At 40.4% G+C, this 144,179-nt stretch overlaps 4 protein-coding genes and 1 pseudogene across 5 annotated transcripts; 4 read left to right on the top strand and 1 right to left on the bottom strand.

Annotated features, from left to right (window-relative positions):
• The first annotated feature begins 5,413 nt into the window (after positions 1-5,413).
• On the top strand, positions 5,414-10,262 carry LOC122088747 (annotated as a pseudogene).
• A 13,349-nt stretch (positions 10,263-23,611) lies between these two features.
• LOC122089708 lies at positions 23,612-27,596 on the bottom strand. The gene is made up of 3 exons (XM_042659407.1): positions 26,229-27,596; positions 25,086-25,334; positions 23,612-23,692 (listed from the first exon to the last, which is right to left on the bottom strand). The coding sequence occupies exons 1-3, from the start codon at positions 27,594-27,596 to the stop codon at positions 23,612-23,614; spliced, it is 1,698 nt and encodes a 565-aa protein (XP_042515341.1).
• Positions 27,597-33,510: 5,914 nt separating this feature from the next.
• LOC122089385 (probable UDP-arabinopyranose mutase 5) lies at positions 33,511-57,674 on the top strand. Of its 2 annotated transcripts, XM_042659070.1 has the most exons (3): positions 33,511-33,834; positions 55,912-56,041; positions 56,298-57,674. In XM_042659070.1, the coding sequence occupies exons 1-3, from the start codon at positions 33,721-33,723 to the stop codon at positions 57,344-57,346; spliced, it is 1,293 nt and encodes a 430-aa protein (XP_042515004.1). In that variant the 5' UTR covers positions 33,511-33,720; the 3' UTR covers positions 57,347-57,674. The 2 variants fall into 2 exon arrangements, with proteins under 2 accessions (XP_042515004.1, XP_042515003.1); XM_042659069.1 differs by lacking the exon at positions 33,511-33,834 and having other exon boundaries at positions 56,180-57,674.
• Positions 57,675-101,890: 44,216 nt separating this feature from the next.
• Positions 101,891-103,721, top strand: LOC122090046. Its single transcript, XM_042659880.1, has 2 exons — positions 101,891-102,794; positions 103,177-103,721. Exons 1-2 carry the CDS (start codon positions 102,300-102,302, stop codon positions 103,237-103,239), a joined length of 558 nt encoding a protein of 185 aa, XP_042515814.1. The 5' UTR covers positions 101,891-102,299; the 3' UTR covers positions 103,240-103,721.
• A 27,650-nt stretch (positions 103,722-131,371) lies between these two features.
• LOC122089709 lies at positions 131,372-132,397 on the top strand. The gene has a single exon (XM_042659408.1). The coding sequence runs from the start codon at positions 131,372-131,374 to the stop codon at positions 132,395-132,397; it is 1,026 nt and encodes a 341-aa protein (XP_042515342.1).
• The last annotated feature ends 11,782 nt before the right edge of the window (positions 132,398-144,179 follow it).

Consider the following 144,179-nt stretch of genomic DNA (forward strand, 5'->3'; position numbering starts at 1 on the left):
CATAACGTCAGCATGGAGGAGCATGGGGCTCCTGACGTGGCCAGGGTAAAAGAATCTGATGAGCTATTGTCATCTCAAGGAGGCGGGGATGGAGAGGTCCTTTTCAAACAGGTGATTTACCGCGACAGGCTGAGGAGCGCTTGGAGAGAATGGAAATTGGTGTGGTGTTGGGGTCACGATCGGATTCTGGTGCTAGAGATGGATTGCCTGTCAGCCAGGGCCATGGAAATCTTGAGGTGGTGTTGGGTGTTTCTTCCTCGGAGAGCAGGGTTGGGGATTCACAACCGTCTTCCCCGATTTTTTCATGCCAAGATAATGGGAGAACGGTGGTGGTGCATTACGATCTCACATTGCAGTGTATGGTGGACAGAAACCAATAGGGTTTTACTAGGTCTGGAAGGCGTTACTGTAGACCTGAGCAGGGAACAGAGCATCGAAGGAGTGCGAGAGTGCAAGAGATGGTGCGTTACTTGGTAGATGTAACTCTCGCCCTGGGTGTTTTCCTCTGATATCTAATTGTTTTTTAATAAAGGTTCTTTATTGGAATATTAAAGGCCTTTGTAATACTCGCGTTAGAGCGGCGTTAGGTGTTTTGCTGAAAAATCATAGTCAGGATATATTATGTTTAGCGGAGCCAAAAGTTGGTGTTGAGAGGAGTTAATGCAATGGCTGAGAAGGAGCCGAATTTGTGGATTTTCTGGAAGGCTGGAGTTTCAAAACCAGCGATTTTGCTTTCTTCTGCTCAACACATTTTTTGTATGGTGGTGGTGGTGGTGGAGGTGGAGGGGTGTAAATTTTTGTTATCTTCTGTTCACGTAAGTTGTTTTCAGGCAGAAAGGAGATTGTTATGGTGTGACCTGTGTGGCTTGGCATGGTATGTTCTTCCCTGACTTGTGGTTGGGGATTTTAATACTACTTTATTTTCTCATTAAAAAAGAAGTCCAAGAGTTTTTAATATTGGTTTAGCTTGGGAGTTCTCTGCGATGATGGATTCAGCTTCCTTGATTACGATTACATCTAGGGGTTGCAAATTCCCATTGTCGAATCACTGGAGGGTTGGGAATGTGCGAACTGTCCTTGATAGAAGTATGTGCAGTGAGGAATGGTTGGATCGATTTCCTGATTGTAGCCAATGTGTTATTTCTCAAAATTATTCTGATCACTATGCAATTCTTATCTCTTGCGAGGGGGTACCGCGTCCGGACAATGTGCCTTTTCACATACAGCGTTTTTGGGCTGAGCATCAAGAGTTTGAGAAGGTGGTGCAAGAAGATTAGGGGTGTGTTGTTCAGGGTTCTCCCATGTTTGTGGTTGCGTCTAAGCTTAAGCGCTTAAAAGCTCGTCTTAAGGTTCGGGCTAAAGAGGTATTTCCTAATGCAGATGTGGTGGTTGTTAATTCTAAAAATGAATTCGATGCTGTCTAGGATATGATTGAAACGCAGGAGTTCTCTGAGGCACTTTTTGATGCTGAGGTAGTTGTAAGGAAAAAATACGAGGAATCTACCATGTTGCAAGAGAAAGTCTGGGTAGAGAAATCCAGGAATAAGTGGCTGTGTTGTGGCGATCGTAACACGAATTTCTTTCACATGTCCAAAAAGATCCGGCGAGGGAGGAATTTGGTTCGGGAAATTTGAGGTGAGAATGGCAATATGATTTCGGATCCTTTAGCAATTGGCAATTTTATTTGCTCGTATTTTGAAGGTTTCCACAAGAAAGTGCAAACGGTTAGGGAGGTTGATTTATTGGACTACATTCCAGAGATTATAACAGCTGATGATAATGATAGGCTGATTTGTCTTCCATCTCTTGAGGAAGTGAGAGCTGCAGTATTCGATTTGGACCCCTCTAGTGCTCCTAGCATGGATGGCTCCCCGGGAGTTTTCTTTCGTTCATGTTGGCACATTGTGGGAAGTGATGTGGTTCGGGCGGTGAGTAATTTCTTCTTTGAAGGTGTGGTGACTAAATGGGTAAACTCCAACTTCTTGACTTTAATTCCTAAGGTGGAAGGTGCATGTAGGGTGGGGCAATTTAGGCCTATTTGCCTAGGAAATTTCCTCTTCAAGATTATCCCAAAATTTTTTTCTATGTGTTTTGCTCCTCTCTTGCCAACGTTGGTATCTGTAGAACAAGGAGCCTTTCAGAAAGGGAAGGTTATTACTTCAAATTTTTGTTTGGCGTCTGAGCTGACTAATGCAATCCAAGACATATGGGGGGAACTTGGCTCTGAAACTCGACATTCAGAAAGCTTATGACACTCTTGACTGGAATTTCCTATTTGTTGTGCTTTGCAAGTTTGGTTTTTCTCAGGTGTTGGTGGATCACACCCATCAAATTATGCTTTCTTCTAGATTGTCAGTTCTTTTGAACGGGGGTTCTCAGGGATTTTTTGGGGTGGAGTGGGGTTTGCGTCAGGCTGATCCGCTTTCCCCCATTTTTGAAGAAGTTCTTTGCAGAGGCTTAGAGGATTTGAAGCTGAAAAGAAGAATCTCTCCTATTCCTAGTCCTCGTCAGGTTTTATCTCCAACCCATTTATTATATGCTGATGATATTTTGGTTTTCATGAAGGCGGATATTAGAGGCGTGCATAACCTTAAGAATTTTCTGGATGCACATCAGCGATTCCCTGGTCAATTGGTGAGTTTGGAGAAGATTAAATGCTTTCTTAGTAAAATCTCAGTCTCCAGAAGAAGTCGGATTAAGACTGTGATCGGGATCCATGAATGTAAATTCCCTACGCATTATCTAGGGGTCGAAATTTTTAAAGGGAGGGTTAAAAAGAGTATGATTTTTCCTTTGGTCGATAAATTCAAAGCAAGATTGTCTAGTTGGAAGGGCAGAATTTTATCGATGGTAGGCCGTGTTGAGCTAGTTCGGTCAGTATTGAGTAGTGTGCCGATCCACTCTTTTTCTGCATATTTATGGCCATCTTCAATGGTGGATATGATGGAGCATTGGTTGAGAAATTTCATCTGGTGTGGAGATGCCGACTTGACTAGAGCAATCACAGTGAAGTGGGATGCAATGTGTAAGGCAAAAAATGAAGGGTTCTTGCCATCTGTCGATTGAGGGATGTTAATTTGGCTATGTTGGCTAAATTAGCGTGGTGCATTAAAACTGATGAGTCAGAGATAGCAAGATTTATGAGAAGGCAATATTTATCTGAGGAGGGAAGACATAGAGCATCATATTTTTCTTATCCATCTGACTGGGTCTGAAGAAGGTGTGGGATTTTGTCAGTAAGCATGAAAGGTGGGTTGTGGGCAACGGTGCCTGTATTAGTTTTTTGAATGATAGATGGTTGTCTGACACCACAATAGCTGAAGCTATTCAACTTGATCCAGTCGTTGCAACATCTTTCAAGACGAAGGTGGCGGATTTTTTGGTCGATGGGAGATGGGATATCCCTATTGTTCAATCCAAGGATCTTATGGAGATATGTGATCGGGTGGGTTCGTAATTTCCCAATTGCATCTATTCCCTACTCGGATAGGTGAGTCTATGATCTCTCCCAATCTGAGATTTGTATTGTTAGATTAGCATGGGAGGGTCTGCGCATGAAAGCCCCAAATATAGGTTGGGTTAAAATGGTTTGGATGAAAGGTATGTCCCCTCAGGTTTCGGTGCTTGTTTGGTGATGGATGCATGGTCACTTGCCAACTAATGAAAGGATTAAGGGAAAAGCGATCCCTTTGGTCTCTAGATGCAATCTTTGCCATGCTCATATGGAGTCTAGCAATCACATTTTCTTGGGATGTAATTTCTCTGTGATGGTATGGAAATATTTTTTGAGCAGGTTTGGTTTGGTTTGGAATGGCTTCCCAACAATCCAGGAGCTCTTCTCATGGTGGAAACGTAAGGCAAGAGTTTCCCCTTTGAAACGAATATGGCTGGCTACTTTGTTATTTATTCCTTATCAGATTTGGTGGGAAAGAAATAACAGACTCTTTGGCAAAGGAAGGATGGGACACTAGCATAGTATGTACAACAATTCTATGTCATCTTCAGGGTATTTTGTTGCTGGTCCCTATTCATCCTAGATCAGTCCATGAGCTTATGTTATCAAGCTCAATGAGTCATGTGAGAGGGGGCGCTGTTCACCACTCTACGTCTGAACATTTTTGGACTAAACCAATTGAGGGTTGTATGAAGATCAACATTGATGGCTGCTCTTTAGGGAACATCGGGCATGCAGGAGTGGGGGATATTTTTCGAGATCATAAGGGTCGTGCTCTCTGCTGTTTTGTGTCCTATGAAGGTATGGCTTCCAACTATTCGGCAGAATTCGCAACCTTTATCAACGCAATTAGAATTGCTAAGCAGATCAACTTGAATTTTATTTGGGTGGAAAGTGACTCAGTATCTATGGCGAACTGCATCAACAATGATTGGGTTCCATGGCGTTTTACTTAGAAATGGCTGTTTTATAAAGAATACTTAAACACCATTTATTGGAGAATGACACATTGCTTCCGTGAGGTGAACACGGTGGCGGACGACTTGGCTAAACATGCTACTAATACTAGGAACTTAACGATTTGTGATCTTCTCCTCGATTTGTCTTTTCTGATCTAACTTGGGATGCTCAAGGAAAACCTCGATATAGGATTTCCTGAGTTTAGTTTTGTTGGTGTTTGAAGATCCTCTTGTCTACTGATGGCAATGCCGAAGGTGGATAGGAGAATCCAAGTGTTTTCTTCCTCAGTTATGAGGAGTTTTTAATCTGTACATTTTCTCTCATATTAATATATATTTTTTCGCAGATCTTAAGTAAAAAAAAAAGTTTTGGTGTACTGGGACTTAACAATAATTTTACACATGCCTTTAATATGCCTTGTGATGTAATTCAGTGGAGGACTGATGTGTAATTTATTTATTTAAAATAGGAGTTTTTGATTACATTTATTTGTCATATATATATATATATTGGTAAATGTTACATTTCATGACGGATTATATATCAATAGGGTGCTATCCCTTCACGTGTTAGATTCACCTTCTGTGATAGCACATTTTAGTTGGCATGTATATTTTTTGAGAGGTTACACATTATTTTGGAATCTCTAGATATCAAATTTGATCTGATGTCATGATGATATGAATCTTGATTTCATTGTCTTTGATGTGAAAGTAGGAATTGTTGGTAAACATGCCCAACAAGGTATCAAGGTGGGCCCACCAGGTTGACTAGGTTTTAATGTGAAAGTTTAAATTTTGAATTTAAACTTACACATCATAAATTTTAGGAATTTGATCCTTATCCACTTTTTAGTGTTTAGGTAAATAGTCATTATGGGAGATAGACATTATAGAGTTAGAGCAGTTATGGTAACTGCCCACCCCTCCCTTAAGATAAGGATTGATCTCTTTATTTAAAGATTAAACAGATGTGACTCTTGTACAACTAGAAAACACACTCTCTCTCCTTCTCTAGAATACCAAAAAGCAAAATTCCTACTTCATCTTCTTCGGTGAGCTTGAAAATGGATTCTCACTCAGTCACTACGAGAATTGAACTGAAATCCAACAAGCTATCGTGGAACGCAAACTTTGCCCTTGAAGGGCTAAGTCCACTTGGAGGTTTTGTGATAACAAAACTAAGGTCACCATCTTTTCTCCTTTATTAATGGTTGTTTGAATGTCTTACCCTACTAATAGGACGATCCAAATCATTTCCGCACCTACACAATTGAGGTCGAAAACTGTTTTGAGGATCAGAATATGCAAGAGATTGATCTCTTACAACTTTTATTTATTTATTTATTTATTTTTTATTATTATTATTTTTTTACGGTGTTGATATGAATCTTAAAGTTTGAATCTCTGGTAAAATTTGTTGCTATCAAATTTAATGTTCATCTAAGGAACCAGATCCCCTCTAGCACACTAGTGAACACACACACACACACAGAACTCGTGCATTAACATGTTTAAGGTAAAGTTCTATTGCCCCGTTTCAGTAGAGAATGAGAAAGATTCTTGCACGTTTTAGAAAGAAAATAAAGAAATCAAGTTGGCAGTCAGCAGATTCTTAGTGATTAATCCCTTTTTTTTTTTTTCTTTTCTGTTATGCTAAAACGCATAGTGATCACTCGGGTTTTACCAAGTAAAGTGATTAGTTGTATTTGTATATGTACTTCAATATTTGATTGGTAGGTAAATCAAATCAAAGTCATCTATTAATTAGGATTCTTTCCCACTACCCATTAATAAATGTATTGTGTTTCAGTGATCCACCCTAGGCCTTCAGGATCCAACAATGGCGAATTTCTTCCATGCCTCTTCATTTTCTCATCCCTTGATGCTACTGGTTCTTCTTATAGTTGCACTATGCATTAGTTGTGCTGTTGTTGGAGAAGAAAGAAAGGCAAGCAATTTCTCTCTCTCTCATCATCCTTGCATGTTTTTGTGTTAATGGTTCTTAATCTTTACCATAAAAAGTGTTAATGGTTCTTAATTAATCCATATTCTTGGTTGTATCTTATTGTATTGATCATGTTTATATTGTTGATGGCCGTGCAGGTCTATATTGTGTACATGGGTGCACTTTCTAAAGGTGAAGAATATTCACTTACATCTCAGCACCTTAGCATGCTAGAGAAAGTTCTTGAAGATAGGTAATTAGTTTTGTTTGTCAGAGAACACTCTTCTTTCTTATTTATTACACTCCATCTGCATTTTTTTAATTACATCTGTTGATAATCAATTTATTTCAATTATCAAATTTGTTCCCTTTTATTCTTTAAATTTTTGAATAATTAAATTCAAAAATCATCAACAGATGTAAAACGGGTCACGTTTGGTATTGTACAGTTGGCTACAGTGACTGTTTCTATGATTATTTTACTTGTTGTGGGAATATTGACTTCGTACGCGGCAACCCCTATATTGCAACAGTCATGTCCATGTCATAATGACCTTTTGTGTTATATGTAATAATATTTTGTTTTTATGTATGTACCACATAGGATGATTGTAATTCTATATAACCACGGTTGGTTAAATTGAAGTAAGCTAATATAAAAATTTTCAAATTCTTACTGATGACATCGCTCTCTTTGTGCAGCAATATAACCGACAACTTTGTGCGAAGCTATCAAAGAAGTTTTAATGGATTTGCAGTAAAACTCAATGAACAAGAGAAACAAAAGCTTGCCAGTTAGTAACTCCATATCTTCTTAATTATGTTTCAGTTTTAAGACAACATATGTGATCATAATATCTTTCGTGTCATGTCAGACAAAGAAGGTGTAGTATCTGTTTTCCCTAGTAGGACTCTCCAACTTCACACAACTAGGTCCTGGGACTTCATCGGTTTGTCCGCGGCTGTGAAAAGAATACCCAAGACTGAGAGTGATGTGATTATTGGTGTTCTTGACGGTGGAATATGGCCAGAATCTGAAAGTTTTAGTGACGAAGGATTTGGCCCTCCTCCTAAGAAATGGAAGGGTATTTGTAAAGGTGGCAAGAATTTTACATGCAACAAGTAATTCTCTTGGCCTGATATCATTTCTATTAGTTCCATCTACATGATATGCAGTGATGTGATCGACTAATCACAACAATTTTCCATGAATCTTTTACAGCAAGATCATTGGTGCGAGATTTTACTCTAATGAAAGTGATTCAGTGAGGGATACAGATGGACATGGGACACATACTGCCTCCACAATTGCCGGTAATTTAGTATCTAATGCGAGCTTTTACGGAATAGCCCAAGGGAATGCACGGGGAGGTGTACCATCAGCAAGGATTGCAGCTTACAAAGTTTACGATTCAAATGGTTGCGCTGAAAGTGATGCCCTTGCCGCTTTTGATGATGCCATTGCGGATGGAGTAGATATCATCTCAATCTCGATAGGAGCATCAACTTGGGCTGACTTTGATATAGATTCCATAGCAATTGGGGCATTCCATGCCATGCAGAAAGGGATCCTCACATCATAGTCTGCCGGAAATGATGGTCCGGATACGCAAACAGTCATAAGCCTTGCACCTTGGATACTATCTGTCGCGGCAAGCAATACAGACCGCCATATCATTGATAAGGTTGTCCTAGGAGATGGAAAGGTCCTTAAGGTAAGAAGCATTATGCAGTCTTGATTATTTTTTATTTTTAATTATTTTTAATTTTTTTTCTTTGATGGGTAACTGGAGAGGGGGAAGAAGATTGTCTTACTTAGGGTAATAGCAACAGCTGAACTGATTTTTCTTTAATTCCTAGAAATTAAGGTTATGTTTGCTATGAATTCTTGGAATGCATTATCGACCAAATATGCATATCAAACACAGCACAAGGAAATTGATCTAAAAAAAAAATATATTTAAGAGATTTGTTGCTCTATTATGCAGATTTTTATTCGCTTCAGATATTGTGAATTGGAGAATCATGCTTGAGGAGTAACTTCCATTAGCTTTACTAAGCTTGTGGTTCATAGATAGCAGCAGAAACTGCATTGTCTCCAAGTTCATAATGCCATCAATTAAGTACTATTTTTTCGATTTCAGGGTAATTCCATAAATTCTTTTACTGGAACAAACCATCCATTGGTATATGGAAAAGAAGTACTTAATCCAGCAGAATGTAATGAATCATGGGCTCGGTAATGAATTGCCTCCTTCGTTAACTACTAGCTTCTTCCATTTTCTTAATTAGATGACATATTACGAGTGAAGATAATTGCCTTTTGTGTTTCAGACTTTGTTACGAACGCTGCTTAGATAGTGGTTTGGTGAAGGGAAAGATTTTGCTGTGTGATCAGTTAAGTATGGGAGAAGCAGCAAAGAAAACTGGTGCTTTAGGGGTACTAATGTCAGAGGATAAATATTTTGACTATTCTTCTCCATATCCTTTACCTGCAATACAAATAAAAAAACAAGCAGCAGAGCAGGTCAAGTCGTACATGAATTCCACAAAGTAAGTTCACAATAACCATTGGTAGTTGTTTCATGATGCTGAAGGAGCTGAGAATGAATTCAATGTTTTACTCATCATCATCTTATTTCATCGAAATTTGTTTAGGGTAATTTTCTAATAATATTGTTGATTAATTTGTCTTTGTACTAATTTTATACTCTTTCAAACTTTTTAATCTACAGAAACCCTACAGCAAACATCTTGAAGAGTGAGGCAGAAAATGATTCATCTGCCCCAACTGTTGTTTCATTCTCTTCCCGTGGACCAAATCCCGTTGCACCAGATATTCTCAAGGTCTCTCTCTCTCTCTCTCTCTCTCTCCACCCCGAAACAATATATATATATACCCTTCATTCATTTTGTCTTTGTCTTTCTGATCACATGGTCTTCTCAAAAAATATTACAGCCAGATATAAGCGCCCCAGGGGTAGATATCTTGGCCGCATTTTCACCTTTAGGTTCACTTTCCTCTCTTGATGAAAGGAAAGTGAAGTTCAATATATTATCTGGGACCTCCATGGCGTGCCCTCATGCTACCGCTGCTGCCGCTTATGTTAAATCTTTTCACCCCAATTGGTCACCTTCTGCCATCAAATCTGCACTCATGACCACTGGTAATACCCTCCTTCAATCTATATATGCTTGTAAAATTATTTTTTTTCATTTTGATCCAATCTTATTTTCCTTTTCAATCTATAGCTTGGCCAATGAATGCCACCAGGAACCCGGATGCTGAATTTGCTTACGGTGCTGGCCATATCAATCCAGTGAAAGCTATAAATCCCGGTCTGGTATACGAAATCCTAAATGATGACTACATCAAATTCCTGTGCAATATAGGCTGGGATACCAAGAGGGTTAGAAGTATATCAGGAGACAAACGCCGTTGGATCTCAATTATCCATCAATGACAGCTTCACTTCAACAAAAAGATAAGCCTTTTGCAATTAATATTACACGGACGGTTAAGAATGTTGGTTCAGCAAACTCCATATACAAGACATCAGTCATCACTTCCAATTCTAACATTAAAATCAGTGTTGAGCCTAGTGTTCTTTCTTTCAAATCATTGAACGAGGATAAATCATTTGTAGTGACTGTTTCTGGAAGTAAATTGGACCCAAAGACGTCTATGGCATCTGCATCACTGGAGTGGTCCGATGGCACTCATACTGTGAGAAGTCCGATTGTTGTGCACTCACTTTGATTGAAGCATGTAAATCAGTTCAGATGAAAAGTAGAATATGCTTTGGATAATAAGGTAGTGTTTGGTTTGTATTCTCAACCTATAATGAGAATGTCGTTTGTAACACCTTTAAGTTTGAATGCATATTTTATTTTAGAATAAGAATTGTATTTGGTATGGTACTTATAATCTTATCTTTACAAATGCGTTATTCACCTTTTTGGTCTATCATTATTATTATTATTATTTTTTTGGTAGGCCCGTTATTCTTTTTACTTACGACTTCTTCTGTAATATTTAATTGCTCAATGCAACCAAACTAATAACTCAATGCCCTATGTGAAAATGGGATTCAATCCTTAGGATTTAGCAATAGGCAACCGTTCCAAAAGCTATATAATTTATCACTTAGGAAAACACATTTTAATTGATTTATTTATTTTTGAAAAATCTGAATTTGAATTAACTACAAGCTGCCATGTATATTTTACCATGAACAAATAAAACAATATTATAATGTCATTGATTAAATGGGTCTTCATCTAAACAAATCCTTCAATTTTTATTGTAGAAAAGGAAATCAATGAAAAACTTCAAGGAGGAGGAAGGCCAGGAAGTTTGAATTTTGATTACAGATCCATTTTTTCTCCAAAGATTCGATGAATTTCATTAATGATGGAAAAAAAGAAATACAAGCCAGAGAAATTTAATCCCCTACCTTCAGCATGGCCATCAGCAGGGGAAGAAAAATTTGCTAATGCATGATACAAAATCTTGGTCTTGAAACCGCATCAAAAGCAATTTCAGAATTGATGTGAGCAGGGAAGGAAGCTGGACAACTTGAGATCCCTGATTTTTCCACCTCTCTAGCAAGAAAATCAACCACTACATTTGCTTCGCAGAAGCAATGGGTAATTTTTCAACTAATGGAATCAAGGAAGCAAAGGCACGAGATCCGTTCTTGATACATACACCAAGGAATGGAGTGAACCTGAACCGCCAAAACAACTGCTGCAGAGTTAGATTCTATCCATAAGCAGGACGCCTTCTTCTCTTTAGCCAGCAAAATACCTTCGGTGAGAGCTTTAAATTTCGCATAATAATTTGTCTGAACAGCCAAGAATCTTTTGAAGGATCCCACAGTAGCTCCCCTGTGGTCTCTTAGGACACCCCCTGCACTAGCTCTTCCAGGATTTCCGAGAAAGCAACCATCAACATTCGGCTTGAACTAGCCCCTAGGGTGTTTACACCATATCACTTCCAGATCACTTCCAGCATTGAGGGGGGCTCTTTGGAATAACACTTATGCCAAGGTGGCAATAGTAGAGGAGGTCTCTAGCATTGCTGATAACACCCTTAAGGAAAAAATTCGCAAATTGCACATCATGCTTAATGCTTTCAAAGATTTGGAAGGTAGAATGGTGAGCACCATCGTGGCATCTCGCATTCCTTTCCCGCCAAATATTATTAGCAATTACAACCAAACCAATGGTCCAAGGGCCTTTAACTAATAGAAATCTTCATTTCCTAATCCACCATAGTGACAACTGGTGAAGGTCATTGGGGTTGGGCCATAATACCCCAAAGTAGTTCATAAACTGTTTCCAAATATCAATTGAGAAATTAAAGCTTAAGAAGATATGATTAAAAGATTCAGCGTCCAACCCATAGAAGCAGCATTTTGAGACCAAGGGAATACCTTTTTCTGTGCTATAATATCATCCGTGGGAATTTTTCTATGCATCAGATGCCAACCAAAAACAGATTGGCGAGGTTGCAGCGACTTGTTTCAGACAAGAGAGAACCAGGAAACCTTTGGGTTCCTTCTTCTTATTTCATTCCAAGCAGAGGAAGTGGAGAAAGCCCCAAATGTAGTCCCACTCCAGAAGTATTGGTCTTCCATGTCAAATAGAGGAAGTCTGATTTGATTGGCTGCAGAGAAGGTATCCCTAAGTGCACCTGAATGAACCTCAATGATAATCCACTTACCATTTGAAGTTATTTCAGAGACTGTGGTCATGGAATTGAAGAAAGGGGATAAAGCATTACCACAGGCTTCCACTATAGAAGAATATCCTAACCAATTAGCATTCTAGAGATTGGTTTTTTTTTCCATTACCAACAATCCATCTCTTCTTGCTAGATATGAAAGACCACACTTTGCGGATTCCTAGCCATATTGATGAGGGTCTAATAGTTTTCTTTTGGGTGGCCATTTTTTCGAAAACGAACCTTGAAGAAGCTGGAAAAACCTGAATTGCTATACTTCAAGTTCCAAGCCTGCTTGCAAAGCAGAGATTTATTGACATCTCTCAACCTGCGGATGCCTAAACCTCCTTCCTCAATAGGTTTACACAACTGGTCCCATTTGATAGTCATAACCTTTGAAGAGTCAATGTCTCCCGTCCAAATGAAAATTTTCATCCATTTTTCCATTTACACAATCATGGAAGATGGCCACCAATAGATCGAAAAATTATGCACCGGCATACTAGATATGACAGATCGGAACAGCTACACCCAACCAGCCATGGAAGGAAATTTTCCCTTTCCAACCCAAGAGGCGATCCCTAATTTTGTCCATTGTTGGCATCATATATTGGTTCTTAACTCTTCCCTTGAAGATTTCAACGCCAAGATACATTGTGGGGAACTTGCAGGAAGGAATTTTCATGGTCTCTACAATGGTCTGCTTCCTTGAAGAGGAAATGGAACCCATGAAGAGCTTGGTTTTGTCCAGGTTGATAGCCTGGCCTAAAAATTCCTGATACTTCCTAATGAAAGATTTCAAATTTCTAACATATTTGATTGAGGCATTAATAAAAATGAAGATATCATCAGCGAAAAGCAAATGAGTAGGGACGGGCACACCTCTAGGACCTTTCAAGGCTTTGATATCTTTTTTGAGAAGAAAGTGTTTTAGTCCTCTACAGAGAACTTATTCAGCCAAGATAAACAGGATCGGGGAGATGGGGTCACCTTGTCGAAGACCCTGTTCAAGTCCAAAATAGCCCACTGGACCTCCATTTAGAAGAATTGAAATTTTTGAAGAGAAAAGAATCTGGAGAATCCAGTTCAGCCAAGTCTCAGAGAAGCCAAATTTCCTTAAAACTTGGATGATGAAATTCTAAGAAATTGTGTTGAACGCCTTTTGGATGTCAATTTTTGCCCCCAGACCACCACCTCTTGTAGAAGAGTGCATGATATTCGCCAATTTTGAAGCTAGGGTGATGTTATTGTGGATAAGCTTCCCTTTCTGAAACACTCCCTACTCTTCAAAGACCAGTATTGGAAGAAGAAAGGATAATCTGGTTGCAAGAATTTTAGAGATTACCTTGCAAAAGAAATTACCCATACAGAGAGGCCTGAATTTATCTAGAGACATCATCGGTCCATTCATTTTGGGAATTAATGCTAAGAAATTGTCGTTTAGACCCTGGTGCATCGAGCCAGAAACAAAGAAATCCCTCACTACTCTTTCAAATTCCCTTGAAATATATTCCCAACAATAGCAGAAGAAATAGCCTGGGTAGCCATCTGGACCAGGCGAGCTGTCAAGATCGAGATCCCATACTGCTCGCTTGATTTCATTCGCTCCCGAGATCGCATCCAGACTAAGGAGGTCCACCTCATCAATCAGTCTAGGAATAGCCTCAAGCAATTCCAAGTGACCATAAGAGGAACTCTCTTGTGGAAGTCTTCACAGTAGCTGATCAAATGGTGAGCAATATCATCTCTATCCGAAATAATGGAACCATTAGGTTTTTGTAGTTTTTTAATTGTATTCTTGGCCCTTTTATTTTGGTGTATAGATGAAAGAACTTCGAGTTCCTGTCCCCTTCCTTCAGCCACCTGATTCTTGATTTTTCAGCCCATAATTTTTCATGATATTTCATAGCCACAAGATATGCAATCTTCGCATTAGCTCCTTGCCCATACCAAACGTCATCCATACCATACAATTCAATTTGAGCTTGAATCTGATCCAATGCCTCTCTCATTCTGATCATCTCGTGCTCAAAATTTGGGAAGGTCTCCTGAGCCCAAGTTTAGATAATCGGCTTTAGTCTTTTCAGTTTCTGAGTAAGGACATAGGTCAGAGGCCCATAAACTCTTTGATCCCAAGAATTAGAGACCAGCTACAAGAAAGAAGGATGCTCTGTCCAGAATTTATGGAAATGGAAAAGGTAGTTAGCCGGCTTTGGGCACACCTAAAAAAAACCTAGAATAGGGCTGTGGTCCGAAAAATCCCTTTGAAGGATAAGCTGGGTACAGTCCTTAAAATGGTTCAGCCATTCCTCATTGCAAAACCCCCTGTCAAGAGCTACAGAAACATTACCCCTCCTTCTATTGTTGGTCCAAGTGAATTTTGGGCCTTGAGAGGGTAATTTTATCAAGCTGCAGGAATCTACCATTGCTTCGTAATCCACAACAGAGCCAAGATTGAAGGAACCAAGGCCCCTTTTCCATGGGAACTGAGAGTAGCATTAAAGTCTCCTACAACAACCTAGGGTTCAGCCAATGCCGACACTAACCCTAGCTCAACCCAAAGCTCTCTTCTAGTAGCTCTAAAATTAATAGCATGAACAAACGAGATCAAAATTGATTTACCTTTCCAATCAATCCTAACAGTAATTTACTGTTTAGAAAAAGAAAAAGTCACAGGTTTTGAAATACCTTTTTTCCAAAGAAGCTAAAGATCTGGGACTTTATCTCTCTTGTAGTTGCAAATGAGATCAGCATCGAATCCCAATTTATTGAAAAAGTGAACAAGACAAGATGAAGAGTCGATCATTGGTTCTACCAGGTATAAAATGTCAAGATCCTTATCTTTAAAAAATTTCCTCAGATCCATTTGTGCCGAGGCCTTCTTAAAACCTCTCACATTCCAAAAGAGGAACTTCATGATTAATTTTTTAAGGTTGCGATACGGTTAGACCATCTGGTCTGCTCCACATTGACCAATCCTGTCTCCTTCCTCCTTGTATTATTCATATCAAAAATAGCTATTATAGCCAACTTATCAGCCATTTCGATCTTCTCATGGTGGACCTCCACAGTACCCCACAGATGGACGTAGACGGGATGGAGGAGATAACATTATCAACCATTTGACTGTGATGCAGAGTTGGAAGGCCTAGATTTGTCAAGGAATCAGAAACATGTGCTAGCCGCCCAGACATAGCATGGGTCTGGGTGTGCCCAGATCCATGAGAAGATTCATGGGTAGGATATCTATTCGACCCAGTGATTTGATGTCTTCCAGTTAAGACAGGAATGACAATCTCAATGGACCCCACGTTTCCTTGAGAAGGAAATGAATTTGAATTTTGAATTGCAATCTCTCCCAATATGGAAGGAGATCATGTGATTTACTGAGAGTTATTTGTTTCCTGATTTGATGCTGAGGAGGTAGCCACCGCCTAGAGAAAATGAACCTCCACGGCCTGCACCACCACTGCTAAGAGAAGCAGTACCACCACGGCCTGCACTTCCACTTCCTTCGCCACGAACCTCATTAGGAACAGCTTGGGCGACTTCATGAATGGATGCCTCATTGGTCTCATCTGCATAGACAGCCCCAGGGACCCCTTGATCTTTAGTCTTTTTCCTATCCTCCACAAGCTTTCTACTTCTACAATCAGCAACTGAATGGCCTGATTTTTTACAATGTCCACAAAGACCCAAGCTATCTTCATAGATGACCTGTTGCTTGAACCAGAATAGCTGCTGCGAACCTGGCTGTCCCCTTTCCACATGGATCTCATCAATCAAAGTTGCACCTACTTCCATCTCAACCTGAACCCGAGCAAAACCTCCCATCGAGGCCGCACGGGTGTGCTTATCAATGGCCATTGGTCAACCCTCCGCTTTTGCCATGGTCAGGAGAATTTTCTCGTGCCAATACTCTAGCGAAAGGTCAGGGAAATGGATCCAAACCATTTCGGTAATGGTTTACTTTTCATGAATATTAAAATCTTGTCTCCATTTTTGAAATATCACAAATTGGCCTCCAACCTTGAGAGCTTTTGCACCAGATGGCGGACATATCGGATTTGAGTTCAAACTGAAATAGGATAAAACCTTTTCCCATCATAGACAAAGAGATCCTTCCCTTCAAGTTCCATGACGATGACACCTCCTTTCTTATGTAGTCCAAGGATATAAACCTGAAGTTTGCTCTACCTATTAAGGGAAAACAAAAGCGTTCTAGCCTCTCTTCGTATGCATCCTGAGGTATAACGACCTTGGTTAGAGATCCTGTATGAATGGGATCAGAAATGTTATATTTGCCGCCGACTTAGCAAGGAAATCCGCAATCAAATTTGCTTCCCTATAACAGTGAGTGATTTTCCATTCAATTGAAGCTAAGAATGGACTCAACCCACTCCACCGCTGACAAAAAATCCATAGCACCACTCCTTTTGAGATCAATAAAACCACAGTGACCGAGTCACACTCCACCCACAAGTGCTGGATTCCATGGCTTTTGCCTATTCCAAGCCGTCTATTACAGCCAGAAATTCCGCTTCAAAATTGGTCTTAACTCCAATCATAACTCGGAAATTTACTTTAATCTCAGAGTTTTTATTATAGAACACACCTCCTATACCCTCCCTGCCAGGATTTCCCAGCGATCAGCCATCCATGTTTACTTTAATCCAATCATCCACAGGAGCACACCAGAAAATTTCAAAAACTTCACGAGGCCGACGATTTAAGATGTGAAGCCAAACCTTCTAGCGCAGAGAAGATCTAAAATTGATAATATTGCCCCTGAAATGCAATAAGACTGAAGACTTATTTCATTTCGAATCTGCTCAAAGACTTGCTCAACTGATCGCTGGATCCAGTCTTGCAATCTTGAGTTTCTCTCCAGCCAAACAAAAAATGGGATTAGAATAAATCCTGACAGCCACACCCTCTTGAAGGAAATTAATTTTCCATTCGACTTCCACCAAGACAACAAACACTCGACATCCAAAAAATAGGCCAATTCAACCCAAAGCAGTCGCAGAATTTCCTCCAAATCATAGGAGAGAAATGACATTAGAAAAAAATATGATGAAAAGTTTCCTTAGATGCACCACGCAAAGTGCATTTGGAAGCAAGAGAAATACCTATCTTTTTAACCTTTTCATCAGTTGGAATTTTTTCTTTCATCAGTCTCCACCCAAAAAGAGCCTGGTGAGGCTGAATCTTTGTCCTCCAAATGATCGAATGCCACCCAATAGAAGGGGAGGGCCGGCGAATCACCTCCCAAACTGACTTAATTGAGAAAATTCCCGAAGAAGATGGACACAAATGGCAAGCATCACCATCATCTATAGGAAATATAGAATTTTTTCCCATAGCAAAACAATTCGAAAGGAATACAAAATGAGCACTTGGAAAGTTCCATCTACCATTAGCGATAAAATCAATGACCCTTGAGGAAAACCCAAAAAATTCACTCATCCTCGATGAAGCCATTAAAGAAGAATTCCCCAACCATTTATTGAACCAAAAATTAATCTTCTTCCCATTTCTCACCATCCACTGAATATTGTCAGAGAGTATTCCAAACTTTTCTAAGACCCAACCAAATGGCGGAACTTTTATAACCACCCTTCAGAAATCTGTTTTTATTCAAAAAACATTCTTAATTTGCCACACCAGCTTGCATAGACACGCAACATTCACATCTCTCAATCTTTGAATCCCCAAACCACCCTCCTGCTTAGGTTTACACACATCCTCCCATTTAACAACAATTTTATTTTGCGCTTCCATGTCCCCTAACCAAATAAAGTTATGGATCCATCGTTCCACCAATTTCACAACTGATTCAGGCCACCAATATACTGCAAAGCTATGAACAAGAATACTAGAAATTACAGATTTCACCAACTCCACATGACCAGCATTGATAAAAGCTTACCGTTCCACCCTACCAGCCTATCCTTGATCTTATCAACCAAAGGGAGCATGTGGGACTTAGTAACTCGACCCTTAAAAATTTTCACCCCTAAATATTTTGTTGAAAGAGAAGCAACTTGGATACCGAGGCATTCACAAATAAACTGCTTCCTATGAGGACCCACCTTCCCAAAGAAAACATTACTTTTTTCCAAGTTTATTTTCTTTCTAGAGAACTCCTGATACTTAGAGAGGAAAGTATGAAGGTTTCTCACATATGAGTTGATGCATTCATGAAAATGAACATATTATCAGTAAATAACAGATGAGACAAGATAGAAATACCTTTTGAACCAGAGAGAGGTTTTAATTTTCCTTCAGACACAAGTGCCTTCAACCCTCTATATAGCACTTCTTCTACCACAATAAAAAGAAGAGGAAATAGTGGGTCACCTTGCCTCAGACCACGATCAGCACCAAAATTTCCCACCTGACCACCATTAACTAGAACCGACATTTTGGAAGAGATAAGGAGCTGATGAATCCACTACACCCACTTGAGGAGAAACCAAATTTACTAAGAGTCGCACAAAGGAATTCCTATGAGAGAGAATCGTAAGCCTTTTGAATGTCCAATTTGATCCCCATACCACCTCCCCTCACAGTGTTGAACATCAAATTGGCTAGTTCTAAGGCTAAGTTGATGTTAGCAGAAATGATCTTCCCTTTCTGAAATGCCCTTGCTCTTCTAACACCAACCTTGGGAGAAAATTGGAAAGCCTAGAAGCAAGGACCTTTCATAGCTTCCTCTAACTTTTGTTTTTCCTTTCCTTTTGTTCTTTCTTTTCTTTCATTTCTTTCTTTCTCTTCTTTCTTATAGATCTTTCTTTTTCTCCGTTTGCATTTCAATTAATGCATAACTAGTAGGTTAAATTTCTATGTAACTGAATGTCTTTTATTTAATTAAACCCTACCTTGATCCTCTCTCATTCTCTTTCTTGCATACTCTCTCTGTCTCCTAAATTTTATCTTCCGTTAATCTATCATTATTCTTATTCTTATTATTATTATTATTATTATTATTATTATTATTATTATTATTATTATTATTATTATTATTATTATTATTTCTACTTTATTACTAGTGTTATTATTGTTGTTATCATTATTATTATTAGTAGTAATATTTATTTTTTTGTAAAACGTAGAGAGTCCTCTTTTTACTCAACCCTCTCTCTCTCTCTCTCTCTCTCTCTCTCTCTCTCATAAACACACAATTTTATCCTTTTCATTTATTTTATTTTTAAAATTCAACTTTAATTTGAAGAGGAGTTGCGTATGCACACTCCCTCCCTCCCTTGTCTTTATCTCCATCACATTTACACACACATCACTCTCATCTCTCTCTTCTTTCTTTTATTTTGTCTTTTTGTTTATCAATAAATGAGGGATGTGAGGGAACAGGTGGGTTCCACCTCACCTTTCTCCCTCTCTCCTTTAATATCAAAATCAATGTGAAGGAAAACCCACTTAAGAATACCCCCTTTTCTTTTCATTTTTTTTTCTTCTTCCTTTCTTATTTTCTCTCTTTACCTCATGGGGTAATTACATGGGATAATTTTGGGGTGGGATATTACAGTAGGGGCTTTTAGGGTTAGAACTCTTTACATCCTTAGTGGATTTCTACCTCAACTCATTTAACTTCTCAATTTGTGAGCTCAAGTTTGGCATTTAACCTAGCATTGGAAAGCTACAAAAAAAGCCCACTTGGAAGTCACTTATCTTGAAACAAGAATCAAGACTTTGAATCTTACATCAAGACCTTAGACAATACAAACTTTTGCAGCAACCTAAGATAGTGGGATTTCTCGACCATCTTTCTTTTCATATCTTGTGTAATCTCAACCTTAGGATCTTAGGGGTAAAAATTGAGATTTTAGAGTTTTATTTTCCTACAAAAGGCCACCAAAGATAGCATGTAAAAATAGAATGATAAGAGTTTTTAATTGAATTTGATTAATCAAATTGTGGTTCTCCAATTGAGAGCTTCCTTTGAAACCTAGAATAGTTTCTTTGAAACCTTGAAGAAGTTCCATTCCATCCTTGAAGAGTTGGAATTTTCTGCTTTCACTTGCATCCTAGAAGAGTTGTAAGACCCCCATTGGTGCTGCAATCGTCCTAGAAGAGTTGCATTTTAGCTCATATCTATCTATTTTCTTTTCTTTTTTCATTTTCAGATTCGGACTGTGTAAGTGTAGTAACTTTTCAGTTTTTTTAAACCCCTTTTCACCCAGAATCTAAACAATTCGTATCTCACAAAATTTGTAGCCCCACCTCGTTTCTTTACTTCTCAATTTGAATCACCCCAAATATATATCGGAGTAGAGAGATATCCCCAAATTACTGGCCACAAGTCATTTTGTCCTAAATTGGTTTCATCTACAAAGTCAATTACTCTCCCAATCCTTGTAATCAGGTAATTCTGAGAGAAAGATTGCATCATTTCGTATCAGAGCTTTGGTGTAGAGAACCATGCCTTCAAATCAAACAAAGGGTGGAGATTAAAATTTTCAATATCAACAATATATTGCTAAATTAGATCGAGATTTTACAATTTCAGCATCAAGTGGGTGACAAGTTACCACACTTACACAGTCTGAATCTGAAAATGAAAAAAAAAAATGAAAATAGATAGATATGGGATGAAATGAAACTCTTTTAGGATGATTTCAGTACCAATGGCAGTCTTGCAACTCTTCTAGGATGCAAGTGAAGTAGAAAATTCTAACTCTTCAAGGATGGAATAAAACTACTTCAAGGCTTCAAAGAAACTCTTCTAGGTTTCAAAGGAATCTCTCAATTGGAGAACCACAATTTCATTAATCAAATTTAATTAAAAACTTTCTCATCCTATATATACATGCTATATTTGGTGGCGTTTTATAGGTAAATAAAACTCTAAAATCTCAACTTCTACCCCTAAGATCCTGAGGTTGAGATTACACAAGATAAGGAAAGAAAGATGGTAGAGCAATCCCAATATCATGGGTTGCTACATAGTTTGTATTGTCCTAGGTCTTGATGTAAGTTTCAAAGTCTTGATTCTTGTTTCAAGATAAATCACTTCCAAGTGGGCTTTCTTTGTAGCTTTCCAATGCTAACTCAAATGTCAAACTTAAGCTCACAAATTGAGAAGTCAAAGGATTTGAGATGGAAATCCACTAAGGATGTGAAGTGTTCCAACCCTGAAAGCTCCTCAGATGTCTGCACCATTGATTACATTCGAGTTTCTATGATTGAGATTGAACGTTAAATTATATAGTAAAGACTAAGATAATCATGGGCTAAGGTAAATGCTAGGCCTTGGGCTAAACTTCTTCATGTGTTGGTCAAGCCTGCATCAGTCTCCTGGTCACTAGCCTTCATCTAAGTGGAGGTAGGGTGTGAGAGAATCATACGAGAATTTCTCATGTGGGTTACTATCAGTTGATGGAAATAAAATTCTCATCGGTAGCGTACGGTCGGTCGTTTAACATAAGGGGTCCTTATCGATGTGGTTATGCATGGTGAGTTTTTGGTGCACTAATGGTTGATGTCTCCTTGACTATATATCGGTGCATTTTATTTACAATGTTTAGTCGTGTTCAAAAGAGACTCCCACATGGCGTCCACTACCATCTTGAGGAGACTATTACGTAGAGGGAAAGTCTATATGTGATTGGACAAAATTTGGATCCTATGGCATTCTAATAAAATGTTTATAAAATTAATGTATTTATTATTTATTTTCATCAAAATTTTAATAATATTTTTTTTCCAATCAAATTTATGGAATCTTTGTAATATAAGTTTCGGTGCATTGGGGACTTAACAATAATTTTACACATGCCCTATATTGTGCCTTGTGATATATTCAGTGGAGGACTGATATGTAATTTATTTATTTAAAATAGGAGTTTTTGATTACATTTACTTGTCATATATATATATATATATTGGTAAATATTACATTGCATGATGGATTATATATCAATGGGGTCCTATCCCATCAGTTTTAGATTCACCTTCTATAACAACACATTCTAGTTGGAGTGTATTTTTGAGAGGTTGCACATTATTTTGGAATCTCTAGACATCAAATTTGATCTGATGTCATGATGATATGAATTCAAAGTCATGATGATATGAATCTTGATTTCATTGTCTTTGATGTACAAATAGGAATTGTTGGTAATAACATGTCCATCAAGGTACCGAGGTGGGCCCACGATGTTGACTAGGTTTGAACGTTACACATCACAAATTTTAGGAATTTGATCCTTATCCACTTTTTAGTGTTTACGTAAACAGTCATTATGGTAGACAGTCATTATAGAGTTAAAGCAGTTACCATAACTGCTCACCCTTCCCTTAAGATAAGGATTGATCTCTTTATTTAAAGATTAAGGAGATGTGACTCTTGTACAACAAGAAAACACACTCTCTCTCCCACTCTGGAATACCAAAAAGTAAAATTCCTACTTCAGCTTCTTTAGTGAGTTAGAAAAAGGATTCTCACTTAGTCACTACGAGAATTGAACAGAAATCCAACAAGCTATTGTGGAATGCAAACTTTGTGCCTGAAGGGCTAAGTCCACTTGGAGGTTTTGTGATAGCAAAACTAAGGTAACCATCTTGTTCCCTCTATTAATGGTTGTTTGAATGTCTTTTTAAATCATTTCCGCACTTGCACAATTGAGGTCAAAAACTATTTTGAGAATCAGAATATGCAAGAGATTGATCTCTTACACAATTTTATTTTTTTATTTTTTATTTTTTTATGGTGTTGATATGAATCTCAAAGTTTCAATTCATGGTAAAATTTGTTACTATTAAATTTTTTCATTTAAGGAACCAGATCCCCTCTAGCGCATTAGTGAACACACACACACACAAACAGAGGGGGAGGGGGGAGAGAGAGAGAGAGAGAGAGGGAGACAGAACTCGTTAAGATTCTAATTAAGATTTGATTTACTTACCTTCAGGATCCAACAATGGCGAATTTCTTCCATGCCTCTTCATTTTCTCATCCCTTGATGCTACTGGTTCTTCTTATTGTTGCACTATGAATTAGTTGTGCTACTGTTGGAGAAGATAGAAAGGCAAACAATCTCTCTCTCTCTCTCTCTCTCTCTCTCTCTCTCATCATTCTTGCATGTTTCTGTGTTAATGGTTCTTAATCGTTACCATAAAAAGTGTTAATGGTTATTATTTAATCCTTATTCTTGGTTCTATCTTATTGTATTGATCATGTTTATATTGTTGATGGCCGTGCAGGTCTATATTGTGTACATGGGTGCACTTTCTAAAGGTGAAGAATATTCACTAACATCTCAGCACCTTAGCATGCTAGAGGAAGTTCTTGAGGATAGGTAATTAGTTTTGTTTGTCAGAGAACACTCTTCTTTCTTATTTATTACACTCCATATGCATTCTTTTTTATTACATCTGTAGATAATCAATTTATTTCAATTCTCAAGTATGTTCTCTTTTATTCTTCAAATTTTTGAATAATTAAATTCAAAAACCATCAACAAATGTAAACTAGGTCACGTTTGGTATTTTACAGTTGGCTACAATGAAACTGTTTCTATGATGATTTTACTTGTTGTGGGAATGTTGACTTTGTACAGTAAGGGGCAACCCCTTTTTCGCTAAAAAGTCATGTATATTAAAAGAAAAAGAGGAAAAAAGAAAAAAAATAGTACATCAGATGAGGAAGGGAGAAATACCCAACACTCACACTAAGAAGAGAGGGAGAAGCAGAAACTCCACCTTCGGCATTGCCATCAGCAGAATTACGCAACTACCCAACTCCACCAAAAACAAAAAATCTGGAAAGAGAAGAAATTCCTAGGTGAATCTGAACCTAGGCCGACCCGATGCATCCATGTCTAATTCCATTTGAACCAGAGTTGGCCAAATTGAAATCGGCTCTGACACTTCAAAACGAGCAGCTGACTTTGACAAAAAATCCGCCACTGAATTGGCTTCCCTATAGCAATGCGTTATTTTCCATTCCACATCCTCCAAATAAGAAATACAATTTATCCATCTTTGCCGAGCTATCCATGGACTTTGCCTCTTCTGAAAAATAGTCACAACTGCAACTGAATCACATTCTATCCAGAGCCGTTTCACATTATGCTGCTTAGCTAATTCAATCCCTATCATAAGCGCTAAAAATTCAGCCTCAAAATTTGTGCGAGTTCCTAGAAATTTTCTGAAATTTGCCACTACCTCTGCCTTTTCATTGCGAAGAATTCCCCCTGCTCCAGACTTCCCTGGATTACCAATAGAGCATCCATCCGAATTGATTTTTATCCAACCTGGATTAGGAGGGCACCAGAAAATATTGAAGATTTCCCGAGGCCTTCTCCGCACCCCTGAAATACCCAATCTTCTTGCAGTGACAAGATCCGAAATTGAGATGGCTGCCCCTGAATGAACCAGCTCTTGGCAGCTAATTTCTCTCTTCACTTGTCCAAAACAATGCTCTTTTGATTTTGAGATTCCTTCGAATTTTCTTCCATTCCTCTCCAACCAAGTAAAGTAAGGGATTAAAACAAAACCCTTCAGCCACACCCCTTTAAAGATGGTCTTCTTGGCCTGATCTTTCCACCAAGCTATCAAACTTTCAACTCCTTCAAATCCAGGCCACCTAAACCCAAAACAACAACAAAATTTCTGCCACATGAAAACTGCAAAAGAGCATTCATACATGGTATGATTTATTGACTCTTCCGCTATGCCACAGAGAGTGCACTGAGATGGCAATGGAACCCCTCTCTTTTTCACATTATCATCAGTAGCGAGCTTATTTTTCAACATTCTCCATCCAAACACCGATTGGCGAGGCTGAAGATGAGAATTCCAAATCAATGAATACCACCCCACCTTTGGCGATTCCCGTCTTACTTTTTCCCAAGCCGATTTTATTGTAAAAACTCCAGATGAATTTAATTCCCAATGACAAATATCATCCAGATCTGAAATTATGATATCCTTGGCCTGATCAAAGATATTTTGAAAAAATTCAGAGCTCACCTGGGGAAAATTCCACTCATCTTGGCAAATGAGATCAGAAACCTTTGCCTGCATCGAATCAAAGATATCTAACTGCAAACCATACATCTCCTCAATAGACTTCTTTCCCAGCCAGCTATCTTTCCAAAAATTTATCCTCTGACCATTCCCAACAGTCCATTGCTCATGAGACTGTACCCACCGCCACACCTTTTTAAGACCAGGCCATATCGAAGAGGAAAGGTAGGTAGTTTTCAGCGAACCATCAATCTTCAGAAAACGGGCACGAAAGAAAACACTCATTAGAGAATTTCCATGTTTGATTTGCCATGCTAATTTGCATAGGCATGCAAAATTAACATCTCGCAACCTCCTAATGCCAAGACCGCCTTCCCTGGTAGGTTTACATACCTCATCCCACTTCACCACTATCTTCTTCCCTGTCTCCATGTCACCAGACCATATGAAGTTTCGCATCCACTTTTCTACTAATTTTATTGAGCTTCCTGGCCACCAATAAATCCCGAAATTATGAATTGGTATGCTTGAAATCACTGATTTAACCAGCTCCACCCTACCAGCCATGGAGAGAATCCGACCCTTCCATCCCGATAACCTCTTCTTGATTTTATCCATCAGCGGTAACATGTGGTCCCGTTGAACTCTCCCCTTGAAGAGCTCCACACCTAAATATTTAGTAGGCTGCCTTGCAGATTGGATTCCCATAAAAGTACTTATAAAATGTTTCCTGTGAGGGGCAACCTTTCCAAAGAACAAACTACTTTTTTCTAGATTAAATATCTGGCCAGAGAATGCCTGATATTTATCAAGAAAAGCCTTAAGATTTTTGACAAACTGAGCAGATGCATTAATGAAAATGAAAATGTCATCAGCAAACAATAAATGGGAGGGAGTTAACACACCTCGAGGCCCAGGAAGAGACTTTATCAAACCATTCTGAACCATGCTTCTAAGACCTCTACAGAGAACCTCTTCTGCCAGAATAAATAAAAAGGGAGACAAAGGATCTCCTTGTCGGAGACCTCTACCAACCCCAAAGAACCCCACCGGGCCACCATTCACCAAAATTGATACTCTGGAGGATAGAAGAAGGTTGTGAATCCAAGAAATCCACCTAGATGAGAACCCAAATTTGCACAGAACTGCAAAGAGGAATTCCCAAGCTAGAGAGTCATACGCCTTTTGAACATCGAGCTTCAGACCCATTCCACCACCCCTAACTGAAGAATGCATCAAATTTGACAGTTCTGAGGCGAGGCTGATATTTGCTGAAATTATTTTACCCTGCTGGAAAGCGCCTTGCTCTTCCGAAATCAATTTAGGCAAAACAACAAGTAATCTTGAAGATAGAATTTTTGATATCACTTTGCAATAAAAATTCCCCATACATATAGGTCGAAACCTATCTAGAGAGGCCGCCCCCTCAACTTTGGGGATCAAGGAAATAAAGCAGTTATTTATTCCTTTAGGAAGCCGCCCTTCCTCAAAGAATTTTTTCACTGTCCTGCAAAAATCACCCTCAACAATAGTCCAACATCGCCTGAAGAAACTACCTGGGAACCCATCAGGACCTGGAGAGCTTACAGGATCTAAATCCCAAACAGCTTGTTTTATTTCTTCCCCACTCGGGACACTCTCCAATCCTGCCACGTCCTCCTCCTCCAACACTCTGGGAATATTATCAAGAAGGTCATTATGAACCGTGATTTCATCAGCCTCATGAAATTTCTCAAAAAAATCAGAGACATAAGATGATATTCCCTGTTGGTCTGAAACCCAAGTTCCATCTTCCTTTTTTAGGGAGGTGATCTGATTTTTCAACCTCCTAAGCTTCACGGAGAGATGAAAAAACTTCGAGTTACAATCTCCATTTTTCATCCATCTCAGTTTAGCTTTTTCAGCCCACAACTTCTCGTACATTTGGTTGGCCTTCAATAATACTGTTTTTGCATCTGCCTCTCTGTTAAATAATTCATCATTCATCCCAGCCACCTCTATCATATCTTGAACCTTCTTTAATTCCAGCTTTGCTTTATCGACCTCATCATTCAGGTTAGGAAAATTGGCCCTCGCCCAAACCTTTAAATTCTCCTTGACCTGCTTTAATTTTTGTGCCAGAACAAAAATTGGATTACCCCCTATCGAAGTTTTCCAAGGTTCCTCAACCACAGAGATAAATTGATCATTTTCCATCCAAAAGCTATGGAATCTAAAGGGGATATTTGTAGGTCTTTGAACATCATCAGAGACAACCATTAAAGGAGCATGATCTGATACCGAAGACACCAAAACACGCTGCTTCACATTTCTAAACACATCTATCCACTTCCCATTACAAAAACTCCGATCCAACACTGCAACTGCATGACCCCTTCGACGGTTATTAGTCCAAGTGAATTTCTTTCCCTGAGAAGGGATAGAAAGCAATTCACACGCATCAACCATTGCCTGGAATTCAGCAGCTGATCCAAGATTAAACTTACCAGGACCTCTTTTCTCATGCGAGAACATCACACCGTGTAGTTTATTGACCTATTTCATCTCTTCTCCCTTGTCTTGCTCTTGAGCTCAAAGGATCTGGGTAGTATTTTGACCTGGGGTCTCACCTCCACGTTTCTTGGCAGATATGAAACTATGCTTTAAAACATCTTTTATGAACTGTGCTTTAAAACTACTTTTCATATATAAAAATACATACATATATACTATAAAGAATCTCATACATATCAGGTGAATTATGACATAGTCCACTTACACTGGGTACAGCTACCTATATACAAACCGTCCCTAATCATTGCTTTCTCATCCCACTTCCTGGCTCTCGGTCTCTCTTCCATCTCCTTCTTGGAGCTCCCTCTGACTTTTGTTTTTTCTTTCTTTTTCTTCCTTTTATATATCTTTCTTTTTCTTCTTTTGCATTTCAATTAGTTCATAATTAGTGAATTAAATTTCTATTTTCTTCCTTTTATATATCTTTCTTTTTCTTCTTTTGCATTTCAATTAGTTCATAATTAGTGAATTAAATTTCTATATAACTGAATGTCTTTTATTTAATTAAACCTACCTTCATCCTCACTCATTCTCTTTGTTGTATACTCTCTCTATCGACTGAATTTTCTCTTCAAATTACTACTCTCTCTCTCTCTCACACACACACACAAAAACACAAATTTTCCTTCTTCATTTATTTTATTTTTAAAATCCAACATTAATTTGGAGGAGAGTTGCATATGCACACTCCCTCCCTCTCGGTTTCTCTCTCCTTTTTTTTTTCTTTTTTTTGTTTATCAATAAATGAGGGAGGTGAGGGAACAGGTGGGTTCCATCTCACCTTCTTCCCTCTCATTTAATTTCAAAATCAATGTGAGGTGAAATCCTACTCACGAATCCCTTTTCTTTTTATTTTTTCTTTTTCTACCTTTCTTATTTTCTCTCTTTATCTCATAGGGTAATTGCATAGGATAATTTTGGAGTGGGATATCACAATGGGTGTTTGCCACGATGCTCGTAGCGGGTCTCGTAGGCAATTAAAATAGTTCTGTACAGTAAAATACACAGGTCGATGGTCACCAGTAGATGACTATCCAGCTGATGAGGTGCTGTTGGTGGCCTGTAAAGTTGCTATACTTATTAGTCTTTGGCCATCTTTTACCAATTCTTAGGGGGTTTCCTAGGGATTTGTGCAAGGTCCTATGTCATTTTACCATGCAAGGGGGGTTGAGCAAGGAGGTGTTAGGCCACTCACCATTTGGCTGAATTTGAAACTTGTACACCACTTAGTCCACTTTTGGCCTGAATTATGAAAATAAGAGAAAATACCTAAAGTAGTCCTGTTCTGGGAATTAAATGATGTAATTAATTGGATTAATTTGCATATAAAAAATGCTCAACAACAGACTTAAAGGTCATCTTGCTTCTTTTATTTCTCCTTTTCAGGCTACTTTTGTCAGGCTACAACATCGTTATTGTCTATGAAATATTTCTTTTTCTCAAAAAAAAAAAAAACGAGGTCAATTTGGGCTATGTGGCCATCGAAATTGATATTTAGCCATAGTTTAGGGGAGGAGAGTGATATTTCCTTATAAATTTATTGAACAACTCAGATCTAAGAAGGTCTACATGGCCAAACGCTGAACGATTCCATGAGGAGAGAAAACAACTGAAGCTACTGAGTTTACACATTAAATTACATGAGGAAGAGCAGTCCCAATTGGAAGCACATAAAGAGTTGAAATCTCGCTGAAAAGTCCAAGCTTCTTGAAAATGGAATAATTTTTTGAAAGATAGTTGAGTCCCCACTAATTTAAGAAAAAATGGGGTTGTGGTCGGATCTTGGAGAGGGGAGCTCAGAAAGGGATTCAAAAGGGAAAAGAGAGGCCCAAGTAGGGTTGGCAAAACTCCTGTCTAAGCAATCTTTAATTAATCTAGGAGGTTTTTTCTTATCAGATTAGGTGATCGAGACTCAGAGTTTTAATATGACACAACGGCAGAAGAAGATAGGTGGAAAGGGGATCACCCCACCTTGTCCAAAGAAGATAGAATCTCATTAGAGTCTTTAATATGAAGGAAGGGTATGGTTAGATTAGAGAGGTAATGGTGTAGGCTATGCCGGAAACCACTCTAGGGGTCACCTATGGGGTGCATAGATGCAGATGAGACATCAGTTACCCCATATGTAGTCCAAGGTGATCAAAGCAATGTAGTGAGGGAAAATCTCAATCTTAGAAAAGTTGATAAAATGGGAGGATAGCATCCATAGGCCATCCATTCCTCCTCTCTCTCTCTCTCTCTCTCCAATATTGTTAACAAACCAACGAGAATTGTAGGAGTGAAAAAAGGGAAGGAAGATTGAAACTGGTGTGATCCGTGCATTTAGTCTCACAAAGGAAAATAATATCAAGTTGTAAGTTTTTGCAATGATGCAATAAGCATTTTTCATAAAAGCTCTATGGATTCCACGAAGATTTTAACACAAGATAATTATGGTTGAAAAAGAAAAAGTAAAGAGCATAAAAGATCTATAAAAGCAGTCAGATTAGAAAGCACAAGGAGTAATGGAAAAATTTAGAGTAAACACCAACTAATATGAAAATAAACAAAGAAAGATCCACATAATGCTCAGAGATTTAATGAGATTCACACACCGATGTGGTATGCTATATCCTTGGGCGAAGAAGAAAATGTTTCATTAAGTAAAAGAGAGAATACACCCAAGCAACGGTGAGAAAACTCGCCCAGAAACCTTAGCTCGAAAAACCCCAAATTACAATGACTTGCTCAACAAGACGATAGTATATTATATACTCTTCTAAGTCGCAGATCAATCCATCGGGTCACGGTCGATCAGTGGTTGAACTATACCCCTCTGCTTCCATCACAGATTTCAGAAAAACTTCTCATTCGGGTCGCCACCAAAATATGTCGAAGTGAATCATTTTTCAAAATGGGTCAAGAATTCGAGACAAGCTTAACAGAAAATAAAGTAAAAAAATTTCAAGATGAAATTTGAAATAAAAATTATTAAATGAGGCAGCCATACTAGAGGGTGAATGATCTTTCCCTGGTGACAAGTCGTTGATCTAGATTTTAAGAGCAATGGTAAGATCATGAGGTTTGGAAGACAAAGAAAGGCAGTCAAGGATTAGGTTCCTCATAGCATTAAGTTCTAGTTCAATCTTTGATTTGCAATGGAGAGATTAAGTTTGAATTAATACAGCAGATTCCAAGACCATGCTAATAATGTGAAGGCTCTGATGGCTGTGGCCCTGCCCAAGGGAGCCGGATATGTTGGGGTGGTGAAACAACGTACTATTTCAAATCTGAGCATCATATGAAATCGTATGCACCACACAAGAGCGTATATATATATGATCAATGAGAAGAAAAGGAAAACAAAAAAAAAAGCAGACACAAAGAGATTTACAAGGAAAATAAAGGAAAAGAAAAGGAAGTGAAATCAAATCAATACAAAAGTGGGAACTTTTGTAATCCATTTGGTTACAAGGAAAATAAAGGGAAAGGGATATGTATGCCGTCAATATCAAGTATGCTAGCGGATAGCACCAATAGGATCACATGATGGAGTATCATTCAGAAAGGATATGAGGGTCATTTCATCAAAAGGGAAGAGAGATATAGACACAATGGATGCTAGCATACTTGATATCAACAGCATACGTACCCAACCTTTTTCCTTTACCAAATATGATAAAGAGTTTTAGATATGTTATACAATCACGACTTTAAACCTCTCCTATCTTTACTTCTCTTTACTTGCAAACAAATAGAGCCACAACTTTTCCATACTTAATAAAAACTTCTGCAACTAAAAATTCTCCCTTATATGACAATAAAACAGTTCCCATTGATGCTTGCCCCTAAAGGCATAATTTAAAGGCTCCAACTAAATATTATTTTTCACAAGAAATCTTAGTTTTAGCAGTAATTCCAAACCACCTCGAAATCCTAAGCAACCACACTAAAAGGTATTACGGTTGGATGGACCAACCGCCACCGAACCAACTCTAAATGTGCCTCAACAAATGATTAGTAGGGGTTTTACGGACATCATGCTTGGGCCAATTTGAATCATTTTATTTGTGGCGGTTATGAGAAGTTAATGGTGACATTAAATCTGGATAAGAGTTAGCTACCTGGTCGCTGGCCCCTGCATCGATGAGACCATGAGTAAGGGCACTAAGATATATATAATTTTTAATTTCATAGAGAGGGAGACGGCAATTTTTTGCACTCTTGTGTCTAGGTGTAGGGGTCATGTGATCATGTAACATTCTTTTTCCCTTTTAAATTATAATGGGATCAAGATTAAATATTATTAATGGAAAAATCTTATTGCAATCAAGATTGGAGAAAAGAAATTGTTACTTTGCTCTTTTACTCTTTTAGTATAACGCACTTCTTTTTTCAACGAAGATAAATCTTGTCATTTCACATGGACAATGGTAACTCTTTTTTTTCCTCTCTGAAGGTCAGCAAATAGATATATTAAGGCTGAAAAAGATTTAATAATTACATCAACACAAGACCCAATTGGGATAAAAAATAAATACATCCACGTCTTGTAACACACCACCTATGACGTCACAATCAGCATAGCATAAGACCAATAGATTCTTTCACTAATCCACCTGTCATGGCCATCAGCAGGAAGCTTGAGACAATGGAAACGTCATTATTCAAACCATGGTCTATCTTGAGAATCCCAAGGAATGTCTTGATTAATAAACCTTGGACATGATGCCAATATAAAAGAGGCTTGAAGAGACACATTTCTTAGCCAACAAATCAACCACGGGATTTGCTCTTTTTAACAATGAGAGATCCTCTATATGATAGAGTCAAGAAAAGACTTATAATAGGACCACTACTGTTGGAACTTCAAGAGAATGGAATGATTAATAATACTGTAAACTACAACACTTGAGACTCTCAATCCACAACCACCAAATATCTTTTTCCTTTGCAAGATCAAGCTAGGCCAAAGAAAAAAGCTGTAAATTTAGTGATGAAGTTTGTATGATATATAAATAGGAAGAGAAACTTCCAAGAGGAACACCATTGCAATTTCTGATAACACCTGCACTGCTAGCATACCCATGATTAGCCTCAGCTTCACACTTAATAAGAATCATTGAAAGTAACCGTCTCAATAACCTCTTGAACATCCTTGCCATCTCCAACACACAATCTTCCCTTGCAACAAAAGAGCCATTTGGTATTCCAAATTAGCCTCAGCTTCACACTTGATAAGAATCATTGAAAGTAACTGTCTCAATAACCCCTTGAGCATCCTCTAAACCATGTCACCATCAATGTTAGAAAAAAGTAACTTTGGAAAAGCAGCCTTCCAAATAATTTAAAAATTTGGGAGCCTCTTGACACAATCATTATTGAGATAACGCTTGAAATTAATGTACTGATAAGTTATATGTAAATTATTTTGAAAATTCTAAGGGATGAGTTTTCATTTGAGAGTGTAGTCCCTACATCAGCATGGGGCCAATGAAAACCCACAAAGAAGTATCAATAAAGGAGAGATTTGTGCCTTTCATTGGGGGTGGAGTGGTCATATCACCCCATCCTCAGTTAGGACGCATAGCTACACTCCCAAACATTCCTTTTCCCAAAATTTTATTTTAATTCACAGAGGCTGAAAATTTACCTATAATTATTAAAATATCCTCGAAAAAGATGAAATTCCGAAACCCTTGAGGACAGAGAACTACCCATTTAGAGATGACATAAGCTACAATATTCTCAGATCTCCCTATATGAAAAAAAGGCAAAGTCAAAAGTCAAAACCAATGTAACCCACACCTTGGGCAACAAGTACCCTTATCAAACAAATTTATCTGTTTTTTTTGGGTAGAAATCAGACAAATGTATCCAATATCCCATAAATAGCCAAATAAATGGGTAAGAATCTCCGACAGGTGTTGGCTTACCATAGACGCCTAAGATCAACCAAAGTGGGAGGGAGAGAATGGCAAAATAGTCTGCAGCTTCGGGGGATCGAGGCAGCCAACAGGCCAAGTAGAAGTCGGGCCAATTCTTTAGTGTATTTTTTCAGTTTTCGACGCAGAGAGAAGGGGAAGGCATATAGATAAATGTGTGAATGAGAATATCACCTTCCCTTCTTTCCCTCGCCATTGACTCCGCTATCCTTAATATCTCTCATCTCTCCGATCTCTCTGCCATTCCGGAACACATTCTGCTCGACCTCTTCCTGGTATGTCTTCTTTCCCCTTAACCCTCTTCCTCCTTTTGTTCTTGTTAGCTAAGTAAACTTTTTGGCTTTTTCGATTCTCCCTTATTGTTGTTCTTTTCTGGGTAAATTGCCTGATTCGGTGGATGGGTTTTTTGGTTTCCTGTATTCAAGTTGAAAAATTTGAGATATGAGATGGTTTCTCATTGATTTTGAATATACATATGTAATTTTTGTAGTCAATTTTTAATTTAGGAGATAGTTTTAGGGCATTTTCCTTGAGCAATTTCGCCTGGCTTAATCTAACTAGGTGTTTCTTCCTATTCTCGAAAGTTATATGCTCTTTTTTTCTCTCTCTAGTTTACTGGCCACTAAGTTTCTGAAGTTTAGCATTGATTCAGTATGGTAAACTGCATCTTTGTTATAATTGTGATCATCTATTTTTTAATCTGGTAAATATTTATGTCTTTTTAATCATAGTTTAAAAAGCGTCGCTTTACTTGGTTGATGAAAAGTTACTTATGTTTGTTTAGTTAGAGTAGGTGTTTTGTACTCGTTATGGACACATATTTGCATCTTCTTATTAAACTTGAGGTGGGTTGTTGGTTCGTATACTGTAAAAGGTCCAATAAAATAGAGTTGATCTATTGGAAAATTGGCCTTGATTTCTGGTGAAAATTTAAGTTAAATGATAAACTTTATCTATATAATAAGGGATCAAATAGATTGCCCCAAAAGGGGCAGAAGGTGGGGGGGATCAAATAGAAAAGTGGGTTCACATTTCCACCATAGTTGTCACAGCATCTAGGCGACCCAAGGCGTTGAAGGGTGCCTGGACACAAGGTGACACCAACAAGGTGACTAAGGTGATGCTTTGTAAACTATGATTTCAGGGGTTTCTGCCTACGTTTGGGAGTTTTTATATTGAGAAATCAGTTGTGCTTGGTTGCATATTCATGCTCTGTTGGATGTGTCAGGAATTTGCAGTAACTTGCTTGTATAGCATGGGAAATGGCTCTAGAATTTTTATCAAATAGTAGTAGAATGGTGAAGTTTGTAAGTGTGATGGAATAATGAAATCACAAGATTGCTATTCGGAACACAGCTGGGTGAGGGTTGTAGCGAGAAACAGACTGGTTTGGATCAAATACGACCAGCGAAGTAGTCTGGATCGGAAGTTTCGGTTTTAACTTGAAAAGCGAAAACCATCTAGTCCCCAATATATTTTTTGAACACACTTGTTTCATTTTTCCTGAAACTTGTGAAATCCATCTACAAGATTGTTTAGGGGAAAAAATGCTAAAAAAAGCAAGATGTGAGGATATCCCTTGAAATCTGAGATAAATCCTCATTTTAATCCCCTTTTTTTTTTTTTTCATTTTATATTTAAATGTGTTGATTTTAATACTTGAGATGAGATCTTGGTCCTGCATCTTCGGTTTGCATGTAATTATATTTTTAGTTATTTATTAATTAGTCATAAATCTACAAAATAGATAACAACTCACTGACCCTTATCCCAACTAAATGGGGTCCATTGACTCTAGTCCACTCTATTCAAAGCCATACAAACTATATATGTCTTTCTTCACTACTTCTTCTATGGTTATTTTAGGCCTACCTCTAGCTCTTTTAGCTCCTTCAATTTGAAATCACTTCTTTGAACTAGAGCACTCGAAGGCCTCTGTTGCACATGTCCATGCCACTTTAGACAGGTTTCTTGCAACTTATCATGAATATGGAAACCCTAGGTTTGCTCTAATTTGTTCATTCTTTATTTTATCTTTCCTAGTTTTACCACGCATCCTCTGAAACATCCTCATTTCAGCCACATGAAGTTTGTTTACATGTTTTTTCGTTACTGCCCAACATTTAGCTCTGTACGTCATTGCTAGTCATATAATTGTTCTATAAAATTTCCTTTTGAGTTTTGAAGAGATACGTCGATCACACAACATTCCAAATGCACCCCTCCATTTCATCCACCTTATTCTAATTCTTTGAACATTATCATCCTCTACTTCTCCTTTATTCATGATTGAACTTATGTATCTAAAGTTATCACTTTGGGGTAGCTCCATATCATCAATTTTCACCACCCCACTCTCAGTCCTATTGTCGCTAAAGTTACTCATTATAAACTCATTTTTTGTTCTACTTACTGTATAACCTTTTAATTTCAATGTTAAAAGAGAATGTACCCAGTGCATGAGGCTTCTACCATCGTGGGGTCCAGGGAGGGGCATAATGTACGCAACCTTACCTCCACTTAGTGGAGAGGCTATTTTCCGACTTGAACTTGTGACCACTAAGTAAAAATGGAACAACCTTACCGTTGCACCAAGGCCCTCCCTTTTGTTTAGTGTTGATCCCCATAAATCCAACTTTACATTTATCCCAGCATTTGTTTCATTAGCCAACATAATATCTCTTATAAAAAGCATACACCGAGGGATCGGATACAAGATGTCTCTAGTCAACTCATTCATGATTAGTGCAAAGAAATACAAGCTTACAGATGAACCTTGGTGTAATCCAACCGTTATTTGGAATTCACAACTGATGCGGATCTGGGTTCCAAAATCCAGAATCGGATCGCTTATGGGCCCATTCAAGAGTGTAATAACCAAATATCAAAGATTGATGGCAGTTTTTGTAAATAAACTGAAGTTGTAAAGGAGATTGACACTCTTGTAAATAATCAGAATTTTCTAATGTGTAATTGGGTTGGTTAAACAGAGAGGACACAAGTGGGAATTTAAATTATTTGTTGAGGATGGTGAAGAAGCACTTACTGGGTACGTGACACAAGCTAATTAATAGAGAAAAGAGCGGCTATAAAAGCAACAAAAGAGCCTCTCTTCTTCTTCTCGATGGAACACCAAGTGATAGAACCAGTCCTGCCATCAAAGGGAGATCTCAGCCATAAGAGCACGATTCAGGCTGACGTTTCAGGCGAAGGTTCTTCACTAGTAGGCCTCTTGAATCCCACTAATGGACACCCAAAAGCCCAATTGAAAGAGGAGTATTAGACCACTGAACTAAACCTGGCGGAAGGTTTGGGTTTCAGCTATGTTGCAGGTCTTGTTCCTCACCACAGGAAGGGTCTTTAGGGCTGAAGTTCTAAGGTTCAAGTCGCCTAGGATAGAGGTCCTCACACCCAAAATCTCAAGCTCATCTGAGGGGTATCAATGGGGATTGACTTTAACAATCAAGGCTGCTGGTAACTGCCCAGAAACAGGGAAGGGTAAGATCAGAAAATAAGAAGAAAGAGAGGAGAGAGGAGAGATAATCGCATAGGGGTGGGGGGTGGGGGGTGGGGGGTGGGAGAAGAGGTCACACGGCCATTGTGAAGTACCTACCTGGCTCAATCAACCACTCATTCAATCCATTCTCAAATCTGTCCAATAACTTGGGTTTCATGGCTTTATATAAACTGAAATTAAAATCTAAAACTAAACTAGCAACTTCTAATTGCTTCCTAAGGTCTAACTAATGAAATTAAAAACAAAATAAAACTCAAATTTGTAACTCCTTACTTGTCTAACAACTGCCCGAAATAAAAAGATTATATATCTTCCCAAATAAAAATAACTTATTCTCTCCTAAATAAAATAATTCCTAAGATATCCAGTTGAACCCAAAAACCCAACCGGACTCGGTTCGTCTAGGTTGAGATTGCTTGAAGGGTCAACCCGGTTCAGCCTCTATTCTGCATCAACTACCTTGTCCTCTCATAGTTCTCATGCTAGTCGTTACATCATGATACATATCTTTAATTATATCTACATATTTACTCGAGACATTTTTCTTCTCTAAAACTTGCCAAATTAACTCTCTAGGAATTTTATCATAGGATTTTTTATTTTATTTTATTTATTTATTTATTTTTTTAAATCAATGAAGACCATATGAAGATCTTTCCTATATGCGTGAGACCTTCCCATTAGTATCCTAAGTATTAAATAGCTTCGGTATCAAATTGGTTACTGAAATATTAGTTTCATGTCTCAGGTGAGCTTTAATTACTTTCTCTTATAATTTCATAGAATGAATCATGAGTTTAATTCCTCCATAATTATCACATCTTTGAATATCACCTTTATTTTTTCATAAATTGGCACCATAATGCTTATTCTCCATCTGTCCGACATTTTCCTTGTGCTCAAAATCTTATTAAACAACCTATTTCGTCACGATAATCCACAAAATCCTGGACTCTTCCAAATTTCTATTTGGATACCATTTGGGTCTGCTACTTTACCTATTTTCATCTTTTCCAAGGCTTCTTTTACTTCAGCCACCTGCCACCCTAATCTTCCATATATCTCAGGTGAGCTTTAATTACTTTCTCCTATAATTTCATAGAATGACTCATGAGTTTAATTCCTCCATAATTATCACATCTTTGAATATCACCTTCATTTTTTCATAAATCGGCACCATAATGCTTATTCTCCATCCGTCCGACATTTTCCTTGTGCTCAAAATCTTATTAAACAACCTATTTCGTCACGATAATCCACAAAATCCTGGACTCTTCCAAATTTCTATTTGGATACCATTTGGGTCTGCTACTTTACCTATTTTCATCTTTCCCAAGGCTTCTTTTACTTCAGCCACCTGCCACCCTAATCTTCCGTATATATCTATGATTTGTAGTGTCTTGATGGTTATTATACCCTTCTAAGTTACTACTATTTGTATTATTTCATTAAGTAAACTATAGAAATAATATAAAAGCTTAAAGAAACAATAAAGCAAAAATTAAAGAGAGATAGGGTTCATACATTCAAGAGTTACCTGTACCTGAGAATCAACAGGGAGTAAACTATTAAAATATTGCCATCCTTACTTTTAATACATTGAGTATGGTTGAATCTATACTTTTCCTTACCCTCAATTTGGCTAGTTTATAGATACCTTGTTCCCCTACCTTTGTGCCTAATTTGATATGAAGATCCTCATATTTCGTAGCCTTTGCTTTCCCAGTTATCTTTTTAATTTCGTTTCTATTAGATTTATACCTTTTGAAATCCTCTTCATCTTTTGTTCTTTGCGAAGTTTTAAAACTGGATTTCTTAGCCTTAATTTCTATTTGAACTTCCTCACCCCCCACCCACCAAGAATCCCTAGATGAGTTTTGTATTCCTTTATATTCACCTAGAACATTTGTAGCTGTATTTTGAATATAATTGGCCATCTCATTCCACATTATACTGGGTCATCATCTAAATCCCACCTTCCATGTGATACTAATTTATCAGTAAATGTCTTTAATTTTTCAACTTTTAAGTTCCTCCATCTTATCCTAGTGCAAATAGGTTCACATCTCGTACAATTCGGCACTTTAAAGCACATATCTAAGGTCATTAATCTATGTTGCATGGCTAAGCTCTCCCCTAGTATGATTTACAATCTTTATATGATAACTTTTCTACTCATCTAGTTAAAAAGAAGTCTATTTGGCTATTATATTTTCCACTTTTGAAGGATATATGCTCTTCTCTCTTTTCGAAAAATGTGTTTACAATGGATAAATCTTACACCACAACAAAACCTAAAATTGAAAACCCCTAATTCCTATCCCTGAAACTAAAATAATGTAAGGCTAGGTATAGCTACCCAATAATGTAGGAGTGGATTACAAGAAACTACCCCAGCAATTTATAACCCCAAACAATACAAATAGGATCAGGAAACAAAGAAATAAGACCTTCAAATAAACCCCCAAGGATACAATACCCATATAGGAGCAAAATCAGCCCAAAACACAACCCGATAAGAGAGAGAAAGACTTGCTATAGAGCTGGAGAGAGAGAGGTGCGGCCAGGTCTGTAGGAGTCCGATTGAGCTGCACTCTCGGGCGTAGATAGTCCCTAGGGAGGGTACAAAAACCGCTAAAGTTGAGAGGATTCTGACAGCTGGTTGTGAAGTTACAAGCTTTCTTGATTTTTTGACCTAGGAGAAATAATCTCAGGCTTCAGGAGAGAGAATCAAATCTGGTTTGTAACTTGGACAGATCTGAACTTCTGAATATTCACAACAGTCGTATACTTCAACAACAGTAACTTTAGGATAAAATAGAAAGCTTTAACCAAGAAGAAACAAAGGGAAAAGTGGGGGAGGAGCGGCTGTCTCGGCCTGGGCTTCTCACCCACAGCTATCCCGGCTGTTCTAAGCAATTGACTGCAATTATTCTTTATTCAAATCTGAAATTATGAGTACATAGGCTCCTCTATTTATAGAGGGCAGAATAGCAATCAAACTACTACTAGGAGTTAGTTTCCCAATAGGACTAGACACTCCTACTACAACTAGAAATTCAAAATTGGACTAGGAATAATAAACCTATGTGGAAAACAAATAGAGTCTTAAGACAATTTGGACTTGACATACCACTTACTCAACTCAATGGGCCCAATGGCCCACTAAGTAATTAAAAACAACTACTAATTATTCCCCTAGCCGATAGGCCCAATTGGCCCTTATTTGTACTTAGCCACTCAGGTGGACCAAGTAGGGGTTCGACTGGCTTCTTGGCTGGACCCTAGCCACTTAGGTGGACTAAGGCTGGACCCTTCTTCCTCTCATATTTCTTTTCATAATGTGGATCTACATTAGCTCCTCCTTTCTTAGAATCATTCAACTCTGATGAATGGGTAAGGGACATGTAGTGCTCATAGAGGTCCATGTCAAGGCGTTGAAAGTCATCGGCATAGATCCAAGTACAATCCTCTCGTGGTCGACCTTTCCATTTAATGAGGAAGGAGTAGTACCCTTTGCCCGCACGAACTGTGGTGAACTTGTTGTTGAGAACATTTTCGATGACATAATCTTTAGGGTTTGTAAATTGAGGAAGTTTGAGGGTGTGTTCAGTGTCACCGTCATCAAAATGGTGTCCCAAATATATCGTCAGATCAGCTACATTGAAGACATTGTTGATCTTCAGAGTAGGAGGTAGCTCTAGCATGTAAGCATTAGTGCCAATGCGCTTCAAGACCTTGTAGTGACCCATGTTCCGAGGATGGAGCTTGTGCACTGTACCAGGAGGAAACCTCTCAGGTGGAATTCGAACCATTACCAAATCACTAGGTTGAAATTCCACGTAGCAACGATGTCGATTGGCAGTTGCTTGGTATCTGTCATTGCTAACAGCGATGCGACGACGAACATTAGCATGTACCTCCGTGATGTGTCTAAGGAACTCATCGGCTTCTACACTAATATGGGCCTGAGGTAGCAAAGGTACCAAGTCAACCAGTCGTTGAGGCTGCAGTCCAAGGACAATCTCAAATGGTGTACGACCTGTGGTGCGGTTGACAGAAATATTATAGGCGAATTCAGCAATATCCAGTATAGATGGCCAAGTCTTTTCATAGTCTCGGACTAGACATCAGAGTAAGTTGCCAAGACTTCTGTTCACCACTTCCATCTGTCCGTCTGTTTGAGGATGGAATGCAGTGGAAAACTTGAGTTTAGTATTTGTTTTCAGCCATAGAGTCTTCCAGAAGTAGCTCATGAACTTGACATCCCTATCTGAAACAATTGTCTGTGGTATACCATGTATGCGCACTATCTCTTTGAAAAAGAGTTTGGCCAAGTGACTTGCATCAAGAGTCTTCTTGCACGGGATAAAGTGTGCCATCTTGGAGAAATGATCTACTACCACAAATATGGAATCATACCTTTCCCGTGTAGGTGGTAAGCCTAGGACAAAATCCATGCTTATGTCTTGCCAAGGTGCATGTTGAACGGGCAACGGTGTGTACAATCCTGTATTCTTCTTTTCTCCTTTAGCAAGTTGACAAGTGCGGCATCTCTGTATCACATGTTGCACATCCTTTAAGAGTTGAGGCCAAAAGTATAAGTCTTTCATCATGAAGTATGTTTTGTCCTTGCCAAAGTGTCCACCCATTCCTCCTCCATGTAGCTCTTAAATCAAGTGATGTCTCAAAGAGGTGTTTAGGATGCAGAGGTGAGTGCCTTTGAAAAGATACCCATCATGTATAGCGAATTTGTCATCCCGTCCTCCTTGTAGGTTGTTGAATACTTTTGAAAAATCAGCATCACTAATGTACTCTTCTTTAATGTGTTCCACTCCTGCACTTTGTACTGTGAAGGTGTTCATCATCATCACCTTTCGACTAAGTGCATCAGCAAGTTGATTCTCCTTCCCAGCTTTGTACTTGAGAGCAAGTATGTATCCTTGCAAGTATGAGATCCATTTAGCATGCCGATCACTAATGGTCTTTTGTGAGTGCAAGTATTTGAGTGCTTCATGATCCGAATAGAGCACAAACTCTTTGCCAATTAAGTAATGCCTCCAATGCTTGAGGATTTGAACAATGGCATAGAGTTCTAAATCATAGGTAGAATACCTTCTTTTTGCATCATTCAACTTTTCACCGTAGAAGGCAATCGGATGGCCCTCTTGCATAAGCACTCCTCCTATCCCAACATGGGATGCATCAGTAGCCACTTCAAACATAAGATCAAAATTGGGTAGTCTAAGCACTGGTGCTTCTGTCATCTTTTGTTTGATCAAGTTGAAAGCTTTAGTGGCTGCCGGAGTCCACTGAAATGGGACTTTTTCCCCTTTTGTGCATTCTGTAATTGGGGCTACAACGGCGCTGAAATTCCGAATGAATCGTCGGTAAAATGAAGCAAGACTGTGAAAGCTACGAACTTCGGTTAAGGTCTTTGGAATAGGCCAATCAACGACACTTTTTACCTTCTCCGGATCAGTTTCTATGCCTTGTGAAGACACAATAAAACCAAGGAAGATGACCTTGGGCAGCATAAAGGAACATCTCTTCAAGTTGATGTATAACTTTTCTGCCCGTAGTACTCTCATGACACGTCTCAGATGCTCCAAGTGTTCATTTTGTGCTTTGCTGTATGTTAGTATGTCATCAAAGTACACTACAAGAAATTTACTGATGAAGGGTCGTAGTACATGTGTCATCACCTTCATGAAAGTGCTAGGTGCATTGGGGAGGCCAAAAGGCATAACCTTCCACTCATACAGACCTTCTTTTGTTTTGAAGGCTGTTTTCCATTCATCCCCTGGACGGATTCGAATTTGATGGTAGCCACTCCGTAGATCAATCTTTGAAAAGATGGAGGCTCCTGTCAACATGTCAAGCATATCATCCAAACGAGGAATAGGAAATCTGTACTTTACCATGATTTTGTTAATGGCCCAGCTGTCAATGCACACACACCATGATCCGTCTTTCTTTGGTGTCAATAGGGCTGGTTCTTCGCATGGACTCATACTCTCAACCAAGAACCCTTTCTTTAATAAATCATCCACTTGCCTCTTGAGCTCGCCATGCTCTGTAGGACTGAGACGGTAAGTGGGCAGATTAGGGAGTACTGACCCAGGCACAAGGTCAATGGCATGCTGAATATCCCTCATCGATGGTAGTTTATCAGGCAATTCCTCTGGCACCAAATCTGAAAAATCAACAAGTAACTCTTTGATTTGTGGGGGATGTTTGACCACTATCACTGGTTCAACAGCCTTAGTAACAAGAGCTATGATTAGGCCAGTTTCTTCACCAAGGGTCAAGAATTCTCTATGGGGCAGCACGCATAGCTTGTTGTCCACAGTGTTTTTCTTGTTGAAATTTTCTTTGCATGGTTGCTTATTTTGCTTAGTGGTTGTTTTGGAAGAGGTCTTAGCAACATTCTTTAAGACATGTTGTCTCCTTAGTTGGGCACCCCTTAACTTGTCTTTTACCTGAGGTATGTTGAGTGGGTTTAGAATGAATGGTTTTCCTTTGTGATCGAAGATGCATTGGTTCTTAGTACCTCCCACTAGCATATTGTTGTCATATAACCAAGGCCTTCCAAGTAGTACATCAGTGAGGACCATGGGGATGACATCACACCATACACTTTCTTCATAATCTAAGACCTTCAATGGGACTGAACACCGTTGAGTTACAGCTATGGTGTTGCTGTCTAGAAGAGATACCTTATATGGCTGTGGAGGGGATTCAGTCTTAAGCTTTCCGTCAATGACAAAGGCTTGAGATACTACATTCACACAACTTCCACTGTCCACAGTCACTTGAGCTTTGTGAGGTCCACTAGACATTAAGGTGTAGAAGATATTGTGCCTCTTCCAGTCTTCACCCTTAGTTTCAGACACTAGGATTTTTGCAACCACATTGACATAGGCATGAGGATCATCATTCTCTGGTGTAAGCTCATCTTCCAGTTCATCCTCCTCTCCTTCAACTGCAACATTAACAGTCCAATCGTCATCCTGAGGTTCGTGGATATGTAAATCCGGATTAGATTCTATGGCACTGATGACAGAGTTGGATCGTCCCCGCTTAGGGCAGAATTTTGCCGTGTGTCTAGTCTTTCCACAACTGTAGCATGTCACAGATCCACTCTCCCTTCCCATTGGAGCCTTCCCCTTATCCTGTGTATCTTGTGGAGCTCGGGTAGGAAATCCATAAGGCTTTTTGTTGTCAGTTGGCTGGATGTACCTTTTAGAGGTTGTTTTGATTAGATCCTCTGCTTTTAGTGATTTGTCAAAACAAGTGCTTAAGGAGGGTATCTTGATCACGCCAAGCTTCTCACGAATATCATACCTTAACCCCAGTTTGAAACGGGATATGAGCAGTTCTTCATCTTCTTTATGGGCACCTGTTCGTGAAAGCAGTTCATTAAAACGATTAACATAATCTCCTACAGTCATAGTACTTTGCCTGAGAGTATTCAGCATGTTGTAGAATCGACGTCGGTAGGTAGGTGGCAAGAATCTATCGTTAAGGATAAATTTCAAGTCTTCCTTATTGTGAGGCATCTGACGACTGCGGATCAGCCTATTCTCTTCATTCCTCCACCAATCCTTAGCTCCACCAATTAACTTAGTGACAACTAATTGAACTTTCCTTTCTTCAGGTTTACGGTACCATCGGAAGTAGTCATCAAAAGAAGTTACCCAGTCCTAGTAGTAGAGGGGATCGTGCCTCCCATTGTACTCTTTCAATTCTAACTTGACCTTGTACGTATCGTCAGGCTGATAAAGCTGATTGTCATACTCATCATACTCATCATTCTGAGCTGGGACATTCCTTCTAGGTTGCATAGTGACTCTTCTGGGAACATTACCAATGCAATTAATAGCAGGTTGAACATTAGTTTGGGCAACAGTTGGTTGGGTGTTAGAGTGGGCAGCAGTACTCTCTTTTAGGTCAGCCAACTATTGGTCATGTCCATCCAACCTCATAGACAAGGCTTGGATTGCTTTCATCACATCTTGAAGGGTGGGTTGGGGTTCTTCTGTCTGAGCCATAGCTCTGATACCACTTAATGCAGGAGTATATTACAAGAAACTATCCCAGCAATTTATAACCCCAAACAATACAAATAGGATCAGGAAACAAAGAAATAAGACCTTCAAATAAACCCCCAAGGATACAATACCCATATAGGAGCAAAACCAGCCCAAAACACAACCCGATAGGAGAGAGAAAGACCTGCTATAGAGCTGGAGAGAGAGAGAGGTGCGGCCAGGTCTATAGGAGTTCGATTGAGCTGCACTCTTGGGCGTAGATAGTCCCTAGGGAGGGTACAAAAACCGCCAAAGTTGAGAGGATTATGACGGTTGGTTGTGAAGTTACAAGCTTTCTTGATTTTCTGACCTAGGAGAAATAATCGCAGGCTTCAGGAGAGATAATCAAACCTGGTTTGTAACTTGGACAGATCTGAACTTCTGAATATTCACAACAGTCGTATACTTCAACAACAGTAACTTTAGGATAAAATAGAAAGCCTTAACCAAGAAGAAACAAAGGGAAAAGTGGGGGAGGAGCGGCTGTCTCGGCCTGGGCTTCTCACCCACAGCTATCCTGGCTGTTCTAAGCAATTGACTGCAATTATTCTTTATTCAAATCTGAAATTATGAGTACATAGGCTCCTCTATTTATAGAGGGCAGAATAGCAATCAAACTACTACTAGGAGTTAGTTTCCCAATAGGACTAGACACTCCTACTACAACTAGGAATTCAAAATTGGACTAGGAATATAAACCTATGTGGAAAACAAATAAGAGTCCTAAGACAATTTGGACTCGACATACCACTTACTCAACTCGATGGGCCCAATGGCCCACTAATTAATTAAAAACAACTACTAATTATTCCCCTAGCCGATGGGCCCAATTGGCCCTTATTTGTACTTAGCCACTCAGGTGGACCAAGTAGGGGTTCAGCTGGCTTCTTGGCTGGACCCTAGCCACTTAGGTGGACTAAGGCTGGACCCTTCTTCCTCTCATATTTCCTTCCATAATGTGGATCTACATCACCCAACCCCAAGTAGAATCAGCGAACAACCTCAAGAACAATACAAATGCTACTGATATCAGTAACAATAACCCCCAAATCAGTGGCAGAAACCTAGAACAACAGCCAATCGGCTAGGGCAGAATAGAGAAAAAACTCCAGAAAAAAATGGTAAACAAATCACCAATGCCCAGACAGTATTTAAGACTTAAACATCAATCAAACCAAGTCCTAACAGTAGGTAATCAACCCCAGAATAATCAGGCTACTAATCTGGACAGAATACAGATTTCCATAAATCTTGGAGATTGAGGTTAAAACAAAGAATTCAGACAACTCACAGAAGAGAGCTCATATAGAGCTGTAACCCTGGTCGAGTGAGGCTTATAGAAGCCTCAAGAAAACCCCAAAAGATGAGCCTGAGCTGATGGCTGTATAACCAGTTGGGAGAAATCTTGATTTAGGTCAAATCTGGGTGGTTTCTTGTATCTCAGCAATCTGGCCACAGATGGGCCCCTGGTTGAGTGGCCTTTAGATGGGGCCTGATGGTCCTCAAAAGATGGTTTTAATGGCCCAAGGACCTAGAAGATATGGCAACAACACTGCTGCCCAGAAAATCTCTAGAATAGGTAGCCGCAGGTCTTAATGGCCTTCTCAGAACAACAACTACAATCAGCAATCATGTTGGGGTTTCAAGAGGTTTTCAATAGGTCTCAGGAAACACAATTATCACTCAGAAACATAAGAATTAAGAAAAGGTGAAAGGGAGAATTGATTGACAAAGGAAGAAGGGGAGAAGTGGCTCTCTCAGCTCAGGTCTCTCACCTGTGTCAGACTCTCTTAGTCTCAGCCTCTTTCAGGACATTACAACAACAAACTAAGCCTTATCCCAACTTAATGGGATTGGTTACATGGATCCCACAAAACAAAGTAGGAAGAACTATGGTCTAAACAGAGAAAAGGGAGAATGAATGGGGCACATAACTGAAGAAGGGGGGGGGAATGAAGTGAAAATTAAAATTGACGAAAAGGACAGATCATAGTTGTCACGGCGCCAAGGCAAACCAAGGCGGTGGAGGGTTGTCTAAGCGCTTAGGCGAGAAGGCGCCCGCCTTAAGGCGAACAAGTGTTATTTTTTATTTTTCCTATTTTCTAACATTATTTAGTAAGTTATATATACCTTGTATCATAAAAAATCAAGATTAAACCACATCAAGTCATTAAAAATCAATATTTAGCCACATCAAATCATAAAAAATTAACATTAAGTCATATTAAGTTATAAAAAATCAACATTTAGAGAAATGCTCTTATTCTATAATAAGTTTGACTGGTCAAATGATTTTATTTTTAAATGAGACTTTTTGTATTAGTTATAATATAAAACCAGTTTTCTAACAAGTCTAAGATTACTTAAATCTGAGTTGCAATGACAAAGTTATGCTTCAGTCAAACTTATTTTTAAGTGCGCGAATACTGTTAAAATCGCCTGAATGAAAATAATTTTATGAATATCAAAACAAAATATTTTTTTACCGGACTTTTGGATTTTAGCAATGTTTTAACATGATAGAATTTATAAAATTTTCATAATTGAGAAAAACCCTAGTATTTAAAAGTTGAAAATCGTCCCTATAACCAAAATCCAGTTTTTGTTCTTGGACTGGGGGGTTGACTTTTTATCCTTTTGGAATTTGATTTTTAAACTATTTTTATTGGATTCAAATAGGGGGTATTTGCTTATTTATGAATAATATCTTAAGTAAATGAAATAACAAATATTAAAAACATTTACTTAAATGATATTTGGCATAAATAAGTGCCGAAACACAAGGCAACATGCAGTGCAACAAGGCGGCTGTCGCCTAGGCGACGCGTCATTTTAGGTCTGCCCCTAGTTCTTTTCGCTCCATCAATCAGCAACATATCCCTACTCCTTACTGGGGCATCTCTAGGCCTTCGTTGAATATGTCCATACCATCTCAAACAACTTTCTCAGAGCTTGTCATGATTGGAGCTACTTCTAGATCAGTTCTAATACTGTCGTTCTTATTTTATCCTTCCTAGTTTTTCCACACATCCATCTTAGCATCCTCATCTCTGCTACACACAGCTTTGCAATATGACACTTCTTGACTGTTCGACATTCCGCTTTATACATCTTAGCTGGTCGAACAATACTCCTATAAAACTTTCCTTTGAGCTTTAAAGAGATAGTTGGTCGTACAGTACTCCAGTTGCACCTCTCCACTTCATCCATCCCACTTTATCTCTTTGAAATATCCTACTTTATGTCCCCGTCTTTATTTATAGTTGATACAAGATACCTAAAAGAAGTCTCTTTGTGGTATCTCTCTTTCCTCAATTCTCACTATGTCATTATCCATTATAGTGTTACTAAAATTAACCTCATATACATTTTTGTTCTCCTAATCTTGAAGCCTCTTGTTTCTATGGTTGATCTCCATAGCTTTAACTTATTATTAATCCCTGCTTTTGTCTCATCCACTAAGACAATATCATCAGTGAAGAACATACACCATGGGACCTTGCCTTGAATGTTCTTAGTTAGTTCATCCATAATAAGTGTAAATAGATAAGGGCTTAGGGTTGACCCTTGATGTGGCCCAATCGTAATTGAGAATTCCTTGCCCATACCTCTCATAGATCTCACACTAGTCACCACCCCCTCATACATATCTTTGATTATCTCTACATATTTACTCGACACCCCTCTCTTCACTAGGACATAGTGGAGTAAGTCTCTAGGGACTCTGTCATAGGCTTTTTCTAGGTCAATAAAGGCCATGGAGATCCTTTTTGATATCTCTATACCTTTCCATAAGTCTCCTCAATAAGTAGATAGCTTCTGTAGTGGACCTACCTAACATAAAGCCAAATTGGTTGACCAAGATACGAGTCACTTCTCAGGCGGGCTTCAGTAACCTTCTCCCAGAGTTTCATGGTATGGCTCATAAGTTTTATGCTTCTATAGTTATTACAACTTTGGATATCCCCTTTATTTTTGTAGACTGGCACTACAATGCTTCTCCTCCATTCATCTGGCATCTTCTTGTGTTCATAATCATGTTAAACAACTTGGTTAACCAATTAACCCCACAAACCCCTAGGGTTTTTCACACTTCAATTGGAATTTCATTTGGGCCCGATGTCTTGCCAACTTTCATCTTTCTTAAGGCTTCTTTAACGTCCGCCTGATCTTTCGGACATACATATAATGTGTGATATCTTGTTGAATGATGCAATTTTTTTTTGGTCATTTCTACTGGAACTGTTAGTAGATCACAAATATAATCATCCCATCTCTTCACAATGTCCTAATCCCTTATCAACACTCTTCCATCCTAACCTTTGATACACCTCACCTGGTCAAAATCTCTACTCTTTTCCTTTCTCTCATCTAAGCTATCGTATAAATAGTTTTTTCTCCTTCTGTGCTTAGGTTGATATACAAATCATATTTCTTCGCCTTAGCTTTTCCCATAATCTTCCTAGCTTCGTTTATGGCTTCATAATACCTCTTCTTATCCTTTGTTACTCTAGTCCTTTACCATGTCTTAAAACAGTATTTCTTGATTTGAATGGCAGCTTGGACCTCATTATCCCACCACCAAGTCTCTCTAGGTGCCTCACACCTATCCTTTGCTTCGCCTAGCACATCTTTTGTAACCCTCTTAATACAAATCATCATCTCATTCCACATCTCATTGGTATCTCCCTTAAAGTCCCACTTACCTTGTTTGACCACATTACCAGTAAATGCATTTAGGGACTCTCTTTTTAATTTCCACCACTTTATCTTAGGGTATATAGGCTCCCTCCTCCTATGCTCCTGAGCACTGATGCGTAAATCCATAACCACCAGCCTATGTTGGGTGGTTAGGTTCTCCCCGGGATAACCTTACAATCCTTACATAATCTTCTGTCTGCCCTTCTAGTAAGGAAGAAATCTATCTGGCTGGTGTGATTCCCGCTTTTGTAGGTCACCAGGTGCTCCTCTCTTTTTGCGAAGAAGCTGTTCACAATAGGTAGGTCATAAGCAACTACAAAGTCCAAGATTGAGGTCCCTTCCTCGTTCATGACCCCAACCCCATATCCTCCATGGACTTCCTCATAATCTTGACGGTATCTCCTAACATGTCTGTTAAAATTCCCTCCAATAATAATTGAATCCTCTTGGTCAAAACCTTGCACCAACGCATCAAGATGTTCCCAAAATTAGCATTTGCAACCTTCATCCAATCCTTCTTGGGGTGCATATGCGTCAACAATATTGACAACCTCTTTCTCCAATACCAGTTTGATAGACATAATCCTATCCCCCCCCCCCCCTTTTGACCTCCACTGCATCATTCTTTAGATCTTTGTCCACTATTGTGCCACTCCACTTCTATTACTTTGATCTCCCATATACCAGAGTTTGAAGTCATCTAACATCTTTGCTTTGTTACCCTTCCATCTGGTCTCTTGGATGGATGCGATATTAATTCTCCGTCTCCTCGTAACTTCTATCAACTCCAAGCTGTTGGATGCATGTGTTTCTCAGCCTTTTGCTCAGAATCAATTATGAGGTTGAAAAAACCAAAACTTTGTGCAAAAACTGTGCCAAGTACCCGGTTTATTTGAAAAAAAAAAAAAAAAAAAGACATTCCATACAGTTTTTAGCCCCTTTCTGTTCCCCCACCCCCCCCAAAAAAAAAAAAAAAAAAGAAAAGAGAAAAACACCTGATTTTTTTTTTTTTTTGAAGAGTTACCATACGGAGCCAACCTCAGATCGGCTAGATGGAGTGTCATCCCCTCGAATGACAAAAACTGAGTTGACCAGGTAAAACCCTTGGCAGAGTGTTGTTCCCTTGGGATTATGTATCCCTAGTATGAAGTACCATTGTTAGTTGAACGCAATACAATCTTGTACTTGTAGTTCCAAATCTGCCTAGTCATGGAGTACCGCTGCACAAATGTACATCAACACTAACAAAGTGCTGACAAATAATAGGATCGCTACAACACCACCTTTTTTGGGTATGAGATTAACTTGGAAAAACACGCTTGATAGCCCGGGGAGACAATTTATCAGTAGCTGGGTGCAAATTGTGGACAAAGCAAGTGCAATCAAATATACGAGGTGGTGAGGAAAACAGGGAAGAAATAAGGAAAACTCCAGATATAGGAGTTGGATTATTAAGAATGGAGGAAGGCATGTGATTAATTAAATAGCAAGCGGTTAAAACGTCTCCCCAAAATCTTTTGGGAGCATTCATATGAATCAATAATGACCGAGTGATCTCCAATAAATGTTGGTTTCATTTCAGTAACACCATCTACCGAGTATACGAACTTGTTTGATGAATCATACCATGGTCAGAACAAAAAGAGGAACTTTGAGTCCGTGTATGCTCAAAAGCATTATCAGATTGGAAAATTTTAATAAAAAAATCAATTGAGTTTTTATTTCATGATAAAATGCTTTAAAATTAGATAGAAACTCCGAATAATCCTTCAATAGATACAACCATGTTAAACAACAATGATTGTCTACCAGGTGACAAAAAATAAAGACCTCACCTATCTTTGACTTGACAAGGACCCTAAATATCTGAATGAACTCAAGAAAATAAAGACCGACTTCTAGACTTGCTACAAGAAGGAATAGAATGGTGATGCTTTCCAAGCTCACATGCTTCACATTCAAGAAGGGACACAGACTTGCAGCTCGGAGCCAAATGTTGAAGTTTAGACAACGAAAAGTGACCTAACTGATGATGCCACTGAAGAGGAGACACACTACTAGAAAATGTATCAACAACTGCAGAAGATGGATCACAATTGAGGTAGTAACGCCCTCCACTAATCTTCTTTTTCTGAAGATCCTGAAAAACACAATAGGAAGGTTAGAAAGTAAAAGAATAGTGTAGTCTTTTTGTAAGTTGACTAACAAATAACAAATTTGGTGCTAAATGAGGTACATGAAAGAAATTCGACAAAGACAATGAAGAAGGTGTAACTGTACCATGACCAATCACTTGGGTGGAAGACCCATTAGTAAGAAACATGTTGGGGATGGTGAGTTTTTGTAAGGGACGAAAACAAGTTAGACTTACTAGTCATCTGATTAGAGGCACCAGAGTCAGTAATCCAGGATGAGGGAGATGGGGTAGTAAAAATTGCAGTGGACAGTGATACCTGAATGGGCAAGTGTAGCGGTAGAGGAGGAAGTGGATGACTTAAGCTGCTGGACATGCTTAAGTAACTGAGTTACCAGAGCTTCTTGAGATGAGGACCCTGATGAATTCACTTCAAATGAGGTACTAGGTTTAGAGTCAGTAGGTGCTACCATGTCAAAATTCCCATCAAACATTGCTACATTGGCCATCTGTTGTGCCCATTAAGCTTGCCATAATGTGAGCACTGTTGGATAGGCTGATCAGTCTGCTGGCCACCACTACCACCTCTGCCACATCCTTGTCTTCCCCCTGAACTATGACCTCTACCAGGAGAACTAGAACCACAACCACGGCCTGATGTAGCAGCGCTCCGATTGAACGACCCAAACCCGCTTCAGAACCCGAACCAAGACCCAGATCCAATTTGGGTTCCAAGTTACTAATTTGGGTTCAAGATTAATAGAATATTCTAGGATTTTATTTTATTTGAGGATATTTGTTGTCTTTTATTTTAAGTTATTTTGGGGTAGCTATTAGGTAAGTAGAAATTTCCAATTTTAGTTTTATTGTGTTTCTATTTTATTAGACTTTAATTTAGGAAGCAATTAAGATTTTCTATTTCAGTCTTAAGAGTTTTATTTTGATTTAATATAAGTAAGGCATGTAACCCAAGGAATTAATTAGTTGATTAATGAAGAATGAAGTGATTGTGAAACTCCCCCCCTGCGTGGCTGTCTTCTCCCCCCCCCTCTCTCTTCTTCCTCCTTGTCCGGCGAGACAACCCCCCCTTCTCTTCTCTTCCCTGCTACCACTCTCGATCTCTCTTCTTCTGCTTCCCTGGTTCTCTCCCTCTCTGTTCTGGAATCAAAGATTAAACCCCTGTTAGATCTGCAACTACCTCTGGTTCACTACCAGAACCCTGTAACTCAACCTGTCCTTAATCCTTGAGCCACTGTTACCTGTGCTCTGTTTCTGGGCGACAGCTGCTGTCCTAATCAGGTGGGTCGATCTGCCTCTCCCTTGATCTGTTTGGGCTGAGATTATGAGGAAGGAAGCCCTCTTCTAGGCGACCCAAACCCCTTCATATAAGTTCTCAATACTGCACCAAACGTGGAAGACCTTGACCTGCAACTAAGCTGTTCTATGATTTCTGCCAGGTCTTGTTTCAGGGATGTTATTCACTTTTCTTGATTGCTACTACCATTGATCCTTGTGGTGGTTTTAGAGTACAAAGGGTTGGGAGTTCAAATCTGAAAAATCTTGAGAAGTTGGGATAATGGGTTCATTACTGGATCGAATTGAGGAGTTCCTGGTTTTTCACCACTATTCAGTCTGAAGGAAGAAGAAGATAAAGCTTCTTTTCCTCTCTTAGTCATTATCCTTCTTTATTGCTGTTGTCCTTTTGTGTTAAAGTCATATTAATATTTTCCAAGGTTACCCTTCCCCTCTCCTTTTATTCTCCTCTATCCTATACTTTTAAGTCCCACTGCCATATTACCCCTCTCCACTCATACGTTACATAAGCCTTTTGTCTTTTGTGACAGTCTTTTGTTTCATTCCATAGTAATACCCCTCCTTTAACCTCTTATTTACACCCTGCCATCAAGTGAATGTTATTCCTTGTTTGACCCTAAGCAATAAATAATAATCCTTTCCATATCCTATTGCTTCTTTATTTGCTAATAGCTCCTTGGGAATTCTAGGAATATTGCAATTTACAAAACTGCCATTGATTCTGATATTTGTGCTTTTTATTTAAGTGGGCCCACATCCAATCGGGTTGGGTCTCTCGGGACACTTAATTACCAAATTGCAACTGTTTCTAGACTTTGGCCCTAAGCATTTAGGTGGATCCACTGGACCCTCATTACGGCCACCATTACTAGTAATGAATGTGCCACTTTCCTTGGAAGAAGAGGATGAGTCAACTCTAGAATGAGAAGAAGAGATGATACTTTGAATACAGTAGAATGCCTTATTCATAGAAGGTACCCTTCACCAATAAGTAGTTGGCCTTTAACTGGCGGTAAATCTGAATTCAACCCAAATAAGAACTTTGTAACTTGAAACTCAGCTCTTTGCATCTTCAATCAGTGGTGAGAGGTTGGTAATTCCTTCCACATCCCCTTAAAGGCACCATAATATTCACTAACGGATTGATCTCCCTGGTTAAATGTGAATATTTTCTCATACAAATCATTGACACGAGCCTTATTCTTATCTTGGGAGAAGGTTTCCTTCAATAATCCCACCCTCTTAGCTATAATGTGTAACATAACATTGGAAGCAATAGGTTGTTCCATACTATTCCATAATTATACTAGAGGTGTGTCGTTTTCACGCATCCAATTTTTCTACTCTGTTGTTTATATTAGTGGTGGCAGGAGGAGAGGAAGTCATATACTCCAATTTCCCTTTTGCATTGGTATACACCTTAACAGCTTGAGCCCAAAGTAAGTAATTATAAGCTCCATTGAGCTAAATAGTAGTAATCTGGATATTAACAGAGTCTTGAGGAGGTTTAGAATCGCCCATGGTAACCAAAAAAGAACAAGGGTAGCAGCAACAATACTAGAAGAAACAACCAAATGCAAATACAGAATCTTAGAAAGTACACAGATGAATGTAGATTACCAACAACCAGTCAAGAAGCCACAATCAACACAAAACAACAATAATATATCAGCTCAAGATCATAAACAAACGATCTACCAAAGTAGAAAATAAGGCAACCACCAAGGGCCAATACCTCTAGAGATAACCAACAACCATCCCAGAGAAAACTTGAAGCAGCAAATCAGGGCCAATGATGGCAAGGATCGGGTTGAGTTGGGGGTAGAAGTAGAAGGAGATAAACTCAAACAATGAGAGCAATCCAATGGCTGGATGTGGAGAATAGGTAGATGCACCAAAATAGAACTTCAAAATTGCAGAATTTATAACTCTTCAATATTCAACAATCTACTCGGCTGATCGGCATCAAACTTGGAGCAATAAGAGACCTTTGGCGATATGAATGAACCCAAAAAATCTCAACCACTTGACGGTCTAGAGGGGGAGATAACTTCAATCCAAAGGTGCAGCCAGAAGGCCAAAAAACAGAGTACCACCACTTGTAGGGATCAGCAGCAATAAGAAAACTTCATGTGCGATAAGACATTCCTGTAGTAGTCTTCAACACCATAGGAAACCCTAGTTGTAACATGTTATAAACTAGGGTTTCAAACAAAGTAAGGTGAAGTCACAATTTGCAGTAACCACTAATCTCGACAAAGCATACACAATGATGAATCTACATCATTTGACTCATAATGAAACCACAGGGTTCTGATATTTGCCAATTATCTTGCAGGCCTATTTGAGTAGCATTGTTCTGATTTTGATTCTATCAGACAATTGGGGTGCTTTTATTATCAAATTTTATATTTATTATGAACAGATGTTCTATGATTTAATCTGTAATTGCCATTGCCCTTCCCACCGTCCCTCCCTCCTTCCAGGGGAGGTTGGAGAAAAAGGTTATTATGACACTGTATAGGGTCTAGTTGTAACTGTTTGCCTCCTGCAAAATATCTCTTAAATAACAGCATTTTTTTCCTGATGGCAGAGAACACTGAGTGCTGGAAAGCTGACAGAGAAGGTTTTGAAGCTGTTTGTGACAACAGGCAATGATGAAATCCTCTCACTGATTCAGGCGCTTAATATCCAGCACATCATCACTCCTGTCCTTCCTACTAGTGAGTCGTCACTAAAACCAGTCATTGTATCTTCTTTATCTTGGTCTTCCTCCATTTTTTCATCCCTTTCAAGATGGCCTTCTTACCATCAAAATGCTCTTTACAGGATGCTCTGAGAAATTTTGAATCTGGTCTAAGTGGGTTGCAGAAACTTCTAGAGGACCCAAAAGGCAGGACAGTTGGAAGCTTAGGCAGCCCAGAGTGGGTTTCTGTTTTCTTGGTTAATTCTGGTTTCTATTCAAGAAAATGACTCACCCTATCATCAAGGATGATGAGGTTGATGTTGTGGTTGTAGCAATCCAGCCTGATCTTACCTCTTTTTTGGAGGAATGGCGACCTATCCTTTCCCGATATCACCTGATAATCATAAAAGATCCTGAAATGAAGGAAGAACTTAAAATTCCAGAAGGTTTCAACCATGATCTGTACACGAAGTCTGACATGGATCGAATCTTGGGCTCTACTTCTATTCTTTTCTCTGGTTACTCCTGCCGGTATTTTGGTTATCTTGTCTCCCGTAAGAAGTATATAGTTGCAGTTGATGATGACTGCGTCCCGGCAAAGGATGATAGGGGCTTTATATTTGATGCCGTGGCCCAGCATATTTCCAATCTCAGATTTCCTGCTACCCCATTCTTCTTCAACACACTTTATGATCCATACCAAAAGGGTGCAGACTTTGTGCGTGGGTACCCATTCAGCCTGCGGAATGGAGTGAAGTGTGCCCTATCATGTGGGCTATGGCTCAATTTGGCAGATTATGATGCTCCTACCCAAGCCCTTAAGCCAGAGGAGAGGAATTCTCGGTATGTTGATGCTGTACTGACTGTGCCGTTGAAGGGCATGATGCCCTTGAGTGGGATCAATGTAGCTTTTGATCGTGAGGCGATAGGGCCTGCTTTAATCCCCGGGCTGCGGTTGGCTGTGGAGGGCAAGCAGAGGTGGGAAACTATTGAAGACATATGGTGCGGGATGTGTGCCAAGGTAGTCTGTGATCATCTGGGCCTTGGGGTGAAGAGTGGGGTGCCCTATGTGTGGAGGAAGGACAGAGGTGATGCCGTTGAGACCTTGAAGAAGGAGTGGCGGGGAATGAAGCTGATGGAGGAGGTGGTCCCTTTCTTCCAGTCAGTCAAATTGCCAGGGACTGCAGCGGTGGCAGAGGATTGTGTGCTTGAGATTGCGGCGATGGTGAAGGAAAGGCTAGGTTCGGTGGATCCTTTGTTTGGACAAGCAGCAGATGCGATGGTGGAGTGGATCCGCCTATGGAAGGGTGTTGCATCAGTAGACCGTACTCTTGGAGTGTAATAGGGGAATGTATTCAGCCGTCAATGTTCTCTCAGTTTCTCTATTGAGAGCTTCCCCTATTGCTTCTTTCCTGCTACTTGATAAAACTTCCTATGAGGATTGGTGGCTGAAAATAAATATGTTATGGGGGTGGTGGTTGTTACAAGTTTAAAGTAATGTCTCACATCTTAAATTCAAATTCTTGTCATTTGCTATTTCTCTAAACCCTTTGGAAAACTCTGACCAGTGAGCGATTTAAAGAACTTGTGGAGAAGGCTTTCAAATAACACCTCCAGTAATATATACTTGGATTATGTTCTAGGCCAGAAATTAACTACCATTACAACCACTGTGGAATATTGTTGGAATACTTGCATAGCCACGGGGTGCTTTAATACCCCAACTGATCATCTGCTTCTAATACGAGTTATTCCTTCCCCTCAAATTGATGGTTTTACTGAAACTTGATTTGACTTTGTATTGGATAATTGGATTCATGGAACCTACCAATAAGGTTGGTTATCTTTGCTTTTAGTCCTGAAGGTTTTGATGGGTTTCAGCTAGATCTTTTGTAAGAATTTTTTATTAGGAATTGCTTTGTATTAGGCTGTGCCATGCTTTTTTTGTTTGGGCTGCGGTTTTTTGGTTTTGGTGTGGTCCTATGGAGCAGCTCTGGGTTCTAGTGTGTGTTTCCATTGCTTCTTATTGATTCCAAAAACTATTGAAGTGTCCAGTTAAACTGATTGTAGGATCTGTTGATTGGAGGGCAAGGATGTGTGTAATCAATCCCATCCATTTAGTTGGGATAAGGCTGAATTATTATATGGATTATAGGATTTAAAACTTGGAATTGAAGGCTGGATCTGGCATCATGCATTGCAAACGGATTCAACCTACGACTGTTTCGGGATACCTCTCTGCTCTCTGCTCTCTGCTCTCTGCTCTCTGCATCAAGGTGTTGTCAGCGAGTCTTTGTGAATCAGCCATGTGACCCAAGGCTTAAAAAGAGCAGAATCGGTATCCGGATTGATTCTGGCCAATTTCGGCCTGAATCGGACTAGATCAGAACTAAAAGATGTTCTAACTCTAGAATTTGCATCCGATTCCTATTCTTACTTCCTTATTATGTCCTGCGGACTCTAGACTGATAGTGATGCTTTGGAAAACCTTTGCATTGATTGGCACCCAGGACAGAAAAAGGGAGAACCTATGTAACCTTTTATCTTAAATGGTCCAGATTGGGTAAATTTTTATTCCAAGGAGCAGGGAAGATGTCGGTGTGTTGGGGAATTCACCGATTTGATGGCCAAGATAAGCTACACATTCTTATAGCCTATTTATTATATGTGGCCCATCTTTATAGACCCCGTACAACAAGCGTGAACTTAGGGGCCGTTTGATAACGTTTCAAGAAACACGTTTCTGCCGTTTATGTTTCCAGAAACAGCAGAAATGGAGTAAAAAGTGTTTGATAAAACTGTTTTGTTTCACTTATTTTCAGAAATAAAAATAGAATTTTTTACTTATTTATGGCTCAAGAAACGACCCAGGCGAAACAAGTTGCCATTTCTGAAAACGGCTTGTGGCCATTCTTTCACTGGTTACTATCGACTTTTAAAAACATGACTTATCAAACACTTTCAATTCCGTTTCTGTTTCTAGAAACGGAAATTTATGATTCTGCCGTTTCTTGAAACATAAACGATAGAAACATTATCAAACGGGCCCTTAGAGTTGTTGGGCCAATTCCTTTTAGTGGGAGTGCGGGCCTAGGCTATATAGCCTATAGGGCCATAGGCTTTCGTGAATTGTCCTTTCTGTTATATCACTCTTTTCCCTTTTGTGGCTGATCACGCACGATAGTGTCGTTTCGAATCACTCTCCACTGGCCGCTAAGATTTTCGAACTGGATCCTCTCCGTACCATTGGAGGCCCAACGTATGTATGATAGATGCGAGAATCTAAGCATGTACACAAGGCCTTTGGTGCCATAGGAGAGGTTTTAGGCCTTCTACTTATAAGGTTCTTGTTATTGTAGGGTTTGGGAGGGGCAAGTATACTTAGTCTTACTCCCCACTCCACAGAAAAAACTGTTTCCAAATTTTAACCTTTTCACAAGTCACAACTATAGTTTCGTTTAAATAGAAAAAGTTCTTTTTGGCTTAGGATCACATGTTAAAACGGCTTAGAAATTAACATGATCAATAATATTTATGGATCATGTTGCAATGCATAATATAGTTTTAGACAATCAATTTATACCTAGGAAACCCTTTTGAAGGAACCGTCAGTCCCTTTTGTTTGGAGCAGAATCTGCCATAGGGCAAGGAGTAACTCTCACGGAAATATGGATTAACTCAGAGATACTTCAGAAGCTCACTTTTGATCTAGGGAATTTTTTGTGACCCTTAAGTGTGGTGCCAGTTTTTTTGAAAGTGTATAAAACTCTAGCTAATGTAAAAAGTAGGCTAGCTCCCAACGCTAAATAGGTATTGTTCTTTGCTTTCATAGTAGAAGCAACCTTGACAAACATTAGGTACACCGCTACCCGATTTGATCACACAATTTCGGCAAACAATAGTATTACTGCTGCCCCTTTTGTACAACCTTAATCTTAATCTTTTTCTGTTTATATCAAAAAAAAAAAAAAATCATTATTTTATAAAATTGTCAAATAACTAGAAAGATCAGTTTAACCAAGTGGATTAAAGTGCGTCACGTCTTTCTTTGCTGACAACCTGACAAGGTTTTTTTCTTCATGGTTTGACTTTTCTTTGTTAGAGTCAGCTTTAGAATCATATTCATAGGCCTTCGACCCTAATATAGATGACAACTCTACTTTTTTCTTCTCTCCCAAAATTCTCTTCTTGAGGCCATAGAAGAAAATCTATTGTTCCCAGACTAGCTCCTTTCTTCTGTTCTTCTTGTTGTGAGAATGTTAGGGTTTTGAAACCAAAAGTGTGTTGGCAAGTGAGGGTTTTGGAACCAAAGAACTTTGAAGGGAGATCATCTCCTCATTGCATGGGCAAAGTGTTGTAGAGGAAAGGTTAAGTTCCTTGGTGTTGGCTACCTTTCTCTTAGAATGACTAACACTCTACCCGGGTTCTGTGCGCAAGTGTGCCAGAGCCTTCTGAAGACTCAAGAAATATTTGACCACCTATCAAGCAAAGTGGACTTCTCCTTATGCATGGATTGCTCCAAGGACTTTAAGATTGTGAAGAAGAGATGAATGATAGTATTGACAACCTTCCAAATTGGAAATGGTATTGAGAACGATGATGGATTACAGTGTCCTAAAAACTTTAAGTGTTCTCAAAACATGAAAGGGAAAATGGAACTAAGCCTATCTATAGAAGTAAAAAAACGCAATGAGTGCGTGGATTTGTTTTAGTTGTTGATGATCATTCCTTGATCACTGCCAGAAGTCCCTCAAAAGCTTTTCTACCAAAAAAAAAAAAAAAAAAAAAGTCCCTTGAAAGTTACGTAACTGCCACTCTTGCAGTTTTTGTAACTGCTCCAACTTGTCCCCACGTTCCGAAGGAAAACTCTAAGACATTTGTCTTTCAGACGGAGGGAAGAAATTATAATCTTGACACGTAACTTGAACCTTGACCACATTGGTGTGATAATTTTGCCTTCCTTTATATTGATTGACCGTTCCTCTGCGATCGCAACATTATTCATTCGGCTTGCTTGGTCGAAACAGGGGTACCAACACTTGGGATGTGCTGAACTTAAGGTACTCGAGGTAATTGTTTTCCTTTTCCATGAGATGGAATATTTATTTTTTATTTATTTATTTTAATTTTAATTTAATTTTGTTTTTAAAATACCTTATACCAACATTAAGGCTGGTTGTAATTTTAAAGAAATTAGAAAATTTAATTTAATTTTCTGTTGCATTTCCCAATGAATCCAATAATTATGACATATCTAATGTTGATATAGCAATTCTATCACCTTTGGGTAGGTGATACATGATTTGGATTAGTAAAGTGTCTAATTTCATACTCTAATTCAATCAAATATTTTTTGTGCATTGACATGCATACCATGATTGTTCATGCACACTTAAATTTACCTCTACACACATTTGGGATTCATCCTATGTATGAATCACCTTAATAAGTCAATCAAGAAAATTTTATCATTTTAATTTAGTTGAAACCCTAGAAATTACACTTGAAGATTAAACTCTTCTGGGGTAGCCCATGGATTTAGGGGATGGTATTGACATCGGTATATACCGATTCAAATAGGTGTGTATCGATTGATTTGGCCTTGCTTTTTTTTAAAAGTATATTTTTTTACTATTTTACCCCTAAAACGATATAAATAATTGATCTGGATTGGTTAAGAATCGGGGATTGATCTCCGTCGATACCAATATGATATGTTTGATATGATATCAATACTTGAAACCATGAGGTAGGCCCTTATCGCTGCATTTCTTAAAGTGCGAATTGGATTAGAGAAAAAGTCAATTAGGTTAACTTTAGTTTAGGCTTATGTACACGTTTGAGACAGACTCTTAATTAATTACCTGTCACTCTCAAAAGCACTAATTAAATGACAAGAAGGCAACACCATTCATTAATCAAACATTACAAAGTCTCACATAAAACACGCACCCATCAATAATATCACTACATAATGAAGTCAAACAGCTCAAGAGTCCCATTTTTCTTATGATTCAAGCCCTCTTAGAAAACGTATATATTAAGTAAACTAAAATAGTTTAAAGACATGGATGATCCCTCCCTGCCCACCCTAATCAGCAATAGTTATGGTCATTTCCTACCCAACTTCCATCAAATTTACTAGGTCCATCTCAATTTTTTGATTTATTATTGTTACACTCCGCCTTCACTTACCTGAAGGTTGATGTTTTGGATACGATCTCATATCCAACAATTTAAGATAAAAAATTTATAAAATAAACTAAAATCCACGAGTATTTAAATAAATAGTAAGGTAGTACAATTGTGGATTTCTAATAATACGTATCATGTTTACACAAATAGAATGTTTAATCCTGTCTAAACATAGTTACAAATAATTACCCGCAGAGTTACATAAAACATATACACAAAAGTGTCAAAAGGTAAGGATGATTTCTACTTCTAGTTTGGAGAATCCTGAGGAAAAACATTTTGTCTCCACCAAGCTGAAACAATATGTCAATAGCTCTAGTAAACTAAAGTCATCTTTTATTAGCTATTAGGTTTAAATCTCCTCTTTTGTAGCTTCGCTTTTTGCATATGCCCACATAAACAGTGATGCTAGAGTTCTCTTTCAGAAGTTTTCTCGTTAGGAATTTTGATCAAGATACACGCTTCCCGAGGCACAATGCCCTGTCTAGTTCTAAGGAAATCAACTCTTACTTTTCATTTGTATCACTTTTCACACTTCATTTAAAATTGTGATATTTGTCAACATATGCCAAATTAAAAAAAAAAAGTCTCAACTCTAAATCAAGAATACAAGGAACCCACAGACTTACATAAGGTCCAACACCGTAAAAGAAGAGTTTCTTATTTTTCAAAAGAGAGTCCCATCTCAAGACACAGGTTGGTTTCTTTTTTTTCAATAGAGTTTTTATGTATTCAAGATTGGTACCTTAATTAAAACTCTTATTTTCACATATTAAGCAGCTGAATCGTATGGTCAGTAGCCACAAACCAAAGTAGGACTTCATCCTTAGCAAGCTCAAAAACAAAAAGAAAAACAAACTCAAACAAAGGGAGAAATAAAGGGAAAAAGCAAAAACAAAAAGAAACTGGTTTCCTTCCCCCACACATAAGTCAATCAATGTCCTCAATGCATGGAAAATATTAAAAACAAATACAATGCAAGGGGGTCATACCTGATTAAAAGTTAGTCATCAGTGTAAAGAGGTTCATAGAGATCCATGACCTCTTCACTAGTGTGAGAGTAGCGGCCGGAGATCAATGACTTCATGAGTTGCCATTCCGTCCTCTCTCTTCTCTTTTCATGAGGGAGGGGGTTTGTGTCGTGTGTGCTTCACTCGCGAACCCTACACCATCGTATCGCCGCTCAGAGATACATGGAGGTCTATTTCACAAGGGTGTAAAGTTCGTCATTCTAGACGAGGGTTTGATGATGGTCCAATACGGGAATCGAGATCATACAAAAGGGTTTGGAGTTGCCACTTAAGATTATGGGCCTAGGACCTGGGGGTGGGCCTAATTTCGAAGAAAATGGCCTGAAAGTTGGTTTGGTCCGGAGATTTAGGGTAAGTGTCAGTTACAGAATTGGGAAGGTGTTAAGCACCCAATCTGCCCGGTTCAACCAGTCTTTCTACTAGATGCTTAAGAACGAACATTTTCACAATTATTCCTATTCCACATGCATGGCTAAATTATCAAACATATATACATTGACTGAATTTAAACAACTATTTATACTAAAACAAGGTATATATAAAATCTACATGATAACAATTCGGTTGAGAAACTGCACCTGAACTTTACCCTTATTTCGGGTCAAGAGGGGTGGGCCCCTGATTAATACCGTCTCGAATTATCTTTCGGATTCTCCTGGCTCAGGGGAATATGGTCTTGACCTCCAACTTTGTTTCTCGAGAGATTTTGATTCTGATGATATTTGGGCAGAGTTCCGGCTAGGAACGGTTACTTTCCGATTTGGATTCAGATAGAGTTTCGACTAGGGAAGGCTATTTTTGGGCTTCGAATGAGGTGGCACTCTGACAGAACTTTCACTAGGGATAGGCTATGGAAGGGATAGACTGAGTGTTGGGAAACATGTCCACATTCCTTGCTATGTTTTGGTGTTAACAAACAAACATATGTCTTTAACTTGGTTTAATAAAATGTGATTAGCTTGAAGAAAGTGTAATTAGTTTGAAGAAACACTTAGAAGGTCAAATCAAGACATCAAGGTTTGAACTCATGCAGACATGACCTTGAAGCTTAAAGACATTCAAGACCCAAGATAATAAAGAAATTCAAGACCGAAGATGAAGACATCATGACCCATAATGATGAAGATATGAAGACCCAAGATGAAAGACTATAGGATAGAGAATATATTTTATAATTTGTACACACATTGCATACACACGCACCTCATGCATCATACTAGAATGACCTTAGGTGGTGGAGTGCAATATGCTCTAGTAAAACTGTGAAAACAGATTAACCTGACTCAAGGGTATTTTGGGTAATCTTAAAGTCAGTATCAGGAGATGAAACCTTCATAGAAGTTGTAGAAAATTGAGTCATGATTCCAACACAACTAATCTCAGGTCAATCCGAGATTAGACCAAAAAATTATGGTCAAAACACTGATGACTAATCAGTATGACAGCTTTCTGTCAAAACAGTCTGTCATGTTGGCGGTCGACCGGCTGAAAGCCCAGGTCGATCGGAACTATCCGAGACCATAGCTGGTCGACTGGTAGAAAGTCTCGGTCAACCGGTGCCTCCCTGAAAAAGCTCCAATGGCTAGTTTTTGACCTCAACGGCTCTTTTCGGTCAACTGTCTACCGATGGCGATCGACCGGTGGTCCTAGAATACGACCGTTAGAGCCTGATTTCCTATCTAAAATGATTCACTAAGCTCACCTATAAATACCCAAACCACTCTTAATTAAATAGGTATTAAGAAAGAGCATTAAGAGCATTATTGTAAGCATTCAAGAGTTATTAATATTATTCTATTCTACTTGAGTCGTTCGATTACTCTAATCCCAACAAAAGGCTCAAGTCTCAATCAAGTCCTTCACTCTCTCCTGTGCAAGTCAAAGCCATAAGAGACGACTTTACAAAAGGTGCATCATTCATCTCTCATTTTTATCATTTGCACCACACTTGAGGTATTCCTCTTATTCCACTACTTCTTATTTATTTCTGTTTTTACAATTGTAGACTGTACTTAGGATTATAAGGATTCTCTTATCCTAAGAAGAGGAAGGTGTTTCTCTACCACCAAAAGAGATTGTAAAAACGCCTCTCTACCTATAGAAGAGATTTGTAAGGATACTTTTATCCGTGAAAAAGATTGTAAAGGTTTTCTTCCTTACCTACCGTACTGAAAGGGAGAACTAGTGGAATACCTTACAAGAGGATTCTTGTAGGGAGTGGACTAGACTCGGATTGAGTCAAACCACTACAAATCTTATGTTGTGTGATTGTACCTATTTTGTTTATTCAGCATCGTTTTTAACTTGCAATCACACTTGGGACCTATACATCGAAAAGAGTTAATTTCCACTAGTATAACCTATTCACCCCCCTCTAGGTTATTTCAATCAGTATCAGAGCGGGAGCTTAATTTATTTAAGACTATATCGTCTTAAAAGTGAGTTAAAGACCATGACCACATTCCAAGGACCACCAGAAGGCATGAACGCCTCGAGACCCCCTTACTTTAATAGAGAGAACTTTTCCTTCTGGAAGTGCAGATTCAAAAATTTTGTGTGTGGTCACAACATTCTTGTATGGAGAGCCATAGAAAATGGACCATACATCATCACCAAAATAGTTGATGGAAATACAGTATCGAAAGATGAAGGGGAATGGATAGCTGAAGACATCACTCTCATCCAGTACAACTTCCGTGCAATCACGTTCCTTCAGTGTGCCCTCAACAAATAAGAGTTCAACCGAGTCATAGCATGTGACATAGCTAAAGAGATTTGGGATATGCTTCTTGTCACACATGAAGGTACAACAGAGGTAAAGGAAAGAAAGGTAGACCAACTCGTTTCTGATTACGAATCATTCTTTATAAAAGAAAATGAATCAATAACTTCAATGTTTACAAGATTTACTGATGTTGTGAACAGTCTCAAAAGTTTAGGCAAAACTTATACTGACGCTGAAAAAATCAAGAAAATCTTAAGAGCCTTGCCTGCAGTTTGGAGACCCAAGAAAACAGCAATAGAAGAAGCCAAAGACTTGACGAAAATCTCTTTGGACTACTTGCTTAGATCTCTACAAACTCATGAATTAGAGTTGAACGCCGACAAACCAAATCCTGAGAACAAAAAGAGAACCATAGCTCTAAAGTCAACTCAAACTATCAAAGAAGTAAGCGATGGTGAAAAAGATGAAGAATTCGATATGGAAAAAGAAATTTCACTCATCACGAGAAAGTACAGGTTCCTAAAAAAGAAAGGAAGATTTCAACACAAGAATAAATCTTATGGAGACAAATCCTATGGGGAGAAAGGTAAATCTAAAATTAAACCCAAGAAAATCTCTTCTAATGATATAATCTATTTTGAGTGTAGAAAGCCTAGACACTTCAGAACCGAATGCCCACAAAAACCAAAGAAGAAGGCTTATGCAGCCACATGGGACTCAAGTGATGAAGAGGAGAAAAGTGAATTTGGAGAAGAAGTCACCAAGCTCGCTTTGATGGCCATTGGAGATGAAGAACAAAAGGTATGTCGAACTCAACCTAAATCATTAATAAGGGACTCTAATAAGGAGCTTCAAGAAGCCTTCGAGGCCTTGTATGAAGAAAGTATCAAATTAGAGTCTGATAAGAATGAACTTGAAAAAGAGGTTGATACACTAAATAAGAGAGTGGATGCACTAACCTCAAAGGTGAGTGAACTGGAGGAAGAAAACTTCAAGTTGAACTCCACCTTTTGCACCTTTACCCAAGGGCAAAGGAACCTTGACAATCTTCTTGGATCTCAAAGGAAAGGTCCAAATGAAAGAGAAAGACTGAGTTACAATGGACAAAATCCATCTAGAAATGAGAATCCAAGAAGGGGTGACCAAAGAAACCAACCATCTACCTCTTACATTAAATGTAGTTTTTGCAAAAAGATAGGACATTCCATAAACCAGTGTCACTCCAAGAAAAAGAAGAAACCCAATTCTCAAACTAAGAGACCAAGAGTTAGCCATGCCTACTATTACACTCCCCTAAGAAGGCAATATAGGTCTCAAGAGGACTCTAGGCCTATGCCTAGGTATAGAAAAACCTAACCTCAAAGAGAATACTCTATTGAGAGGCCCCAAAGACAATACCAAGGGTATGAGAACTACCCTCGGGAGACTTATAGACCACAAGGAAAATACCAAGATCAAGGATCCTATAGATTTCAAAGATACTATACTCCTCAAAGATCAAATGGACCTTATGAACATCAAAGGACCCAAAGAAACCCAAAGTCATCCCAAAGGCATAACCAAAGACCTAAAAAGTACAAAATCATTTGGGTTCCAGTAGGAAAGTTTGACACTAACATTAATGGACCCATGAGATTATGGGGACCAATGTACGATTAAATTTCTATTATAGGTTTGCTTGAAGAATAAGGTGGAAGCTGAATGGGTCATCGATAGTGGATGCTCCAAACACATGACATCCAATAAGAACCTAGTCTCAAGCTTACCGGACTACGACGGAGGATGGGTCTCCTTTGGAGATGACAGTAGAGGAAAAATTTATACTATTGGAAAAATAAGACTTGGAGGTATTTCAATCTCGAATGTTTACTTTGTGAAAAATCTGAATTATATTCTCCTAAGTGTGAGTCAGTTATGTAGCATTGGATATAAAGTAGAATTTAATGTCTCTCATTGTTGCATTAAAGATGCAAATGATAATTCAATACTAAAAGGGTCTAGGAAAAACAATATCTATGTTTGTATGCTTGACGAATCAAGTTCCTTGAATGCATGCTTGGTTTCTAACCATAGTGAGTTTTCATTATGGCATAGAAGACTTGGATATGTAAATGTCAAGTTAATTCAAACCATTGCATCCAAGGATCTTGTGAGGAACCTCCCTAAAATCAAGTATAAAATAGAAAATTTTTGTGATGCTTGTCAAAAAGGCAAACAAACCAAGGTCTCCCACAAGTCGAAGAATATTGTCTCTTCCTCTAGACCATTGGAACTACTTCATTTAGACTTATTTGGACCTATCAATATATCTAGTATGAGTGGTAAAAATTATACCTTTGTAATCGTTGATGACTACTCTAGATACACTTGGACTGTTTTTCTGAAAAACAAAAATGATGCCTTCGATGAATTTGCAACTCTATGTAATAGACTGCAAAATTAGAAAGGGTATACTGTAACCTCTGTGAGGAGTGACCATGGAGGAGAATTTGACAATATAAGTCAATTTGACTTATATTGCAACAAGCATGGTATTGACCATAACTTCTTCGCTCCTAGAACGCCTCAATCTAATGGAGTAGTTGAAAGGAAAAACAGGTCATTACAAGAAACAACTCAGGCTATGCTTAATGAGTATTCATTGCCTAAGTATTTTTGGGCTGAAGCTGTAAATACAGCTTGTTATGTGCTAAATAGGATAATTCTCAGACCTTTACTTTCTAAGACCCCTTATGAACTGTACTTTGGTAAAATGCCAAAAGTAGACGACTTTAGAGTTTTTGGGTGTAAATGCTTCATCTTAAACACCAAAAACTATCTTGGAAAATTTGATGCGAAATCTGATGAAGGAATATTCTTAGGATATTCACTCAACAGTAGGGCATATAGAGTTTTTAATAAAAAATCATTAATGGTTGAAGAATCTATGAATGTACGATTTGATGAGTCATTAGCTAATGACTTAAACAAATCTCCTATTGATGATGATGATATCATGATTGATGATCTTAAGAACAAAGTTAATGATATTTCTCTTGATGATTCAAATGATGTCACCATTGAAAAAATGGAAACACCTCTTAAGGAAGTCATCTCGCATAGGAATCATCCCTTAAAAAACATCATAGGGGATCTAGATGGAGGAATCCAAACTAGATCTAAAACCTGAGAGGTATACAATCATACTGCATTTATCTCAAGAATAGAACCCAAGAACATAGAAGAAACACCAAAAGACAGTGATTGGATTATCGCTATACAAGAGGAGCTTTACCAGTTTGAAAGAAGCAAGGTATGGGAACTTGTCCCAAGACCTAACCACCACACCATCATTGGTGCTAAGTGGGTCTTTCGCAGTAAACTGGATGAAGATGGGAACATAGTAAGAAACAAAGCGAGACTAGTTGCCAAAGGGTATAATCAGCAAGAAGGAATAGACTATGATAAAACCTATGCGCCAGTAGCAAGGTTAGAGTCCATTAGAATGCTACTAGCTTTTGCATGCCATAAGGACTTTAAACTATATCAAATGGATGTCAAAATTACCTTCTTAAATGGATACATTCAAGAAGAGGTATATGTAGCTCAACCCCCTGGTTTTGAAGACCCTAAGTTTCCAAACCATGTCTATAAACTTGAGAAAGCCCTGTATGGCCTTAAACAAGCCCCTAGAGCTTGGTATGAGAGATTAAGTAATTTCCTGATAGAAAGTGGCTTCTCAAGGGGGAGGATTGACACAACCCTGTTTGTGAAGAACTTAAAGAATGACGTACTCATTGTTCAAATCTATGTAGACGATATCATCTTTGGCTCAACCAACGAGAAAATGTGTACCGATTTCAGTAACAAGATGAGCAATGAATTTGAAATGAGTATGATGGGAGAGTTAAATTTTTTCCTTGGACTTCAAACAAAACAAACTGATAATGGAATTTTCATAAACCAAAGCAAGTACATCAAGGAGCTGCTAAAGAAATTTGACATTAACAGTCATAAATCTTCAGACACTCCGATGAGCTCATCCTTGAAACTAACCAAGGATGAGGATGGCACTTCTAAGGATGTAACTATATATAGAGGCATGATTGGGAGCCTTCTATATCTAACGACAAGTAGACCTAACATCATGTACAGTGTATGCACATGTGCTCGGTTTCAAGCTGATCCTAAGAAATCTCACCTCACAGCTGTAAAAAAAAATTTTAAATATTTGAAAAGCACATGTGATGTTGGGTTATGGTACCCCAAAAACCAACCCCTTGACTTGGTCAACTTTTCAGATGCTGACTTCGCAGGCTGCCATATCAATAAAAAAAGTACCATGGTACCTGTCACTTTCTCGGCTCTTGCCTTGTATCTTGGTTTAGCAAGAAACAAAACTCCGTTGCTCTATCTACCACCGAAGCTGAATATATTGCAGCTGGTAGATGTTGTGCCCAAATCCTTTGGATGAAGCAAACTCTCCAAGATCTTAGAGTGAGTTTCGAATCTTGCCCAATCATGTGCGATAACACCAGTGCCATAAACTTGAGTAAAAATCCCATTTTACACTCAAGGGCAAAGCACATTGATATTTAACACCACTTTCTACGAGACACCATTCAAAATGGCAATGTTTCTCTAGAATATATTAAAACCGAGAAACAACTCGCAGATATATTCACTAAACCACTAGGTGAAGAGCGTTTTAGCTTCCTAAGGAAGGAGCTTGGCATTTGTAACCCATTTGGTTGAATAAATAAACATTCCTTCATGCTTATTTATTTCAAAAGCCCAGACTTGAAAAATCCTTTCAAAATTCACAATTTTCTAGGTTTTCAAGCAATTTTGGAGTCTTCTGGTCGACCGCCTCAAATCCCTCGGTCGACCGCCTCTAATCGAAGGGATTACCGGTCGACCTCCTCTAATCTTTCGGTCAACCTCCTCTAACTGAAAGGATTACCGATCGACCACCATAATCTATCGATCGACCGGCGCCACCAAAAAAATTGATTCTGAACTCCTTTAAAATCGATTTTTTTAACCACTGTCTCATTTGAAAAGCCCTTTTTGGGCTAAAACCCTATTTCGACTATTCCTTCCCCAAAACCCTAGCTTATAACCCATTTCTAACCTAGATCTCTCAAGATCCTCTCCCTTCCCTCCGAAAAAAAAAACCTTGCATCTCTTCTCCTCTTCACCTTTCATCATCATGGACTCTCACCGCCCCCACAGAGGTAAGAAAACAGTAGCTCAGAAGGGAAAAAGGAAGGCCTTTGACAAAGATATCTGGTTCTCCTCCTCCATTGCTCAAGAATCATGGGATCTCTACATCTCTTGACACATAGAGCAAGGCAGAACCATCAATTCCGACTCTTTGTCCAGGTATGACATCAAAGACCTATTTGATGCTTTGGGATGGGGCAACATTCTCAAACTAAAGTTTAACAGTTATCCCCACCTTGTCAAAATGTTCTTTTGCAACCTTACTTTCTCTGGTGAAGCACAACCTTCTAGTCCATTCCTATGTTAAGGGAGTTCCTATAGATATAGACATTCTGATATTAGGAGAAATCCTAGACATCTCTGTGGCAGGGGAACTCAAATACTACCAACCCAAGACCTATATAGAACAATTCATGTATGTTGACTGTGTCTACTCTAGCATCATGAAGGAATATGCTAATACTCACAAGATTAAGGCTAAGGAACTCACCGATATAGGGAGGATTGTAAATCTCATCATCTCCTACAACATCCTCCCAAAGAGTGGTCATGGAGATGAAGTCTCCCCATTTTATGCTTATCTCACCTACTGTGTTTGTAAGAATGTGAGCATCAACCTTCCTTACATTCTGCTCAAAACCATGATTATCCATGGTGATAGACTTCAAAAGGGAAATCTTCCCTATAGAAGGATGATTTTCCAAATCCTGGACCACTTTCATGTGGATTTTTCTGGTGACTCATTTGAACCTTTTCCTCAAGAGATCAATCTTTCCACTATTCGCAGGATGCACCTTCTTCCCAAGCAGACCACTAGCTCCAAAAAGACTGATGCTGGACCCAGCCAGCCACAGCAACAAGGAAGTGATGATACATCAGCCTATGCGACCGTTGCCGATCTTCAGAAGGTTAGGAACATCATCCTTGCCCAATTGGTGAAGATGGAAAGAAAGCTGAATGAGATTCTCAAGCTCCTACGCAAAGACGAGGAAGATGAAGATGAAGGAGAAGAAGAAGAAGAGGAGGACACAGAGGATGAGGATGCAGAGGATTAGGATTTTTATATAATCTTACTAAACTCTTACCCTATTTTTATCTTGTGGAACTTAGTCTTTGTTTTAGTCTTTTATGTTACTTTTTGAAATACTTTGAGATACAAAGTTGAACCTATGATAATTTTCTGTGTTATGTTAGTTTAATTTTTCTTTGGCATATACTCAAGGGGAGCATTTTAATAACTTGTGTAGTTTTGATTCCCTTTTGGCTGTTGACAAAAGGGGGAGAAACATCTATAAACATCTATCTTTATAGTATCTATCTTTGTTGAAATGACAAGTATCTATCACTGAATTAAAGTATCTATCTTTGTTGAAATGACAAGTATGTATCACTGAATTAAAATATCTTATTGAACTATCATTGAATTAAAATATCTTATTGAACTTTGCACTGTGCTACTATCATTTCTTGTATTTGGTTATATTGCCTGTGTTTGTTTGTCATCACCAAAAAGGGGGAGATTGTTGGGAAACATGTCCACACTCCTTGCTATGTTTTGGTGTTAACAAACAAACATACGTCTTTAAATTGGTTTGATAAAATGTGATTAGCTTGAAAAAAGTGTAATTAGTTTGAAGAAACACTTAGAAGGTCGAATCAAAACATCAAGGTTTGAACTCATGCAGACATGACCTTGAAGCTTAAAGACATTTAAGACCCAAGATAATAAAAACATTCAAGACCGAAGATAAAGACATCAAGACCCATAATGATGAAGATATCAAGACCCAAGATGAAGACCATAGGATAGAGAATATATTTTGTAATTTGTACACACATTGCATACGCACGCACGTCATGCATTATACTAGAATGACCTTAGGTGGTAGAGTGCAATATGCTCTAGTAAAACTGTGAAAACAGATTAACCTGACTCAAGGGCATTTTGAATAATCTTAAAATCGATATCAGAAGATGAAACCTTCATAAAAGTTGTAGGAAATTGAGTCTTAATTCCAATACAACTGATCTCAGGTCAATCTGAGGTCAGATCGAAAAGTTATGGTCAAAACACTGATGACTGGTCAGTATGACAACATTCTGTCAAAACAGTCTGTCATGTTGGAGGTCGACCGGCTGAAAGCCTCGGTTGACCGAAACTGTCCGAGACCATAGCCGGTTGACCAATAGAAAGTCCCGATCGATCAATGCCTCCCTGGAAAAGCTCCAATGGTTAGTTTTTGACCTCAATGGCTCTTTTCGATCGACCAACTACCGATGGCAGTTGACCGATGGTCGCAGAATACGACCGTTAGAGCCTGATTTCCAACCTAAAATGCTTCACTAAGCTCACCTATAAATACCCAAACCACTCTTAATTAAATAGGTATTAAGAAAGAGCATTAAGAGCATTATTGTAAGTATTCAAGAGTCATTAAGATTATTCTATTCTACTTGAGTCGTTCAATTACTCTAATCCCAACAAAAGTTCTCAATCAAGTCCTTCACTCTCTCCTGTGCAAGTCAAAGCCATAATAGAGGACTTTACAAAATGTGCATCATTCATCTCTCATTCTTATCATTTGCACCACACTTGAGGTATTCCTTTTATTCCACTACTTATTATTTATTTCTGTTTTTACAATTGTAGATTGTACTTAGGATTGTAAGGGTTCTCTTATCCTAAAAAGAGGAAAGTGTCTCTCTACCTCCAAAAGAGATTGTAAAGGCACATCTTTGCTTGTAAAAGAGATTTGTAAGAATACTCTTATCCGTGAAAAAGATTGTAAAGGTTTTCTTCCCTACCTATCGTACTGAAAGGGAGAACTAGTGGAATATCTTACAAGAGGATTCTTGTAGGGAGTGGACTAGACTCAGATTAAGTCGAACCACTATAAATCTTGTGTTGTGTGATTGTGCCTATTTTGTTTATTCAATGTCGTTTTTAACTTACAATCACACTTGGGACCTATACATCGAAAAGAGTTAATTTCTACTAATATAACCTATTCACCCCCTCTAGGTTATTTCACTGAGGTGGCACTCTGACAGAGCTTCCACTCAGAATGGCTATTTCTAAAAGGATTCCAAGAGCACTCGGACAGAGCTTCTGCTGGGAATGGCTATTTCTGAAAAGATTCCAAGGGCACTCAGACAGAGCTTCGGCTGGGAATGGCTACTTCTGAAAAAATATGGATTGACCTAAAAATGGATTGAAGATCCTCAAAGCCCCAAAGAACACTTTGAAGATCCGAGCAGAACTCTGGATTTTGACAAAGATCTCTTCGTAGACCCGAAGAACCTCAAGGGGGGAGGGATTTCTACTTTCGGTAAAGATCAAGAACACTGAAAAACATACTATTTTTGAAAAAAATGGATTAAACTACAAACTTAGATTGAAGATCTTCAAGATCTCGAAGAACACTTTGAAGATCCGAATAAAATTTTGGATCTTGACGAAGATCCGAACAAAATTTCAGATCTTGACGAAGATCGTTTCAAAGACCCGAAGAAACTCAAAGGGGGAGGGGAGGAGGAGAGAGGGCAGAGCTTCACTTCCTAAGTGGGGTTGTGATTTTTTGATCTGTTTTTTCTCTAGGAGGGGGGTATTTATAGTATTTTCGGACCCAAGGGGAGGAGAGAGAATTCTTTTAACCACTAGACAAAAGGGAGTTTTGGATTAAAGTGGGTGAAAAGGGTTTTTTAACCAATAGACAAAAGGGGTTTTTTGGAAAAAAGAGAGAAATTTTAGCCAATGGGGGAAAAAAGTGGGTTTTTGGACTGATAGGAGGTTGTAGCATAGGGTACACTAGAGGAGTAGTGCATACGTGGAAATGGGTGAAGAGGAAATTTCTTCACCCATCGGGCCAGTGGAACACAAGTCCCGGCTGTCGATGGCGGCACATAAGGTTGGGTTGAAAATGCACGGGGCATAATTGGCACGGATGCATGGATGGGCAGGCAATATGCATGGGCTAGGTAGGCACAGTGCACGGGTGGGTAGCAGCTGTGCACGGGCTGGGCAGCAGCTATGCATGGGCTTGGCAGCAGTTTTGCATAGGCTGCAGCAGGCAGGGGTGCAGGCTGTAGCCAGAGGGGGTGCCAGCAGCATTGTGCAGGGGCATGAGTTGGGTTATGCAGGGGGCACATGCAATGCTGTACGGGGCTGCTGGTTGGCAGGCCAGCGTACACAGCATGCGTGCGGGCTGGCCTGCGTGCATTACGCGAGCAAATTATAGAATTTTCTGACAACGATTGCGAGAGATCCGATGGTCCAATTTTGACGTGCCATATATCATCGGAATCGTATTTCTAAGTACTATCCATCCGTATGGTCATCTTGACCAAATTCCTTCATACATAAAAATTCAAATTTGGACCCTCTTCTCTCCCGCACGAGGGTTTTTGGGGTTTTCAGGTGGGGGATGAATTTGGTGTATTTGGGTAAGTAGGGGATTTTTCAGGTTTTCAACAGGCTTTCCAATGTGCACAGCATACGTACGGGAAAATATAATTTTTTGAGGATGATTGGGAGAGATCTGATGGTCCAATTTTGACATGCCATATATTATCAGAATCGTATTTCTGAGCACTATCCATCTATACAGTCATCTTGAACATATTCTTTCATATGTAAAAAGTTAAATTTGGATACACTTCTCTCCCGCATAGGGGTTTCCAGGGATTTTAGATAGGTGGGAAATGTTTCCAGGTTTTCCAGGTCAATTATCATCTCTTTTGATAGAAAGTCAAAAGTCACATCCAATATCCGCATTTCATCATAGCCATAGGAGGGTGAAAAAATTGGGTGTCTATAGAATGCCCCTCTTTGACCGAGGCTTGTGCCAACGGCCGAAGGGCAAAGAAAAGAACGACCACATTTTATCACCCGGAACATGTACTGTCGTTATTTTTCTCATTGATGACGGAGTTGAAAATGCAATAGATAATATCTCTTAACTATTTTAGAGTTTTAGGACTTACCTGGGTTGCCGATTGTAGGAAAGAAATTTGCTGCTCTTCCAATCCTGCAAAAGATGTTAGTACTTTGATCTTTGACTTTTCCTTAGTTGGGCTTTATATGTGCTAGTTCAGGGAATTTGGTCTCCAGGTGGATTCTTTTGAACTGGACTGGGCTATCTGGTCTTTCAGACAGGTTCTTTCGAACCGAGCTGGTCTATTTGGTCTTCCAGGTGGGTTCTTTCGAACTAGGCTAGGCTATTTGGTCTTCTAGGCTGGTTCTTTTGAACCGGGCTGGGTTATCTGGTCTTTCAGGTGGGTTATTTTGAACCAGAATGGGTTATTTGGTCTTCCAGATAAGTTCTTCGAACTGGGCTGGGCTATCTGGTCTTGTCAATTATAGGAAAGAAATTCGCTGCCCTTTCAACCCTATAAAAGACATTAATAATTTGATTCTTGATTTTTTGACCTTTGATTCTTTGATTCTTTTAGTCTTCTTTCGATTTTTAATCTTTTGGACTTTTGAATTTGAATTTTGACCTTTGAGATAGAATCTTGAATTTGGACTTTGATTTGGATTATTGAATTTTGACCTTTGAAATAGAATCTTGAATTTGATTTTTCTTTGGATTTTTAATCTTTTGGACTTTTGAATTTTGACCTTTGAAATAGAATCTTGAATTTGGACTTTGAACTTTGAGCCTTGATTTGGAATATTTTTTTTTTTTACCCATAAAATGGTCCCCCCTTGTTTATTCCTCATTTTAACTTTTCGGAGTGGGGAATGATTTGTGAGTGAGTGAGTTCGGGTTTTTGAAATCCTCTTGAAGATTCAAGCCATTTTGCATCTTTTCAGGTTTCTTCAAATTTTTTTTGAAGATCTTTAGGTTTCCTTTGAAGTTCTTCATCTTTCTTTTAAAGATCTTCACAGTTCCTGAGGAAGGAGTCATTTGGAGAATTTGAAATTTTTGTGGGCTTTTTTACAATTTGGAAAACTTCTTGGGGTTTTTTGTGATTTTGAAAAATATGGCTGAAAAAAAAGAAAGAGAAAGACTTGTGGAGAAATCCAGCTGGGGGGTTGTAGTAATTCTTCTCAAAGGGATGAGGATCAGGCTGATTTGTACTCTAGACAGACTCTCCACAATACTCGGAATCATATCTGCAACTCGACATGGAGTTCTTAGGTAAGTCTTTACATTTCATTCATCTTTTATTTTGATCATCCCCCCTTTTTTTATGTTGTTTTTGTTATTTTTTTTTATTTTTTATAGACTCTTTATTTCCATTAGCATGGAGGGAGGGAACCACCTACCTTGGCCCTGTATGGCCACCCGAACATAATTCGGTCATGGTATAAGATACTTCCTCGTAGAGTGAAGGAGATGGTTGATTCATCATGCCTGTGCTAGTTAGCCCTTATAGAGACCCAAAATTCAATTTGACATTGGTAGAGGCCTTGATGGAGCGGTGGTGGCCGAGTACTCACTCATTTCATCTTCTTATTAGTGAGATTATCATCACACCTCTATGCTTCTATGCTCTGAAGGGCGTTCCTTTTGGGGGTAGACCAATGGCCCTTCCCGAGACTCCAACTGCTAGGGAGTTTGAGCACCTGACAGGTATTACCATTGCGACTAATCAGACACATATCCGTTTTAGGGATATCCATGCACGATGGTGGAGAACCAGCCTGTGGGTAAACCCTGGCAACATGGCCCAGGTGACCCGTTCTTTCTTGTTGTTTGCTGTGGGTCAGTGTCTTTTTAGTGACCTCCGAGGGGGAGTAGACATTCACCTGGTGTTCTTCCTCCGGGATCTTCAGGCTGTAGATTCTTGGGATTGGGGTGGGGCTGCCTATGCATACCTCTTGCGAACCCTAAACTTGTTGTTATATGGAGATCGAGGACTCAAGGGAGCGGGCTACATCCTTCAAGTAATTTTCATCCTTATACCTATTCCCTTTCATTCATTTGGATTGCATTTCCTTACTTTGATCTTTTAAAACAGCCTTGGTGCTTTGAGCACCTGGAGATTATAGCTCCCAAACTGAGGGATCCTTAGGCATTTTTCTTCCCTATAGCTATAAGGTGGGGAGACAATCAGGTGATTATGGGTCGATGTCACCTTAGGGAACCATTGCTCGTTCCCTTCTAGGCGACCTTACAGAGGTATGCCACATTTGTCATTGAATTTCCTTATGTCCGGTGCTATACTTAATTTTCCTTGGATTTGTAGGACACTTGGAGGCCATTCCATTCTCTCATATTTCCAGATTCTGACAAAGTTGTTGTGGCTAAAGGTTTATCTGAGAATTGGGTCTTATTCCGAGGAATATTGGGCCACATCTGGTACCTGGGAGAGAGAGTCATACCCCAGTGGTCTGATATCGAGTCACGCTTCTCTCCCTGTCTTCCTCCACCCACCATGCATTGCCCAGAGATCATCCTTATGGACGAGATTGAGACTTTGGCCAATGGAGTATGGAATGAATCATTTTTTGACCAAGATAGGGACTATAGATCCTTCCTGGAGGAAGAGACAGTATGCACCCCTCTTAGTCCTGACGGTCAAATGGTGTGTTGCGCTTTCTTGAGTGTTTCCTTCATGCTTCAACTTCTTTTTGTTTTGGTCTTGACTGATGTTCCTTTAGGGGGGAACATGACTTGTAGACCATTCTACTGTTCATTTGCACGTCAGTGCTATTGATCCTTCGCAAGTTGGACCCTCTAGTAGTGCTAGTGGGTCTCTCAGAGTAGCCAACATCCCCTTCTGTGGCTTTCCTGCTTGGTGCTATCCCAATGTGGCCAACCCTAGCCTCCCTTATCTTCTGGAGTGGAGCACAGATGTAGATGCTTCCCTTGGGCTGCCCATTCCTTATGACTATGTGAGTATCTGATCATCCTTCAATTGACTCTTTGACTTCCTTTGGCTGATATGCTCTTTCTCAGGTATCTCCGGAGGTCTATTCTGAGATTAGGATGATGCATTATGGCCTGTGCGAGACGATTGTTGCCAAGATATTTCCCACTTTCCTCTTTTTTTTTTTTTTTTCTTGTGCCCTTATTCTTTCATTATTCTTCTTCTTGATTCTTTCCTGTATTCCTTAGGATGGAAGGATTGTTGCTTTGGAGAGCCAAGTCAGTTCCTACGAGCAAGAAATTGTACAGCAGGATGCATTGATTCAGGATATAACATAGAGGCTGGAGCAGACTGGACTAGCATCTACGGGTTCCCCGGTACTCCATGGGGGTGACTTAGAGTATGGTTCAGATGATGACTTTACTTCTTAGGGACCTGTTCCTGTAGTTCCTGCAAGTGTAAACACATGTATATTTTTTCTTTTTCTTTTTCCCTCCCCCTTTTATTTTGGCATCTTATGAGTGGAAATCTATCTTTGACACAAAGAGAACCTTTTCTTTTTGTTTTTGTTTGTGGTTTGCAATGTTTAGGCATAATCAATTCCACAACTTAAGTCATAATTAGAATAATCGAGATAACACAAAAATCCAAATACTTCCATATTCTATTACCAAGTGAATTACATGGAAAGGGGAAAAATTTTCCTACTATAGACAGGATAGGTAGGTAACAAGATGGGGAGACAACTCTTAAGGCGGGTGAAAGTTCACCAACTCCTCTAGGTCTATCACCTTGAGCCCATATTGTTGGCTGATATATGTAGGCAAGTGAAAGGATGTGTGAGTCAATCCCATCAACCTAACGTAATTGTAGCCAGGGGTTTTCATCAGAAAATCTTCTTGTGGCCCCCTTGGGCATCTCCATGCAATATCTCGCCCAGTCCTTTCCTACAGGTACTTCTCCCAGTCAGTGATAAAGTTGAATTTCGAAACTTCCCTCTTATCCTAATAGCAAAGAGCTCCAAGTGGGCCTCCTTTTAATGGCTTAGTTAACTTCAACTTTTCAAGGAGCCAAATCCAAAAAATAGTAGGACTCGCGTGATGATGATCTATTCTAAATCTATGGGATCATGTCATCGAATCCCTTGAATTTTTCTGCAAGAATCATAGGGATGATGTCACATCCTTTCTTCAACTGTTTTATCACCTCAACTAGATGGGTGATGTACCATGCCCGGGAGTTCGGAGAACATAGCGAGCTATCATGCAAAGTAAATAAGCATCTTGTGATCTCTGTTGATGGATTCCTCCCATTGGTAGATATTGGACAAAGATCTGGGCCACCTTCAGAATGTCAATCTTCCCATACCTGAATAATTGCTTCATTTCCTCTTCTTTCCATTTGAAGAAGTCCTAGATATCCTCTGAATAATCTTTCTTTAAAGATTGTTGGAATAACCTACCTTTGGGTGGAGATAACATACAAACTCGAAATTCTTTGAGAGTTGGGCAGATCTCTACTAATCCAAATCAAAATACATGCAGATTGGCATCCCAGTGTTGAGGCACCTACTGGAGTAATTGGTGATGTAATTTTACACACCCGATTCGACTGAGAAATGACACATTCATGGATTTCAGCAATCTTGGCACCCTCATGTTCATATCCAAGGTCCATTTCCTCAACGCCTCATCTAATGAGCTCATGACTTTTCCTGAAACCATCACAAATAAAAGAGATATGATGATTTATCAAAGCATTACTCATTCTAATGGCTCAAAAAAGCCTTTACCACTGTTACATCAAGCTCTTCTTTTTTTTTTTTTGACGGATCAAGGATGGGGAATAAACTGACCTTGATAAACTAGTGTCGGGTGGCAATTTTCTTTTAGGAGATGGAATCCTCGATTAGGGTTTGATTGACCATAGGTGAATGACAGATACCTAATGGCCTTGCATGCCAAATGGTGATTCTTGGGGGATAGAATCTTGGATAAGAAGTGACGGACCAATGGGTGGATGACAGATACCTCATGGCCTTGCATGCCAAATGGTGATTCTTGGGGGACATAAACTGTGATGATCTTATAAGAAACTTTGATTATTAATCTAGGAACCAATTTATTACCTTTATATGGTTGAGACCACACTTGCACATGTCAAGTTGCCTACGTATCCCTCGAAAGGAATTAGGTTTGACGTAATTTAGGCTATTCACCCTTTCAGACATAATATTTCTTAAGTTGATCCATATTGACTAGTCTGGGTATTTCTTCACCATTGTGGTCTATGAGTTTCATAGCGTTGCCCGGTAGAATTTCTTTGACAGTGAATGGGCCACTCCAGTTGGGCCTGAATTTTTCTCTTGGGTCATGAATTGGGGCTCTTTGTTCTCGAAGAACAAGTTCACCCTCTTCTATGTGGCAGGGCTTCACATTCTTGTTTAAGGCCCTGGTCATCCTTAGTTGATATTTTTTTCGGATTATCCATGGCTTTTATACACCTTTCATTAAGAAAATTGAGCTCGTCATGTCTGTCCTTCACCCACTCTCCTTCAGATAGCTGACTATCAAGAAGTACCCTTAGGGATGGTACTAGGATTTCCACCAGTAGAACAGCCTCAACCCCATATACCAAAGAGAAAGGGGTTGCCCCCGTCGAGGATCGTACAGAAGTTTGATATGCCCATAAGGCAAGGGGTAACTTATCAGCCCAATCCTTGTGTGTTTCTGCCATTTTCTGTAGGATGAATTTGATGTTTTTGTTGGTTGCTTTCACTAACCCATTAGTCTGTGGCCTCTAAGTGGTAGAGCAATGCCTTCTGATACCGAACTTTGTGCAGATTTTATCAATCTTACCCTAGAAATGGGATCCCTAATCTGATATCAATTCTTGAGGTACTTCATATCGGGAAATGATATTTTCTTAAATGAATTTAGATACCTTAGTAGATGTGAGGACCGCATATGACTAAGCTTCTACCCACTTGGTGAAATAATCAATGGTTACCAAGATGAATTTGTGACCATTGGATGCTTTGGGGTTGATCTTCCCAATGATGTCAATGCCCCAAGTGGAGAATGGCAAAGGTGAATTGAGCGAATACAACTCTGTTGGCGGGATATGTATGATGTTGGCAAATATCTGACACTTGTAGCACTGCTTGAAAAAATCCACACAATCCGCTTCTATTGTGTTCCAGTAATATCCCAGTCTAAGGATCTTCTTAGATAACATCTTAGTATTCATGTGGGGTTCACAAAGGCCTTGATGAATTTCCTCCTTGATGGTTGTGGCTTGCTTCTCATCCACACACAACAACTGTATTTCGTTATAGGATCTCTTATATAACAGATCTTCTTGAAGAGTAAACTGGGTGGTATATCTTCTTAGAAATTTCTTTTCTCTGTTAGTTGCTTCATCTGGGTACTTCCTTTCCCTGATGAAATCCACTATGTGAGTAAACCAAGACCGACCATCTATAGTGAGAGAGTTCAAGGAATTATGATAGATGGGCCTGCTTCTTTGTTCTACAAAAAATGATCGGACTCTAGCCATAGGGTTGCATTCTACTATGGAGGCCAAGGTTGCAAGGGCATCAAAAAATATGTTATTATCTCTCTGAAAGTATTCGAACGAGATCTTCTCAAAGTGTTCAACCACCTCTTCCAGATGTTCTTGATATGGCGTCAACTTTTCATCTCTAGTTTTCCACTTTCCCTGTGTGGAACAGATGAAGATGGATGAATCACCGTAAACTTTGATCCTTTTCACTCCAATAGTCAAAGCAGTTTCGAGCCTGAAAGCACAAGCTTTATATTCGGCAATATTGTTGGTACAGGAGAAATCAAGGTGGAATGATGAAGGCAAGTGAAGGCCATCAGTGACAAGAAATATTCTTGCACCACATCCCCTCTGATTGGATGCTCCATCAAAGAATAACTGTCATTCATTAACTGTGTCTTCTTCCTCTATTACTGCGATTCCTTCATTGGGAAATGAATCATCCAAGAATCTTCCATCTTCTGTGGGGTAGGCAGCCAAATGATCGGCTATGGCTTGCCCCTTGATAGATTTTTGAGTAACGTAGGTGATGTCAAACTCTGATAGAAAAAGCACCCAACGGGCCATCCTTCTTGTTAGGGCTAGTTTCTCAAAGACGTATTTGATGGGATCCATCCTTGAGATCAAGTGCATTGGATAGGAAACCATGTAGTGTTGTAACCTTTTCGTTGCCCAAATCAATGTAGCACAAGTTCTTTCCAAAGATGTGTACCATGTCTCATATTTCAAGAACTTTTTACTAAGGTAGTATATGGCATGTTCGACCTTTCCTTTCGTCTCTTTCTGTGCTAGCTAAGAGCCCATAGAATATTTTCCAATGGATAAGAACAAGAGAAGTGGTTCACCTCCCACCGACAGTGTCAATACTAGTGGGTTTATGAAGTATTCCTTGATTTTGTCAAAAGCTTGTTGGCATTGGTCATTCCATTCCGTGGGTTGATCCTTCTTCAGCAGCTTGAAAATTGGTTCACAGATTGTAGTCAATTGAGCTATAAATCTGCTGATATACTGGATGTGACCCAAAAATCCTCGTATTTGCTTCTCAGTCCGAGGTGTGGGCATTTCTTAAATTTTCTTGATCTTGATAGGGTCGAGTTCAATGCCTCTTTCACTCACCAAAAAATCTAACATCTTTCCTACTGTTATTCCAAATACACACTTCTGAGGATTCAACTTTAGTTGATACTTGTTGATTCTTTCAAAGAATCACCTTAGCGCTGGAATATGCCCCTGTCGATATTTTGACTTTACTATCATGTCGTCCACATAGACTTTCACATCTTTGTTCATCATATCGTGCAATATGGCTATAGTTGTTCTTTAATAAGTTTCCCTGACGTTCTTCAGTCCAAAAGGCATCACCTTGTAACAATAGGTTCCCCATGGAGTGGTGAAGGCTGTCTTCTCACGATCTTAGTGCATGCTTATTTGGTTGTATCCCGAGAATCCATCCATAAATGATAAAAAGGCATAGCCCACTATGTTGTCCACCAATACATCAATGTGAGGTAATGGGAAGTCATCTTTAAGGTTTACTTTATTAAGGTCTCAAAAGTCTGTGCACATTCGTACCTTGCCATCTTTCTTTGGTACTGGTACTATGTTGGCCAACCATTAGGAGTATTTCACCGCTTATAGAAATCCCGCATTCCACTATTTGAAAACCTCTTCTCTGATCTTTTCATTCCATTCTGGACATATTCTTCGGAGCTTCTGCTTTATCGGCTTTGCCCCAGGGTAAGTCGACAATTGATGCTACACGATGTTGGGGTCGATACTAGGTATATCCTCATAAGACCAAGCAAAGACCTCGGTGAATTCATTCGGAAGACTCATCATCTATTCTGCTTCTTCATCATCAAGGGTAATGCCAATTTTTACCTCTTGAAGGCAATGGTCGGTTCCTAGGTTGATAACCCGGGTATCCTCGCAGATGGGTTGGGCTTTCTTTGGTTTGTATTGTTTTATTGATTCTTGCTATTTATTAAGATCGTCATCAGAAAAAGGAGGCAAGTCATACTCGGAATCAGAAATTTTATTCATGAAAGAAGGAGTAACAGACTTGACATATAAGGATTCTGGACTCTCCTCGAGAGGGGAGGCCGACACGAAATCATAAATAATAGACTTAACAACAGACTTGATAACTAGCTTGATGCTTTCACCAGGGGTATTTAGGCTGGTTGACTCACTAGCATAAGGAAACTTGAAGTTTCTCCAATGCTTGTTCAGTTCAAAAGCGGTTCGGTGGCTCGATAGATGAGGAGGTGTGGCACAGGGCCTTCTTCTCCTTCTGAAAAAGTTGCTGCTATTTTCTTCAACGGTTCAATAGTTCTTCTGGATAGGTGCCTTCTTCTTCATAAATACCAGATGATCAACCTCGTGCTCTCTAAGACCAAACTTATTGAGAGGTGAGGATTAGTGGAGACTGCTCAATCTTCTTTTCTTTAAAGTCCATCCTTTCAAGCCTGTTGAGGGATGCCATCCCGATGCCTCGGTCACAACTTTGACCACCTTCACGGACGTTCTCGTTGCAGTTGATTCTGGCACAGTACATGCAAACCACCATTCTTTGTGCTTTTCTTTGCTTTGCATAAGCACTTCTACCTCTGAAAGGACGAGACTTGAGCTCATGTAGCTCTCAGGCTCTTGGTTCTTGTAAGAGAGAGCAAATGTAGCTTTTTAAATCAATGGGAAGCGGTAGACTCCAGGTGAGCCTCATCTTCTTTTCTCATTCTCTTTTCAGGAGGACTCAAGGACTTGGTGCCTCCTTCGATTGGATCAATGTTGAAGGGTTACCATAGGAAGACCCAATCTCAATCAGTGTAATTTCTACTATCCCAGTGATGCAACTGTCTTGATCACTTTCTTTGACTAGCATTTTCTGTTATTCCACTTCATGAGTCACCCAATCGAACTCGTATTGGAAAAATACTTCAAATCCTGATCGTATCTTTACGGCGGTTTCATCAAACCATGGCTCCACATTATCGCAGAAAGGGAAATCCTCTCCTTCTTTTACAAAGTACCCATTGAGAGTAGGGTAGTAAGAGACGAAGATCTTCCTAGTCATCCTCAGTACTTTCTACCCCTTGGTGGTCGGAGGAGTGTATCCGAGACCATTCTTTCTTCGGTTCACTACCAAACTAGGCTACTTTGGAACTCCTTAATGATATTTCCTTATTCCCATGCTAGGAAAATATTGCATATTCTTCATCATCTGATTTACTGGTGGACTTCAGATGGCTTCATAGTTAGCTGGGATTTCCTCCTTTGGAACTTCTTTGGCAATGGCTGCAAAATTTGTATCTAATTCAAAACCACTTAGTTGAACTTCCTGGTCTTGATCTTCTCCATTTTCAATATTGGCCAAGGTGTTAACCACCTCAGGATCTCCGACTACCGTGATCACCTTTCCTTCATGAATGAACTTCATTTTTTGATAGAGACTAGAGGACACTGCCTTCGCATGATGCAACCAAGGCCTTCCCAAGAGCATGTTAAAAGCTATCGGTATATCAATGACTTGGAAATCAATATCAAAACTTCACTGAGCCAATCTTTACGGTAAGGGTCAGGATGCCAAGGATCTTCCTCTTGGTATTGTCATACACCCGTATAGTTTGGGTAGTTGGTCTCAATTCTTCTAGGTTGATGCCAATACTCTTTGTCGATCTCAAAGGTAGCACATTCAAAGCGGACCTGTTGTCAACAAGAACCTGGGGAACCCACCTTGTTAAGGCATTCTACCATGATGTGGAGAGCTCGATTGTGCTGGACCCCTTTGGGGAGCTCCGAATTTGAGAACATCAAGGATTGTACTGCATAGGGTGCCCCTACTATATGTGCAAGATGTGTTGGATTTATCTTGATTGGCACCTGTACATTGGTGAGAGACTTTAAAACTGCTTCACAGTGTGTGGGGGAGGCCATCAATAGTACCCAAATTGAGATATTAGCCGGGACTTCTTGAGTTGAGCTAGGATAGGGTTCTCAGGTTCTTTTTTCAAGCTATTGGTTCCGGCCTCATTGGTCCCTGATTGTTCCACTGCTAGAGCCTTACCCTTATAGTCTCTTCCACTTCTAGTTTCCATCACGTTGATAGGTTCCTTTACAATAATCACTGTGGGATAACAATCTTCATCATCACTATTTGTTATGGTGATTATCCCTACCGTGGGATCATCGTCTTCTTCTGATTATCCTTCCCTGCTTGGGGTGGGAAGTCGAGGTCCTCCACAAATATCCACAGTCATAGATCGTAATTTTTTGACTGCATTAGAAAGCTATTGGAATGTAGTATCTACTGCCTCTGTGAATGTGTCATCTGGCACTATTTCCTCCAGATCATTCAGTTGCTCACGGTAGTAACGATCACCAATAGTTACTTCACCCAGCATGTTGTCAATTTCTTTTACTCTTTCTTGCATCCTCAATGTGTTAGAGTACACTTCACACAACTTTTCTTCCATTTCTAATGCAGAGTTATGTTCGTACATATAGACTTGTATTGGCTCTCCAGATTCCTCATCATTTTCTGAATCTGATGTAGAATCATCTCCTCCCATGCAGAGGGAAGACTGAATGCCATCTATCAGATCAACTATTAGGTCATCGCTATCGATAGCATAGACTGAGAAACGTGTTTGGTGATATGGTATGTAATATTCTGACTCATCATCATTATCATTATACCAAGGCCCTTGGTAGTCATCCCAGTCTGGATACTCATCGTCGTCGTCATCATCCTCTTCTTCATTGATTTCCCCCTCACTTGGTTCTCCATCAGATTCCTCTTAATCATCAAATTCTCTTGCATCCAAATGCTCGTAGTATTCAAAACGTATGGACTGAAAGATTTTCCCAGGATTAGACTTGACTTCACTGGCTCGAAGTTGGACCAGACCTTATTCATCATCCTCTGTGTCACTCCCTATGTGGATTAGGGAGGTGTGCTCTTTGATCTATTCCCCTATGGTCAATGCTCTTACTGCTCTATTCAAGATCCTTATACCAAATTGGAGGAGGGTTGCTAATCACTCTTGAAGCCACTGTCCCTAGCAATCCTTGTTTCTTTAACTTCTCATATACTGCTGTCACGAACATTCCCAAATTAGAAAACTGCCTTCTTGGACGAGGGGCCTTCTGAGAAGGTGCATCTGCTTGTATTACAAATGGCTATGAAGAAGTGGCTGGTAAGACTAACTGCTGAGCTGGACTCACCACATTAGTTTTCGGACCCTTTCCACTACCGACTCGGGTGTTCTTCCTTGCATCTTGGGAGGATCCCTAATACTGAGCTTCCCTTAGGATTTTATTTTCCACACGTGTGCCGGTGGCTATTAGGGCATCAAAAGTTTATAAATGTTGATAGTAGAGGACATCATAATAAGGCATTGACAAGTTCTCTATCAACATCTCCACTTGCTCTGCTTCTGAAGGCCGATTTGCCATTTTGGTGGCCTCATCCCTAAACCGCATCAAGAAGGAGATGAATCCTTCTCTAGGCTGCTGTCTCAATGTCTCAAGCTTCCGACGCTTCACATCCACCTCAGAATTGTATAAGTATAATTTTTTTTTCCATTGTTCTTTATGCACATTGATTTTTTTTTTTTTTGGTTCACCACCTTCAATGAGGATGAATTCTCTGATAGTGGAAATCTTGTTGATGCTTTTCGTTCTCTTTATGACCTAATTATATGTTTTTCTTGAGGAAACTACATCCTTATTCAACATTACCATGCACATCATCAACTGTCTGAGTAGCCTCATCACCCTCAACTTGATCTTCTTTAAGTTGAGCTCGATGTCCATCATCATCATGTATGCATAAAGGGAGCTTGTTGTTCTTTGTTTCCCTCGCCATCTTTTCCCCCCTTTTGATTTCTTTTTTTTTTTTTTAACGACGGGTATCCCTAGTCCCGTGGGCCCATACTGACCCCACAACCACATAAATCAGGTCATACCGGGGTTGAATGAGAAACATTCAACTTTCACTGAAAGCAGTGAAGATCACTAAACACCCCCGTGTGAGTGGCCCAAGGTGTGCCTAGTGGGAATGAACTCAGGACGTCCGAGTTTACGGCTAATACTCCTTTTAAGTTCTCTTAAACTTCTAATACTCCTTTTTCATGTGTTCAGGATTCTTACAATAGTAACAAGGCACCCATTTTCTAGATTTGGATTTTCCTTTTGATTTTCTTCAGTTATGGTTTTCCTATATTTTGATCTCCTCCGTTCTTCAGCAACAAATGCATTTGATTGGGATAAATCTGAATATTTTCTTCTTATTTCTTCATCCAAAAAATTGCTTATGACTTTACTCATGATAACAATCTTTCATCGATTGTAGAGTAGTTAAATACTATAACAAGAGTCTCCTAACTATTAAGCAATAAGCTTAGCAACAAAAATGTTTGGAACTCATCATCTAACACTATCTTCATAGCTGCCAACTAATTACAATGTTTTTTATTTCATTCAAGTGCTCTATAATCTACTCATTCTCCTTAAATTTTAAGTTTACAAGTTTCCTGATTAAGAATGCCTTATTTTTTACCATCTTCTTCTTATACAAACTATATAATTTCTTCCACAAAGAACTCGCACTAGTTTCCATCGACATAGGTGGAACATAACATTATCAAACAATTGCCGAATATAAGCACTTTTTTTTTTGGGTCCATTTTCTTATAATCATCATCAGAGATTTTTTGATCTCTTCTCTATTACCTCAATCCATGAATAGAGGTCTCTTGAATAGATAAAACCTTCCATTTTGAGTTTCTAAATCAACTAATTGCTTCCATTCAAACTACTTATCCTTGGAGAGGTATTTACATCTATCTTTGATCTACACATAAATAAAAACAATCAAATTTTGTTCGAAAACAAAAAGGCTTTCCTAAATGTGTGAATCAAAGATGCAACAACTTACAAAAAAGCACATAACACACAGAAGTGCACATGATACACAAAAATGTATATGCAAATGCTAGAAGCATGGACAATAAAATTAGTCACAAACCAACACAACATTAGATTTAACGTGAAAAACCCTACAGTGCGAAAGAGAAAAAAATCATTGTGCAACTACAAGAGGAATCCATTAAAATCAAAAGAGGATTACAATGTTTCTATTCTCAAGTTCTTATGTTTTCTACCAAAAATACTTGAGATTTACAATAAGAATGAGAGAAACAGTAACATTGGAAGAAAGATAAGGTTTTCTCACAAAATTCAACAAGATGACACTACTCCAGACGTAAAAGCCTTAAATATTTTTTTCAAATAGCTTGGAGAACTAATTGAAAATACAAATATGAATTTTGGTTACTCAACTTGATCAAGAGCATGAGAAATAATACAAAATGGCCTCAAGAATGACCCAAATGTGAGATTGAAGCTCTTGTAGAAATTCTTCACTTCTTCTGCAAGAGAGCTTTAAAACTCTTATTTTCTCTTCTTTAACAAGTTTGCCTTTTCCTCTCTGCAAAATGCCTATTCTCTCACCTCAAGAAGTTCACTACAAACTCTTCCAAAAAGTGTCTCTTCACTCTCTATATAACCTATTGAAGAAAAGAGGAATTGCCAACTCATGGGACATTTTGACTCCACATGGAATTGAACCCACTTTACTCTACTCCTAACAATATGTTTGTTGCTGCCGAAATTCCGTATGAGCTGGTCCTGCACAAGCACAGACGGCAGAGGCCCGGAGCTTTGTCCGGGGTTAGTCCTCCGACGCTCAAGTTAGGGATCGACCGCACAGTTTTTGTTATAGGAGTAATGGTGTGGGTAGTAATGCTTACCTTCTTCCTTCTTCTCGGGCCCTCTTATATAGCTTTTGGGGTTTAGGGTTTCCCTTTTCCTTGGAGGAGTTCTCCTCGGGTCCACCTCCTTTCCTTATAGAGTTCTACTCGGATACGTCCTATCCCCTTCGTGGGGATATTCTCTTCATGCGGTTAACGTGGTAGAGTCCTTGCAGCCTCTGTCAGGTGGGTGACACGTGTCCAGGTGCACGATATGTGTCCTTACCCTACTGGGCAGTCAATTTGGCCGTATCAGGAGCCCCTTTACTCCCCCAGGAGACTCTTCCTGTGGGAGTAATCAAATTTTTCGTCATCTTTCACTTTTTTTTTTTTTTTGCGTCCATTTGGCCTTATTCCTTCTGCTTTGGCTTTAGTTCTGCTTGCGACTAAGACCTTCGGTTAGCCCACGTGAAGACCTTCGATCAGTTCAGCTCGGCCATGCCTGAGCCCCCAACCGAGGTAAGGACCTTCGGTCAGTTTGGCTCGGGCTTGTCCGAGCCCCCCGTCCGAGGTGAGGACCTTCGGTCAGGTCTGTTCGGCCTTGGTCGAACTCCCAACCGAGGTGTGGACCTTCGGTCAGTTCGGCTCGACCTTGCTCGAACCCCTGACCGAGGTAAGGACCTTCGATCAGGACCGTTCGGCTTTGGCCAACCTCCCAACCGAGGTGCGGACCTTCAGTCAGGACCGTTCGGCTTTGGCCAACCTCCCAACCGAGGTGCGGACCTTCAGTCAGGTCCGTTCGGCTTTGGCTGAACTCCCAACCGACGGAGGGACCTTCGATCAGGTCCATTCGGCTTTTGCCTGAACTCCCCAACTGAGGTAAGGACCTTCGATCAGGTCCATTCGGCTTTGATCGAACTCCCAACCGAGGTGAGGACCTTTGGTCAGGTCCATTCAGCTTTTGCCTGAACTCCCAACCGAGGTAGGGACCTTCGGTCAGGTCCGTTCGGCTTTTTCCTGAACTCCCAACCGAGGTAAGGACCTTCGGTCAGGTTCGTTCGGCTTTTGCCTGAACTCCCAACCGAGGTGAGGACCTTCGGTCAGGTCCGTTCGGCTTTTGCCTAAACTCTCAACCAAGGTAGGGACCTTCGGTTAGGTCCGTTTGGCTTTGGCCAAACTCCCAACTGAGGTGAAGACCTTCGGTCAAGTCCGTTCGGCCTTTGCCTGAACTCCCAACCGAGGTGAGGACCTTCGGTCAGGTCTGCTCGGCTTTTTCCCGAACTCCCAACCGAGGTAAGGACCTTCGGTCAGGTCCGTTCGGCTTTTGCCTGAACTCCCAACCTAGGTAAGGACCTTTGGTTAGGTTCATTCGGCTTTTTTCTGAACTCCCAACCGAGGTGAGGACCTTCGGTCAGGTCCGTTCGACTTTTGCCTGAACTCCCAACTGAGGTAGGGACCTTCGGTCAGGTCCGTTCGACTTTTGCCTGAACTCCCAACTGAGGTAGGGACCTTCGGTCAGGTCCGTTCGGCTTTTACCTAAACTCCGAATTCCCAACCCAGGTAAGGGCCTTCGATCTGGTCTGTTTGGGCGCAAACCTTGAGGGTTCATACTCGGTGACGTGGCGGAGCCATTAATGCTCGGGTAGTCGTACCATTTTTCTTCCATCTATATAGTGTGGGGGTCCATTTGTGGGACACTTTTCTTTTTCCCTCGGAGAGCCTTCTTTCGGTCTCAGTGTTTTCTCCGGAGAGCTTACCCTCGATCTCGGCTTTCCTTTAGTTTAGCAATACTCCGAAAGTAAGTTTCATGTCTTGTTCGTCGGGCTACAGTGCGTCGTCCTCCGAGAGGACAAAGTCTAACCGTAGGCATCAGAGTCCAGGGGAGGTCCGAGGGATGTCCTCGGACTCCACCGATCTACCCTCCGCCCGTGACTCGTCGTCTGTGGCCTCACCGTCTAGGTCCAAGGGTGGCTCAAATGGTGTAGGATTTAGGGAGAGGATGCTCAATTCCCGAGCCCAGACCCAGGAACCCTTAGAGGTGGAGGCTCTTCATATCGTATCCACCATGGATGAGCCGAAACTAGAGGAGCTGAAGGCCTCCTTCGGTATCTCGGACGCTTTCAAGCTTCGGCTGCCCAGACCGTCTGACCGAGGTAGCTATCAGAACTCCGAAGAGCTGTGCTTGTACAAGGAGGCGTTTAAGGCCGGCCTTCAGCTTCCCCTCCATCCCTTCTTCGCCCGAGTGTTTCGGCACTACGGGATTTGTCTGACCCAGCTGACACCGAACGGATGGCAGCAGGTGCTCAGCTTTGTCATCCTTTTCTCAAGGCACCAGAGGCCTCTCTCCCTCCCTCTCTTCATCAACTGCTTCTTCCTTCAAGCCTGTAAGGGGCTTTCAGGTTGGTACTACTTCTGCCCCCGAAAGGACCTTTGGCTGCTGAGTGGTTACCCTACGTCGATCCACGGGTGGAAGGAGAAGTTCTTCTTCGTGAGGTCATCTGAGGGGGTGCCCTTCGGCACTGTCTGGGATATCCCTGACCTGCCCTGCCCTTTTCAGGGCAGACGCGGAGTCGTTGGAGATGGTGAGGCGGCAAGAAACCTTCCCTCCAGTAGAGGCCGACTGCCTCAAGTCTGACGCCATACTGTTCAGATTCGGGCTTAGCCCTGGTGAGTTAGGCCAGCCCAAGTTTATTTTCCTCGGGCGTTAATGTTTCGTACTGACTCCCTTTGTTTCTTCATGCAGTGCAAATCTCTAGGGCCAAGGCTAAGGCTACCGCAGCGGTGAGGCAAGCCTAAATAAGGGAGGCTAGGGTGCGGGATGCCCAGCAGCAACAGAGGCCGAAGAGGAAGGAGAAGAAGGGGCCCTCCTCCGAAACCCCGAAGAAAAGATCTAGGGGCGAGGGACTAAGCACCGAGGCAATCTAGGTCCTCGCTACTCCGGGCCATGACATGCCTGCCCAAGACTCCTCCCCCGTCGCGGACTTCAGAAGCCCGAGGGTGGGGAACGTGAGGGCCGAATTTGGATTCATCCCTCAGTGGTCGGTCAAGGAAGATGACACATTGGCAATCAGGCATGTTGCTCGTGAGCTGGTGATGAAGGGCAGTCTTCCCTAAGATGCCGCTGAAGCTCAACGACAAGGGACGACGGCTATGATAACCAACGCCTGCATCTTCATGGCCGGGGTAAGCTTCGGTCCTCTAACCTTTGTTTATTTTTCATCACAACATTCTGACCTTCGGTGTCTCATGTAGGCCCAAAACCAAATGGGTCAGCTGGATGTTCGGGCTGAAGCTATGGGTCGAGACCTCGAGATTGCCGAACGAGAGAAGGCAGTCCTGGAGAATGAGCATTCGGTCCTCCTCGAGAAGGTGGAGAACCTGGAAACGGACCTCCTCCTTACGCGCCAGGAATGCGATCGAAAGTTGGCGGAGCTGAAGGCTCAGATGAAGGCGAGGGTTCAGGAGGCCGAGGCCCGAGGGGCCGAGAGGTACAGGTCCTCCGAGGACTTTCGCGAAGAGATTAAGCGTGCCATCACCCCTGGGTTCACCATGGGTGCTACCAAGATCTGATACTAGATCCTCAAGCGTTACCCAGGGGTCTCTTTCAAGGATAGCGGGCTCATCTTTGAAGAGGAGTGTTTTGAGGCGGCCCCATCAGCCATCGAGGTTGCCGATGTCGATGGCGAAGGCTGCAGTGAGGAAGGTGAGGTTCAACCACAGCGCGAGGTCCCTCCGACTCCCGGTCACGATGGCTCTAATCCGGAGACCCACCACGTCGAGGATGAGGCCATGGATCCGATGGACGCCCCCTGAAGCCACCTTGGGTCTTGGCTCAGCCTTTGAGCTCTTTGTTTTTGATATGAGCCTTCGGGCTTCTTCATGTAATCTTTTTTGATATGAGCCTTCGGGCTTCTTCATGTAATCTCGGCCTTCGGGTCTTCTTTATGTACTCTCGGCCTCCTTCGGGTCTTCTTTATGTACTCTTGTCCTTCAGGGCTTTTTTATGTACTCTCGGCCTTCGGGTCTTTTTTATGTACTCTCGGCCTTCGGGTCTTTTTTAATGTATGTATTTCCCTTTGTATGCTTCGACTTCCACTTTTTTGTAGTATTTCCCTTTGTATGCTTCGACTTCCACTTTTTTGTATTCTTTCGGGTAAGGTGATCTTTAGCCCATAAGTAGGTGCAAGAAGGCTGAAACCCATTGTTGGAAGCCTAAGGACCTACACGTCTACTTTAGCACAGCTCAGTCCTACTCCCTCGGCTTATCCGAGAGGTTTCCCGAGTCCTAGGGCTATGGAATTTTAAGGGATCTTGAACGTGTGGTTTTCACCAAGTGGTGTTCCCCCTCAGCTCTGGCCGAAGGGTGGTATTGATCCGAGGATCTAGCCGAGGGCAGATCCTTCGACCGTCATCACTCCCTACCAAATTGAGGACCTTCGGTCAGGTCCCCTCAGCCATTGGCCTAAGCCCCTGATCGAGATGAGGACCTTCGGTCAGCTCGGCTCAACCTTTGCCTGAGCCCCCGACCGAGGTAGGGACCTTTGGTTAGCTCGGCTCGACCTTTGCCTGAGCCCCGACCGAGGTGAGGGCCTTCGGCTGTATCCGTTCGGCAGAGTTAAGGTCACCAAACAATAGAATTCCTCTCAATTGCCGTGAACCAGCTTTCGTATTTTTCATGAATAAGATCCTCCGGAGTTTAGGATGAGGAATTACAACTTAAAGGTGCATAGGAGCAAAAATTACAAAGATTACAAAAACAAGTGTGCTTGCTACTTCACTACTGATAGAATTTTCTCAAGTTCTCAGAGTTCCACGATCGGGGTACCCTTTCTCCCCCTGTAGTCTCCAGGTGATGGGACCCTGGTCGTATTACCCTCGAGACTCTGTATGGACCTTCCCAATTTGGAGCTAGCTTCCCTTGATGTCTTGGGTCTGATACTTCAGCCCTTCTGAGGACGAGGTCACCTATTCTGAACTCGTTCTTTCGAACTTTGGTGTTGTAGTGCCTCACAACCCTTTGTTGGTAAGCGGCCATCCTTTCTTGCGAGGTGTCCCTAACTTCGGCCAAGAGGTCTAAATTCTCTCAGAGCCCTCCATCGTTTTCCTCTTCATTGTAGTACTGAATCCGATGGGTTACGACCCCTATCTCCACTGGAAGTACAGCTTCAGTGCCGTAAGTTAAAATGAATGGTGTTTCTTCGGTGGTCGATCTCTCAGTTGTTCGGTAGGCCCAGAGGATGTGGTGCAACTCGTCTGCCCATAGTCCTTTAGCGTCATCCAGTCTCTTCTTTATTCCTTGAAGCAGTGTACGGTTGGTTACCTATGTCAGCCCATTGGTCGGTGGATAACCGACAGAGGTTTTACTGAGGTCAATGCCGAGGGCATCATAGAACAATCCGAAGGTCGGGTTGGCGAATTGAGTTCCATTGTCCATTACCACAACCCGAGGGATTCCAAATCGATAGACTACCGCCCTCTGGAAGAAGTCTCTTATGTTCTTTTTGGTTATCGTCGCCAGTGCTTCGGCTTCTGCCCATTTCATGAAGTAGTCTACCACCACCACGACAAATTTCCTTTGTCTCGTGGCCAGGGGAAATGGGTCCAGGATGTCTACTCCCCACATGGTGAATGGTATTGGGCTCCATAGAGATGAGAGCTCGGTAGAGTATAGCCTGGGAACGGGGGCAAACATCTGGCACTTGACGCACTTCTTGACTAATGATTCCGCGTCCTTCCTCATTGTCGGCCAGTACAGACCCTGCCTTAGCACTTTATGTGCCAAGGCCCGGGCCCCCAGGTGCTGGCCGCATATCCCTTCAAGCACCTCTCGGAGTGCGTACTCACCATCGACGGGGTCCAGACACTTGAGGTACGACATGGTGAACCCTATTTTGTACAGTGTCTCGTCCTTTAGAAGGAAGCGTGCTGACCTCATTCGTACTTTCCTTACCTCGTCCCTATTCTCTGGGAGCTTTCCTTCCTTGAGGTATTCGGTTATGGCATCCATCCACCTATGGCCGTGTTCGCCTACAGGTTATACCTCTCGGGGTCTTTCGGTACTTGGCTGTGGTAGCACTTCGAAATACACTGATCGTCCGAGGTCAGTGAAGTCGGAGGTGGCCAATTGCGATAGTGCATCAGCACTAGCATTCTCTTCTCGTGGCACTTGCCTTATCTCAAAATCCTTGAAGGTTGTTATTCTTTCTCGCACTGTCTTTAAGTACCCAGCCATCCTTTGTTCCTTAGCTTCGTAGTCTCCATTCACCTGTCGTACCACAATCTGTGAGTCACTATGCACCACCAGCTCTTATACCATCAAAGCCCAAGCCAGATTAATTTCTGCTATTAATGCTTCGTATTCGGCTTCATTGTTTGAGGCATCGAAGTCGAACCGTAGCGCTTATTCTATCTTGAAACCCTCGGGGCTGACCAATATGATTCCTGCACCGCTTCCTTCGCTGTTGGAAGCACCATCCATGTACAATGTCCAAGCCTTTTCTCCTCGGTCTTCGAAAAACTCCTGGGGATCGTCAGGCAGCGTCGTCTCGACTATGAAGTCTGCGAGGGCCTGTGCTTTAATTATGGTTCTCGATTTGTACTGGATGTTGAATTCTCCCAACTCTATGGCCTAGTTTACCAGGCGACCGGACATATCCATCCGCTGCAGTATCTTCTTCAGGGGCTGGTCTGTGAGTACATATATCGTATGTGATTGAAAATAGTGCCTAAGCTTTCTTGCCACTGTTACCAGGGCATACGCCACTTTCTCCATCTTTCTGTATCTTGTTTCGGCATCTACCAGGGTTCGGCTAACGTAGTATATTGGCCGTTGTTGCCTTCCTTCTTCCTTCGTCAGTACTGCACTTACCGCCACTGCTGATACAGCAAGGTATAGCTGCAAGGTATCCCCGGTGTTTGGCTTCGTCAGCAGTGGGGGTGCGGCCAGGTACTCCTTCAGTTGTTCAAAGGACTTTTCGCACTCCTCCGTCCATTCGAACTTTTTGATCCCCTTTAGTGCTTTGAAGAAGGGGAGGCACCTGTCAGCCAACCAAGACATGGACTTGCTTCATATTCTGGGGTGACCTCATATCCCAAATGGCTTGTATTTTCACCGGGTTGGCTTCAATTCCCCTCTCTGAGACAATGAAGCCGAGGAACTTTCCCGAGGCTACTCTGAATGCACACTTTACTGGGTTTAGCTTCATGCCGTACCGCCTCAGCACCTAGAACGCCTCTTCTAAGTCTTGAATGTGTCGTTCCGCCTTCAGGCTTTTTACGAGCATATCATCCACGTACACCTCCATGGTTTTTTCGATCATCCCCTTGAAGATTTTATTCACCAACCTTTGATAGGTGGCCCCTACGTTTTTTAGCTCGAAGGGCATGACTTCATAGCAGTACAATCCTCCCTCGGTCACGAAGGATGTTTTTGGGACATCAACCTCTGACATCTTGATCTGATTGTACCCCGAGTATGCATCCATGAACCTCAGCGCCTCGTATCCTGTCGTGGCATCAATGAGGAGGTCTATCTTCGATCGGAGGTATGCATCCTTCGGGCATGCCTTATTCAGGTCAGTGAAGTCGATGCACATCCTCCACTTTTCATTTGCCTTCGGGACCATCACCACGTTGGATATCCACTCCGGGTATTGGATCTCGCGGATGAACTGGGCCTTCAGCATCTTCTCTACTTCTTCGTCTATTTTCTACTGCCTTCGGAGGGCGAAAGTCCTCTTCTCTGTTGCACTGGCTTCTTCGTCGGGTTAACATTCAGATGATGCTCTATTACTCCTCGGTCTATTCCAGGCATGTCTGAAGCCAACCAGGCGAAGACGTTAGAGTTGTTTCGGAGGAATGAGACGAGTTTTTCTTGTTGTTGCCTTGGCATTGTAGCCCCGATCTGGAATTGCTTAGCGCTATCCCCCTCTTCGGCCTCGACTTGTACTAGATCCTCAGCCGGCTCCCCTCGTTGATAACTTGCGTCATCGCGCAGATCTTCTATTGGGAGTGCCTCGCCCGCCTTTTCTCTTCCCCACAAGGTAGTGGCGTAGCACCTCCGGGATGCCTCCTGATCGCCTCGACATTCCCCAACACCGTTCTTGGTTGGGAATTTCATCTTGAGATGGGGGGTGGAGATGACGGCCTTTAGCAGGTTCAAACCAACCCTCCCTAGTATGGCATTGTATGCCGAGGTAATGCCTACTATCAGGAAGTTGATCATAACTGTTACTTGGCAATCTCCGGTGCTGACTCTTACTAGCAACTCAATCTATCCTTCCACTTTTACTGAGACGCCGGAGAATCCCTGCAATGGGTGTTCGACTTTCTTCAACTTTCCTTCGTCCAGGGCCATCTTCCGGAAAGCTTCCAGGAACAGGACATCAGCTGAATTGCCGTTATCCACTAAGATCCTCTTCACTCTGTAATCTGCTATGGTCATGGTGACTACCAGGGTATCGTCGTGCGGGGTGTGCACCCCTTTTAGATCGTCGTCTGAGAAAGAAATAACCGTCCCCGTCCTCATCTTCTTGTTCGACCATTCAGCCACATGCACGCTTCTCACATAGGCTTTTGCTTTCCTGGCCGAGACTGAACTTTCTCCAGTGGTTAGGCCTCTACAAATGGTTGCTATAACTCTAGTTGGGCTCTTATTCTCATCTCGAAGGCGATGGTCAGCTTCCCCGGGTGTCTGGTCCCTTTGCCGTTCCTGATTGCCTCTGCGGGCAGGCCCCCTTCTTTCATAACGGCCTCTGCCATCTCTCTGACGATTATCCCTACGGTCATTACCGTCTTGGACGTCCTCCTTTTCGCGGTCCATGAATCGGCCTAGATATCTTCTTCGGATCATTTCTTCTATCTCCCGCTTGAGGTACCAACAATCTTCGGTGTCATGGCCGTAGTCTCTATGGAAGTGGCAATACTTGTCCATATTGCGTCTCTCGGGGTGCCGTCCCATCTTCCCTGGCCACTTCATGGCTCTGGCATCCGGGGAGTCCTTTATCTTCATCAGTACCTCCGTTCGTCTCCAGTTCAGGTGTGCATATTTCTCGAACTTCCTTGGTGGACTGGGTGCCCAACCGTGCTCAGACTTCCGTCTTTTGCCTTCTTCGGAGGGTTTGTCCTCACCCCTTGAGATCCTTTTTCTTCCCATCTTCCTTTTGGCTTCTTCATCAGCTTGAAGGGTTTCTTCCATCTAGATGTACTTATCACATCGAGCTCTCAGCTCGGTTAGGTTCCTAGGTGTATGCTTCGCCAAAAACCTTTTCAGCTCCTTATCCTTGACACCTCCCAACAGGGCTGTGAACTCTTCTTTCGGGTCTAGACCTCTGATCGTGATCTTCTCTTGTTGGAAGCGCTTCATGTAGTTCCGCAGTGATTCTCCTTCATGTTGCTTGACGTTGGTCAAGTTCAACGTAATCTTCTGAAGGGGCTGGCTACTGGAGAATCCCTTCACGAAGAAGTAACTTAGATCGCTGAAGTTGTGGATCGACTTCGTCGGCAGACGTTTGTACCATAGCCTTGCCGCTCCTCTGAACGTCAATGGCAGAGCGCAACACATAATGTTTTTCGAGACTCGATGGAACTACATGGCGACCTTGAAGCCTTCCAGATGATCGACGGGGTCCCCAGACCCGTCGTAAGTGTCATACTTTGGCAAGCGAAAGCCGATCGGGAGCGGGTCCCTCGTGACCTCATCAGCTAGAGCCGTGTCATTAGTGAGCTCTGGCTTGCAAGCTCCCGTCTGATTTTCTGCCACCTTCTTAATCTCATCTTTCAGGTCCAGGATCATCTGCTTTAACCCCGAGTCCTCGTGCCTCTATTTGTCTCCTTGGCGTGGTTCCCCATGTGGGTCTCTCGCGGCACGCCGCGTCCTCCCCCTGGGTGTGGGACTCTCCCTTATTGCTCGGTTTAAAAAATTATGACCGGACCTTATCGACCTTGTACTGCTCCGGTCTTCGTCTCGAGCTCTCTCGGGCTGGATATGGTGGCCTCGCGGTGCTCCGCCGGTCTTTTGGGAGACAGCTTTGGAGACCTCCTTCATTGCCTCGGCCATTCGGTCATATTTGTCCTGGAGGGCCTCGAACTGCTCCCTCGTCACATACTCCTGTGCTCCAGGAGGGGGTGAAGGATTACTATCTCCGAGCACCGAATATCCGATCGAACGCTGGTACCTCACGGAACCTTCCCGATCATCGTTCCCCCTTTTTTTGTCCAATTTTCACCGAGGGTGGGAGCCCTCCTGAAGGTTCCTCCTCCCCCACGTTCATGTTCGATGGTGCTCTTGTCTTCTTGCGATTGTAGGTTCTCCCCACCATTACTGTCGTTCCCACAGACGGCGCCAATCTATTGCTGTCGAAATTCCGTATGAGCTGGTCCTGCACAAGCACAGACGGCAGAGGCCCGGAGCTTTGTCCGGGGTTAGTCCTCCGACGCTCAAGTTAGGGATCGGTCGCACAATTTTTGTTATAGGAGTAATGGTGTGGGTAGTAATGCTTACCTTCTTCCTTCTTCTCGGGCCCTCTTATATAGCTTTTAGGGTTTAGGGTTTCCCTTTTCCTTGGAGGAGTCCTCCTCGGGTCCACCTCCTTTCCTTATAGAGTTCTACTCGGATACGTCCTATCCCCTTCGTGGGGATATTCTCTTCATGCGGTTAACGTGGTAGAGTCCTTGCAGCCTCTGTCAGGTGGGTAACACGTGTCCAGGTGCTCGACACGTGTCCTTACCCTACTGGGCAGTCAATTTGACCGTATCAATGTTCATTCTAAATATGATCATGATACTTTGATATAAATTTTAACTTAAATTAAGTGAAAAACAAAACACACACACACTAGGAGTAGGAGACATATATCATTTTCAAGAGCAAATGTTGGAAGTGGGGTATCCCCATATGAAACAATATGACAAGACAAAGCTATAATTATAATCAAGCACAACCCACCCCACCCCACCCCACCACCCCCCCCCCCCCCTTCCCTTCTTGGGTAAACCCCCTCCTCACTCACATGCTCATTACGCCTCTCTAGTTACTGTTACTCCTCTCTAGTTACTTTCGGTCATTCATAGTTCCCTTCCATCTTCATTGGATCCACTCTCCCAACCGATCCTTCCCAAACAATACCCTTTCGTTCAACCTGTGCTCTCACTCTGTGTCCAGACCCCACACCCCCGCGCCCCAACACACCCCCCCCCAAAAAAAAAAAAGAGAAACCTCTCAGCCTCTTGGACCAACCCAAACCAACCCACTTCCCGACCTCAAGCCTTAAGACCTCTTTTCGAAAAATTCCACAAAAAAAAAAAAAAAAAAAAAAAAAAAACACGCTTCATGTCTGATCATGTGATGATTTTTCGTTTAGTTTTCTTTTTTTTGTAAAAGATTTTTCATCTCTGACCAGTCACCACTCCTTTATGGAATGCTTGTCCGAGTTTTTTTTTTTTTTTTTTTTTTTTTTAACATTCTATAAAACTGGCCCAGGAGACTTTATTAACTCACACAAGAGGGGAGAGGGGAATGCATGTGACAGAAGATGATTCCTAAATTACAAACCTAAAGCCTGCTCTATCAGCAGAAACTGCAATCGATGCGCTATTTACTGGATTCACATCATGTCCGAATTCCCACTCATCATTTTTATTGCGATATATTGCCGTTATTTTGAAGAATCAATCCTCACTTAAATCAGTGGATGAACGGATCACCGGATCACGGTCTTGTCGGGTCCCACCCACGCTTCAATTATTGTTAATTTCAACCCATCAGTGATCAGCGTCTCTCTCCTCTTAATCTCTCTGTATTCTTGCTGGCACCTCTGTCTTCTTCCCCTTAATATTTTCTGTTATTTTCTTCATTGTTCATACTTTGCTTCAACTCTTCCCTTTAATCACTCACGACCCACCAAGAACAGAGAGAGAGAGAGACGGAGAAAAGTAGAGTAGGGGAAACAAAGGAAGGAGTTTGAAATCAAAATTCAATCTTTTTTCTCCTTTCTTTCTGAGAATAAGATGAAGAGGGCACCTTCATCTTGTTCCATTTTGGTCTTCTTCTTAGCCCTTTTCTTTGCAATCTCAGCTTCGTCAGCAGAATCATCCTCCTCAATATACGATGTTCTGAGGTCGCATGGGCTTCCAATCGGTTTGCTCCCAAAAGGGGTTACAGAATTCAGCTTGGACGAAAGGGGCAGGTTCGAAGTTCATCTTGAACAAGCCTGCAATGCAAAGTTTGAGAATGAGGTGCATTACGATCGGAACGTATCTGGGTTTCTTAGCTATGGCCAGATCGGGGCTTTGTCTGGTATATCGGCTCAAGAGCTGTTCCTTTGGTTTCCTGTAAAGGGTATTCGTGTCGACATCCCAAGCTCCGGACTTATTTACTTTGATGTGGGTGTCATTTACAAGCAATTCTCTCTGTCTTTGTTTGAGACACCACCGAACTGCAAGGCCGTTGACTCTGATCTTCTCCTTTCAGAGAGCCGAGCCATTGCTTCAAAGATTTCAAAGGTTTAATCCATCTTCTCCACTTTCACTTCTTTCTTATTTGTGCTTGATCTTTGGCCTTTGTTGTATTTCTATTTTATGATTCGAAATTTCATGAATGAATTTGTGTCATGGGTTCCTTCCATTGTGATTTGTATGCCAACAAAATATTTTGCAGTTTCTTTTATTCCTTAGAATATGATATTCTGCAAATCTTGTATTATTTATTTACTGCTTATGGTATTTTCATTTTGGGAATTCTGATGTGGTTAATTCTTGTCGGTTCTTTTGATATGAGCATGCATGCTTACCTGCTTGATTTGATTCTTGGGTAGTGATTTATCTGTTTATTTTCCCTGGTGATTGAATCTAAGAAGCTGAATCATACCCTTCTTCTTGATTGCAGAGTCAATCCGGGAAGCTCCGTTATGAACTTGATCAGGGAGATATTGAAATTGCAGTTCTGTAAATTTGTAGGCAAGGATAATTCAAGATTCATAATAGTTCAATCAACCTGTTCTGGGACTCCTTTACCTTGCGAAGCTGTCTCAGAGAGTCTGGTTTGGTTGTTCTTATGCTTCAATGGTGTGTGCTTGCTTGCAGTATAGTACAGACTAGTTGGGCCTGCTCCTGCTGTCCTGCAGTGGCGGGAAAGGAGAATTTTGACCATGAGTGAGAGGATTATTGGTGTATGGAGTCGCTACATAGAGAGGATGAAGGCGAGACTAGGGGGCGGGGGTCTGGTCGGTCAAGGTGGTTTCAGATGATAAATATGTTGAAGGCTGTTTTACTCACTTGTGATCGTATTGTTGTTATATATAAGATAGATATTGGTGCTGGATCAAGTCACTGTAAATGCAGGTATAATCTGTCTGTAGTGTCAATGCAAGTCTTAGAATGAGGTAAGAAGTGCGTATCATTTTAGATAGAATGAAGTATAATTTTCATCTTTGCTTTTGATTCCTTTATATTGCCACCAGTCCTGTGTCATGGCCAAAGCTGCTGCTGATGATGCTGCTACTATTTCGTTCAATTCCATGACATTTTCTCCGTGTCCATCTTCTTCGTTTGCTTTGTCTACTTGAACTTTGAATTGGATTTTAGCTTCAATTGCATTTTGAGGAATGAATTCAAGGCAGTTCAATACTGATTAATGAGGAAGAAGAAAGTGACAGAGTTTTGTCTTGAAAGCAAAGTGAATGGAATTGATATTTGCTCTAATGTTTCAATCTGTAGAACCATTTCCATCCGCACTGACTGATTCTTCAAATGGGGTGGTTGATTTCATTTGAGTGCCAACCTGGACAAGCATTGTTGTGGTTGTGGAACATTTGGAGGGAATTTGAAGTTTCTATGGTGTACACTGTGGTGAACAGCTCAAAGTGTTACTGTGAAGGGATGGTTGATCTATTAGTGTGTTCTTAAATATGAATTTTTTATTAACCCAGAAGCTTGACATCATGATGTTTTGGGTTCTGAATTTCCAATTTAAATGTAAGAGTTTCATGTCAAAATCTCAGTTGCAAAGTCAATCTGAATGTAGGATATTTTGCTCATCTTCTATGTTATATTTACCCAAAAAAGGTACTCAGAGAGCACGACTGTACCAGTCTACCAGAGTAGGTTATTTATTACGAATTCTTTAATAATGTGTTCATGTCAGAATATGTATGCACTTGTGTTTTCTCTAGGCTTTAGTGGATGTATATTTCATGATAGGTATTTTATAATCCCTATTTCTTATGCATTTAGTGACGCAGTCTGGCCTGTTTATTCAGTGTCCAAGTACAGATACTTCATAAACTTGTGAATTCTGGTATGGATGATATGAACATGGTTGGTTTTCTGAATGTGTTTCTGGAGTCTAATTCATCAAGGAACAGTTCAAAGTTGTGGCTTTTACGCAGAGGACTTCTTCAAAATTCAAATTTGGCTATGGGATCCATCTCATCTCAGGGAGAATATCTTGTTTGATTGAGAGAGAGCTTTTATTATGCTGTTTGAATGGGCAGAACATCGTATCGGTTTTTGTACTTCCAGATCAGTTTTTATTGGTATGAAGTGTGCTCAGTCCCTCCACCAATTTGAAAAAGAAAGCTGTGATCTGTACTCATTAGATATGAAAGTTGTTGTTCAGTGCTTCTGGGTTTCAACTGCAACTAAATGATGGAAGTGTAAACAGAAGTTTCAGGGGATGCCAAGTTCATTTGACCATAGTCCTGTTCATGTTCTGACCTTTCAGCTTTGAAGAAGAAGAGTAACCTTCACAAGGGAATTAGTTGGTTCTAGCTAAAAGATTCTAAAGTTGCTTAATAAGTGCCCATGTTTGGTGTGAAGTATCTTATGGAACCATTTTATCTGTCCATCACTTTTTGAACTTTCCAGAAAAGCAAAAGCTTGGAAGAGTGGAAGAAGGTGTTGTCTTGTGTTTGATACACTTGCAGTGTAGTGGTATTTACTTAATAGCCCTGGATAGAGGGAGGCCTCTTGCATTGGATCCTAGTGGATGGTTGGATTCCACTAAAGCAATTCTTGTTCTTGATGACCTGCGCCTTTTTACCTTAAAGTTGCGATAAACATCTTTACTGTTTACTTCTGACAAAAGGTGTTACTTGTTTGTGTCCTTGGTGGCATGGGTTCTTACTTCATACCTAAGGGGCCAGTTACTTCTGACAAAAGGTGTTACTTGTTTGTGTCTTTGGTGGCATGGGTTCTTACTTCATACCTAAGGGGCCAGTTAGTTAGCATCTTTTTCTACAACATCTCTAGAGTCAACCTTGTTGGCCTCGCTGGGATGGTCCCATGCTTTTGTAATGGACCTACTGGTAAAAAGCAACTTCCATGTTATTCATGAGTTTTTTTTTTTTTTGGTAGGATATTCATGAGGAGACAAAAAGGCTGCAAATGGCAGAAGTGATTCCATTCAAGGGCTCTAAAAACAGGAGTCGGTCTCTGCCGATTCAGCTTCAGGTCGACTCAGAATCGACTGTAATCGGTTCCAATAATCCTAGAAATGGACATTTGATCTGAAAATCCACCGATTCAGGGGGAATATTAGAAGGAATAATCCAGATCAAAGTGGCAGAAATTGGGATTGGTCTTGATAGATTCTCAATTCAATTCACCGATTTTCTAAACCTTGATTCCAGTAGTCATTTGATTCATTTCCAATCTTTATTGGATGCGAAAAATGACTTGCATGGTTTGAGGGTATCACTAGCCACTGATATCGATATTGTGCCGATATTGTATTGGTGAAACAGTGTCAATGCAGCATACAATAAAAAAAAGGGTAATTTACAACGCCATCCTTTGGAGAATGTTAGTATTATAGGGACACCCTCTCTTTCACCAAATTAGGTTCTGACCCTCTGCCATTAGTCAGTGTTAAGTGAGGCTATGAAATGACACTTTATCCCTTATGAGTAAGACACTTTTATCTTAATAGACCAAAAATACCCCTCTATTCACCCTTATCCCTTTTATCACTTTCTCTCCATCATTCCTTCTCTCCCTATTTGCGACCTGTGATTTCGATGACATCCAGCCGCGTTGATAGTTTCATCACCGGCAAGTTGTGCTCATTCACCATAGTTTTGAAATTAGATGGAAAACTGTTACTAATAATTTTTCTTAAACTAAAACAAAAGTAGGTAAAGCAACTAACCGAAATCTTCTCAGCAGGATGAGCGAGATCGGAGAAGCCAGAGTCGCTATTGCTACTGTACCTCAAATCAGTTCCATTGCTTCCATTCTCCAAAAAATCGCTGACAATTAGAGCTAAATCGTGCTCACTTTCATGACTAAAACCACCGATATGTCCGACACTAGCATCTGCTAGTTTAATCCAATGATCCCCAACCATAGCCCAGATGCGGCAATCCATCCCACCACCATCAAGGGCATCTCCTCCGGTGGGGGCGGTGGGACCCCGATTATCAACCCCCCAAGTTTCCATCTTAAAAGAGTCAGGAGGTCACACAAAGATATTAATCCTCGATCATAACCCTAATTTACCAAGTATAAGGCATGGAAATACAAAATTTGCAGCAAGAAAACATTTGGTGAAAAAATTACAATGATTTCTTAGATGGAAAATTTGCCACGGATATAAAAAATTGCACTATTTTTTTAAGAAACAAAATAGGAGTAAAATTGTCTAATACGGTCGATCCATGTTGATACCGTATTAATGTCGTATCAGTTTTAAGATAGAAAGAATGTTATTTGTTTACGCTCTCTATGGCCAACCTTGCCCCTCTAGTTTTTATAGTGTCATATGTCTAGGTATAGGGAGTGCAGATGGATGATGTTCTTTCTCCCCAATTTTAATAGTAATCAATATCTGATTCAATACCGTGCATTAAAACCATGATAATTATCTCTCACAACATTGGAGGACAACTGTGCTGTACCATGATCACTTTATTTATTTATTTATATTTTAACCCGTTGATGGGTTAGTTTTTGTCATAGTAGTTAGCATTTCTTTACATTTTTATCATCTTAGTATTTAATTAATTATTAGTAGTTCCAAACTTCCAGTATTGATATTCCATCAGATTAGCAAAAAAATTAGAAAATAAAAAACTAATCACTGTTTGCATAATATTAAAACATTATGTTTGAAAATAACGGCCAAGGGTTTTGTGCATTTTCTAGGGTTTAGCAGATGATGGCCATCATAATGAATGAGACAGAGAACAACAATGACACACCATTTGTTTAAAATAAATAGATTTGTGTAACTCCTGCACGCAGGTCAATGCATTAGAACTTATAGTTGTTTGTTTGACTAATTAGTTACGACTTACGACCCCTTCAACCAGGAATTAAGTGCAAGTGAGGCAACAGGTGGGATCACTTGATTACGTTTAGGTTTCATCTTTGGTTTACTGTACCGTTGCGCTCGTAATCATATTTAAAAAAAAAGGGGGATGAGTTGAATCACCTGGATTGGACAGGTATCTGAGGGGGCAACCTGATGGGTCGGTCATATGAGGGGGCAATCAGAGAGGTCGATCATTTGAGGGCCGACCTGATGGACTGGTCCCCTAGATGCTTCGTGCAGTCTTTGCCACTTGTGTAGTACAGTCTAAGGGTAAAAAGGTTAAAAAAATCGATTTAAGAAAATAATAATGGTGTCAATTTTCATCACTCCATTGATATTGGGTGGGACCCGTGGATACCTTTGATTCCAAAACTCTTATGTGATGCCAATTTTTATCTTCTCACTCCTCTTTAGAATAAGAAGGTTCGCAACTTAATGTCAGGTAATATGTGGAATACTAGCCTCCTTTCTTTTCTTCCTTTGGATTTTGTTAATTCTACTTTAAAAATCCCTATTGGAACTTAACCGCACTATTGGTGGTGTACCCTTTCAAAATCAGGAATCCTAACCATTAAATTGGCTACAAATTTTTTGAGTTCTGACTTCTGATACACCTACTTATTGGATCATCCAACAAGGTGTTCATGCTTATCTCTATGCTTACACTGGTGGCTCTTCTTATGGAAATTCTATATTTATCCAAAATTTAGGATTTACTTTTGGAGAATCTCCCATGGAGAATCTCGACTTTGGATGTGATAGGAAAATGTGTGCCCAAAGAGACTACTTGTGTCTTCTGCAACTCCCAACATGAAACCATTTGGCACACTTTCCTCTCTTGCAACTTTACAAAGTGCATCTGAATGGCTAGCCCCTTGTGTCTTTATACCACAACCCTTCATGCTATCACACCCCGCCTCCACTCACTTGAAGGCTGGCGACATGACATGCACACGTGTCTACAATCCATCAAGAATTCACGATGTAGTACTTTAAGTTCATGAGATTATGAAATGATTCTAAAATCACATACTTATAATATAAACAAAATATATCAACTGGTAATCTCAATTGATATTTACCATATTTACACAAAAGAATGTTTTCACATCTCGATCATAATTACAGTTATGCCCCCATAGGGCTACATCTATTAAGTACAAAAAGAATAAAAAAATAGAAGATACTCTTATCCTCAGCATGCTCCAAATGCACAATCATTGCACACGCATCCATCCTCGTGTTCAACCAGCTCCTCATCTCAGAGGTCACCTCCGTAGAGAGTCGGAACCTCGATCACAGTTTCCAAAGGATTTCCTGAATCAACATCTAAAAAGGGGCAACAACAGGGGGTGAGCTTCCACGAAACCCAGTGAGGGGTAACACAAAAGCTATCATGACAATCCAAGAAAATGCAATAGTATAAATATTCATGCCCGACCACATCAATATGAATGCAATGACATGATCCATTTATTATCAAGCAATTCTAAGCAACAATTTCGAAGTCCAAAGGAGGTATAAGTGCTATTGCAACATAGGTGTTATCCCCAGTCATGAATGTACGTTGTCAATCCCTAGGGATACAAGCTAGTTGCGAGTTAGGAGCGTGTCAATTCCGGAACTACATCGTTACCCAACAAACCCCTATTAATAACCCTCCCATAATACCACTACATCGAATCCAACATCGCATGTAGGGTATACCCATCACCGAATCAAACATCGCGTGAGGGTCTGTCATGACACTGGCATCTGTACACCTCAGTCACCGAAAATCATCCCCAACCACGGACCGTCGGATGAGAGGATTATCCAATACATAAACCCCTATTGGCAAGGGTTGTAGCACCAGGGTGGTTATCCTAGCCCAATGCATTCTAATATGCCACAACACAATTCAATCACACTCACACACACACACACACTTTGAGCATGCAATGCCGTCGGAACCAACCGTTGGCCACCCTGCACCCCAGTCACATACACACACATACATATACTCACCCTGAGCATGTAGTGCCGTCGGCACCAACCGTTGGCCACCCTGCACCCCAGTCTCCACATACACAAACACACACCCTGGGTATACAGTGCCGTAGGCACCCACCACAGGCCACCCTACATCCCAAACATACACACACACATGCACAATCATAATCCACATTCTCATGCCACATCAACACTTTACATAAGGAAGAATATAATAATATGCAAAATGATAAAATTCATTCACATATGCATTATGATACAAGCATTCCATAAAATCACACAAAATCCCCTCACCTCAAGTTCTAGATGACGGTAGATAGTTAATGGTTTCGTGTTGCGTGCTTCCGTCACTTCTCAGTTCCATTCCTAGGATACATAATGTTTTTAGGTTATTCGGTTATTCATAGAGGAGTGGGACACTATGACTCGTGCAACTAATAAAAGGATTAAAAATTAACCTTAAAATGATTCATCGGTGGATGATTACCGACGGATGATCATCTGCCGGTGAGTTAACCGGTGGACAAATCCGAAAGGGGGTGCACATCTTGTAATATTTTCACCGGTGGATGGTCCCTGCCTTCACTGGCTGATCGGTGAAGTTAAAATTGGGGTTTCCTTACCCAGATCAGCCCTATAGGCCCTGTGGCCCCTGTGTATGGTGGTGGGAGTGTATGTTGTTCAGTGGGGTGTCATTTCCCAACTCTATTCTTTCTCTCTTCTCTTTTACATAGTTTATAGCTTCGGTTTTTATGATTTTTAGAGTGGGTTTGTATGTGGGGCACCCACACACACCACACCTAGCTTAGGTTTAGTGTAGTTGCTGAATTTAGTTCAACATAACATCATACTATGGATTTTAAAAGGGAAATTGTAGAGGGTTTGAGTAGAACACTTGTCTAGGGTTTAGTTACCCCAATTTCTAGGGTTTTGGATAGGGGTTTCATAGGGATTTGTCCTTAGAACCAAGGTTGAGTGAATAACCTTGCTAAGGTAGGTCTCTTACTCTAATTTCCCCCTCCAATTATGTAGTCTTTATGGTTGGGTAGGTGGGATTTGGTTGGGTTCCATTATTTCCAATAAAGAGTGAAATAGGAAGGAGAGAGAGAGAGATTTGTGTGTATGTGTGTGGAGAGATAAGCATGTGGGCTTACCTCAAGAATGGAGCCCTAGCCTTCCTCCTTCCTTCCTCCCTTGCTCTCCTTCTTCTTCTTCTTCTTCTTCTTCTTTTTCTTTCTCCCTCTCCTTGTTTCTATTTTGGTAGGAGAAGAAATGAATGGTAAGAGTCCTATTTATAGCCACTTAAGTCCTACTAAGGGCTATTTGGGGATTTAATGGGTTTTTACCCAATACTGGGTTATTCTGCTATTCGGCAATAATGGGTCCACTTCGAGATGTCCCGCCACATTAATCAACTCCCTAACACCTTGTTCCATCAATGTGGATTTGGGGTTCACGATCAAGAGGTCTCAGGTCCCACAGGAAATAACCAAAAACTAGCCTGTGCACTCACCGTATGGTGTTCACCGGTGGATGCTCATCCGCCGGTGACCATCAACTAGTGAAGATTGAATTGGTCACTTTGTATGGAGATCTCTCCTCAGTCTGAGTGGGGCCTTCTCCAGGGTTTCTAGTGTGTGTGAGGTTCCATTGACCTTTCCCTTTGGGTCCGGAATCCCTTCCAATTACTTAAGCATGGTTAGCAGGTGTAAGTGGGGTCGCCCTTCCTTCCTTGGCAAAAGACAGATGCCACCCAGTACTCACTGGTACTGATGTCCTCCAGTGCCACACCTGAACATTAAAATAGGGAGTTTTAGGTTCGGGTATAATATTCCCCCCTCCTTACAAGAAATTTTGTCCTCAAAATTTGACGTACCTGGTGATCCAAACAACTGAGGATATTTCTTTTTCATTTCCTCCTCATGTTCCTAAGATGCTTCTTGTCTGGAGTGATTCTTCCACTTGACTAGTACATAAGAAATAGTCCGATTGCGGAGAATGTGGTCTCTCCGGTCAATGATTTCTTCTGACTTTCTACATACTTCTAATCAGCATCAAGTTCCAAGGATACATGTGTAAAAATATGAGCTGGATCGAAAATGCACTTCTTAAGCATGGAAACATGAAATACATTATGAGCTCCTAATTCGGGTGGCATAGCGACTCGGTAAGCTACTGTTCTAACTCGACCCAATATCTCATAAGGTCTCATGTATCGAGGACTTAGCTTTCCCTTCTTGTCAAACCTCTTCACTCCTCTCATTGGGGAGACTTTTAGAAAAAATTTATCACCTACCTCAAACTCTAGGTGCTTCCATCTCACATTCGCATAGCTTTTTTGTCTTGATTGTGCCGCCTTAATTCTCTCCCTGATTACATCCACTTTCTCATAAGTGGCTTGAATCAGTTCCAGACCTAGGATCCTCCTTTCTCCAATTTCATCCCAATACAAAGGCGTTCTGCATTTCTTACCATACTAGGCTTCATAAGGTGCCATGCCTATAGTAGCCTGGTAGCTATTGTTGTAGGAGAACTCTATGAGTGGCAAGTTCTCATCCCAACTATAGCTCATATCCAACACACAAGCTTGCAATAGATCCTCTAGGGTCTGTATAGTCCTCTCTGGCTGCCCATCTATCTGTGGATGGAACATCGTGCTGAAATTCAGTTGTGTCCCCAATGCTTTCCGTAGACATTTCTAGAAGTTGGAGGTGAATCTGGTATCACAGTCGAAAACAATGCTTGCCGGTACACAATGTAATCAGACAATATTGTCAACATACAGTTGAGCCAACTTTTCCATACAGTAAGTAATTTTCATAGGGATGAAGTGGGCCACCTTGGTCAGTCGGTCTACAATTACCCAGATTGTGTCATTTCCCTTCTGAGTATGCGGCAGTCCTGTGGTAAAATCCATGGTAATGTTTTCCCACTTCCATTCTGGTACGAGTAGGGGTTGTAATAAACCGTGTGGCCTTTGCCTTTCTGCTTTGATCTATTGGTAATTCAAGCACCTGGCTACATGGGTGGTTACGTCAGTTTTCATGCCGCACCACCAACAGGACTTTTTCAAATCCTTGTACATTTTTGTACTACCTGGATGGATGGAGTAGGGTGAATTGTGAGCTTCTTTCAATATTAATTCCCTCATCTCTTCATCCTTTGGTATGCAAAGTCTATCCTTGAACTTGAGGACCCCATCTTCAGTCAACTTGAAATTTGAATCCTTTTGTCTTCCTTCTTTGATATCGCTTACTTTCTTTTGAAGATCCTCATTTGGTACTTGGGTGGCTTGGATTTTCCCCACTAATGATGGTTGTATCATAAGTGTAGCCAAGGTCATTGTCACCTCATTTGTTAGTCCAAATCCATTCTTCTAGCTTCCTCAATCAGTTGTTCATTCATAGTCAATGCTACTAGGGATAGAGTCTGAGACTTCCTGCTCAATGCATCAGCCACTACGTTGGCCTTCCCTGGATGGTAATGGATGGTGCAATCATAATCCTTCATCAGTTGCAACCATCTTCTTTGTCTCATATTCAGCTCCTTCTGGGTGAAAAAGTATTTCAAACTCTTATGATCATTGTAGATCTCACTCTTTCCCCATATAAATAATGCCTCCATATCTTTAAAGCAAAAATGACCGTTGCTAGCTCCAAGTCATGAGTGGGGTAATTCTTTTCATAGTCCTTTAGCTGTCGAGATGCGTATGCTACAACCTTGCCATTTTGCATCAACACACAGCCTAAGCCCAACTTGGATGCGTCACTATATACTACCATTCCGGCATTGCCTTCTGGGATAGTGAGTACTAGAGCTGTTACTAATTTCCTCTTCAATTACTGAAAACTTTCTTCACATTCCTTAGACGATTCAAATTTTGCTCCCTTCCGTGTTAGTCGAGTCATAGGTCCAGAAATGCTTAAGAAATTTTCAATGAACCTTTTGTAGTATCTTGCTAACCCCAGGAAACTACGAATTTCACCTACATTCTTAGGTGCCTCCCATTCTACCATAGCCTTTACCTTTCTAGGATCAACTTCAATTCCCTTCTCTGAGACAACATGCCCTAAGAAATGTACTTGTGTAAGCCAAAACTCACATTTACTAAATTTTTCATACAACTGTTTCTCTCTCAATCTCTGGAGGGAAAATCTCAAATGGGTAGCATTTTCCTCTCGGCTCTTCGAATAGATCAAAATGTCGTCGATGAACACGATGACAAAGTTGTCTAACATATTATGGAATACTCTGTTCATCAGCTCCATGAACACTGCAGGGGCATTGGTTAGTCCAAATGGCATAACTAGGAACTCATAATGTCCATAACGGATCCTAAAAGCTGTCTTCCTGATGTCACCCTCTTTGATCTTGAGTTGATGATAACCAGATCTAAGGTCAATTTTGGAGAATGTGGTTGCACCTTGCAATTGATCAAAAAGGTCACTGATTCTGGGAAACGGATACCTATTCTTGATAGTCAGCTTATTGAGTTCCCTGTAGTCTATGCTTATTCTCATACTCCCATCCTTCTTCCTAACAAAGAGTACCGGTGCTCCCCATGGGGACACACTAGGTCAGATGAACCCTTTCTCTAATAAATCTTATAATTGTTCCTTCAACTCCTTCAGTTCTGAAAGTGCCATCCTATATGAAGCTTTTGATACAGTTGCTGCCCCAGGAATCAGATCACTAGTGAATTCAATCTCCCAATCTGGGGTTAGTCCAGGTAAGTCATCAGGAAAGACGTCTGGGAATTCTCTCACTACTTCTATTTCATCTACCAACTTGCTCTCCTTAGTTGTGTCAACCACAGACGCCAAATAAGCCTCACATCCTTACTCTAGTAATCTTCTCACTTCAAGTGCATATATCACTAGTTTCTTGGACTTCTTAATTTTTCTCCCTTTGTAAATAAACTCACCTCCTTCTCAAAGTTTGAATACAATTTTCTACTCAGAACATAAAACACATGCCCTATAGGCGGATAACCAATCCATACCTAAGATAACATCGAAGTCACGCATCACTAATTTAATCAAATGAGCAATCATTTCTCGTCCACAGACTTGAATAGGATACTACTCATAAATCTCCTCTAATCCTACCTCACTCCCAGTCGGTGTGTTAACTACTAACTTGTGTGTTAACATTTTTGGCTTGATATTCATCTTAGCTGTAAAAATGGGGGATACAAATGAATGTGATGCACCAGTATCAAACAAAACATATGCAGGGGTCATCGATATCAGCTAGGTACCTATGACAACTCCAGGTGATGCCTATGCTTCCTCAGTAGTCAGTGCAAACACTCTCCCTTGCAGTCTAGCTCCCCGTGGTGCCTGAGCAGGACGGATGGTGGATAATTGCTGCACTAATCTGGCTGGTCCTACATAGGGGTCACCCGGTCTCCTCTGTGAGCAATTCTTTACGAAGTGACTCGTTTGCTGACAGACAAAACACCTCAAGGGAACCGTCTGAGACTGTGCTACCGTGGGTCTAGGTGGTGGTGAGGCTTGTTCTGTTTCTGGCCTTCTATACTGACTTGAGGCTGCACCAGAATATGCCCCCTTACCAATCTTACTAGGTGCCATTGTCCTCTTCCCCTGTATGGCATGATAGTTCTCTCTTTATTTGTCCTCAATGGATTTGGCAGCCTGAACCACTTGGGCATAACTATGGAGGTACTAAGCCACTAACACAGCCCCTATAGTGGGTCTTAACCCTTTCTCAAATCTCTTTTCCTTTGCTTGATCCCCCCTCAAATGCTCAGGTGCGAAGAAGAATAACTTTTCAAATTCTTGTTAATATTCCAATACAGAGTTGGACCCTTGTTTCAACTCCATGAAATCTGTTTCCTTCCTCTTCTTCACACTATCTAAGAAGTAGTTGTAGAATGCCACTTTAAAGTGTTCCCATGTGAGGTTGGGTTGTAGGGCCACAAGGATGGGTTTAGGGGACTTCCACCATGCATTTGCCTCATTTTGTAGTTGGTAGTCGGCACACATCAATATTTGTTCTTTAGTGCGGGTCATTACCTTAAATGCCTTCTCCATTCCCTCTATCCATTTGGTGGGTGCCAAAGGGTCCTGTGCAATCCCACTAAAGTAGGGAGGCCTAAACTTCTGGAATGTTTCCATCACTTTCACATTGTTCATAGGTATGAGAAGTATGGTTTAGCTCTGTGGTGTCATTTGCCCTTATGGTAGTGGTACATTAGGTCATGGGGCATAATGTACATTGGAGCCCTCTAGGTGGGCTGTGTGGTGAGCTATTGGTGTTGAGACTTGTTGTGCCTGGGGAATAGTGGTAGGAGCAACATTAGGTACTGGTTGAGTCTGTGGTGGAATAGCCTGTGCCTCTCAAGTTTGAAACACAACATTGTTCTGTGCCTTTAGACCTATCATAAACTCCAATTGTTGTTGTTGCAACCCTTGCATCATCGCATTTTGTTGCTGTTGCCGTCCTTGCAACATGTTGCCCATAATTGACACCACGTCCTGGGTAGAAAGTATAGGTGGAGCAGGAGGGGCTCCCACTGCTGTGGCATCGGGCACCTCCTCCCTACTTGGTTTCGAAGTCAATGGCCGACCAGTAGCAGATGTAGTGGTACGGTGTGGCCATTTAGGCGGCCGTCCCACCTGTGTTCGGGATTTTTCTAGGAACTATGTGAACCTTCCTGTATAAGAGGTAACATAGGCAACTTAGTACAACTGAGCATACATATTCAAGTCTTTACATGTACTAGGCTCAGACACCCACATCTTTCGTGTTCACATATTGAGGGAAGGAAATATGTAAAATGGACCCACACATATAAAGAAAAGAAAAGAAGTTCTCACCCTTTTTACCTTCACTGGTGGATGCTCACCGGTTAATGCTCATCCGCCGCTGAGTTCACCGATGGATGGATCTACAAGGTCTGAAAATCACTTAAAGGGTTCACTGGTGGATGCTCACTGGTGGTTGGTAATTATTTCACCGGCCAGTCGAAGAACACTTTTACTGTCTTTTAAAAGAGCTGGCCAAGAACTCCCATTTTCACCATAACCCCTTCTTTTTCTTGCCAAGAATGATCGGAGAGCTCTCCCAAGGTTGGAAGAACATCATTTGGTGATTTTTGCCACCAATCCACACCACATTTCGTGCAAGAGGTAAGGTTTTCCCCCCATTTTTGCTAGATTTTCCATTTCCCCAATTTTCTTCTCTGTGAAAACCTAAATAGGGATTTATGTGAAATTTCTTGCATATTTTCCAAATGTGCCTTTCCTTTTGTATGCACTTAGTTGGATATGTACATTTGTTGTGTTTGTATGCAGCCATGAGTTCTAGAAGAGACACATGCAGTTGAAATGCTACCAGACAGATTCCAGCTCTTCCAGAACCCAACTTTGACAGATTTTGGTTTAACTCTACGGAGAGTGCGCAAAAGTGGGGGGTGTTTGGAAGTAAACTTATGGATTCCAATAAGGCAATATTGCATGGTCATATGCCTTCCTTTGTATAGCGAGGAGGTTCCAGGCAGTGGGTTGGTCACCGCTTTTGGACCTGGGGGACAAATGTTATCCTCACTTGGTCCAAATGTTCTTTTACAATTTAAGGGGCATGGAAGTGGGGGAGAATGATTATCGTCTCATGAGCCGAGTTATGGGAGTAGACCTCTCCTTCACCACAGCTGAGTTTGGTGCTATTATTGGGATTTCGAGCGCCGGGGAGAGTGTATATTATGCTCTCAAGACAAAAAGGGGAGCCTTCATGCCCCAAGCTAGTTTAGATGAGATGTGTCGGCAGTTGACTGGAACCACTGGTAGATGGACTAGGTTCAGTCACTTTAGGACCACGCCCAAGGTTCTTTGTAGAGTAGTTCAGTTAAACATATTACCAACTGGAGCTGGAGGTCATTTCAATAAATTTTCTCTTCTCCAGGCTTATGTTACCCTTTGCTTGTACGTGGGTCTTTAGATCAACCTCCCATACCTATTGATGCAACAAATGGCATACCGGGCCAAGTACCCAAAGGACAGAAATTTGCTTTATGGAAACCTCTTTACTAGCATTTTTGTACACTTTGGGGTCCCCTATGCTGACGAGCCTACAAATGGAGCCAAGAGGTATACTTTTGATTTACACTCCTTAGTGAAGATGAAGATTGACCCTAATGATGGTAGTGATGCTGAGGGGATGCCAGTAATGGTCCCTGTAGGAGGTGACCAGGATGTGAATATGGAAAACGATGAGGAGGCCGAGGAGAGCAAGGAAGATGGGGAGGATAGTCAAGATGATGGACCTCCATCGCATTAAGGCCGTAGGGGAACTATCCCACCTCCTTACACTTGATCTCAATATGCCGGTGGTGCTTCTTCTTCGACTGCACCAGGTGATGTGGTGGGTAGGGATCGGGTGATGCAGGCTATGGAAATAGGTTTTCATGGTCTGAATACCCGTCTGAACAACATTGATGATAGGGTCAGTCATCTAGAGGTATGGACCCGTAGGTGGGATACTTACTTCGGGCTGGCAGATACTACTCCAGTTTCTTCGGTATCACCCAGTGATCCACCCCAACAGTAGTTTTTCCTAGGTCCTCCTATCTTTCAATCTTGCTCTTAGGATTGTGATTCCATTGTGTTTTATTTGTGTTATTAGTGTTATAAACTTGAGAGTTGTTCAACAGGTTTATCTTCTATGTAATTTGCTCATAGTTAAGTCTTATATTCTCCTCTCTCAAAGTTGTAAGCTGAATTTATTATTAATGAAAGTATCAGTGTTATCGGCTTCTATCTTCAACTTGTCTCCTGCGTGTGAACTATGATTTATGTACTTATATTTAAGCTTTTATTTACAACCTAATCACTAGTAGTCCTAACATTTCATAAGTTATTAACTTAAAGCAGAGTATCGCGCTCTGATACCACTCGTTGTCACACGCCGCCTCCACTCATCGGAAGGCTGGCGACATGGACACCCACACGTGTCCACAATCCATATAGGATCCACGATGCAGTACTTTAAGTTCATAAGATTATAAAATGATTCTAAAATCACATACTTATAATATAAACAAAATATATTGACTGGTGATCTCTATTGATATTTACCATATTTACAAAAAAGAATGTTTTCACATTTGGATCATAATTACAGTTATGCCCCCATAGGGCTACATCTGTTAAGTATAAAAAGAATCAAAAATAGAAGATGATACTCTCATCCTCATCATACTCCAAATGCACAATCATCGCACACACATCCATCTTCGTGCGTAACTAGCTCCTCATCCCAGAGGTCACCTCTGTAGAGAGTCAGAACCTCGATCACAGTTTCCAAAGGATTTCCTGAATCAACAACTAAAAAGGGGCAACAATGGGGGGTGAGCTTCCACTAAGCCCAGTGAGGGGTAACACACAAGCAATCATGACAATCGAAGAAAATACAATAGTATAAATATTCTTGCCCGACCACATCAATATAAATGCAATTATATGAATGGAATGACATGATCCATTTATTATCAAGCAATTCTAAGAAACAATTTCTAAGTCCAAAGAGGGTATAAGTGCTACTGCAACAGAGGTATTATCCCCAGTCATGAATGTATGTTATCAGTCCCTAGGGATACAAACTAGTTACAAGTCAGGAGCATGCCGGTTCTGGAACCACATCGTTACCCGACAAACCCCTGTTAATAACCCTCCCATAATACCACTACATCGAATCCAACATCACATGTTGGGTATACCTGTCACCGAATCAACATTGTGTGAGGGCCTGTCATGACGCTAGCATTTGCGCACCTCAGTCACAGTAAATCATTCTCAACTATGGACCATTGGACTTGAGGATTAGCTAATACGTAAACCCCTATTGGCAAGGGTTGTAACACCAGAGTGGTTATCCTAGCCCAATGCATTCTAATATGCCACAACACAATTCAATCACACTCACACTCACTCACACACACACACACACACCCTGAGCATGCAGTGCCGTCTGAACCAACCGTTGGCCACCTTGCACCCTAGTCACACACACACACTCACCCTGAGCATGCAGTGCCGTCGGCACCAACCGCCACCCTGCACCCCAGTCTCACGCACACACACACATACACACACTCACCCTGAGCATACAGTGCCGCCGGCACCAACCGTTGGCCACCCTGCACCCCAGTCTCCACATACACACGCACACACACCCTGGGCATACAGTGCTGTAGGCACCCACCACAGGCCACCCCGTATCCCAGTCACACACACATGCACAATTATAATCTACATTCTCATGCCACATCAACACTTTACATAAGGAATAATATAATAATACGCAAAATGATAAAATTCATCCACATATGCATTATGATACAAGCATTCCATAACAGCACACAAAATCCCCTCACCTCAAGTTTTAGATGATGGTAGATAGTTGATGGTTTCGTGTTACGTGCTCCTATCACTTCTTGATTCCACTCCATGGGTACATAATGTTTTTAAGTTATTCGGTTATTTATAGAGGAGTGGGACACTAGGACTCGTGCCCCAATAAAAGGATTAAAAATTAGCTTTAACATGGTTTATTGGTGGATGATTACTGGTGAATGATAATCCGCCGATGAGTTCACCGGTGGACAAATCCAAAAGGAGTGCACATCCTGTAATATTTTCACCGGTGGATGCTTATCTGTGGATAATTATCCGCCGATGAGTTCACCGGTGGACAAATCCGAAAGGGGGTGCACATCCTGTAATATTTTCACTGGTGGATGGTCCCTGCCTTCATTGGCTGGCCAGTGACCATCAGCCAGTGAAGTTAAAATTGGGGTTTCCTTGCCCAGATCAACCCTATAGGCCCTGTGGCCCTTGTGTATGGTGGTGGGAGTGTATGTTGTTTAGTGGGGTGTCATTTTCCAACTCTATTCTTTCTCTCTTCTCTTTTACATAGTTTATAGCTTTGGTTTTTGTGATTTTTAGAGTGGGTTTGTATGTGGGGCACCCACAAACACCACACCTAACTTAGGTTTAATGTAGTTGCTAAATTTAGTTCAACATAACATCATACTATAGATTTTAAAAGGGAAATTGTAGAGGGTTTGAGTAGAACACTTGTCTAGGGATTAGTTACCCCAATTTCTAGGGTTTTGGATAGGGGTTTCATAGGGATTTGTCCTTAGACCCAAGGTTGGTCTCTTACTCTAATTTTCCCCTCCCATTATGTAGTCTTTATGGTTGTAGGTGACATTTGGTTGGGTCTCCATTACTTCCAATAAAGAGTGAAATAGGAAGGAGAGAGAGAGAGAGAGAGAGATTTGTATGTATGTGTTTGGAGAGATAAGCATGTGGGCTTACCTCAAGAATGGAGCCCTAGCCTTCCTCCTTCCTTCCTCCCTTGCTTTCCTTCTCCTTCTTCTTCTTTCTCCCTCTCCTTGTTTCTATTTTGGTAGGAGAAGAAATGAATGGTAAGAGTCCTATTTACAGCCACTTAAGTCCAACTAAGGGCTATTTGGGGAATTAATGAGTTTTTACCCAATACTTGGTTATTCCGCTATACGGCACTAATGGGCCCACTTTGAGATGTCCCGCCACATTAATCAACTCCCTAACACCTTGTTCCATCAATGTGGATGGGTTGGGGTGCACGATCAGGAGGTCTCGGGTCCCACGGTGAAATAACCCAAAATTGGCCTGTGCATTCACCGTATGGTGTTCACGTTGGATGCTCCATCCACCGGTGACCATCAATCGGTGAAGGCTGAACTTGTCACTTTGTATGGAGATCTCTCCTTAGTTTGAGTTGGGCCTTTTCCAGGGTTTCTAGTGTGTGTGAGGTTCAACTGACCTTTCCCTTCAGGTCCGGAATCCCTTCCAATTACTTAAGCCTGGATAGCCAGTGCAAGTGGGGTCGCCCTTCCTTCCTCGGCAAAAGACGGATGCCACCCAATACTCACTGGTACTGATGTTCTCCGGTGCCGCACCTGAACATTAAAATAGGGAGTTTTAGGGTTTGGGTATAACACATGCTTTCTCGTTTCAACAATCCACGAAATGATCTTGAGTATTTCTTTTTTGTGTTTATAATTTTATGCTACTATATTTGGTCTCATAGGAACAATATCATTTTTCAAAAAGGAAAAACTTAATCCCTACAAAATCTTACACCCCGCCTTAAAATGGATTAGCCAAATCCATTACCCCTCGCAATCTCCAATACAACATCAGGTACTAACTCCCCCCCCATCTCTCCTATGGATGTTCCTTTGCTTAATCCACCATAATGGTATGTGCTCTAATCACTAGCCCATCCATGTCCATGACAAGTTGGACGATAGGGGTTTTACACAATGGGAAAGCCACTTACTAATGATAGACTATCTAATGATAGGAAATTCTATTGAAGGAGGCGCCAAGGCTCCCTTACTTGGGAAGTAACACGCATAGAAGCAGGGGTGGATTCTGAAGGAAATTTGGACCAATTCTGAAGTCATACATCAGCTAACTTTGACAAGCCAATATATTTTTGCCACCAAGTTTGGCACCTCTATTTTTGAATGTGTATAAATCATGGAAAATGTAAGTTGCAGTCTCAGACCCCTTGATGACATGGTTAGATGCTTTGCCTCTATAGCATAGGCAACCCTAACCAACAACTTTTATACCCCTGTACCTAATCTAGAACGATGTAGTACCTCTTTTCATTAGTGTTTTTTCCTTTTCTTTCAATAATAAGAATGGTAAATCCATCCAATAATTCACCCAAAGATGTGTCCAAACCAAGGAAGTTATTCGACAGTGCAACCCTCTTTTGAAGTTGTACTAGTTGAATAAGTTTATGAGACAACATTAAAAGTTGTGCAATTCGCACGAATGAGGAAAAAAAAAGTTGGCTACAATCGGCTACAAGAAACTTCTTCTACACAATGATTTCAAAAGATCTCAGAAAGTCATGAAAGGGAAGTGGTGCAGAAGAAGCAAAAGAACAATCCTGGGAAGTTGAAGGAGGTCTCTATAGGAGGTGAGATGAAAGTCCCTCAGTCAAACAACAAGATACATCCGTGGGAGAGTTGACGAAGAGACATAGTCTTCAAGGAAGAACTTCTAGTAGCGATGAAGTTACGAGTGGAGTGCAAAAGTACTACGCAAGCCATGAGCGAAGGATGTACCTAACACTGGTAGAGCAGGGAGGTACTTTCCAAAAACTAAAAGAGGGTATTGATACAATTTCCAGCTTATTTCGGACCTGTATAGCACAGGTTAGAAACCAGCCCAGAGAGATCTCCGAGTGGAGGCTCCGATGGCTAGTTAGGTTTCAAGTGAATAAAAAGGAAAGGAATGTAGAGATTTGAGTGTCTTGTCAGCCTTACCTCTGAAATCCATTAAGTGTCCTTTATATAAAGACCATTGACTCCTTCTATTGGCTAGCTGGTTGCCTTCATTACTGATGTGGATCTTCTTGCTATTGGTGGGCTGGTCACCATCTAGACTGAGGTGGTCAATCTTATAATGGTTAACCTAACCATGGTCGAACCATGGTAATCTAACTGCCTACCCATCCTTGGTCCAGAAATGGTTATGGATGTCACCATCCTATGATCAGGTGTAGGATCTAGATCCCACGTGGATGATTGATACCTCACGTGGGGGTATAGTACAAGGTCCAGATAAGAGGTCAGCCTTATAGGACCCATACGTGCAGAGTCGGGGTAAACGATGTCGACCAAAACCCTTCTCGTCTGATCTCACGATGTCTTATTAGTGGGGCTGAGGTCAGTATATCCCAGACCGTCTAGGACTATGCACTATAATGGTGTATCAGAGGGGAAGCCCAAATGCTTCATGGCCAATACTACCAGACACTTAGGCTCTGTACTGTTGCCTTCTAAAAAATCAATTCTGTAATTTTTCATTTTTTTAGGAATAGAAATGGGGTAAAAGCTATATGGTAAGTCTGGTTCAATTTCTTGTTTCTTTTAAATGAACCGGCACCTTTTAGCTTCTAGAATCCATTTTTTGAAGCATGAAAAGCAAGCTTCTCACGCTCAGAATCGATTATGAGAAAAGGCGTAGAATGAAGGTTCCCACTTAAGTATGAAAGGGTAAAACTGGAATTTTCTGTCAAAACATAAGAAAGTGGTTTACATTATGTGGAAACCCTATTTCTTCTTTCTTGGAAATCCTGAAGAGAGAAGCAGAGCCTAACCAAAGTGGGAAGTGGATGCTCCGGCTTCGCCTGTCGTCGACGAGACCTTGTATTGTGAGATCTCTCTCTCTCTCTCTCTCTCTTTCTCTTTCTCGTTCTCTTTCTCTTTCTCTTTCTCTCACTCTCATTCTCTTTCTTTCTTGATCTCTTCTCCCTCTGCCCCCCTGAATTTGTTCTTGTTCTATGGTTTATCAGGTCGAGGGTTTTGGACTCCTCTGTGCACGAAGACGCATAAGATTTGTGAGATTTCTTTTGTCACTTTACTAGGGTTTGAACTTTGCTCAGAGGTACGCCCCCTTCCCTTCTCTAATCTCAGTTCATCCTTTTCTTGTGAGGCTTAGAGTTATTGGGTTATTGCCGAATCTAAAGGCTAGTTTGGTGTGTTTAATCATCTCAAAATTTACTGGTTTTTTTTTTTTATTCTGTTTCATCTTATGCTTGGCATCTGATTAGATCCAAAGCTCCCTCGGTGCTCCACCCTTCTCACCAACATTCTGACCCCTTACATGTATTGGATTAAACCCACTCCCCATGTTGTAAGCCACAATGAAAATTAGTTGAGGCCTTTGGACTCTAGCAACCTCTGTCGGTAGCTCTACCCCTAGTTGTTGAGCTTCTAACGAGCCTACTACTTTGAGTAGTTGGGCCATTGGTCTCAGTATTGAGAACAGAAATCAGGGATTCTTGATTTGGGTTGTTAAAACAACTATATCCCTTGCTGCTGGGTGCCTCTCTTCTAGTGTTTTTTTTTTCCAGTGAGAAGAATCTTTGTTAAGAATCTCTTTGATTTTGATGAAAGTTGGGTAATGTTGGTTGAATTATCTTAATTTGGGCCTGCTCCAAAATATAAATTGCTTTAGTGATTTTGCAGAAATGGATTATAGATTTATAGGTATATAAAATTACAGTGACTTCAGTGAAAGTTTCTACAACTGATATCTAAAGCACTGAAATATTTCAATTTAATGATGTCTAAAATCAAGATTAAAATTTGAATTTGATTCCTTATTGATAAGGGGGAGTGCCACCCCTCCCTCATAATATATATATATAAAAGGAAAAAAAAAAAAACCTCAGACTGAGAAGTTAGAACAACTATTTGGAAAAGCTCCACCAATTACACATTGCTGTATTGTCTTCTTTAGATTCTTTACACTAAACCCTTCCCCTCCCTTGAAAAAAAGAAGAAAGAAACTCAAATCCTCGTCTCTTGAAGAAACCCTATGGCTGTTTCTGAATGATTCTCAAATATCCACACATTACTTTCAATTTTTCACTGAAAACCTAAGCCAACTAGGTCGAGGGATTATCTTAATTCATGTCTACTGATGCCTATAGCCTGGGAACAATTAAAAAAATATAAATGAATGTGTCCGGCTTGTTCCATCAAATGTTTCAACTTACTACTGGAGAGCCCCATACGCCTCATGTCCCTACTACTAAAATTTCTGACTAGCTTTAACTACATCCAGAAATTCCCAATTTGAATTAGGATCCTAACCTTAACCCAGTAGCCCTTAAAATTACCTCTCATTAGGTCCTAGGTTAGTTAGGATAACTTCAAACTTGGAAAACAGATAGAACTGCTTCCCGGATTAGTCAACGGTCTGTTATCTCTCCTATTGATTAATAATTCTATCATAAGCCTTGTCCACGCTCACAGTCATCTCTGTGAAGTTTTTAAAATCCTTCATAGTCCCATTTGTGAATGCCACTGGTTCATTTTAGTACAGCGTAGTATGTATTCAAAACTTCATTTGAAGGCCTTTGAAAGCCCTGTGTGAGTAAGGTCATAGGGGTTTCATAGATGAAGGGTTAGGGTGCCTTGGTGAAAATCAATGTTTTCAATTTGGATTTTAAATTCATGTTCTTTTTTTTTTTGGTAAAATAGTGAGAAAATGTCAACTTCAACACAAGCAGTTAATGAGACTGCAAAATGGAGCCAAGCAAATGTAGACACCCTTATTGTTTTGATGGTAGAGGAAGTTAAGAAAGGAAATAGGACTACCTCGACTTTTAATAAAGCTGGTTGGAATAACATTGCCAATAACTTCAAAGAAAAGACTGGGGTCAACTATACCATTGCACAGTTGAAGAACAAAGTGAACAAATTGAGGCAGGATTATAGTCAGTTTAAGAAGCTACTGGAGACAACTGGCTTTAGTTGGGATACTACTTCAAGAACTTATACTATTGATGATGAATCCATCTGGGAATCACATATCATGGTATGCTCAATTTGTATTTAATTTGAGTATTTTGAAATGCCAGGATATATCAATTCAAGTAGTTGATTATGAGTATTTTTTCTTTATCAGGATAACCTTACTTGGGCACGATTTAAGAAGCACGGACTACCACAATGGCCAGAACTATGTATGGTATTTGGTGATACATATGCAGACGACGAAGGAAGTGGGACTCAAACAACCGTGTTGGAAACTCTGGGGGCCGATGATGCTAGGAATATAATTGAGTCTTGTGATGAGTCAAGTTCCGTTGATGAAGTTACTTCATTAGGTGACACTCAAACTGAAGCACTGGAAAAAAGGCCAGCTACTAAGCATAGGCATGATAGGACTCCAAATGCGAAAAGGAGGAGCAAGTCTAATGATTGGTCAATGGCATGCAAGGCAATTCAAGATATGAGTAAATCAAGGGTAGAACGAGATGCGGGCATGTCCACTGCTTCAACCCAAAATGGAGAACAGATGTACGGGATTACTAGGGCCATGGAGGTGCTTGAGTCAGGATATGAGTTAGATAAAGCACTTCGGAAGCTAATGGCTGACCCGCAATGGAGAGAGGCATTAATTTCCTGCCCTCCTCATCGAAAGTCAATACTCCTTCGTACCCTTCAGTAGTTTGCTTCTTGAAAAGTTCTTTTAATTAGATAGATTGATAACTCTACTTGGATTGTGCCTTGACACTACTTTTAACTTTGATGGTTTGCTTTTTCCTTCACTTTTTAAGATGTTTTGGATTACTGTGTTTTGAATTATTTTTATAACTGTAGTATTTGATGTCCTAAATATTTGTTCATTGTACCTTAACACTACTTTTAACTTTGATGGTTTGCTATGTTTTCCTTCATTTTTTAAAGATGTCTTGGATGATTGTGTCTTGACTTATTTTTCTAGTAGTAGTATTTGATGTCTTGGATATTTGTTCAAAATTATGGTTTGATGTGTTTGCACATTTCTAATTTTATATTATAGGAATGGATCAAAGAATGATCGCATCTAGGGAACACATTGAACAAATGGAAAGGGATGACACTGATGCAGAAATCATGATGTGTATGATGTTGTTGATGAAAGCACGTGATTCATTATACACTAGAGAGCCCATACGAGATAGTAAATTGACAGGACCAGAGCGAGTGAGTGAGGTCCTAAACGGCCATGTAGACAGATGCTATGAACAGTATAAAATGGAACGCTATGTCTTCCTCAACCTTGAAGCATTAATGCGACAATATGGTTGGTTGGAAGATAGTGGATATTTAAGAGTGGATAAGCAGTTGGCAATGTTTATATCTATCGTTGGTCACAATGATAGGTATAGAGACATAGCAGAACACTTTCAGCGTTCTCTTAACACTATAGGTGAACACTTTAAGAAAGTGTTACGTGCTTTCATACTACTGGGACAAGAGAATATCAAACCTCCAAACTTCAGTCATTGCCCTAAACAGATTCTTGAAAAACCAAAGCTCTATCCTTTCTTCAAGGTATGTTGCTTATAATTAAAACAATGATTATATTGTTTTGTGGTTATACGTTGTTTGATTTGATGAATATCCATGTATTGGTACTAGGACTACATTGGCGCGATTGATGGCACTCATGTTAGTGCTTCTGTACCTCTACCCAAACAAATACTGTACAGAGGAAGGAAAGAAGATACGACATGGAATGTTATGTGTACATTTGACTTTGACATGAAATTCACTTTTGTGTACACTGGTTGGGAGGGTTCTACAAATGATTGTCGAGTATTCAATGAGGCATTGAATAACCCTAAATTTGAATTTTTTCATCCTCCACCTGGTACATTCTAAATCTTAACCTCACCAGTTGATTATGCTCTATTTTACATATTGTGTTGATTCATTACTTTTCACTTTACGTGCTAGGTAAATATTACGTGGTTGATTCTGGTTATCCATCTACTACTGGGTTCTTGACGCCGTTCAAAGGACAAAGATAATATCTAAATGATTATAGGAATAGACGTCCAATGATAGCAGTAGAGCTATTTAATAATAGACACTCTTCTATTAGGAATGTCATAGAGCACAGTTTTGGTTCTTTGAAGAAGCGTTTCCCAATTCTCAGCAAAATGCCATGTTTTCCACTGAACACCCAAACATGCATCGTCATTGCTTGTTGTGCACTTCACAACTTCACTCGGGAGGAAGAAATTACAGACAATAATTTTAAGGAGTTTGGTGAAAATTGGTGGAATCGGGAGCCTGAAGAAATTCAAGATTATGTACCACCGGCTCACATTAGTATAAGCTTAGCAGAAAGAAGAAGACAGATGGATGATCTTAGGAAAAAGATTGCAAATGAGTTAGTTGTTAAAGCCGGAATGACTCAAATTACATGATTACATTTTGATGATTGGATTTAAACTTTAAAGTAGTTGGACATGTTTTGCAGTTAATACTTAAGTTGGAAGACCTAATTTATGCCCTTAAGTTCATAAGTAGATACTTTAAGAATTATGTCAATACTTGAATTTATTCTTGTTCATACTTTTATGTTATTATGATAGATCATATTTTTGTTGAAACATTTCATATTTCATATGGCAAGGAAACACGGCCAAATATTTCATATTTGACGTGAACACCATGTTGTTGATATGGAGCTATTCTTATTTGTCTTATTCGACTTAAGCTATTTGGGTAATAATGGTTTTCATAACTTAGAATTTATAACAAAACCATTGACTATCCTTAGATTTTATTTAAAAATCACAACTTTGACACCCATGGTGAAGATGGCACTTTATGTAAATATTGGTTTCTAACAGAAACGATTCTGTTAAGTACGAACCATACATGTTTCTATTTCTTTCAGGTAACAAAATCAATTTTTTTTTTTTTTTTTTGTGATTATCATGCAACATTTAAGATGTAGAATCACTCCAAAAAAATAGAAATGCAAAAAAGTGTGCTAGATCCAAAATCATGTTAAAAAAATAGAATCATTACAGTACAGAGCCTTAAAGAGGTCTCCTGCCAATGAAGAAGCTCCAACAACACAATCATTGCAAATTTTCCCTCTTCGTTAAGAGCTTAAGTGCTAATATTGGTTTGAGGTCTAGTCCTTCTGTGCCTGCTTAACTTATCTCCCTTAGTAATAAGAGTGACAAGCCCAGTTTAGGCTATCTCCATATGTAGTAGTGTAATTAGTGGGTCGTCTCAATGCCTCACTCTTTAGTTGAAATACCATGTTCAAGCCCCTCTTTAGGGTGTCTCAATTAATGATATCTTATAATTTCTTGGCATGCTAGAATACCTTCGACCTTATCCTCAGGACCTACTTTACGATGTAGGCTATGAAACCCTGGCAAACGAGGCCCTTGTTTTGAAAGGAACCTATCTAAAGACCTTGTAAGAAAAGCAAAATGAGAGATCAACAGTTAGCATCTCGATGGAAAGAGGCTCTTTGGCAAGAAGGGAGCCGAGCCTCCTAAGTGTTCAAGCTGATCTACAGCACACATGCATCTCTCACATTGAATCTGACTTGGAAGATGTCCAATCTAAGGGTGTCAATTTGGGATCAGAACTGGGAACTGCCCCACAATTTTCCCTCTAAAACCTGGTGCCAGACCATCCCATTAATAAATGGGATGGTACTGGAATCTAATTTTGGTACCAAATAATAAATGGGATGGGAAGATATTTGGATGGGATTCCCAATGGTACCAGTACCGAAATATCAGTTAGGAACCACATGGAATTGGAACCTCCAATATTGTTTCAAAGAGGTATACTTCATGTTCTTGTATTCAAGTTTTTTAATTTTAGTTTGATTTTTTTTTCTAAGACAGGAAGAGGGGAGTCTAAAAGGTTCTAGAAGTTGATAACTTGCACTTTTGCATCATAGTTTTACAAGCCAAATTCTTGTTTGATGTATTTGTGTGGTCTTTTCATTTATGGAAGTTTCAGATGATGGACCTTTGGTTCTATTGCTATAAACTTATTTGGTGATGACATTAAAATTATATTCGGTATTTTTTATTTGGTCATCATTAATTTTTAGTTGTTATTTTGATAAGATACATGTGATCTTAGAGAGTTTGAAGAAGTGAAGCCATAAAATTCATTATGGTACTATATTCTAATTTGCTTTCTAAAGTAAGTGACATCTTAGATATAATGATAATGAAAAATCCAAAAAATTAATTAAACCATCTTCTTAGGAACCATTGAAGTTCTTCTCCGTAATCTACAATGTCTAGAATTGGTTAGGAACCAATATTATGCCATCACGTTATCAATCGGGACCGAGACCTAGATTTAATCCCATTAACTAACCAAAATGGTACTGGAATTGGCACCTTTGGTATCAATATAGACCCATACCGAATACCAAGAACCGTCTCAGTTGACACCTAATACACTCAAATTAACTACCCGATAAGATATGGATATGTGGCACTTAGCCACAGGGGACATCTAAAATGCCACATCAAACCACGAACTCCGAATACCAGGATAATGAGGAAACTTGAGTCCCCTTCGGATAGCAGAGTCGTAATAGGACTCTATCTTCCTGAAAGGGAATAACACCCAAAAAAGGAATATTCCCCATGGATGAAGGGAAACGTGCAGGATGAAGTCCTCCCAAACCGGCCCAAATTTGTCAAGAGAAGAAAGACATTTCCTAGTAGAACTTTATGAGACTCAATCCAATAAGAAGAAGCCCGAGGGAAGCATAAGGTACGTTGACTCACTCGCCATTACTCTCTGAATACTGTTGCACGAGTCTCTAACTTGGGTGTCAGAGGACTAATCCCAAAGCCATCTCTTGGGCCTCTGGCTTCTTTGATCTCGTAGAATCGATGTTTAGCCTTCTACAGATTCTTAGCAGCAATAGATTGGCGCCGTCTGTGGGAACGACAAAGTAATGGTGAAGAGAACTTAAAATCATAAGTTACAATCGTAAGAAAACAAAAGTAGTACCAGCACAGAATATGAATGCAGGAGAGCCTTCGGAGCCTCAGCCACCTACGAGTGTCAAAGGTGAAGAACAACGAGAAGGTAACCAAAGACCAGTTCAACGTGCTCCAGGAGAAATACGACCGATTGGCCGACACGATGCGGGAAGTCTCAAAGGTTGTCACTCAAAGGAATAATGGAACAGCAAAAGACCCCAACATTCAACCAAAATGGGTCTGAGACAAACACTGAAGTAGCTCAGGGTCAGTGAGATCTAGCAGAAACCCTCAGAGTCGGGCCACGAGGGAGGACTCTACACACAGAGAGGAAACGTGACGCGCTACAAGAATGAAGCATGAATGGGGACGTCAGAAGTTCGGTTAGAGGGCCGAAGATTAAGGGTTGAAGCGGATGTTCCTTGACTTGAAAGATGAAATCCAAAAAGTGGCAAACCACCAAGTAAGAACATATGAGCCGGATCTGACTAATGATATAGCTTTAGCTGATGAAGTCATGAGAGATCCACTCCCTGTCGGGTTTCGTTTACCAAAGTATGACATTTACGATGGAAAGGGGGACCCCATCGATCATCTGGAAGACTTCAAGGTCGCAATACAGTTTCATCGTGTCTCTGAGAACATTATGTGTTGTGCTTTACCCTTGACGTTCAAAGCGGCCACAAGATTGTGGTACAATCGTCTACTACTGAAGTCGATTCATAACTTCAGTAAGTTGAGCCACATCTTTGTGAAGGGTTTCTCTAGTATCCAACCTCTCCAGAAGACTACCTACAATTTCTTGAGTGTCAAGCAACAATCCGGAGAATCCCTGCGGGATTATATGAAATGCTTCCATAAAGCAAAGCTCAAAATCAAGGGCTTAGACGCGAAACAAGAGTTTATAGCCCTCTTATCAGGAGTCAAAGATAAAGAACTCAAAACATCCCTAGAAAAGCATGCACTGAGAAACCTAGCTCAGTTGAAGGCCCGATGTGAAATATGTATCCACATGGAAGAGACCTTGGAGGCCGACAAGGAAGCTGAAGAAAAGATTAGAAAGAAACGAACCTCAATAGAGGAGAATAGGGTTTCAAAAGGAAAGAGGCAGTGGTTAGAGTGCAAGCGTCCACCCACTCCCCCGAAAAAGTTCAAAAGGTATGCCCCTCTCAACCGAAAGAGAACTGATGTATTGATGCAAATAAAGGATTCCTTGAACGCCAAAGTACTAAAGTGGCCAGGAAAGATGGGGCGATACCCCAAGAGATACAACATGGACAATTACTGCCATTTCCACATAAATCATGGCCACAACACCAAAGATTGTTGGCACTTGAAGGGAGAGATAGAAAGTATGATTAGAAGGGGATACCTAGGTTGGTTCATAGACCAAGAGAAAGAAGATACCCAAGACAGTAATTATCAAAGAGACAACCGCTAAGGAGAGGGAAGGGGTCATCATGAAAGGGGGGAACCAGCCCGTAGGGACAATCGGGAGCAATGAAGAGCCCAGACACCTGAGACGACCAACCCTCACCCCCAAGATGACAAGAATAGCCCAACTAGGGTTATATCTACAATCAATGGAGGAGTAGCCGTAAGAGAAAGTTCCCTCTCGGCCCGAAAGGCTAAGGCCTATACTAGAAGTGTACACGTGACCGAGTGGTCAAATAAGATGGCAAGGACAGGATCTGTAATCTCTTTTTTAGAAGAAGACCTGGAAGGAGTGCAAACACCCCATGATGACGCCCTAGTGATAACCATGATGATCGTCAATTGCAAGGTGAAGAGGATCCTAGTGGATAATGGTAGTTCAACTGATATCCTATTCCTCGAAGCTTATCAGAAGATGGCCTAAGCAAAAAAAGTTGAAGAAGGTTGAACACCCTTTACAAGGGTTCTCAGGGGCTTCGATCAAAGTCAAAGGCTCGATCGAGCTACCAGTAAGGGCGGGTACAGGGGATCGCCAAGCTTTGCTGATCATAAACTTCCTGGTGGTCGACATTACCTCTGCATACAATGCCATACTCATAAGGGTTAGCTTAAACCTACTAAAGGCCGTAGTCTCCATGCCCCCATCTCAAGATGAAATTCCTAACAAAAAATGGAATTGGGGAATGCAGAGGCAATCAAGAAGTATCCTGAAAGTGTTATGCTACCACACTATAGAAAAAAGAGAAAGCTAAAGAAGTGCTACCGATAGAGAAACTACGTGATGAATCCGACCCCAGAAGAGGGGAATCGGATGAGGACTTTGTCTAGGTCAATATTGAAGAGGGGGACACTACCCGTCAAGTTTAGGTTGGGGCGTCAATGCAAAAAGAGCAGTGGGACGAGGTCATATAGTTTCTCCGAGCTAACTCGGACGTCTTCGCCTGGACAGCCTCAGACATGCCTACAATAACCCGAGAGGTAATAGAGCATCAACTAAGTGTTGATCTAATGAAGAAACCAGTACAATAAAAGAAAAGATGTTAGGGATATGCCAACACTCCAATAGTTGGTTTTGATAATAACAAACATATGAAGGTATTTCATAATTTGCATTCAAGTATTGTTTTGTAGAGACTTCATAACAAAGATCAAATTTGACGAATGAAAGGAAGAAATGAAGATTGAAGTCATCAAATGGAGAGTATCAACAAGTTGGTATCAATACTTGAAGAAGGTATCAGACGATATCAAACTTTAGAGGATCAAGATCTCAAAGTATCAAAGCTTGAAGTGAATTGAGGTACACTGAAGACATCAAGCTTGCAAGGTCAACATGAAGACTCTTGAGGACCAACTACACGAAGAATAAAAGACCTTAAGTGTAGCTCTATATAATTGTGCACAAACCATACACAAGCACTAGACTGTATCTCATAAGCATGCATTACATATTGCATTCTTAAGTTATTTTAACCTAGAATTCCCCTAGGTGATGCCAAATGACTAGTAATAAGACCCAAATAAGTTTGGATTCATGTTGGTTATAACATGTTATGACAATTGTTGTGAGTTCAGCGAGGTTCATGTTCAATGGAACTTTAGTGATTTCATATTACAGTATTTGAAGATGATTTGTTTTACAAAGTTGTAGAGAATTGAGTTGTGAGTCTAACGCAACTTGAATCATCTCAATCCAATATGACTATTTTTGTATAGGATGTTTGAATAGGCAAAAATTCAAAAGCCTACCGGGAACTATCGGTTTAGTTCTGTTTTCACAGAACTTGACTGGCCTTAATGATCTGAGAGCAACCAATAACTACCGTATGCCTTCCGTAATTAGTCTGGCTAATCGGATGCCAATCGAAAAGTTTTGAAAGTTTCCCAACGGATATATTTAAGGCCCAATGGCTATATTCCAATGGATCTATTTCTCCAATGGATACCTCATTCGGTAACTATCAGTAGGACCCAATAATTATCGATAGAGATAAAAGTTTCCGTTAGACATAATTTCTAACTTCTCTTTTAACCCACTCACTTTATAAGTAACCCACACTTATGTACAACATATTAACACTCAATACTATACATCCAAGTGCATTAATTGGAGATTAGAGTGAAGAATAGAAAGTTATATGTTTGAATTCTAGCCATGCTATTTGAACATATCTTCAAAGAAGAACTCAACTCTCTCTACATAAGTCTTCTCCATTATTTGGCATTCTATCACAAGCATTGAGAAGACAATAAGGTGCATTCCAATATATCATTGCATTTCATTCACGCACCACACAAGAGGTAACTCTAAACCTTTCTATTCCACTTTAAATTTGTTTTTGTCTAAGAGTTAGGTTAACTCTAGAATTGGACACCTTGTTTACACATTATTCTAGACCATAATTAAGTGTGTAGGACCCTCTCATCCTAAAGAGATTGTAAGGACCTTCTCATCCTTGAAAGAGATTGTAAGGACTCTCTCATCCTTGAAAAAGATTATAAAGGACTCTCTCATCCTTAAAAGATAGTGTAAATGACTCTCTCATCCTGTAAAGAGATTGTACGGATCCTCTTATCTTGAAAAGAGTTTGTAAAGGTTTTTCTCCCTGCCTGCTATACTGAAATGGAAGAGCTAGTGGAATACCTTATAAATGAAACTTGTAGGGAGTGGAATAGACTCAGATTGAGTCAAACCACTATAAACTTTGGTGTTGTGTGATTGTGTCTATTTTATTATTCCGTATTTTTTAATTTACAATCACATTTGAAAATCATTTATCGAAAAGGTTTAAATTTCACTAGCATAATCTATTCACTCCCCCTCTAGGTTATTTTTAATTGGTATCAGAGCGAGCGCTTACAGTTTTAGGACTATATTTGTCTTAAAGTGAGTTAAAGACCATGACCACATTCCAAAGACCACCAGAGGGCATGAACACCTCAAGTCCCCCTTACTTTAATGGAGAGAATTTTTCCTTCTGGAAGTGCATATTTAAATACTTCATAAGTAGACATCACATCCTTGTATGATGGACAATAGAAAATGGACCATACACCATTACCAAAGAAGTTGAAGCGAAGAGTGTGCCAAAGGACTAATCGGAATGGACCACTGAAGACTTAACTCTTCTTTAATATAACTTAAGGGCTATCACCTATCTTCAATATGCCTTAAATGAAGAAGAGTTCAATAGAGTAAGTATGTGTGAATTTGCCAAAGAAATTTCGAACACACTTGTAGTAACACATGCTTGTACAAGAGTATGAATTATTTAAAATACATGAACATAAAAATATTCTGACATGTTTACTAAATTTACTAATTTTGTAAATATCTTGAAAGGACTTGGTAAGACTTACACCAACTCTGAGATGGCCAGAAAAATTCTTAGGTGAAAACCAAATACGACTGCTATCAACGAAGCCCGAGACTTGAACGAGATAAGCCTATATGAATTAATGGGCTCACTTCTTACCCATGAAAAGGATCTTTATGATGATTTCATGAAAATACATCCCAAATTCATTGCTTTCAAAGCATCCAAAGAATTGAATGAAAAAAGTGAAGAAAATGATGAGGAAGTCTCATTGGATGAAGATGAAAGTGACTCTGATGAAGAAGTCACAAACCTTGCCTTAACGGCTTATGAAAACGAAGAACAAGAGGTAAGTTCTCAATCTCATTATTTAAATACTTCAAATAATGAAACTAATGATGGTGATGATCTGCAACAAGCATTTGAAGCTTTATATGAAGAAAGCTTAAAACTAGAGACGGAAAAGTCTAAGTTAGAAAAAGAGGTTCTTTTCCTAAATAAGATGATAGAAGGCTTAACCTCTAAAATGCATGAACTTGAGGAGGATACCTCAAAGTTAACTACCACATTTCATACATTTACCAATGGCCAAAAGTCCTTAGATGCATTATTAGAATCCCAATGGCTATAATGGTGGAACTTCACCTCAAAGGAAAGGAAAAGAAAAGGTAGTTGCTCCAAAGAGGTGAAATCTCCATTATGACCAAAGGCAAGTTCCAAAAAGGAATAACAGCCATTATGCATATTATTACACTCCTTATAAGAGGCATGACAGACCTCAAAGGAATTTCAAATCTCAAAGGGAATTTAGACCACACACTCCCTATGGATACTATGCTATACAAAGGCCTTATCCATTTCATAGACCATATAACACTCAAAGAGATGTTAATTCTTATAGGCCACCTACACAGTACGAAACATATGATTCACATAGGCCATACACATCATTTAGACCTCACACACCTAGAAGGGTTCGGAAACCTAAGAGATATTTTGATTGTAACATGAATGGACCCATGAGATTATAGAGACCAATATATGCTTGATTCTATTGGGTTAAAGCACAAAAGTAAAAGATGGATGATGCACGGATGGTTGATTTAGCATCATCAAAGAAGAGATGAAATTTCCAACTCCAATAGATTCTCTGACAAATACATTTGTTGGGAAATCTGAAACCCTAGAATATTTGTCAAAATTGGCAATAATTTTCATCATCAACCATCTTAGACCTTTAATGTTCTATCTTGCTTGAATATAGGTTAGCTTCATTAACATCTATTGCATATTGTTAGGGGGACTTTCCCCTAATACTTGTTTATATTTAAATGCATTTTTATATGATACATATGCTTTGGGGGAGCATGTTTTAGTCTTGATTATATGCTTATTTTTGTTTTTTAAATTTGTGCTTAATCCTAGGGGGAGCTTATGCTTTATACCCCGTCACTTTTTATTGTTGGCAAAAAGGGGGAGAAGGACTAATGATATGAAAAATGATTTTTTTTTAAATGACCCTTTGACATGTTGACAAAAGGGGGGAGAGAAATAAATCTTAAATGATTTTTATCCCTAACATACTTTTAAGGGAAGTTATTTGCCCACACTCTTTGTCAATATAGAGGTTTTTAACCCCACTTTTTGCTGTTGACAAAGGGGGAGAAATTATGAAATGATTCTCCAAGTTATTGATAATTGATTATTTATTTCATTTGAGAATCATTTGTTTGTCATCATCAAAAATTGAGAGATTGTTTGGGATATGCCTACACTCCAATAGTTGGTTTTGATGATAACAAATATATGAAGGTATTTCAAAAATTTTCTTCAAGTATTGTTTTATATAGACTTCTTATCAAATATCAAATTTGATGAATAAAAGGAATAAATGAAGATTGAAGTCATCAAATGGAGAGTATCAACAAATTGGTATCAATACTTGAAGATGGTATCAGACAATATCAGACCTTAGAGGATCAAGATCTCAAAATATCAAAACTTAAAGTGAATTGAAGTACACTGAAAATATTAAGCTTGCAAGGTCAACATGAAGACTCTTGAGGACCACCTACACGAAGAATAGAAGACTTTTAAGTGTGGCTTTATGTCTTAGTGCACACATCATACATAAGCACTACATTACATCTCATAAGCATGCATTACATATTGCATCCTCAAGTTTATCTTAACCTAGCATGTCCTTAGGTGATGCCAAATGAGTAAGTAATAAGACCCAAATAAGTTTGGATACATGTTGGTTATAACATGTCGTGACAATTGATGTGACTTCAGCGTGATTCATGTTCAAAGGCACTTTAGTCATTTCATATGATAGTATCTAAAGATGATTTCTTCTATAAAGTTGTATAGCATTGAGTTGTGAATCCAACGCAGCTTGAATCATCTCAATTCGAGTTTGGATAAGAAAGATATGACTATTTTCGTATAGGATGTCTGAATAGGCCAAAAACCAGAGGCCTTCCGGGAATTACTAGTAGGAACCGGTAACTTCTAGTTCAGTTCTTTTTTAGCAGAACTTTATAGGCCTTTAATTATCTGAGAGCAACCTGTAACTACCAGACTCTACCTGTAACTACTAGATGCCTTTCGATAATTATTTCGGCTAACCAGATACCAACCGGGTAGTTTTGAAACACAACAGCTATATTCCAACGGATCTATTTCTCCAACAAATTCTTCATCCGGTAACTACCAGTAGGAATCGATAATTACTAGCAAAGATAAAAGTGTCCGTTAGACACAATTTCTAGCTTCCATTTTAACCCACTCACTCTATAAGTAGCCCACACTTATGTACAACATAATAACACTCAATACTACACATCCAAGTGCATTAATTGGTGATTAGAGTGAAAAAAAGAAAGTTATACGTTTGAGTTCTAGCCTTGCTATTTGAATATATTTTCAAAGAAGAACTCAACTCTCTCTACACAAGTCTTCTCCATTATTTTGCATTCTACCACAAGCATTGAGAAGACAACAAGGTGCATTCTTATATATCATTGCATTTTATTCATGCACCACACAAGAGGTAACTCTAAACCTTTCTATTCCACTTTAAATTTGTTTTTGTCCAAGAGTTTGATTAACTCTAGAATTTGACACCTTGTTTACACATTGTTTTGGACCAGACTTAAACAAGTGTGTAGGACCCTCTCATCCTAAAGAGATTGTAATGACCCTCTTACCATTGAAAGAGATTGTAAGGACTCTCTCATCCTTGAAAGAGATTGTAAAGGACTCTCTCATCCTTGAAAGAAATTATAAAGGACTCTCTCATCTTGTAAAGAGATTGTACGGATCCTCTTTGTCATGACCCATTCGCATAGAATCGGACCGGTGACCAAGTTATCTCTGGGTAACCCAAGAATCACCAGGATCATCTAATGTTGTAAACCACAACACAGCAAGCGACACAAGATATTAGAATGTAATTAAATAATTTAGCAGAAGACTTATCATATGTAACTATAAATTCTCCATAACTCTTTATACCCAAATTGTTATGCATAGTATATATATATACATGTGGGCCCACAGGCATAACAATTACACAAGAAAATAACAATTGAGATATCTAGAGCACAAAAGGGGAAAATAGCAAAAGAATCAGAAAGGGTAATGATGAGTAATCACTACTATTGCCTTGCAATGCAACCCTCGCACGTGCACCTGACACTGTGCCTGAAACCTTCCGAAGCCCACTAGTCCCCTACCAAAATCTCGTCGGTGGGCCCCAGCTCTTGCTCCTCAACGGGAAAACCTATAAAATCATCTAAAAATGTGTATATACAAGGGGTGAGATCACTAGCTCAGTAAATGGAAAGAAAGACACAAACAAGCAGTCGCATTTCAAATGATCTTATATGCATGCAATTCATTTTAGGCCTATTCGCCTAGGCAACAATGCTAAGTCATAGGTTACATGCTACTCACAACCACCATGCATGTATACTCCGAGTATGAGACGCGTTTTCCATCCCTTGATACACTTATAGGGTTGTCAAAGAGGGCCCACCGTGAGTACTCAAAAAAGTAAATTGTGGCCGAACCATAGCATAAAAATAAATCGTGGCCGAACCACAGTATAAAAGTAAATCGTGATCGAACCACAACAGAAAATAAATACAGTATGCCCGGCCCTCTAAATATATCACTAAGGTTTTCAACTGACCTAATGATCAGTCAGGCGCACTTCTAACCACCATGGCGGTCCACGATCGATGCTTCCCCCCAGTGATAACCCAACACCTAAACCCCTGTTGAGAAGGGTCGTAGCACGAGGGAATGTCAACCTAAAGCCGATGCATTTATATGAGATAGTACAACTACATAGTGCATCCGCATCTCATTCCATGACACACCAATATATTTGTTTCCAAGCCTACTACAGCGTCTAATCTAGAAATTCATCACATATCAAACATTGAAATATTATATGTTTATAATTCAAAGCAAGTAATAAGTATTTAAAATTTTAAAGATACAACATAACGATTCATAAATGTATCTTACAGTCTACGAGACGTATGCATGAAGATGGCATTCATAAATGGAAATATAATGTGCATAATGAAAATGATGCAATAAACACTCCAAAATAAGATCAACGTCCACTTCCCACTTACTTATTCACGTATAAGATGTGCACACTCGGTACGAGTGAGACCCGGCGTGCGAAGACGAGGGTCACAAAACCTAACATAGTAAGGAAGCTTAGAATACGTCTATTTTGGGACCATAAAAACAATGAAAGATATGGTCACGATGTGTTTAATAAGGCAAAGGAGGTTGTCGATGAAGTTTGAGCTCGAACGGAGCTCATTGGACCACAGGTGGGTCATACAGGTGGGTAAGAGGACCCACCTATGCAAGCCACCCATATAGGCAGCACCCAGACCACACCGATAGGTGCTACTGGAAGGTCTAGGTACCCGTTGATCCTACCCACTGGTAAGACCCAGGGCCCAGCCAAGACCGGTGGGTTCTACAATGGGTCTAGGTACCTGTCAGTCCTACCCGCCGATAGGCTTTGAGGCCCAACCAAGATTGGCGGATCTCATTGGTGGTTCTGGCTACTACCAGTGCCACCCATCAATGTCCAACAGGTTCTTACTGTCCTATTTCCCTCCTTCACCCCACCTTTTGGGAACCCGAAGGGTTAATTCCTTTGCTTTTTTCACACATTTAGGACTCTATTTACATGAATACAACATAGATCTAGGTTCAAATCGAGATTTGGGAACAAATCATACCTTCAAGTTCAAGAAAAGCCTAAAACCTAAGATTCTTCATCCAACTTAAATGCTTTCAGATCTTGTTTATTCCTTCTTTAAAACCTTTAAAGACAACACATTGACTCTCTCTTAACTCTAAGATTTGATAAAAACAAGAGGGTTTCACAAGATTCAAGGGATTTTACACTTACCTACCTCGAATCATAGCTCCTAAGGTTCTAATCACCTTCCCGACGTCGAAACAACGAGGTATGGCTTTGGCAACAAGTGGGGAACACTTTCTCCCATACTTTCTTCCCTTCTCTTCCTTCTTATTCTCCCTCCTCTTCACTCCTCTCACCAACCTTGCTGAACAATAAATGGGAGAAGAGTAAATGCTATTTATAGTTGGGTCATAAATATCTACTAGGGTGTGTTTGGCTTTGACACCTTATGACCCTAATCGCATTAAACTGTGATGTCGAGTGAAGTAGTCGAAACACACGCTATCACCCCAAGTTGGGCTTGCTGGGACCCACATTTCTCCTACAGGTGGGTTGCACGAGAGGGTCGTACCCACCTGTTGGCCAAAACATGGCCAACCTTACTGGATTTTGGTGGGAATCGATTTCCAATGCGTATTACACTATCGCCACTTGTCGTGAACCAAAATCTCCTCATCTAATATGATAACATTCCTTCCCTACTCGTACATAGCCTTATGATATGTGCAAGGGCATGGCTTAGGCGTGCGAATCACATCGGGCACTAGCTCGAATTTGTCTGACCACCCTGCATTCAAAGTCACCCTTGTTGTCATATCCCATAAGGCACCTGCATCAACCCTTACTGGTTCGGACCCTACATGACCAAACCGAATCAAATGAAAAATAAATCGAGTTTAGAGAGCAGTGCACTACACTCTTATCCTTAAAAGAGTTTGCAAAGGTTTTTCTCCCCACCTACTATACTAAAAGGGAAAAGCTAGTGGAATACCTTACAAGTGAAACTTATAGGGAGTGGACTAGACTCGGATTGAGTTGAACCACTATAAACCTTGGTGTTGTGTGATTGTGTCTGTTTTATTATTTTACAGTTTTTAATTGATAATCACATTTGGGAACCATTAATCGAAAAGGTTTAAATTTTACTAGCATAACCTATTCACCCCCCCTCTAGGTTATTTTCAAAAGGACCTTCACCCCCGAAAGGCAACAGAAGATAAGTGAAGAGGTAGACATGTTGTTGAAGGCTAAGTTCATTCGAGAGATCCGGTACCCCGAGTGGATTTCCAATGTGGTGATGGTTCCGAAAGTGAATAGGAAGTAGAGGATATGTATAGACTTCACGGATTTAAACAAAGCATGCCCGAAGGATAGCTACCCCCTCCTGAAGATAGACCTCCTTATTGATGCTACGTCGGGGCATGAGATATTGAGCTTTATGGATGTCTATTCGGGATACAACCAAATTAAAATGAGCAAGGTTGATGTCTCGAAGACCTTCATTACTGAGGGTGGGTTGTACTACTATGAGGTAATGCCCTTCGAGTTGAAAAATGCAGGGGCCACCTATCAAAGACTAGTGAACAGGATCTTCAAAGAGATGGTTGGCAAGACAATAGAGGTATATGTGGATGATGTGCTAGTTAAAAGCTTGAAAGAGGAACACCACATCCGAGACCTGGGGTAGGCATTCAAAGTGCTAAGGGAATACGACATGAAGCTGAACCCTACAAAGTGCACCTTTGGTGTCACATCAGGAAAGTTCCTAGGATTCATCACGTCGAAAAGAGGGATCGAGGCCAACCCAATGAAAATACGAGCCATCTAAGAGATGACATCCCCATGGAGTGTAAAAGAGGTACAAGAGTTGACAGGGAGAGTTGCCGCATTGGGCCGCTTTATGTCTCAGTCGGCTAACAAGTGCCTCCCGTTCTTTAAAGCCTTAAAGGGATCAAAGAAGTTTGAATGGACGGAAGAGTGTGAAAACTTTTTTGAACAGAAGAAAGAGTACCTAATGACACCACCACTGTTGACGAAGCCGGAGACAGGGGACATCCTACAACTATACCTGGCAGTGTTCGTCGTGGCGGTTAGTGTAGTCTTACTAAAGGAAGAAGGGAAGCAACAGAGCCCAATATTCTACATCAGTCGAACCTTGCTGGATGTTGAAACAAGATATAGAAAGATGGAGAAAGTAGTGTATGCACTTGTGATAGCAGTGAGGAAGCTAAGACCCTACTTCCAGTCACACACGATCTATGTGCTCACTGACCAACTCATTAAGAAGATACTACAGAAGCCGGATATGTCTGGCAGACTGGTTAATTGGGCCATAGAATTGGGGGAGTTCGACATCCAGTACAAATCGAGGATTGCAATAAAAGCTTAAGCTCTATCTGATTTCATAGCCGAAACAATGTTACAGGAGTCGACCGAGAACATGGATGACATGGCTTGGACACTATACATAGATGGTGCCTCTAACAGGACAGGGAGTGGAACTGGAATCATATCTATTAGCCTCGAAGGGTACAAAATTGAATATGCCTTACGGTTCGACTTTAGTGCTTCCAACAACGAGCCAGAGTATGAGGCTCTAATAGCCAGAATAAATCTGGTGCAAGCAGTGATGGTGTAGAGGCTGGTAGTGCATAGTGACTACAACTTATAGTGCGACAAGTTAACAGCGACTACAAAGCAAAAGAGCACAGGATGGAAAAATACTTAAAGAAGGTGCAAGAAAAGGCAACAACCTTTGAAAAGTTTGAGGTGAAGCAAATACCACGTGTGGAGAATGCCAGCATAGATGCACTGTCATAACTAGCAACTTCGGACCTCACAGAACTAGGGCGCTCAGTGTACTTCGAGGTGTTACCTCAGCCGAGCACAAGGGCTGCCAAGAGATGCTACCCATAGAAGAAGGCAGCCCATGCTGGATGGACCCCATAGTGAAGTATCTAAAAGAAGGAACACTTCCAGAAAACAGGGATGAAGCAAGGAAAATATGGGTCAGGTCGGCGCACTTCTTGCTAAATGGCGAGACGTTATACAAGATAGGGTTTACAATACCCTACCTCAAATACCTAAACCCTACCGATGTTGAATATGCCCTCAGGGAGGTACATGAAGGAATATGTGGTTAACACCTGGGCACAAGAGCCTTGGCCCATAAAGTGCTATGGCAAGGCCTCTTTTGGCCAACGATGAGAAAAGATGCAGAAGAATTC

Source organism: Macadamia integrifolia, chromosome 9 (genome assembly GCF_013358625.1).
Source record: "Macadamia integrifolia cultivar HAES 741 chromosome 9, SCU_Mint_v3, whole genome shotgun sequence".
Classification (NCBI taxonomy): Eukaryota; Viridiplantae; Streptophyta; class Magnoliopsida; order Proteales; family Proteaceae; genus Macadamia; species Macadamia integrifolia.

Excerpts from the sequence above, each read along its gene's own strand:
- LOC122089708 (XM_042659407.1), bottom strand. The coding sequence starts at position 27,596 with ATGTTCTCGCATGAGAAAAGAGGTCCTGGTAAGTTTAATCTTGGATCA. Across the intron at positions 25,335-26,228 it reads CTTGGGAATTCCTCTTTGCA|ATTGATGGTTCGCTGAAAAC; the intron begins GTTCTGTGCAAA and ends CGTTTTCTGAAG. Across the intron at positions 23,693-25,085 it reads ATGAGTGGAATTTTCCCCAG|CGAAAAAGGGGTTGCCCCTT; the intron begins GTGAGCTCTGAA and ends ATGACTTTTTAG.
- LOC122089385 (XM_042659070.1), top strand. The coding sequence starts at position 33,721 with ATGAGAATATCACCTTCCCTTCTTTCCCTCGCCATTGACTCCGCTATC. Across the intron at positions 33,835-55,911 it reads TTCTGCTCGACCTCTTCCTG|AGAACACTGAGTGCTGGAAA; the intron begins GTATGTCTTCTT and ends TCCTGATGGCAG. Across the intron at positions 56,042-56,297 it reads CACTCCTGTCCTTCCTACTA|CTATCATCAAGGATGATGAG; the intron begins GTGAGTCGTCAC and ends AAATGACTCACC.
- LOC122090046 (XM_042659880.1), top strand. The coding sequence starts at position 102,300 with ATGAAGAGGGCACCTTCATCTTGTTCCATTTTGGTCTTCTTCTTAGCC. Across the intron at positions 102,795-103,176 it reads TTGCTTCAAAGATTTCAAAG|AGTCAATCCGGGAAGCTCCG; the intron begins GTTTAATCCATC and ends TCTTGATTGCAG.
- LOC122089709 (XM_042659408.1), top strand. The coding sequence starts at position 131,372 with ATGTTCCTTGACTTGAAAGATGAAATCCAAAAAGTGGCAAACCACCAA.